The sequence below is a fragment of the Salmo trutta genome, chromosome 12 (genome assembly GCF_901001165.1).
Source record: "Salmo trutta chromosome 12, fSalTru1.1, whole genome shotgun sequence".
NCBI lineage: Eukaryota > Metazoa > Chordata > Actinopteri > Salmoniformes > Salmonidae > Salmo > Salmo trutta.
In genome coordinates, this window is record NC_042968.1 from 44932044 (window position 1) to 45076222 (window position 144179).

Genomic DNA, 144179 nt, shown 5'->3' on the forward strand with positions numbered 1-144179 from the left:
GGGTTACAACTCAGACACATCAGCTGGTGGGTTACAACTCAACAGACACCTCAGCTGGTGGGTTACAACTCAACAGACACCTCAGCTGGTGGATCACAACTCAACAGACACCTCAGTTGGTGGGTTACAACTCAACAGACACCTCAGCTGGTGGATCACAACTCAACAGACACCTCAGTTGGTGGATCACAACTCAACAGACACCTCAGTTGGTGGGTTACAACACAGACACCTCAGCTGGTGGGTCACAACTCAACAGACACCTCAGTTGGTGGGTTACAACTCAACAGACACCTCAGCTGGTGGATCACAACTCAACAGACACCTCAGTTGGTGGATCACAACTCAACAGACACCTCAGTTGGTGGGTTACAACTCAACAGACACCTCAGCTGGTGGATCACAACTCAACAGACACCTCAGCTGGTGGATCACAACTCAACAGACACCTCAGCTGGTGGGTCACAACTCAGACACCTCAGTTGGTGGATCACAACTCAGACACCTCAGCTGGTGGGTCACAACTCAACAGACACCTCAGTTGGTGGGTCACAACTCAACAGACACCTCAGTTGGTGGGTCACAACTCAACAGACACCTCAGTTGTTGGATCACAACTCAACAGACACCTCAGTTGGTGGATCACAACTCAACAGACACCTCAGCTGGTGGGTTACAACTCAACAGACCCCTCAGTTGGTGGATCACAACTCAACAGACACCTCAGCTGGTCGGTTACAACTCAACAGACACCTCAGCTGGTGGGTCACAACTCAACAGACACCTCAGTTGGTGGGTCACAACTCAACAGACACCTCAGTTGGTGGGTCACAACTCAACAGACACCTCAGCTGGTGGGCCACAACTCAACAGACACCTCAGTTGTTGGATCACAACTCAACAGACACCTCAGTTGGTGGATCACAAATCAACAGACACCTCAGCTGGTGGGTTACAACTCAACAGACCCCTCAGTTGGTGGATCACAACTCAACAGACACCTCAGTCTCAGGATGCTCTCGATGGTACACCTGTAAAAGTTCCTGAGGATCTGAGGGGTCGTGCCAAATCTCTTCAGTCTCCGAAGGGGAATGAGGCACTGTCACACCTTCTTCATGACTGTGCTGGTGTGAGAGGACCATGTTAAGTCCTCAGTAATGTGGACGCCAAGGAACACAGGTATTCCTCGTTTCTAGGCGGGAGAGGACAGTGTGGAGTGCAATTGAGATTGCGTTGTCTGTGGATCTGTTGGGGGCGCAAATTGGAGTGGGTCCAGGGTGTCTGGGTTGATGGAATTGTTGTGTGCCACGAACAGCCTTCAAAGCACTTCATGATTACAGATGTGAGTGCTACAGGGTGGTAGTTATTGTGGCAGGTTGGGAACAGGAATGATGGTAGTGAACTTGAAACATGGGGATTACAGACTGGGACAAGGAGATTGAACATTTCTGTGAAGACACCTCCCAGCTGGTCTGCACAGCCCTGAGGACACAGCCTGGAATACCGTTTGGCCCTGCATTCTTACGAGTGTTGACCTGTTTGAAAGCCTTATGTCAGCCTCAGAGAGCGATATCACGCGGGGCTCCTCATGCAAGGCTCTGTTGTTTTTGTCGAAGAGTGCATGGAAGAAACAGATAGAGGAAACATTATGTACAAAAAAGTAAAGTTAAATGACAAACGAATAACAAAATAGCAAAGTTGTGTCGAAGCCCAGAAGACTGCAACCATACGACACAGCGACATCTTGCAGGTGGGCAGAGCCAAGCGCGGTCGAGCATGTATTTGCATATTTCCGTTCTGAAATGCCTACTCTGAAGTGTGCGCGTGCAGTAACTCAATTCGTCCTTGCACTCCTAAATAATGCCACTTTTTAAAAAACTTTTAGAGTCAAGTCTACAAAACTTAGTCCACTCTGTTCGCTATAGATTTTAGTTTTGGGAACAGAAAACTGCATTGAGATCGAATGTTTCATCGACGAGCGAATTGGCAGAATGTCAGTCAAGTTTCATCGAGCTTCAACTTCTCCCACAACTGGACTTCTAAACGAATGCTTCAGATTAATTCATCCTGCGAGAGATCTGGCTCCTTGTTACTAGACACCCTGGTTCAAATGCAGGCTGCATCACATCCCTGCCGTGATTGGGAGTCCATAGTGCGGCGCACAATCGACCCAGCGTCGTCCGGGTTTGGCTGTCATTGTAAATAAGAATTTGTTCTTAACTGACTTGCCTAGTTAAATAAAAGGTTAAATAAATAAATATGCTGTGACAGTACTACAGCGGACAGAGGAATAGATGCCATGAACACTGCAACCAGCCATAAACACTGAGCGACCAGAGTTGCAAATTCCCAGAAATAAACAAGAAATCCAGAACCCTCCAACCAGGATTTCTGGAAAACATGGGACATTTAAGTAAAGTTACCAGAATATTGCAACCGTGTGAGCCACAAATGACAATGTTTCTGTATTTTCTTCCTCTTCGTGTGTAATCAAAGTTAGCCTTCCCCTCGTCAGGACATAGTGGTGTACAACTGTACAAGCCCCAACCGAGTCACTGGAAGGTGTTTTAACATGACTGTAAAGGGAAGAGATGCATTAAAAACACAAAGACTTAAGCTTTTTATTGGCAGTGGAAAATAAGTTTCAGTATTTTATTGAAAGTAATCCATAAATAATACTGTGATAAAATAGTTAAGTACTTAGACTGTACATCATTTTGTTACCAGAGCAGGAGAATACAAATGGGGAAAACTGGAGATAAAAAAAAAAACAAAAAAAAACAGCATTTGCTTTGTGCATTATAAAATGACTAAATCACAAAGGGAATAACATAACTAATGTAGGGTGGAAAGGAAGTCTTCGCTTCCGTGACATTATCTGTCTTGAAAAAGTATTGCCACAGCAACCTGTGTTAAAACACTCAGAAACAGCTTTAAAAAATGGCAACTTCTAAAAATCAAACGGAGATGACGAATAAATAAGACAGCCAGAGAAAGGAGGTAAGAAAAGAAAAACATCAGGCTTGATTAGAAGTCTCCGTAGTACAACGTGTTGGTTAAAGGTCTGTGGGTGGATCGCTCCACCTCGGGTGAGTAGCTAGTCGCTGGGATCAGTTTAGGCCACAGTGGACTTGGTCCGTCGATAGTAGAGCCGCCACGCTTTCGGCTCAGGTCTGGCTCCCGTTAGCATGCTCCAGGGGAAGGCAGGGGAAAGAGAGGGATGAGGAGAAGGAGGGAAAGAGGAATGGAGAGTTTGGGCATGCGAGGTTGACTGGAGAATTGGAGATCCTACACAGTGGAACAGTCTCTTACCAAGCGATGCATCTGAAAACAGCCCTGGTCTTCACTACTGTTTATGGCTTTTGTTTCAGTCTTTCTACAGGTTTGGTTTCACAGGAAAGAACAAAGAGAAAGAGAGTTGTTTCACGTGTCACCTGTCGTCACAGTTACCTAGGGCCTGTGGTTACGGTCCGCCTGGTGCTTAGCGACCACAGCGTTGTAGCAGTTTGTGAAACAATGTCATTCAGAACTCCAGCAATATTTCTGATATTCACATATCCTCATTGTCCTATAAGAGCTGCATTTACAAATAATCCCTATGGATACGCTTGAAGATAACCAGCGGCTGGGGGAGAAGGGAAATGGGCTCCAATTCAGTTAGAAAGTCACTTATTAAAGTCACCCGATCATCAGTTCAATGATTAAAAACAACAGAGGACAGAGAAATAAAAACATACATCTTGTCAATACAAGATCAGGAATATATATATATATATATATATATATATATATATAAAATGATTAGATAATGTCTGTTGATATAAATATACAAACTCCAGACCATCTAAAAACATTCAGTTACATCTGAGAGTTAACCTTGATAAGGACACAATTGGAACAGTTTTAGAAAAGAGGGATTTTTCCATTTAGGTGGGAGAGAGGGGTGAAGTAACAGATAGATACATAAATCTAAAACCATTGAAATGTCCCACCAGCTTACTAACATAAATATAACAATAAAGATTGATAAATCTAGTACTGAGATTGGTGACATGGTTGTTAGTTCTTTTATCTCTGTGATGACAATACAACTCCGTGAGAAGTGTCCTTGCAGGGTCAGCAGCTGCTCCTGATGGGGGGAAACTCACACCCCTCATCCTCCAACCAGCAGTCACCTATAGAAATAATGAGGATCAACTAAGAGAAGAGGAGGTAGAGAGACAGAGGTAGAGAGAGAGGTTAAGAGAAAGACAGACAGCGGGGCAGACAGACAGCGGGGCAGACAGACAGCGGGGCAGACAGACAGCGGGGCAGACAGACAGCGGGGCAGACAGAAGGGCAGACAGAGACAGAGAAGCAGCAGATAAAGATGACAGAATAGAGGAGGAGAGAAAGAGGAGAGGAGGAGCGTAGACATGCATTAATATAGCCAAGAAAGCAGAGGCACAAGAAGCTGCTTTAACAGAAGAGATCCACTGTGAAGTGTGTGTGTGTGTGTGTGTGTGTGTGTGTGTGTATAAACTTACTGTGTAGTGTTAGCAGGAGTATGTCCTGACTGTGGCAGTGTCCAGCCTCTGTATTGCAGACTGACTCCCTGCATCCCCACAGCAAAACCACATGCAGAAACATGCTGTTAGTAAGTCACTCACAATCTCCAGCATAACACACCCACACACACTAGAGCTGGGAAAACACTAAACCATTGTTGAAAGCATATTGTGTAAGGTCTCCTTAACAAGACAGAGATGAAGCCGCAGCAGTGCCACTCATAATAACACAGACACAATGAGCCCTCATTCTCCGTGGACCCAACCCCTTGTCCTACCGTCCATGGGGCTCCTTTTGGGCTGCGTGGAGGGGGACGCTGCGTTGCTATTGGTCAGTCTGAAGTTGGCGGGCAGGGTGTCGGCTGAGCCCGGGGACATCCCCCGGGCGTCTTTGGGCCGGAACTTCTTCCTCCAGGAGGGGGCGCGCCGGAAGTTGTTATCATCCTCCTGGAAGAGATTCAGAGAGAGGAAGAAGCAGGAAGGAGATAAAGATGTGGATATACATGGAGGAGTGATTTAGAAAGAGTGTGTGTGTGTGTGGGATTTAAAAAGTGCGTGCGTGTGTGTGTGGGATTTAAAAAGTGTGTGTGTGTGTGTGCGTGTGTGTGAGCTTTAGAAAGTGTGTGTGTGTGTGTGAGTGTGTGCTTGTGTGAGTGATTTAAAAAGTGTGTGTGGTTTAGAAAGTGTGTGTGTGGTCCATCATATGTGTGTGTCTCACCTCATCCAGTCTCCTCTCTGTACCGGTGGCCAGTAGACTGTTGTACTCACTCTCCAGAGCTGCTCTCGCCTACAACACAGGAAGGAGGGAGAGACAGACAGTAGATGAATGAGTGTGAGAGACAAGAGCTGACGTCTCAGCTGGGAGCGCTGTCTGACTGCCAGGGTGTGTGTGTCTACGTCCTGTGTGGGTACCTACCTGTGTGTTCTGGGTGGGGATCTGCAGCAGCAGGGCCAGGGCGTTGTGGTCGAAGGTTTCATCCAGGGCCAGCAGAGCTCCGTGTACGCCACTCTCCAGCAGGTTGTTACTGTACTCCTTCAGCCCCATGGCCTGTACCCAGCTGATCACACGCTCGTTGCTCCACACCAGCACGTCTGCTCAGGGTACACAAAATGGTAACCAGTTGGTACAGAAACGTTTGGGGAATGATCAGGGAACACATCCAAAGACAGTCAAAAATAATTCCTCTGTGAATTTTTATTTATTTTTTTAAAATCGGGAAGGACTGGAATTAATTTGACATTTTGTTGCCCCCCCCAGTGTAGGAGAGCTGGGAATTATTCCTCTATATGTTAGAAAAACGTTGATATTGATCAGGAAATAAATGCAGAGGAAAAGTCCAAAGAAATCCTCTGTACAAACAAACCCATCATTTCTAAATGTGTATATGGACGCAATAGAAGGATAAATACTGCACAATTCAGATTCTCCCATAGTGTTATTATCTTAGCGTTGCTGACTCCAGAGTCTCCCATAGTGTTATTAGCTTAGCGTTGCTGACACCAGATTCTCCCACAGCGTTATTATCTTAGCATTGCTGACACTTCAGATTCTCCCATAGTGTTATTATCTTAGCGTTGCTGACACTTCAGATTCTCCCATAGTGTTATTAGCTTAGCGTTGCTGACACTTCAGATTCTCCCATAGTGTTATTAGCTTAGCGTTGCTGACACTTCAGATTCTCCCATTGCGTTATTATCTTAGCATTGCTGACACTTCAGATTCTCCCATAGTGTTATTAGCTTAGCGTTGCTGACACTTCAGATTCTCCCATAGTGTTATTATCTTAGCGTTGCTGACACTTCAGATTCTCCCATTGCGTTATTATCTTAGCGTTGCTGACACCAGATTCTAACATTGCGTTATTATCTTAGCGTTGCTGACATTTCAGATTCTCCCATAGTGTTATATCTTAGCGTTGCTGACACCAGATTCTCCCATAGCGTTATTATCTTAGCGTTGCTGACACTTCAGATTCTCCCATAGTGTTATTAGGTTAGCGTTGCTGACATTTCAGATTCTCCCATAGTGTTATTAGCTTAGCGTTGCTGACACCTCAGATTCTCCCATAGTGTTATTAGCTTAGCGTTGCTGACATTTCAGATTCTCCCATAGTGTTATTATCTTAGCGTTGCTGACACTTCAGATTCTCCCATAGTGTTATTAGCTTAGCGTTGCTGACACTTCAGATTCTCCCATTGCGTTATTATCTTAGCATTGCTGACACTTCAGATTCTCCCATAGTGTTATTAGCTTAGCGTTGCTGACACTTCAGATTCTCCCATAGTGTTATTATCTTAGCGTTGCTGACACTTCAGATTCTCCCATTGCGTTATTATCTTAGCGTTGCTGACACCAGATTCTAACATTGCGTTATTATCTTAGCGTTGCTGACACTTCAGGTTCTCCCATAGTGTTATTAGCTTAGCGTTGCTGACACCAGATTCTCCCATAGTGTTATTAGCTTAGCGTTGCTGACACCAGATTCTCCCATAGTGTTATTAGCTTAGCGTTGCTGACATTTCAGATTCTCCCATAGTGTTATTAGCTTAGCGTTGCTGACATTTCAGATTCTCCCATAGTGTTATTAGCTTAGCGTTGCTGACACTTCAGATTCTCCCATAGTGTTATTATCTTAGCGTTGCTGAACCTTCAGATTCTCCCATAGTGTTATTATCTTAGCGTTGCTGACACTTCAGATTCTCCCATTGCGTTATTAGCTTAGCGTTGCTGAACCTTCAGATTCTCCCATAGTGTTATTATCTTAGCGTTGCTGACACTTCAGATTCTCCCATAGTGTTATTATCTTAGCGTTGCTTCTACTTCAGATTCTCCCATAGTGTTATCTTAGCGTTGCTGACACTTCAGATTCTCCCATTGCGTTATTAGCTTAGCGTTGCTGACACTTCAGATTCTCGCATACCGTTATTATCTTAGCGTTGCTGACACTTCAGGTTCTCCCACAGCGTTATTATCTTAGCTAACTAAATGATGAGTGAAGCTGAACAGTGTGGTCATTTCTCCCTTCGGTTGACTGTCATTTTCTCTCACCGTTATCCCAGCTGTTACCTTGCAGCTCCAGTTGGGTCTCGTCACGCCTTCTCTCCAGCTCCTTCCTGTCGTAGTTCAGTCTCCTCAGACACATCACCCCACACTGGAAACTGTTCCTGTTACACAGACACATTGACTGGTTAAACATTTAGACAGAAACAAAATGAACGTCCCTAGTTGTCCATGGCACCATTTTGGCCCTTAATAGCGGGAACTGTCCACCATTTATTTTGGCCCTTACCTATGGAAACTGTAAACCATTTTGGTTCTTAATACCTGTGGAAGCTGTCCACCATTTTCAGACCTTTTACCTGTGGAAAATGTCCACCATTTTGAGCTTTTACCTGTGGAAACTGTTCACCATTTTGAGCTTTTTACCTGTGGAAATGGTCCACCATTTTGAGGCTTTTACCTGTGGAAGCTGTCCACCATTTTAAGCTGTCCCCTCATGTCCTTCTTGGTGAGGTGGTCCAGCATGCGTGCATCTACCAGGGACTCCATGAAGTAGGAGCGGTACTGGGGCAGACCCAGGCTGGGCAGCCACTCGTTACCAATCCACTCATGGTTCATGTCTCCATACGCCAGCGTCTGTGGAGGGAGGGACAGGGGCTAGGTCAGACTGTGTTTGGAGTCTATTAAAAGAGTCAAAAGTTAGTGGGGGATAGCTACCATCACTATGAAAGGCTATCAGGCCATTACAACAAGAAAAAGGCTAGGTGGGAAAGTGATGGAAATCACCCCATTAAAATCTAGTGTGTGCATGTGTCTGTACATTCATGTTTGTGTGCAAGTTACAGCAGGTTTAGGTGCAGCTACGACCACAGATCAGAACTAGGGCCAGTGAGAGAACTAGACTGATGTGTGTGTTCTGATAGGTGGGAGGTCAGAGAACTAGACTGATGTGTGTGTTCTGATAGGTGGGAGGTCAGAGAACTAGACTGATGTGTGTGTTCTGATAGGTGGGAGGTCAGAGAACTAGACTGATGTGTGTGTTCTGATAGGTGGGAGGTCAGAGAACTAGACTGATGTGTGTGTTCTGATAGGTGGGAGGTCAGAGAACTAGACTGATGTGTGTGTTCTGATAGGTGGGAGGTCAGAGAACTAGACTGATGTGTGTGTTCTGATAGGTGGGAGGTCAGAGAACTAGACTGATGTGTGTGTTCTGATAGGTGGGAGGTCAGAGAACTAGACTGATGTGTGTGTTCTGATAGGTGGGAGGTCAGAGAACTAGACTGATGTGTGTGTTCTGATAGGTGGGAGGTCAGAGAACTAGACTGATGTGTGTGTTCTGATAGGTGGGAGGTCAGAGACTAGACTGATGTGTGTGTTCTGATAGGTGGGAGGTCAGAGAACTAGACTGATGTGTGTGTTCTGATAGGTGGGAGGTCAGAGAACTAGACTGATGTGTGTGTTCTGATAGGTGGGAGGTCAGAGAACTAGACTGATGTGTGTGTTCTGATAGGTGGGAGGTCAGAGAACTAGACTGATGTGTGTGTTCTGATAGGTGGGAGGTCAGAGAACTAGACTGATGTGTGTGTTCTGATAGGTGGGAGGTCAGAGAACTAGACTGATGTGTGTGTTCTGATAGGTGGGAGGTCAGAGAACTAGACTGATGTGTGTGTTCTGATAGGTGGGAGGTCAGAGAACTAGACTGATGTGTGTGTTCTGATAGGTGGGAGGTCAGAGAACTAGACTGATGTGTGTGTTCTGATAGGTGGGAGGTCAGAGAACTAGACTGATGTGTGTGTTCTGATAGGTGGGAGGTCAGAGAACTAGACTGATGTGTGTGTTCTGATAGGTGGGAGGTCAGAGAACTAGACTGATGTGTGTGTTCTGATAGGTGGGAGGTCAGAGAACTAGACTGATGTGTGTGTTCTGATAGGTGGGGAGGTCAGAGAACTAGACTGTTGTGTGTGTTCTGATAGGTGGGAGGTCAGAGAACTAGACTGATGTGTGTTCTGATAGGTGGGAGGTCAGAGAACTAGACTGATGTGTGTGTTCTGATAGGTGGGAGTAGGTGGAGGGTCAGAGAACTAGACTGATGTGTGTTCTGATAGGTGGGAGGTCAGAGAACTAGACTGATGTGTGTTCTGATAGGTAGGAGGTCAGAGAACTAGACTGATGTGTGTGTTCTGATAGGTGGGAGGTCAGAGAACTAGACTGATGTGTGTTCTGATAGGTGGGAGGTCAGAGAACTAGACTGATGTGTGTTCTGATAGGTAGGAGGTCAGAGAACTAGACTGATGTGTGTTCTGATAGGTAGGAGGTCAGAGAACTAGACTGATGTGTGTTCTGATAGGTAGGAGGTCAGAGAACTAGACTGATGTGTGTGTTCTGATAGGTGGGAGGTCAGAGAACTAGACCGATGTGTGTTCTGATAGGTAGGAGGTCAGAGAACTAGACTGATGTGTGTTCTGATAGGTGGGAGGTCAGAGAACTAGACTGATGCGTGTTCTGATAGGTGGGAGGTCAGAGAACTAGACCGATGTGTGTTCTGATAGGTGGGAGGTCAGAGAACTAGACCGATGTGTGTTCTGATAGGTGGGAGGTCAGAGAACTAGACCGATGTGTGTTCTGATAGGTGGGAGGTCAGAGAACTAGACCGATGTGTGTTCTGATAGGTGGGAGGTCAGAGAACTAGACCGATGTGTGTTCTGATAGGTGGGAGGTCAGAGAACTAGACCGATGTGTGTTCTGATAGGTGGGAGGTCAGAGAACTAGACTGATGTGTGTTCTGATAGGTGGGAGGTCAGAGAACTAGACCGATGTGTGTTCTGATAGGTGGGAGGTCAGAGAAATAGACCGATGTGTGTTCTGATAGGTGGGAGGTCAGAGAACTAGACCGATGTGTGTTCTGATAGGTGGGAGGTCAGAGAAATAGACCGATGTGTGTTCTGATAGGTGGGAGGTCAGAGAACTAGACCGATGTGTGTTCTGATAGGTGGGAGGTCAGAGAACTAGACCGATGTGTGTTCTGATAGGTGGGAGGTCAGAGAAATAGACTGATGTGTGTTTTGATAGGTGGGAGGTCAGAGAACTAGACTGATGCGTGTTCTGATAGGTGGGAGGTCAGAGAACTAGACCGATGTGTGTTCTGATAGGTGGGAGGTCAGAGAACTAGACCAATGTGTGTTCTGATAGGTGGGAGGTCAGAGAAATAGACTGATGTGTGTTTTGATAGGTGGGAGGGGAAGGAAGTAGCCCAACTGTAAACAACTTCTAAACAGCAGAGGCTTGTAATAATTCTCTCCTGTCCTGACTGTGGCTTCTAAACAGGACATCTGAGTCAATGTCTGTCTGCCACCACAAGAGTTTGATGGAGAAGCCATATCACTATGTGTGTAACTACATTATTCCTGCTGCAATATCCTTCTCCGATACCTCCAGATTTGCATTTAGGTTAAATGTGCAGCTGACTAAAGTAACGGAGACCAAGAGCCATACTGTTATCAGAGCATCCGTGCAAGAAAACAAAAAAACTATCTGTCCAACTGAAACTATTGAGAAATAGTCAAACTGAAACAACCATCTGTCCAACTGAAACTATTGAGAAATAATCAAACTGAAACAACCATCTGTCCAACTGAAGAACTAAACTGCCCAACTGAAATAAGGTGAAATGTCCTCGTCGTCTACCACAGCCAGAGAAAAGAGAGACAGACAGGGGTGTGCAAACCTGGGCCCAGCTGCCCTCGTCATCCTCCTGTTGTTAGCATGGTTAGCATGGTGAGAGAAGAGAGCGGGTTAGAGTTAGTGACTGTGGCAGTGCTGGGTTCGGCAGCTCAACATCAACATGCTACTTAACCAGTGTTAATGTTAAGACAACTCAACTGGAAACTGGACATGCAACCAACAGCTCATGCTTTAGGCTACATTAGCGTCCTGTTCTCAATGAACCTGGGATTGACCTCGAATTCATTTTAATATCTAATACTGCTATTTGACCTGTTGAAGCATCCATTGTAGCACGTATTAGTAAGTCCCAGGTTGAAACAGGACTGTAAATATAGCATTGAGCAAAAGTGTTTAAATGAAATACAGTTTTATAACTTGACAAACAGTGCCTTGCGAAAGTATTCACCCCCCTTGGCATTTTTCCTATTTTGTTGCCTTACAACCTGGAATTAAAATGTATTTTTTTGGGGGGTTGTATCATTTGATTTACACAACATGCCTACCACTTTGAAGATGCAAAATATTTTTTATTGTGAAACAAGAAATAAGACAAAAAAAATGGGAAACTTGAGCATGCATAACTATTCACCCCCCAAAGTCAATACCTTGTAGAGCCACCTTTTGCAGGAATTACAGCTGCAAGTCTCTTGGGGTATGTCTCTATAAGCTTGGCACATCTAGCCACTGGGATTTTTGCCCATTCTTCAAGGCAAAACTGCTCCCGCTCCTTCAAGTTGGATGGGTTCCGCTGGTGTACAGCAATCTTTAAGTCATACCACAGATTCTCAATTGGATTGAGGTCTGGGCTTTGACTAGGCCATTCTAAGACATTTAAATATTTCCCCTTAAACCACTCGAGTGTTGCTTTAGCAGTATGCTTAGTGGTCATTGTCCTGCTGGAAGGTGAACCTCCGTCCCAGTCTCAAATCTCTGGAAGACATCAGGTTTCCCCCAAGAATTTCCCTGTATTTCGCGCCATCAATCATTCCTTCTATTCTGACCAGTTTCCCAGTCCCTGCTGATGAAAACATGGTGGTGTTCTCGGGGTGATGAGAGGTATTGGGTTTGCGCCAGACAGCGTTTTCCTTGATGGCCAAAAAGCTACATTTTAGTCTCATTTGACCAGAGTACCTCCTTCCATATGTTTTGGGAGTCTCCTGCATGCCTTTTGGCGAACACCAAATGTGTTTGCTTATTTTTTTCTTTAAGCAATGGCTTTTTTCTGGCCACTCTTCCGTAAAGCCCAGCTCTGTGGAGTGTACAGATTAAAGTGGTCCTATGGACAGATACTCCGTGGAGCTTTGCAGCTCCTTCAGGGTTATCTTTGGTCTCTTTGTTGCCTCTCTGATTAATGCCCTCCTTGCCTGGTCCGTGAGGTTTGGTGGGCGTCCCTCTCTTGGCAGGTTTGTTGTGGTGCCACATTCTTTCCATTTTTATATAATGGAATTAATGGTGCTCTGTGGGTTGTTCAAAGTTTCTGATATTTTTTTTTATAGCCCAACCCTGATCTGTACTTCTCCACAACTTTGTCCCTGACCTGTTTGGAGAGCTCCTTGGTCTTCTTGGTGCCGCTTGCTTAGTGGCGTTGCAGACTCTGGGGCTTTTGAGAACAGGTGTATATTTTCTGAGATCATGTGACACTTAAATAAAGTCCACCTGTGTGCAATCTAACTAATTGTGTGACTTCTGAAGGTAATTGGTTGCACCAGATCTTATTTAGGGGCTTCATAGCAAAAGGGGTGAATACATATGCACGCACCACCTTTCCGTAACATTTTTTTTGGTACATTTTCTGAAACGTTATTTTTTTCATTTCACTTCACCAATTTGGACTATTTTGTGTACGTCCATTACATGAAATCCAAATTACAAGTTGTAATGCAACAAAATAGGAAAAAAGCCAAAGGGGATGAATACTTTAGCAAGGCACTGTGTAGCAATTAGGCCTGGAACATAAAGACAACACAAATCTAATGTTAACCAGTCATTTCTGTTCAAAAGCTAAGTCTGTGCTGAACTTAGCCTTCAACCAAACTGACAGACACACAAAAAACACACGTACTGACACCAAAAGCCCAAACCAAGACACAGACATGGACAAACAGGGCCGTGAGAAAAGTACAGACAGGGAGTAACACCCAACTACCAACCAGATCACTAGCAGTCGCCTGCGCCAGTGACTGCCCAATGGCTTGGGGAGACTAACCGTGGAGGGCGTGGCCGCAAGGCACTCCAACTCTTCGTGCGTGACCCACACGTTCCCCGTGGACTGATCATGTGACAACCCCAAGAGTCACCAGTGATGCAAGCGTGTGAGAGGAAAGGGAGGAGGAGGGAGAGGAGAGGGAGGAGGAGAGTGAAGAGAAGGAGGAGAGGGTGTGAGGATTTGTTTATATTAAGAACAGAGGGAGGATGGGAAGGAAAATAAGAAGACCAAACAGCATTGTTATTATCACATCACATGATTCAGAGAGACAGTGACAGAGAGAGAGAGAGAGAGAGAGAGAGAGAGAGAGAGAGAGAGACACACAGAGAGAGCGAGAGAAACAGAGAGAGAGAACGAGAGAGAGAAAGAGAGACAGAGAGAACGAGAGAGAGAACGAGAGAGAGAACGAGAGAGAGAACGAGAGAGAGAACGAGAGAGAGAACGAGAGACAGAGAGAACGAGAGAGAGAAAGAGAGAGAGAGAGGCCCCAATCAGGGCAGTCCTTGTGAGTGAGTGATGCGCTGTAAAACTCTGATTGGTGGAAAGGTTACAGTGAGAAACGCTATTAGCTGGTTAGAGGAGTGACAGTAGCATGCTCCAATCAGGTGGTGAGGAGAGGAAGAAGAGGGCAGGGTCCTCCAGGGTCCACGTCTGCACTGGACTTCTTCAGAAGGTCTTAATTTTGGAGCTAACAGTATCTTTGGTGTGTCTGTGTGTATGCTTCACGTGTGTATGGGTTCCCATGTGTGTGTGTGTGTTGTCGTGTGTGTGTGTGTGTGTGTGTGTGTGTGTGTGTGTGTGTGTCTCTTACAGTTCTGGAGGTGGGGGGGGCAGAGGGGGAGGTGAGAGACATGATCTCCTGGATGGCCAGTCTCAGTTTGAGGCGGTGGAGGGGGTTACTGATGCCAATCTCCCTCTGGATCTCTGTGTCCGACAGGGCAGACATGATGGCACCGCTCTTCACATTGGCACGACATGCCGCCACGTACCAGGCTGGCATACCCACCCACAGCTACAGAGGAGACAGAGGGGAGGACAGAGGTGGCAGGGGAGGACAGAGAGGGGACAGAGGTGGCAGAGGAGGGGACAGCGGATGGCAGGGGAGGACAGAGAGGGGACAGAGGTGGCAGGGGAGGACAGAGGTGGCAGAGGAGGGGACAGCGGATGGCAGGGGAGGGGACAGCGGATGGCAGGGGAGGACAGAGGTGGCAGGGGAGGAGACAGCGGATGGCAGGGGAGGAGACAGCGGATGGCAGGGGAGGGGACAGAGGATGGCAGGGGAGGAGACAGCGGATGGCAGGGGAGGAGACAGCGGATGGCAGGGGAGGGGACAGAGGATGGCAGGGGAGGGGACAGAGGATGGCAGGGGAGGGGACAGAGGATGGCAGGGGAGGGGACAGAGGATGGCAGGGGAGGGGACAGAGGATGGCAGGGGAGGGGACAGAGGATGGCAGGGGAGGGGACAGAGGATGGCAGGGGAGGGGACAGAGGATGGCAGGGGAGGGGACAGCGGATGGCAGGGGAGGGGACAGCGGATGGCAGGGGAGGGGACAGCGGATGGCAGGGGAGGGGACAGCGGATGGCAGGGGAGCGGACAGCGGATGGCAGGGGAGCGGACAGCGGATGGCAGGGGAGGGGAGAGAGGGGACAGAGGTGGCAGGGGAGGACAGAGGTGGCAGAGGAGGGGACAGCGGATGGCAGGGGAGGGGACAGCGGATGGCAGGGGAGGGGACAGCGGATGGCAGGGGAGGGGAGGGGACAGAGGATGGCAGGGGAGGGCAGAGAGGGGACAGGAGAAAGAAGACAGGATTGGGTTATTTTTGTGTTTTGAATGTGTATGCACATAATCGTTTTTGTTGTGTGTGTGTGTGTGTGAGTGTTTTACATATGAGAGTGATTGTGTGTGTGTGTGTGTGTGCGTGTGTGTGTGTGCGCGTGCGTGCATGCGTGCATGTACTTATTCATTTTTGTGGTGTGTCTCACCTCCAGCCAGACCACTACAGTTGGGCCGTCCCACTGGGCAAAGGGAAGACTCTGCCTGCGAGCCTCCTCCAGCAACTCATGCCTAAAACAACACACATGGTTAGAGAGAGAGAGACACACACACACACACACACACACACACACACACACACACACACACACACACACACACACACACACACACACACACAGACACAGAGAGCCCATTTCACCATACACACACCTCAACCTGCACACACACACATGCACACACGTTGTAAACATGCTGAGGTAAAACAGAGAGAAAGCTGAGGATTTTAACCCTGCGGCAGTTCAGACCTAGAGAAAGAGAGGGAGAGAGCAACCCCAGATCATTTCCAGAACATTCTGGCCAGGTAAACAGGTCAGAAGTTTAAAGGCTGGTGACCACTTCAAAGCTTGGCAGGAGTCACATTTAAATCAATAAATTTGGTGGAAGACTCCTGCTCCTGAGTCAAGAAGGAGACCACCTTTATGCCAAGCCACTGTTACGTGGCCAACAGACTAAGGGCATCATGGGAAATGGAGTTATCACAACGGTTCAATACTAGGGGAAAACGTGTGTTAGTTAGAATGCATCCATAACACAACAGTCAGTAGAGGACAGAACACATGCAACAAAATACATGGAAAAACCTTCAGATAGTACGTTTGTCTATTTTTGGGTGTAATATTTTGGTCCACAAGATGGTACCATCCACTACTTAGCAGTGGAAAGATCCCACTAGTATCAGATCAGAACTAAAACCTGGCAAGACTGACTCAGTGTCAACTTCCACGGTTCTTCGTCTACACCTGTTAGTCTCATGTTTACGAAGCAATGTGACAAAACTACATTTGAATTCAGGAAGTACACTGAAAATTCCAATTCTCTACCATGCTTTTCAAATGAGGACATTTTGGAATTGAGTTTACTGTCTAAATTGACTGGAATTGAAATGGACTTGACACCAACCCTGATAAGTTGATCCTAGTTCTTTAGTTAACACCGGAAGAGGCTCAGAGAAAGCTTTCTAAAAACGGCAGGTAGACACATTCCTGTTAGTTGAGATGGTACTGTAAGGTATAGCAGTGAGGAAAATACATCAGGTCTGAGGAGAGCTGGTGAGGGCAGCATGAAGCCAACTGTTTGGAGGCAAAGAGCGCAAAGCAACAAGCAACATGGAGGAGATGACTCACCCTGTCTTTGGACTACAGATGGAATGAGAGAGAGATGAAATAAAAGAGTCACAATCAGCTAAATAAAAAGAACTGAAGCCAATTAAAAATAACCTAACTAGGCATAGGAGAGCTCCTGGTGGCGATGGCCAATGAGAACCAAGCTTGGACTCCTGGTGGCGATGGCCAATGAGAACCAAGCTTGGACTCCTGGTGGCGATGGCCAATGAGAACCAAGCTTGGACTCCTGGTGGCGAAGGCCAATGAGAACCAAGCTTTGACTCCTGGTGGCGATGGCCAATGAGAACCAAGCTTGGACTCCTGGTGGTGAAGGCCAATCAGAACCAAGCTTTGACTGTATCAAACTAACGTAGATCTATCAAAAGTGTCATTAAATGTTTGCTTCAAAACACAAAACTAATTCAACCGCCTTACTTTATACATATTTGAAAGTGATACAGTTATGATCAAGTCACCCCTTGATTACTTAAAGAAAAAAGGGGGACATTAGTTCAGAAAAATGAATGAATGTGAAATGGAAGCCTGGCTGACACACTGCATCATATCAACCTGAACTACAAGCATGAAGCTGTACAAATGCATAGGGCTGGTTTCCCAGACACAGATAGAGTCCACCCCTGGACTAACAAGCATTCATTAATAGGAGTCCGGGAAACTGGCCCTTAGAAAATCCCACCCTGGCAGTGTGGCTGAGGAGATGCAGTGAATTGGGAGATCGAGTTTGTGTGGACGGGACGGGCGGGGGTACGAGACCAGGACCCTGGGAGGGACAGCATGGGGCATGAGGCCCGGGAGGGACAGCATGGGGCATGAGGCCCGGGAGGGACAGCATGGGGCCTGAGGCCCGGGAGGGACAGCATGGGGCCTGAGGCCCGGGAGGGACAGCATGGGGCCTGAGGCCCGGGAGGGACAGCATGGGGCCTGAGGCCCGGGAGGGACAGCATGGGGCCTGAGGCCCGGGAGGGACAGCATGGGGCATGAGGCCCGGGAGGGACAGCATGGGGCATGAGGCCAGGGAGGGACAGCATGGGGCATGAGGCCAGGGAGGGACAGCATGGGGACCCAGGGTGGGACTATATGGAGCAGGGACATGAGGCCAGGACCCAGGGTGGGACTGCATGGAGCAGGGACATGAGGCCAGGACCGAGGGAGGGACAGCATGGAGCGGGGACATGAGGCCAGGACCCAGGGAGGGACAGCATGGAGCGGGGACATGAGGCCAGGACCCAGGGAGGGACAGCATGGAGCGGGGACATGAGGCCAGGACCCAGGGAGGGACAGCATGGAGAGGGGGCTGTGTGTGAGAGAGCAGGTGGCAGCACGCTACATGGCAGGGTGAGCATAGAGCAACACAGGGCTGTTACAGTGCTGGGGTCTGATCTACAACGGCCATATAGAACACACAAGCATAAACAGCAGCATGGCTGAGCTAGATTGACCTCTCTAGTAAAGCAAGATCTATGGTTGACCGAGTAGATTCATATCTATTGGAAGGAAGCAGAAACGACCAGTCTAGCTACCACTCCAGTAGTATCTACTGTTAACTAGAAGGAACCAGTCTAGCTACCACTCCAGTAGTATCTACTGTTAACTAGAAGGAACCAGTAGTATCTACTGTTAACTAGACGGAACCAGTCTAGCTACCACTCCAGTAGTATCTACTGTTAACTAGACGGAACCAGTAGTATCTACTGTTAACTAGACGGAACCAGTCTAGCTACCACTCCAGTAGTATCTACTGTTAACTAGACGGAACCAGTCTACCACTCCAGTAGTATCTACTGTTAACTAGAAGTAACCAGTCTAGCTACCACTCCAATAGTATCTACTGTTAACTAGACGGAACCAGTCTAGCTACCACTCCAGTAGTATCTACTGTTAACTAGAAGGAACCAGTCTAGCTACCACTCCAGTAGTATCTACTGTTAACTAGAAGGAACCAGTCTATCTACTGTTAACTAGAAGGAACCAGTCTAGCTACTACTCCAGTAGTATCTACTGTTAACTAGAAGTAACCAGTCTAGCTACCACTCCAATAGTATCTACTGTTAACTAGAAGGAACCAGTCTAGCTACCACTCCAGTAGTATCTACTGTTAACTAGAAGGAACCAGTCTAGCTACCACTCCAGTAGTATCTACTGTTAACTAGACGGAACCAGTCTAGCTACCACTCCAGTAGAATCTACTGTTAACTAGAAGGAACCAGTCTAGCTACCACTCCAGTAGTATCTACTGTTAACTAGACGGAACCAGTCTAGCTACCACTCCAGTAGAATCTACTGTTAACTAGAAGGAACCAGTCTATCTACTGTTAACTAGAAGGAACCAGTCTAGCTACCACTCCAGTAGTATCTACTGTTAACTAGAAGGAACCAGTAGTATCTACTGTTAACTAGAAGGAACCAGTCTAGCTACCACTCCAGTAGTATCTACGTTGCGTCACTGACAGGATGTGGAAACACCTACTTCTTCTGCAGTTTCCTGTTCTTCTCAGCGGGGCCGCCTAGTTTTCCCAGCCCCAGTGCATCCTGGGGAGAGGTCTCTGCCTCAGGGGTCCCAGCTGTGAGGAGAGATGGAGAGTCAGAGGTTAACGTCAGTGCAGGTAGTCCCTTCCTGTTTCAGCTTGTTTTCTTCTGTTTGCTGCCTACTGAACATGACCCAGCAGGCATGTTTTAGGGAGGGGGGGGGGACTGACCTTGGCTGCCCGGGGATTGACCTTGGCTGCCCAGGGACTGACCTTGGCTGCCAGGGGACTGACCTTGGCTGCCAGGGGACTGACCTTGGCTGCCCGGGGACTGACCTTGGCTGCCCGGGGACTGACCTTGGCTGCCAGGGGACTGACCTTGGCTGCCAGGGGACTCCTTGCTCCCTGGGGGGCCTGGCCGACCCTTCTCCTTCTTGCCGAAGAGGCGCCCGATGGAGGACTTGATGCTCTTCTTCTTGGCTGCCTTGTTCAGAGAGTCCTGACTGCTGTTACTGCTGCTGGGGTTACTACCCTGGCCGTCCTGTAGGGTGGTCATACTGAGACAGAGAGAGGTGGGGTGAGAGGAAGAGCGAGATGGGGGAAGAGAGGGAGGGGAGAGAGAAGGGGGAGCGAGAGAGAAAAGGGGGAGCGGGCGAGAGAAGGGGGAGCGGGAGAGAGAAGGGGGAGCGAGAGAGAGAAGGGGGAGCGAGAGAGAGAAGGGGGAGCGAGAGAGAGAAGGGGGAGCGGGAGAGAGAAGGGGGAGCGGGAGAGAGAAGGGGGAGCGAGAGAGAGAAGGGGGAGCGAGAGAGAAGGGGGAGCGGGAGAGAGAAGGGGGAGCGAGAGAGAGAAGGGGGAGCGAGAGAGAGAAGGGGGAGCGGGAGAGAGAAGGGGGAGCGGGAGAGAGAAGGGGGAGCGAGAGAGAGAAGGGGGAGCGGAGAGAGAAGGGGGAGCGGGAGAGAGAAGGGGGAGCGGGAGAGAGAAGGGGAGCGGAGAGGAGGAAGGGGGGAGCGGGAGAGGAAGGGGGGAGGCGAGAGGAGAGAGAAGGGGGAGCGAGAGAGAGAAGGGGGAGCGGGAGGGAGAGAGAGGGGGAGCGGGAGAGGAGAGGGGGGAGCGGGTGTAAGAGAAGGGGGAGCGGTGAGAGAAGGGGGAGCGGGAGGGAGAAGGGGGAGCGGGGAGGGAGAAGGGGGAGCGGGAGAGAGAAGGGGGAGCGAGAGAGAGAAGGGGGAGCGGGAGAGAGAAGGGGGAGCGGGAGAGAGAAGGGGGAGCGGGAGAGAGAAGGGGGAGCAGGAGAGAGAAGGGGGAGCGAGAGAGAAGGGGGAGCGGGAGAGAGAAGGGGGAGCGGGTGAGAGAAGGGGGAGCGGGTGAGAGAAGGGGGAGCGAGAGAGAGAAGGGGGAGTGGGAGAGAAGGGGGAGCGAGAGAGAGAAGGGGGAGCGAGAGAGAGAAGGGGGAGCGAGAGAGAGAAGGGGGAGCGAGAGAGAAGGGGGAGCGGGAGAGAGAAGGGGAGCGGGAGAGAGAAGGGGGAGCGAGATGGGCATGAATGCATAAAGAGATATACAGAGAGAGAGAGAGAGAGAAAGAGAGGGAGAGAGATGTGGATAGATAAATACATTGAAAGATCAGAAACAGAGGGATGAATGAACGGACAGATAAGAGAACGACAGAAGGAGAGAGAGAGAGAAACATGGCTATTGTAGAAAACAGAGTGATATATTGGTCAGGCAGAAAGGGGCTTCCTACCTGCGGATGTCTCTGATGTCCTCATGGCTGGCAGTGTGGCTGGCCCCCTTGTGCAGGCGCATGGAGCGAGGGGTGGTGGGAGGAGACGTCTCACACTGGATTGTGGTCTTGTCGTCCTGGGCAGACTAGAACAACACGGGGACACTCAGTCAGTTACTGTCTTCTAACGGGAAAAGGGGGTAGAGGAGGGGAGCTTTTATAAAGCGTCTCTTGCTTCTCTGTATGGAATCGATGTGGAGGACGGAGGAGAAGACAGACTAGTTCTTCAACCTAGAAAGAAGAAAATAAGTCTCCCCTCGCTTTGTGACATGTTCATTTCAGGATGTTCAAGACACTCAGGGTTTGGGAAGTGTAGAGGTGAGACACGTGTGGAGGGACACACCGAAGGAAAGAGTGAAGGTTAGGTAAGCTAGGGAGTGTGGGGTTGGGAAGTCACATTTTAGGGGGGTGTAGAGTCTAAACTACAGGTTATGGTTGGGAAGGTGCAGACAGACCGGCAGGCAGACAGACAGGCAGGCAGGCAGGCAGACAGGCAGACAGGCAGGCAGACAGGCAGGCAGACAGGCAGACAGGCAGACAGGCAGACAGGCAGACAGGCAGACAGGCAGGCAGGCAGGCAGGCAGACAGGCAGACAGGGTAGAGGCCAGAGAGAGAGAGCAGTAACTAGCGTGGTCTCTAGATTACCTTCCTGCGGTGCTTGCGCAGGTCACTAGGCTGAAGCATGGCAGCGGAGGAGGAGAGAAGAGAGGACGTTAGATACACACACTACCAGCAGAACAGAAAGCCCAGCACAGGCACACACTACACAAGGTGTGTGTGGAGGAAGAGTGTCTTCCAAAGACACACACACACACACACACACAGACTAAAATGAAAAAGTAGAGCCCAACATGCACCCGAGGACAAAACTGTGGAAATCAGGTTGACCATGTTACACACACAGTCCACCCCATTACCACCACCCTGCATTACCACATCACTCTACTGTCTCCCCCTACCACCACCCTGTATTACCACATCACTCTACTGTCTCCCCTACCACCACCCTGCATTACTACATCACTCTACTGTCTCCCCCTACCACCACCCTGTATTACCACATCACTCTACTGTCTCCCCTACCACCACCCTGCATTACTACATCACTCTACTGTCTCCCCTACCACCACCCTGCATTACTACATCACTCTACTGTCTCCCATTACCACCACCCTGCATTACCACATCACTCTACTGTCTCCCCCTACCACCACCCTGTATTACCACATCACTCTACTGTCTCCCCTACCACCACCCTGCATTACTACATCACTCTACTGTCTCCCCTACCACCACCCTGCATTACTACATCACTCTACTGTCTCCCCTACCACCACCCTGCATTACTACATCACTCTACTGTCTCCCATTACCACCACCCTGCATTACCACATCACTCTACTGTCTCCCCCTACCACCACCCTGTATTACCACATCACTCTACTGTCTCCCCTACCACCACCCTGCATTACTACATCACTCTACTGTCTCCCCCTACCACCACCCTGTATTACCACATCACTCTACTGTCTCCCCTACCACCACCCTGCATTACTACATCACTCTACTGTCTCCCCTACCACCACCCTGCATTACTACATCACTCTACTGTCTCCCATTACCACCACCCTGCATTACCACATCACTCTACTGTCTCCCCCTACCACCACCCTGTATTACCACATCACTCTACTGTCTCCCCTACCACCACCCTGCATTACTACATCACTCTACTGTCTCCCCTACCACCACCCTGCATTACTACATCACTCTACTGTCTCCCCTACCACCACCCTGCATTACTACATCACTCTACTGTCTCCCATTACCACCACCCTGCATTACCACATCACTCTACTGTCTCCCCCTACCACCACCCTGTATTACCACATCACTCTACTGTCTCCCCTACCACCACCCTGCATTACTACATCACTCTACTGTCTCCCCTACCACCACCCTGCATTACTACATCACTCTACTGTCTCCCATTACCACCACCCTGCATTACCACATCACTCTACTGTCTCCCCCTACCACCACCCTGTATTACCACATCACTCTACTGTCTCCCCTACCACCACCCTGCATTACTACATCACTCTACTGTCTCCCCCTACCACCACCCTGTATTACCACATCACTCTACTGTCTCCCCTACCACCACCCTGCATTACTACATCACTCTACTGTCTCCCCTACCACCACCCTGCATTACTACATCACTCTACTGTCTCCCATTACCACCACCCTGCATTACCACATCACTCTACTGTCTCCCCCTACCACCACCCTGTATTACCACATCACTCTACTGTCTCCCCTACCACCACCCTGCATTACTACATCACTCTACTGTCTCCCCTACCACCACCCTGCATTACTACATCACTCTACTGTCTCCCCTACCACCACCCTGCATTACTACATCACTCTACTGTCTCCCATTACCACCACCCTGCATTACCACATCACTCTACTGTCTCCCCCTACCACCACCCTGTATTACCACATCACTCTACTGTCTCCCCTACCACCACCCTGCATTACTACATCACTCTACTGTCTCCCCTACCACCACCCTGCATTACTACATCACTCTACTGTCTCCCTCTACCACCACCCTGTATTACTACATCACTCTACTGTCTCCCCTACCACCACCCTGTATTACCACATCACTCTACTGTCTCCCCCTACCACCACCCTGTATTCCCACATCACTCTACTGTCTCCCCTACCACCACCCTGCATTACTACATCACTCTACTGTCTCCCCTACCACCACCCTGCATTACTACATCACTCTACTGTCTCCCTCTACCACCACCCTGCATTACTACATCACTCTACTGTCTCCCTCTACCACCACCCTGTATTACCACATCACTCTACTGTCTCCCCTACCACCACCCTGCATTACTACATCACTCTACTGTCTCCCTCTACCACCACCCTGCATTACCACATCACTCTACTGTCTCCCTCTACCACCACCCTGTATTACTACATCACTCTACTGTCTCCCCCTACCACCACCCTGTATTACTACATCACTCTACTGTCTCCCCTACCACCACCCTGTATTACCACATCACTCTACTGTCTCCCCTACCACCACCCTGCATTACTACATCACTCTACTGTCTCCCTCTACCACCACCCTGCATTACCACATCACTCTACTGTCTCCCTCTACCACCACCCTGCATTACCACATCACTCTACTGTCTGTCTCCCCCTACCACCACCCTGCATTACTACATCACTCTACTGTCTGTCTCCCCCTACCACCACCCTGTATTACTACATCACTCTACTGTCTCCCCCCTACCACCACCCTGTATTACCACATCACTCTACTGTCTCCCCTACCACCACCCTGCATTACTACATCACTCTACTGTCTCCCCTTACCACCACCCTGCATTACCACATCACTCTACTGTCTCCCCCCTACCACCACCCTGCATTACTACATCACTCTACTGTCTCCCCCCTACCACCACCCTGTATTACTACATCACTCTACTGTCTCCCCCTACCACCACCCTGTATTACTACATCACTCTACTGTCTCCCCCTACCACCACCCTGTATTACTACATCACTCTACTGTCTCCCCCTACCACCACCCTGTATTACTACATCACTCTACTGTCTCCCCCCTACCACCACCCTGTATTACTACATCACTCTACTGTCTCCCCCCTACCACCACCCTGTATTACTACATCACTCTACTGTCTCCCCCTCTACCACCACCCTGCATTACTACATCACTCTACTGTCTCCACCCTACCACCACCCTGCATTACTACATCACTCTACTGTCTCCCTCTACCACCACCCTGCATTACCACATCACTCTACTGTCTGTCTCCCCCCTACCACCACCCTGCATTACTACATCACTCTACTGTCTCCCCCTCTACCACCACCCTGTATTACTACATCACTCTACTGTCTCCCCCTACCACCACCCTGTATTACTACATCACTCTACTGTCTCCACCCTACCACCACCCTGCATTACTACATCACTCTACTGTCTCCCCCTACCACCACCCTGCATTACTACATCACTCTGTCTCCCCCTACCACCACCCTGCATTACTACATCACTCTACTGTCTCCCCCTACCACCACCCTGTATTACTACATCACTCTACTGTCTCCACCCTACCACCACCCTGCATTACCACATCACTCTACTGTCTCCCCCTACCACCACCCTGCATTACTACATCACTCTACTGTCTCCCCCTACCACCACCCTGCATTACTACATCACTCTACTGTCTCCCCCCTACCACCACCCTGTATTACTACATCACTCTACTGTCTCCCCCTACATTACTACATCACTCTACTGTCTCCCCCTACCACCACCCTGCATTACTACATCACTCTACTGTCTCCCCCCTACCACCACCCTGCATTACTACATCACTCTACTGTCTCCCCCCTACCACCACCCTGCATTACTACATCACTCTACTGTCTCCCCCTACATTACTACATCACTCTACTGTCTCCCCCCTACCACCACCCTGCATTACTACATCACTCTACTGTCTCCCCCTACCACCACCCTGCATTACTACATCACTCTACTGTCTCCCCCTACCACCACCCTGCATTACTACATCACTCTACTGTCTCCCCCCTACCACCACCCTGTATTACTACATCACTCTACTGTCTCCCCCCTACCACCACCCTGTATTACTACATCACTCTACTGTCTCCCCCTACATTACTACATCACTCTACTGTCTCCCCCCTACCACCACCCTGCATTACTACATCACTCTACTGTCTCCCCCTACCACCACCCTGCATTACTACATCACTCTACTGTCTCCCCCCTACCACCACCCTGTATTACTACATCACTCTACTGTCTCCCCCTACATTACTACATCACTCTACTGTCTCCCCCCTACCACCACCCTGCATTACTACATCACTCTACTGTCTCCCCCTACCACCACCCTGCATTACTACATCACTCTACTGTCTCCCCCTACCACCACCCTGCATTACTACATCACTCTACTGTCTCCCCCCTACCACCACCCTGTATTACTACATCACTCTACTGTCTCCCCCCTACCACCACCCTGTATTACTACATCACTCTACTGTCTCCCCCTACATTACTACATCACTCTACTGTCTCCCCCCTACCACCACCCTGCATTACTACATCACTCTACTGTCTCCCCCTACCACCACCCTGCATTACTACATCACTCTACTGTCTCCCCCCTACCACCACCCTGTATTACTACATCACTCTACTGTCTCCCCCTACATTACTACATCACTCTACTGTCTCCCCCCTACCACCACCCTGCATTACTACATCACTCTACTGTCTCCCCCTACCACCACCCTGCATTACTACATCACTCTACTGTCTCCCCCTACCACCACCCTGTATTACTACATCACTCTACTGTCTCCCCCTACCACCACCCTGTATTACTACATCACTCTACTGTCTCCCCCTACCACCACCCTGTATTACTACATCACTCTACTGTCTCCACCCTACCACCACCCTGCATTACTACATCACTCTACTGTCTGTCCACGTTCAAACATACACTGCCTGTGAAATCTGGGGAAATCACACTGAGGTCAAAGATCAGAGGTGGGAGCAGAGTGAAACCACTGCAAAGCACACTCCGGGAGGGGGAGGGGTTCAGTCTGCTGGTAGCTAATGGCTAAGCTACTGCTTTATGGGGTCGCTCTCACACACCGACCGTGCTCTCACACACCGACCGTGCTCTCACACATGGGTGTTCTTTAAAAAAAACATGAGTATTAATTGGTTTAAGTTGATAAAGGAAATTAAACACACCACAACAGGACTGTTGACCTAAAGCAACAGGACTGTTGACCTAAAGCAACAGGACTGTTGACCTAAAGCAACAGGACTGTTGACCTAAAGCAAAAAGACTGTTGACCTAAAGCAACAAGACTGTTGACCTAAAGCAACAGGACTGTTGACCTAAAGCAACAGGACTGTTGACCTAAAGGAACAGGACTGTTGACCTAAAGGAACAGGCCTGGGTAGTGTTCAGGGGGCACAACACGAAGAAAACCAGCATCAACGTGTCCAATTCTGTTTTGAAATGTTTTGCCACGGTGCGCCCTACTGAACACAACCTAGGACTGTGGTAATAATATGTGACTCATGTAATGTGACAGTGGAGTGAGGCAGCCAGGGATATGCGACTCGTGTCATGTGACAGGGGAGTGAGGCAGCCAGGGATATGGGACTCGTGTCATGTGACGGGGGAGTGAGGCAGCCAGGGATATGGGACTCGTGTCATGTGACGGGGGTGTGAGGCAGCTAGGGTTGATGTGCCCCTGCATGCCTTTTCTCCAGCTTGGCATCTCTAGAGTAAATAAACAAATGGAGTAGCAGCACATATTTCCACGAAAGGTTCTCCTAGTCCTGCTCCGAACACAGGAAGAGATAAGAGAACCAGGAAGAGGAGGGGGGGTGAGGGGGAGGACAGAACTCAAACGCAGAACTTAATCAAGCTGAGGGGAAAATACCTCATTTAACTCTGTCGTGTCTGAAATGAAGTCTGAATTGAGCACAACAAGGCTCTACTTTAACTGATATCAAAATCAACAGCCATTCTGTCTGGCGTGTGATGAGCTAACAGCCATTCTGTCTGGCGTGTGATGAGCTAACAGCCATTCTGTCTGGCGTGTGATGAGCTAACAGCCATTCTGTCTGGCGTGTGATGAGCTAACAGCCATTCTGTCTGGCGTGTGATGAGCTAACAGCCATTCTGTCTGGCGTGTGATGAGCTAACAGCCATTCTGTCTGGCGTGTGATGAGCTAACAGCCATTCTGTCTGGCGTGTGATGAGCTAACAGCCATTCTGTCTGGCGTGTGATGAGCTAACAGCCATTCTGTCTGGCGTGTGATGAGCTAACAGCCACTCTGTCTGGCGTGTGATGAGCTAACAGCCACTCTGTCTGGCGTGTGATGAGCTAACAGCCACTCTGTCTGGCGTGTGATGAGCTAACAGCCACTCTGTCTGGCGTGTGATGAGCTAACAGCCATTCTGTCTGGCGTGTGATGCGCTAACAGCCATTCTGTCTGGCGTGTGATGAGCTAACAGCCATTCTGTCTGGCGTGTGATAAGCTAACAGCCAAACAGTGTTTTCACATTTGCTCTGCATCTTCATTGGATAAGCTACCTGCCTGATCTTTTTCTGAAGTCCAATGGGGGCCCAGCATTCTAGGACAACTTCAAAACCCTCCCATGAGAGGCTAGTGAACAGCTAGTGATTGCTGTGTGGCCCCACAGATGGACCGTGGGACAGGGGGCGGTGTGTGTGAGTGCGACCCCAGGCTGACTGAACCCTGCCTGGGGAAGAGAGAACTAGGGTAGGGGGTGGTACCTGGAAGTAGCATGGAGCATTGCTACAGGCAGGGGGGGCAGGTAAGCTAATGCTAGCAGCAGGGTAGGGCAGGTAAGCTACTGTCTGCTGGTGGGACAGAGACCTCTGGATCACATAGGGGTTATAGAGGTAGTGCTGGGGGAACACAGGTACAGATTACACACACACACACACACACACACACACACACACACACACACACACACACACACACACGTCACCTACCAAATACAACATGTCAAACTAGTAGCAAGTTCCATGAACATGTCACAAACACTGAACAGATGAAAACATTAGATTCTAACAGACACAGATCTGACAGCACATGAAACAGATCTCCTGTGGACTTGCATGAACAGATGAAAACAGATTCTAACGGACACAGATCTGACAGCACATGAAACAGATCTCCTGTGGACTAGCATGAACAGATGAAAACAGATTCTAACGGACACAGATCTGACAGCACATGAAACAGATCTCCTGTGGACTAGCATGAACAGGGGATGGTATTATGATCCAATAATGAGACATGACAGTTAGTGAAGCTAAAGGAATGGAGAGAGAGAGCAGAGATGAGATAGACAAGAGGAGGATGATGTCATTCTAGAGGAGGATGATGTCATTCTAGAGGAGGAGGATGATGTCATTCTAGAGGAGGAGGATTGAAAGGCTGCTTGTTTCAGAGAGGAAGAAAGAGGAGCTGGTTGATCAACATGGATGGACTGAAGCTGAATGAGTAAAAGGAGGCTGATGATGGATGGAGTGTAGGGCCCAATCTCAAATCCCCCCTAAACCCTACGCCCTAAACCCTACGCCCTTGTGCAGAAGTGAGAGGATTTAACAAGCGTATGTAATATGACGAGAGCTCCACTTGTTCTTTGATAGGCTAGGTGGAACTTACACCAATCAAATCCTCTCAGATCTCCACAAGGGCATAGGTTTCTCTCTCACCAGGGTCATGACTCCCATGCGGTCCATCTCTCGGTTGGGGCTGCGGTCGGGGATGCGTCGCGGGGTGGAGGAGCCTGAGCCAGGGGGCGACGAGCCCCCCATGGAGGAGGGGGGGATGGAGCTCATGGAGCGGAAGCGGCTGCCCCCCAGGCTGTCCCCACTGCCCACACGGCTCTCGATCTCCTCTGCCAGCATGGCTGTGTTCTCCTTCTCCTCCTGAATCATCCTGGAGGGGGGTGGGGGGGAGGAGAGAGAGAAGGGAGAGGAGAGACGGGGAGGAGTAGGAGAGACGAGGGGGAGGAGAGCGAGACGGAGGAGAGACGAGACGAAGGAGATACGAGACGGGGGAGAGACGAGACGAAGGAGATACGAGACGGGGGAGAGAGGAGAGACGGGGAGAGACGGGGGAGAGAGGAGAGACGAGAGAGAGTAAGCGAGGGGAGGGAGAGTAAGCGAGGAGAGGGAGAGCGAAAGGAGGGAGAGCGAGAGGAGGGAGAGCGAGAGGAGGGAGAGCGAGAGGAGGGAGAGCGAGAGGAGGGAGAGCGAGAGGAGGGAGAGCGAGCGAGCGAGAGGAGGGAGAGCGAGAGGAGGGAGAGCGAGATGTTAGTGTTAGCATCTCCTTGTTTTCTCTAAAATGAAAAAGGGAAAATGTTTCTCATCAGATTACTAGAATGACATCTCCAGAATGATGTTGAAATACGTCCAATATGCTGATGGTAGGGGTGTGTGTGTACCTGATCTCGTTGTTGATGGCGTCCAGCTGCTCCTGCAGCATGAGGGCCAGGGTCTGAGCGTCGGCCTGGCCGGCAGGGGACAGCAGGTCCACTGAGCTGAAGATGGTCTCGCGCTCATCGTCCTCCAGGTCTGACGTGTCCAGATCAGACTCAAATGCCTGAGCAACGTTGGCCAGAACATTAGCCTGCTGCACGCGCTCCCACTCCTGTTCATTCAGAGTCTGGACCTGAGGAGAGAGGGGGGTGGGAAGAGAGGAAAATAAGACAATGTGGGAGGGAGGGAGGGAGGGAGAATTTGGGAGTGAGAGCGAGAAAGGGGGGGGGGATGTGGGAGGGAGAGAAAGGGGATGGAGTGAGAGGAAGAAAAAGTTACAGAGAAAGTTAGTCTAACCGTATCGAACAGTCCAGAATACCTTTAAGCCAGGCTCTGTAAAACACTCCACAGCAATGACTACAGACCAACACTATCAAATCAACCTCTCCATCATCATCATTATTATGGTTGTCTTCACTCTGACTTACATGTCTCTGATGTCCAGAGAGGAAGCAGAGAGAGAGAGAGAGAGAGAACACCATCAGATACAGAACAAATGAGAGAGGGAAGGAGGGAGAGAGAGAACACCATCAGATACAGAACAAATGAGAGAGGGAAGGAGGGAGGGAGAGAACACCATCAGATACAGAACAAATGAGAGAGGGAAGGAGGGAGAGAGAGAACACCATCAGATACAGAACAAATGAGAGAGGGAAGGAGGGAGGGAGAGAACACCATCAGATACAGAACAAATGAGAGAGGGAAGGAGGGAGGGAGAGAACACCATCAGATACAGAACAAATGAGAGAGGGAAGGAGGGAGGGAGAGAACACCATCAGATACAGAACAAATGAGAGAGGGAAGGAGGGAGGGAGAGAACACCATCAGATACAGAACAAATGAGAGAGGGAAGGAGGGAGGGAGAGAACACTATCAGATACAGAACAAATGAGAGAGGGAAGGAGGGAGGGAGAGAACACCATCAGATACAGAACAAATGAGAGAGGGAAGGAGGGAGGGAGAGAACAGTTTGTGGGCCGGAGATGACTTCAACACAGACAATATATATCTGAGCTGAATGATCTGGAACATCAGTATCTAAGTCCACCAGACAGACAGACACCAGCTGCCAATATTCCATTTAAACTGTCCCTCACTAGGACACACAAAGCTGCAGGGGTTCACCTTGGAGGGTTCGTCCCGTAGCGCGGCGAGACGCCCCTTCTGGGGCCTCCTCAGCACCAGCGCGCTGCCGTAGTGGTCCGAGTGGCTGTCCATCATGGAGGAGGCCGACACCGGGTACCTGAAGTCTGGGGTGCTGCCTTGGTGAGACCGCCTGAGAGCGCACATACATCACACACACACACACACGCACACACACACACAAACGCAAGGACAGACACGCAACACACACACACACAAAATAGATCAATCACAAAGAAAAGAGGTGGACAGAGAGGCCAGAGCACTGGCCAATCATGTGTGGGCCAGAGTCCAGGGCAGCCAATGAGAAAGCTGATTATTTTACCCATGGTGCAGCAGTGAGTTGCTCCTGTTCCTGCCTTGCTCATTCTCCGCCCGCATTGTCTCAATCTGGATCAATAGCTGCTCCTGAAGGAGGGAGAGAGGAGGGGGAGGAAGAGAGGGAAGGAGGGGGAGAGGAGGGGGAGGAAGAGAGGGAAGGAGGGGGAGGGGAGGGGGAGGAAGAGAGGGAAGGAGGGGGAGAGAAGGGGGAGGAAGAGAGGGAAGGAGGGGGAGGAAGAGGGGGAAGGAGGGGGAGAGGAGGGGGAGGAAGAGAGGAAAGGAGGGGGAGGAAGAGAGGGAAGGAGGGGGAGAGAAGGGGGAGGAAGAGAGGGAAGGAGGGGGAGAGAAGGGGGAGGAGAGGGAAGGAGGGGGAGAGGAGGGGGAGGAAGAGAGGAAAGGAGGGGGAGGAAGAGAGGGAAGGAGGGGGAGAGGAGGGGGGAGGAAGAGAGGGAAGGAGGGGGAGGAAGAGAGGGAAGGAGGGGGAGAGGAGGGGGAGGAAGAGAGGGAAGGAGGGGGAGAGTAGGGGGAGGAAGAGAGGGAAGGAGGGGGAGAGAAGGGGGAGGAAGAGAGGGAAGGAGGGGGAGAGGAGGGGGAGGAAGAGAGGGAAGGAGGGGGAGAGGAGGGGGAGGAAGAGAGGAAAGGAGGGGGAGGAAGAGAGGGAAGGAGGGGGAGAGAAGGGGGAGGAAGAGAGGGAAGGAGGGGGAGAGAAGGGGGAGGAAGAGAGGGAAGGAGGGGGAGAGGAGGGGGGAGGAAGAGAGGGAAGGAGGGGGAGGAAGAGAGGGAAGGAGGGGGAGAGTAGGGGGAGGAAGAGAGGGAAGGAGGGGGAGAGAAGGGGGAGGAAGAGAGGGAAGGAGGGGGAGAGAAGGGGGAGGAAGAGAGGGAAGGAGGGGGAGAGGAGGGGGGAGGAAGAGAGGGAAGGAGGGGGAGAGGAGGGGGATAGGAAGAGAGGGAAGGAGGGGGAGAGGAAGAGAGGGAAGGAGGGTGAGACGAGGGTATAGGAAAGGGAAGGAGTGGTAGGAAGAGAGGGAAGGAGGGGAAGAGAGGAGGGGGGAGGAAGAGAGGGAAGGAGGGAGAGAGGGATGGAGAGGGGAGGGGGAGGGAGAGAGGGAAGGAGGGGGAGAGGAGGGGAGAGGGGAGAAAGAAAGACATGAGGGGTGTCATTGGCAATGAGAATCCAAACACAGCGATGACAACTCTCCAGTTGTTCAGAGGAGTCAGCAGCCAGAGTCAACAGTCCTTACCTTCTCATGGTGTGCTTCCTCAACCAGCTTCTTACTGAGCTCCAGATCTCTGATGAGGCCGTTCTGGTGGAGGAGAGACAGAACATGGAGAATCAGCACAGTATTGTCCCAGATTGGTTCATCTATAGATAATGACCACAGCATTGTCCCAGATTGGTTAAGCTATAGATAATGACCACAGCATTGTCCCAGCTTGGTTCAGCTATAGATAATGACCACAGCATTGTCCCAGCTTGGTTCAGCGATAGATAATGACCACAACATTGTCCCAGCTTGGTTCATCTATAGATAATGACCACAGCATTGTCCCAGATTGGTTCATCTATAGATAATGACCACAACATTGTCCCAGCTTGGTTCAGCTATAGATAATGACCACAGCATTGTCCCAGCTTGGTTCATCTATAGATAATGACCACAGCATTGTCCCAGCTATAGATAATGTCCTACCCACCTTGTCCCCCACCTTGTCCTCTAGGCAGACATCCTCTCCTTGAGGTGAAGCTGTATCCTAATCCACCCACCTTGTCCTCTAGGGCAGACATCCTCTCCTTGAGGTAAGCTGTATCCTAACCCACCCACCTTGTCCTCTACGGCAGACATCCTCTCCTTGAGGTGAAGCTGTATCCTAACCCACCCACCTTGTCCTCTAGGCAGACATCCTCTCCTTGAGGTGAAGCTGTATCCTAATCCACCCACCTTGTCCTCTAGGCAGACATCCTCTCCTTGAGGTAAGCTGTATCCTAACCCACCCACCTTGTCCTCTACGGCAGACATCCTCTCCTTGAGGTGAAGCTGTATCCTAACCCACCCACCTTGTCCTCTAGGCAGACATCCTCTCCTTGAGGTGAAGCTGTATCCTAACCCACCCACCTTGTCCTCTAGGCAGACATCCTCTCCTTGAGGTGAAGCTGTATCCTAACCCACCCACCTTGTCCTCTAGGGCAGACATCCTCTCCTTGAGGTAAGCTGTATCCTAACCCACCCACCTTGTCCTCTAGGGCAGACATCCTCTCCTTGAGGTAAGCTGTATCCTAACCCACCCACCTTGTCCTCTAGGGCAGACATCCTCTCCTTGAGGTGAAGCTGTATCCTAACCCACCCACCTTGTCCTCTAGGGCAGACATCCTCTCCTTGAGGTAAGCTGTATCCTAACCCACCCACCTTGTCCTCTAGGGCAGACATCCTCTCCTTGAGGTGAAGCTGTATCCTAACCCACCCACCTTGTCCTCTAGGGCAGACATCCTCTCTTTGAGGTGAAGCTGTAGCCTCTCATTGGACTCTGACAGCAGCTTGTCCACCGTCTCCGACAGACGCCTGTTGTGCTCCTCGTTCATCTTCTCCCTCTGGCGCGCCTTCACAACACAAACAAACACACTAATCAGAGCAGAAAAACCTACCGGTTCCTTTATGAAACATTTCACAACACACATTTTCATTGTTTTCTTTCCATTTTCTGTTCATTCGTGGATCTTTAGGTTGTATGAGGTCAAATCTTCAATTACTTATTTGAATGAGGATGAATATATTGTCTACAATGAAAGTACAATGCTAAAATCAGACAGTCCAACGACCACATCTGTAAACATTCACCAACTTCTGCCCAACAACAGACTGACTGACTGCCAGCCAGATGACCTTCGACCCCATCTGTCTCACCCTGAGCAGTTCCTGGTTCTTCTCCTCCAGCTGAGCCTCCATCTGCCTCACCCTCTCCTCCACGTTGCCATGACGCTCCTCCGCCTGCGGGACAGACAGAGTCAAACACCTCATCATCCATGCAACAAAAAAAACATTCCCTAAGCTCTACCCTTTAGGAATTTGTACAGATGTGAGAGGGCTGGGTCGGTGTAAGAGGACTGGAGAAGTTGAAGAGGGCTGGCTGGGTGTGTAGCTTCTTTCAGATCAATACAAATTATCCTGGAGAAGGATGGAACTGAAAAGGCCCAGTCAGAGGCTTAGTACCATATAGGTTCATGTTAGGGGTTATGGGGGGGTTGAGGCGCCCATCTACCCACAAACACCAGCACCAAGAACCAGACACCAACCAACTACAGCCGCAAGAAGCAGCCATGCACCAGCATAGACAGGGGACAGGGACACATCAATACAGCCTGCAAGAAGCAGCCATGCACCAGCATAGACAGGGGACAGGGACACATCAATACAGACAGCAAGAAGCAGCCATGCACCAGCATAGACAGGGGACAGGGACACATCAATACAGCCAGCAAGAAGCAGCCATGCACCAGCCTAGACAGGGACACATCAGTACAGCCAGCAAGAAGCAGCCATGCACCAGCATAGACAGGGGACAGGGACACATCAATACAGCCAGCAAGAAGCAGCCATGCACCAGCATAGACAGGGGACAGGGACACATCAATACAGCCAGCAAGAAGCAGCCATGCACCAGCAGAGACAGGGGACAGGGACACATCAATACAGCCAGCAAGAAGCAGCCATGCACCAGCATAGACAGGGGACAGGGACACATCAATACAGCCAGCAAGAAGCAGCCATGCACCAGCAGAGACAGGGGACAGGGACACATCAATACAGCCAGCAAGAAGCAGCCATGCACCAGCAGAGACAGGGGACAGGGACACATCAATACAGCCAGCAAGAAGCAGCCATGCACCAGCAGAGACAGGGGACAGGGACACATCAATACAGCCAGCAAGAAGCAGCCATGCACCAGCAGAGACAGGGGACAGGGACACATCAGTACAGGCAGCAAGAAGCAGCCATGCACCAGCAGAGACAGGGGACAGGGACACATCAATACAGCCAGCAAGAAGCAGCCATGCACCAGCAGAGACAGGGGACAGGGCAGAGGGACACAGAGCAGTACAGCCAAGCCCCATAAAAGCACCATGAAAACATTCCAGACAGAATACAGACAAGAAACAAGGGGATCTGAGGGGGGAAGAAGGGGAAACTGTTCTCATGTTAATGGCTCTACAGTGTGCTTAGACAAAGTTTATTTATTTATTTCACCTTTATTTAACCAGGTAGGAAAGTTGAGAACAAGTTCTCATTTACAATTGCGACCTGGCCAAGATAAAGCAAAGCAGTTCGACACATACAACAACAAAGTTACACATGGAGTAAAACAAACATACAGTCAATAATACCGTAGAAAAATAAGTCTATATACAATGTGAGCAAATGAGGTGAGATAAGGGAGGTAAAGGAAAAAAGGGCCATGGTGGCAAAGTAAATACAATATAGCAAGTAAAACACTGGAATGGTAGATTTGCAGTGGAAGAAAGTGCAAAGTAGAAATATAAATAATGGGGTGCAAAGGAGCAAAATAAATAAATACAGGAGGGGAAGAGGTAGTTGTTTGGGCTAAATTATAGATGGGCTATGTACAGGTGCAGTGATCTGTGAGCTGCTCTGACAGCTGGTGCTTAAAGCTAGTGAGGGAGATAAGTGTTTCCAGTTGTGGAAAGGGGAGAGAGTAACTGGCTAAAGGGAAGTATACTGTAGCAATCCAGTGCGGGGTGATCCAATGTAACCAAGAACATTTGAACATTAAAATAAAAAGTGAATCAAAATGTCAGCACGAGTTTGGAAAACTCAATTCTGCCGGAGAAAGCTGTCTCAGTGTCCGGGCACCATTCTAAAACTCTGGTATGGGGGGGGGGGGGGGGTTCCTAGACCCTCTGAGCAAATTAAGTAGCACTTCCTGTTTGTGTTACATCATAAACTATTTTTAGAGGTTGGGGGAGGGGAATTGTGCACAGAAATACACTTTAAACATAGATCAGCAGTGCCAAGCTAAGCAGGCAGAGTTAGACCACTGGGCGGGGGTAAGAGATGGGGCTGGGGTGTGAGGGTATTGGGGGAGGTTTAGGGGTGATTGTAGCCAGTCTACCTTCCTCTGTGTCTTGGCATCCTTAGAGCCCGAGGCGTCAGGTTAGGGGGGTTGGGGAGGAGGGGAGGTAAAGGTTGAGGACAGACCAAACAAGGAACAGAGAGGAGAAGACGACAGTGTGAGAGATGAGAGAGAAAGTGAGAGTGAGAGAGAGAGCGGGAAGTACTTTAGGACAAGAGGAAATAGAGTTTTAACCTGTTGGGGCTAGGGGGCAGTATTTGCACGGCCGGATAAAAAAGGTACCCGATTTAAACTGGCTACTACTCTTGCCCAGAAACGAGAATATGCATATAATTGGTAGATTTGGATAGAAAACACTCTAAAGTTTCTAAAACTGTTTGAATGGTGTCTGTGAGTATAACAGAACTCATATGGCAGGCCAAAACCTGAGAAGATTCCATACAGGAAGTGCCCTGTCTGACAATTTGTTATCCTTCTGTGGCATCTCTATCAAAAATACAGCATCTCTGCTGTAACATTGAAGTAGAAGTACTGGGAGTGCATTCAGACGAAGAACAGCAAAGGTAATCCAATTTTTCTTATAGTAAATCTGAGTTTGGTGAGGGCCAAACTTGGTGGGTGTCAAATTAACTAGCCGTGATGGCCGGGCTATCTACTCAGAATATTGCAAAATGTGCTTTCGCCGAAAAGCTATTTTAAAATCTGACACCGCGCTTGCATAAAGGAGTTCTGTATCTATAATTCTTAAAATAATTGTTATGTATTTTGTGAACGTTAATCGTGAGTAATTAAGTAAATTCACCGGAAGTTTGCGGTGGGTATGCTAGTTCTGAACTTCACATGCTAATGTAAAAAGCTGTTTTTTGATATAAAAATTAACTTGATTGAACAAAACATGCATGTATTGTATAACATAATGTCCTAGGAGTGTCATCTGATGAAGATCATCAAAGGTTAGTGCTGCATTTAGCTGTGGTTTTGGTTTTTGTGACATATATGCTTGCTTTGAAAATGGCTGTGTGATTATTTTTGGCAGGGTACACTCCTGACATAATCTAATATTTTGCTTTCGCTGTAAAGCCTTTTTGAAATCGGACAGTGTGGTTAGATTAACGAGAGTCTGGTCTTTAAAATGGTGTAAAATAGTCATATGTTTGAGAAATTGAAGTTATAGCATTTATGAGATATTTGTATTTCGTGCAAGCGTCCCACCTTGCCCAGGGAGGTTAGTGCAGCTAAAGACCGACAGGACTAAAGACCGCGGACCGGCCGACAGGACTAAAGACCGCGGACCGGCCGACAGGACTAAAGACCGCGGACCGGCCGACAGGACTAAAGACCGCGGACCGGCCGACAGGACTAAAGACCGCGGACCGACCGACAGGACTAAAGACCGCGGACTGACAGACAGGACTTCAGCAGAGATTACTGGACAGGACTTAATGACAATAACAAGAGACTGGAGAAAGATATGTGGTGGAGGTAGCTGGGTGGTTGGGTGGAGGTAGCTGGGTGGTTGGGTGGAGGTAGCTGGGTGGTTGGGTGGAGGTAGCTGGGTGGTTGGGTGGAGGTAGCTGGGTGGAGGTAGCTGGGTGGTTGGGTGGAGGTAGCTGGGTAGCTGGGTGGAGGTAGCTGGGTGGAGGTAGCTGGGTGGAGGTAGCTGGGTGGCTGGGTGGAGGTAGCTGGGTGGTTGGGTGGAGGTTGCTGGGTGGTTTGGTGGAGGTTGCTGGGTGGTTTGGTGGAGGTTGCTGGGTGGTTGGGTGGAGGTAGCTGGGTGGTTGGGTGGAGGTAGCTGGGTGGTTGGGTGGAGGTAGCTGGGTGGTTGGGTGGAGGTAGCTGGGTGGTTGGGTGGAGGTAGCTGGGTGGGTAGGTGGAGGTAGCTGGGTGGGTAGGTGGAGGTAGCTGGGTGGGTAGGTGGAGGTAGCTGGGTGGAGGTAGCTGGGTGGTTGGGTGGAGGTAGCTGGGTGGTTAGGTGGAGGTAGCTGGGTGGTTGGGTGGAGGTAGCTGGGTGGAGGTAGCTGGGTGGAGGTAGCTGGGTGGTTAGGTGGAGGTAGCTGGGTGGAGGTAGCTGGGTGGTTAGGTGGAGGTAGCTGGAGGTAGCTGGAGGTAGCTGGGTGGAGGTAGCTGGGTGGTTGGGTGGAGGTAGCTGGGTGGAGGTAGCTGGGTGGTTGGGTGGAGGTAGCTGGGTGGAGGTAGCTGGGTGGTTAGGTGGAGGTAGCTTGGTGGTTAGGTGGAGGTAGCTGGGTGGTTAGGTGGAGGTAGCTGGGTGGTTGGGTGGAGGTAGCTGGGTGGTTAGGTGGAGGTAGCTGGGTGGTTGGGTGGAGGTAGCTGGGTGGTTGGGTGGAGGTAGCTGGGTGGTGGTAGCTGGGTGGTTGGGTGGAGGTAGCTGGGTGGTTGGGTGGAGGTAGCTGGGTGGAGGTAGCTGGGTGGTTAGGTGGAGGTAGCTGGGTGGTTAGGTGGAGGTAGCTGGGTGGTTAGGTGGAGGTAGCTGGGTGGTTGGGTGGAGGTAGCTGGGTGGTTAGGTGGAGGTAGCTGGGTGGAGGTAGCTGGGTGGTTAGGTGGAGGTAGCTGGGTGGAGGTAGCTGGGTGGTTGGGTGGAGGTAGCTGGGTGGTTGGGTGGAGGTAGCTGGGTGTTTGGGTGGAGGTAGCTGGGTGGAGGTAGCTGGGTGGTTGGGTGGAGGTAGCTGGGTGGAGGTAGCTGGGTGGTTAGGTGGAGGTAGCTGGGTGGTTAGGTGGAGGTAGCTGGGTGGTTAGGTGGAGGTAGCTGGGTGGTTAGGTGGAGGTAGCTGGGTGGTTGGGTGGAGGTAGCTGGGTGGAGGTAGCTGGGTGGTTGGGTGGAGGTAGCTGGGTGGTTGGGTGGAGGTAGCTGGGTGGAGGTAGCTGGGTGGTTGGTGGAGGTAGCTGGGTGGTTGGTGGAGGTAGCTGGGTGGAGGTAGCTGGGTGGAGGTAGCTGGGTGGAGGTAGCTGGGTGGTTGGGTGGAGGTAGCTGGGTGGTTGGGTGGAGGTAGCTGGGTGGAGGTAGCTGGGTGGTTGGGTGGAGGTAGCTGGGTGGTTAGGTGGAGGTAGCTGGGTGGTTAGGTGGAGGTAGCTGGGTGGTTGGGTGGAGGTAGCTGGGTGGTTAGGTGGAGGTAGCTGGGTGGAGGTAGCTGGGTGGTTAGGTGGAGGTAGCTGGGTGGAGGTAGCTGGGTGGTTGGGTGGAGGTAGCTGGGTGGTTGGGTGGAGGTAGCTGGGTGTTTTGGTGGAGGTAGCTGGGTGGAGGTAGCTGGGTGGAGGTAGCTGGGTGGTTAGGTGGAGGTAGCTGGGTGGTTAGGTGGAGGTAGCTGGGTGGTTGGTGGAGGTAGCTGGGTGGTTGGGTGGAGGTAGCTGGGTGGTTGGGTGGAGGTAGCTGGGTGGTTGGTGGAGGTAGCTGGGTGGTTGGGTGGAGGTAGCTGGGTGGTTGGGTGGAGGTAGCTGGGTGGTTGGGTGGAGGTAGCTGGGTGGTTAGGTGGAGATAGCTGGGTGGTTAGGTGGAGGTAGCTGGGTGGTTAGGTGGAGGTAGCTGGGTGGTTAGGTGGAGGTAGCTGGGTGGTTAGGTGGAGGTAGCTGGGTGGTTAGGTGGAGATAGCTGGGTGGTTGGGTGGAGGTAGCTGGGTGGTTGGGTGGAGGTAACTGGGTGGTTGGGTGGAGGTAGCTGGGTGGTTAGGTGGAGATAGCTGGGTGGTTAGGTGGAGATAGCTGGGTGGTTAGGTGGAGGTAGCTGGGTGGTTGGGTGGAGGTAGCTGGGTGGTTAGGTGGAGGTAGCTGGGTGGTTAGGTGGAGATAGCTGGGTGGTTAGGTGGAGGTAGCTGGGTGGTTAGGTGGAGGTAGCTGGGTGGTTAGGTGGAGGTAGCTGGGTGGAGGTAGCTGGGTGGTTAGGTGGAGGTAGCTGGGTGGTTAGGTGGAGGTAGCTGGGTGGAGGTAGCTGGGTGGTTAGGTGGAGGTAGCTGGGTGGTGTGGCAGTGACAGGTTCTACACTGAAATCTCTGCCTCTTAAAGAGTTAGAAGGAAGAGAGGAAAGAGATATTTTTTGGTATCCTTCCCCAGATCTGTGCCTCGACACAATCCTGTCTCGGAGCTCTACGGACAACTCCTTCGACCTCATGGCTTGGTTTTTGCTCTGACATGCACTGTCAGCTGTGGGACCTTATATAGACAGGTGTGTGCCTTTCCAAATCATGTCCAATCAATTGAATTTACCACAGGTCAAATTGTAGAAACATCAAGGATGATCAATCAAAACAGGATGCACCGGAGCTCAATTTCAAGTCTCATAGCAAAGGTTCTGAATAAGGTATTTTATTAATTATGTTTTTATACATTTGCATAAATAAAATCAAATAAAAACAGTTTCCGCTTCGTCATTATGGGGTATTGTGTGTAGATTGATCAGGGGGAAAAATATTTTTTAATCAATTTTAGAATAAGGCTGTAACGTAACAAAATGTGGAAAAAGTCAAGGGGTCTGAATACCTTCTGAATGCACTGTATATAGTCGCCCCCATTTTAATGTTTTTTTTTCTTCCATAAGTATTTTCACAAATTTCCTTCTAGTGTACTAAAGTAGTCCAAAGGTTAGTATTTGGTCCCATATTCCTAGCACACAATTAACACATCGAGCTGGTGACTCTACAAACTTGTTGGATGCATTTTAAATTTGTTTAAGGTAGTGTTTCAGATTACGTTTTTGCCCCAATAGAAACTGAATTGTGAACTACATATTGTGTCACTTGTATTGTAAATAGGAACAGAAGGGGTTTCTAAACATTTCTATATTAAATGTGGATGCTACCACGATTATGGATAATCATGAATGAATCCTAAATAATGATGAGTGAGAAAGTTAGAGGAACGAAGTACACACACACACACACACACACACACACACACACACACACACACACACACACACACACACACACACACACCCACACACACGGAGAAAGGGAGAGGAGTCTCTCTCAGGAGGCATGATGTTTGACGGCGTGGAGGCGGGACTGACCTTGGTGAGGGCCGCCACCCTCTGGGCTAGCTCCGCCTCCACCTCGGGCAGAGTCTCCGCCTTCCTGATGGTCTGCTGCAGCTTCTGCTCGGCCAGCTCTAAACGCTCCTGCAGCTGCCTGTTCCTCTCCTCTGTCTGGAGATCAAACACAATCAGTCATATTAATCAATACATTACAACGGTTCCTCTCCTCTGTCTGGAGATCAAACACAATCAGTCATATTAATCAATACATTACAACGGTTCCTCTCCTCTGTCTGGAGATCAAACACATTAATCAATACATTACAACGGTTCCTCTCCTCTGTCTGAGATCAGTCATATTAATCAATACATTACAACGGTTCCTCTCCTCTGTCTGGAGATCAAACACATTAATAATGGGAACAGGCAGACCACAATATCAGAACTAGACCGCCTGTGTAAACGCAGCCTATCTGATTCTGACCACTTTAGAATAAGACATATCAGTAAACATCTCATGTTTACTGATGGCCTGGGGGATGATACACAGTGTTTAGGTACCGTCTTGTTGGCCTGGGGAATGATACACAGTGTTTAGGTACCGTCTTGTTGGCCTTGTGTCTGATACACAGTGTTTAGGTACTGTCTTGTTGGCCTGGTGTCTGATAAACAGTGTTTAGGTACCGTCTTGTTGGCCTGGGGGATGATACACAGTGTTTAGGTACCGTCTTGTTGGCCTGGTGTCTGATACACAGTGTTTAGGTACCGTCTTGCTGGCCTGGGGGATGATACACAGTGTTTAGGTACCGTCTTGTTGGCCTGGGGGATGATACACAGTGTTTAGGTACCGTCTTGTTGGCCTGGTGTCTGATACACAGTGTTTAGGTACTGTCTTGTTGGCCTGGTGTCTGATACACAGTGTTTAGGTACCGTCTTGTTGGCCTGGTGTCTGATACACAGTGTTTAGGTACCGTCTTGTTGGCCTGGTGTCTGATACACAGTGTTTAGGTACCGTCTTGTTGGCCTGGGGGATGATACACAGTGTTTAGGTACCGTCTTGTTGGCCTGGTGTCTGATACACAGTGTTTAGGTACTATCTTGTTGGCCTGGGGGATGATACACAGTGTTTAGGTACCGTCTTGTTGGCATGGGGGATGATACACAGTGTTTAGGTACCGTCTTGTTGGCCTGGTGTCTGATACACAGTGTTTAGGTACCGTCTTGTTGGCCTGGTGTCTGATACACAGTGTTTAGGTACCGTCTTGTTGGCCTGGGGGATGATACAGTGTTTAGGTACTGTCTTGTTGGCCTGGGGGATGATACACAGTGTTTAGGTACCGTCTTGTTGGCCTGGGGGATGATACACAGTGTTTAGGTACCGTCTTGTTGGCCTGGGGGATGATACACAGTGTTTAGGTACAGTCTTGTTGGCCTGGGGGATGATACACAGTGTTTAGGTACCGTCTTGTTGGCCTGGGGGATGATACACAGTGTTTAGGTACCGTCTTGTTGGCCTGGGGGATGACTTGAGAAACAAACTCCAATCTGGATGTAATCTCCCTGCTAAAACAAGGCTAGCTATTTTCTCTGTTAGCCGTCTCCCTCCCTCTTCTCCTCTCCCCTCCAGCAGCGTGCTGGCCCAGTTCTGGCAGCATGGAGGCCCAGACTAAAAGAGAAACCACCAATAGAGATTAGAAAAAGAGAGAAGAGATCATACAAGAGAAGAGAGATCGAGGCAAGAAAGAAAACAGGAGGGGAAGAGGACATACAAAAGAAGAGCAGGCAGACCAGAGAGAAAACAGAGAGAGAAGTGAATGTGTCTGAGGCGTCTGATTCAGTGCCTGCTGCGTTGGGCAGTCTGTGAATGCACGAGAAGGGGTACAGGACCCCGCAGGCTCTTCCTGCTGCCGGAAAGAGCCGACAATCACACTAACCCCCCAAAAACACAAATCCTCAAAAAACACACACACACACACACACAGTGGAAAAACCCAACTGTAGGCTTCCTTACTGGTGGGTTATAGATGTGAGATACTGTAGGCTTCCTTACTGGTGGGTTATAGATGTGAGATACTGTAGGCTTCCTTACTGGTGGGTTATAGATGTGAGATACTGTAGGCTTCCTTACTGGTGGGTTATAGATGTGAGATACTGTAGGCTTCCTTACTGGTGGGTTATAGATGTGAGATACTGTAGGCTTCCTTACTGGTGGGTTATAGATGTGAGATACTGTAGGCTTCCTTACTGGTGGGCTATAGATGTGAGATAATGTAGGCTTCCTTACTGGTGGGCTATAGATGTGAGATACTGTAGGCTTCCTTACTGGTGTATAGTCTCTATACGGTATTGACTGCTCCGATCTTGCTGTTGGTTCGATTGGTGTGTGTGTGCATGTGTACATACGTGTGTGTGTGTGTGTGTGTGTGTGTGTGTGTGTGTGTGTGTGTGTGTACTGACCTGTCGGAACAGGGACTCCTTGTTGGCCACTTCGTTCTCCAGCTTGTCGTTGAGGTCATGTACGGAGGTGGCCTCTCGCTGCGCTGCCAAGTACCTCTTCTCCAGGGTGACGATACGCTCCTCTATGTCCTCCTTCTGGGCCATAGACTAGACGGGACAGAGAGAGAGACGGATACGTTTAGCACACACACTACACCCGTATACATACACACACACCATTACACAAACATACACAATCCTTACATGAAAACACACCTGTCTCTCTGCAGGCGTGTTAGTAACGTTAACATCCAGTACGTACCTCTCGTATGTCTCTCTGCAGGCGTGTTAGTAACGTTAACATCCAGTACGTACCTCTCGTATGTCTCTCTGCAGGCGTGTTAGTAACGTTAACATCCAGTACGTACCTCTCTCTGCAGGCGTGTTAGTAACGTTAACATCCAGTACGTACCTCTCGTATGTCTCTCTGCAGGCGTGTTAGTAACGTTAACATCCAGTACGTACCTCTCTCTGCAGGCGTGTTAGTTACGTTAACATCCAGTACGTACCTCTCGTATGTCTCTCTGCAGGCGTGTTAGTAACGTTAACATCCAGTACGTACCTCTCGTATGTCTCTCTGCAGGCGTGTTAGTAACGTTAACATCCAGTACGTACCTCTCGTATGTCTCTCTGCAGGCGTGTTAGTAACGTTAACATCCAGTACGTACCTCTCTCTGCAGGCGTGTTAGTAACGTTAACATCCAGTACGTACCTCTCGTATGTCTCTCTGCAGGCGTGTTAGTAACGTTAACATCCAGTACGTACCTCTCTCTGCAGGCGTGTTAGTTACGTTAACATCCAGTACGTACCTCTCGTATGTCTCTCTGCAGGCGTGTTAGTAACGTTAACATCCAGTACGTACCTCTCGTATGTCTCTCTGCAGGCGTGTTAGTAACGTTAACATCCAGTACGTACCTCTCGTATGTCTCTCTGCAGGCGTGTTAGTAACGTTAACATCCAGTACGTACCTCTCTCTGCAGGCGTGTTAGTAACGTTAACATCCAGTACGTACCTCTCGTATGTCTCTCTGCAGGCGTGTTAGTAACATTAACATCAAGTACGTACCTCTCGTATGTCTCTCTGCAGGCGTGTTAGTAACGTTAACATCCAGTACGTACCTCTCGTATGTCTCTCTGCAGGCGTGTTAGTAACGTTAACATCCAGTACGTACCTCTCGTATGTCTCTCTGCAGGAGTGTTAGTAACGTTAACATCCAGTACGTACCTCTCGTATGTCTCTCTGCAGGCGTGTGTTCACATTGTCACTCTTGATGAGGTCCTTGCGTGCCGTGTCCAGGTCCTCCTCCAGCTCGCTGATGCGTCCCGTCATGGCTGCCATGCGCTCCATCATCTGCCCCAGGTCTGACGTCTGTCTCGCCACCATCTCCTGCAGCTCTCCGACCTTCTCCTGGTCCTCCTCCTGGCTCAGAGAGCCGTCTGACGACCTCTACAGACAAGTCAGCGTTTAGGTTTCTTAAAGATAGAAACAACTAGGACATGACCTATAACCCCTGACCCTTCCCCTGGTCCTCCTCCTGGCTCAGAGAGCCGTCTGACGACCACTAGTTGGGAGAGGAGGACACTAGATATTAAATGCTGCAGGGCACGGCCTACGAGGCTTGTGGTTGTCTTATCTTCCTTATTTAAATGCACTGACTAAGTCTCTCTGGATAAAAGGTTTCCTACCTTGCCATTTGTGCTTGGGGTGTTTTCAGAGTTGTGGTTGAGCCCTTCCATTCCATCGCCTAGCGACCTCTTCAGGATATTCTGCTCTCTCAGATAGGACATCTAGGAGAAGATAGTATTTTATTAATACCCCAAAGGGGACATTTGATTGGACCAGCCAATACATAGAAGACCAATAAAGACCCAATAAAGCACAACAGAACCCAGACACTAACAGCAGCACATCATTAATGATTAGAAGAAACTAAGGGTTCATGTTAAAAAGCCTCCTAAGGGACCCCACAGTCAGATCAGAGTACTGTTAAAAAGCCTCCTAAGGGACCCCACAGTCAGATCAGAGCACTGTTAAAAAGCCTCCTAAGGGACTCCACAGTCAGATCAGAGTACTGTTAAAAAGCATCCTAAGGGACTCCACAGTCAGATCGGAGGGCTTCTCAAAGTTAGCAGATTAACTCATTCATTGAGACCACTTTATCAAATCCCCAAATACAGATGACCCTCTCTGACATGAAAAGTAAACACACACATGCACACTAATCAGGGAGGACAGGCTCGTGGTAATGGCTGGAGCAGAATCAGTGGAATGGTATCAAATACATTAAACACATTGTTTCCATGGTTTCCAGGTGTTTGATGCCATTCTCTCCGTTCCAGCCATTATTATGAGCTGTCCTCCCCTCAGCAGCCTCCTCTGGTGTGTTCATGTACTTGTGTACACAAACGCATATATCCCTACACTGCCAGGCAGACACGCTCTCCCCCTCTTTCACAGCTCAGTCGGTAGAGCTTGCAACTCCAGGATAGTGGGTTTGATTCCCGGGACCACCAGTAGGTAAAACATATTCACGCATGACTAAGTCCCTTTGGATAAAAGTGTCTGTTAAATGCCATATATTATGATGATATTAGTATGTAGCCACACACACGACTGTGACGGTTATGAATGTTAGCTTGTTCTCCATGTAATCTTATAATCCCACAGATGGAACAGACATTGTCATGCAAATTAAAAAAACGGTCATTTAACCAACTGGAGGGTCATTTAACCAACTGGAGGGTCATTTAACCAACTGGAGGGTCATTTAACCAACTGGAGGGTCATGGGGTCATTTAATCAACTGGAGGGTCATGGGGTCATTTAATCAACTGGAGGGTCATTTAATCAACTGGAGGGTCATTTAACCAACTGGAGGGTCATTTAACCAACTGGAGGGTCATTTAACCAACTGGAGGGTCATTTAACCAACTGGAGGGTCATTTAACCAACTGGAGGGTCATTTAATCAACTGGAGGGTCATTTAACCAACTGGAGGGTCATTTAACCAACTGGAGGGTCATTTAACCAACTGGAGGGTCATTTAACCAACTGGAGGGTCATTTAACCAACTGGAGAATCATTTAACCAACTGGAGAATCATTTAACCAACTGGAGGGTCATTTAATCAACTGGAGGGTCATTTAATCAACTGGAGGGTCATTTAACTAACTGGAGGGTCATTTAACTAACTGGAGGGTCATTTAACTAACTGGAGGGTCATTTAATCAACTGGAGGGTCATTTAATCAACTGGAGGGTCATTTAATCAACTGGAGGGTCATTTAACCAACTGGAGGGTCATTTAACCAACTGGAGGGTCATTTAACCAACTGGAGGGTCATTTAACCAACTGGAGGGTCATTTAACCAACTGGAGGGTCATTTAACTAACCGGAGGGTCATTTAATCAACCGGAGGGTCATTTAATCAACTGGAGGGTCATTTAATCAACTGGAGGGTCATTTAATCAACTGGAGGGTCATTTAACTAACTGGGTCATTTAACCAACTGGAGGGTCATTTAACCAACCGGAGGGTCATTTAATCAACCGGAGGGTCATTTAACTAACCGGAGGGTCATTTAACTAACCGGAGGGTCATTTAATCAACTGGAGGGTCATTTAATCAACTGGAGGGTCATTTAATCAACTGGAGGGTCATTTAACTAACTGGGTCATTTAACCAACTGGAGGGTCATTTAATCAACTGGAGGGTCATTTAACCAACTGGAGGGTCATTTAACCAACTGGAGGGTCATTTAATCAACTGGAGGGTCATTTAACCAACTGGAGGGTCATTTAACCAACTGGAGGGTCATTTAACCAACTGGAGGGTCATTTAATCAACTGGAGGGTCATTTAATCAACTGGAGGGTCATTTAACTAACTGGAGGGTCATTTAACTAACTGGAGGGTCATTTAATCAACTGGAGGGTCATTTAATCAACTGGAGGGTCATTTAATCAACTGGAGGGTCATTTAACCAACTGGAGGGTCATTTAACCAACTGGAGGGTCATTTAACCAACTGGAGGGTCATTTAATCAACTGGAGGGTCATTTAACCAACTGGAGGGTCATTTAACCAACTGGAGGGTCATTTAACTAACTGGAGGGTAATTTAACCAACTGGAGGGTCATTTAACCAACTGGAGGGTCATTTAACTAACTGGAGGGTCATTTAACCAACTGGAGGGTCATTTAACCAACTGGAGGGTCATTTAACCAACTGGAGGGTCATTTAACCAACTGGAGGGTCATTTAACCAACTGGAGGGTCATTTAACTAACTGGAGGGTCATTTAACTAACTGGAGGGTCATTTAACCAACTGGAGGGTCATTTAACTAACTGGAGGGTCATTTAACCAACTGGAGGGTCATTTAATCAACTGGAGGGTCATTTAACCAACTGGAGGGTCATTTAACCAACTGGAGGGTCATTTAACCAACTGGAGGGTCATTTAACCAACTGGAGGGTCATTTAACCAACTGGAGGGTCATTTAACCAACTGGAGGGTCATTTAACTAACTGGAGGGTCATTTAACTAACTGGAGGGTCATTTAACCAACTGGAGGGTCATTTAACCAACTGGAGGGTCATTTAACCAACTGGAGGGTCATTTAATCAACTGGAGGGTCATTTAATCAACTGGAGGGTCATTTAACTAACTGGAGGGTCATTTAATCAACTGGAGGGTCATTTAACCAACTGGAGGGTCATTTAACTAACTGGAGGGTCATTTAACCAACTGGAGGGTCATTTAACCAACTGGAGGGTCATTTAACCAACTGGAGGGTCATTTAATCAACTGGAGGGTCATTTAACTAACTGGAGGGTCATTTAACTAACTGGAGGGTCATTTAACTAACTGGAGGGTCATTTAACCAACTGGAGGGTCATTTAACCAACTGGAGGGTCATTTAACCAACTGGAGGGTCATTTAACCAACTGGAGGGTCATTTAACCAACTGGAGGGTCATTTAACCAACTGGAGGGTCATTTAACCAACTGGAGGGTCATTTAATCAACTGGAGGGTCATTTAATCAACTGGAGGGTCATTTAACTAACTGGAGGGTCATTTAACCAACTGGAGGGTCATTTAACCAACTGGAGGGTCATTTAACCAACTGGAGGGTCATTTAACCAACTGGAGGGTCATTTAACCAACTGGAGGGTCGAGGGTCATTTAACCAACTGGAGGGTCATTTAACTAACTGGAGGGTCATTTAACTAACTGGAGGGTCATTTAACTAACTGGAGGGTCATTTAACCAACTGGAGGGTCATTTAATCAACTGGAGGGTCATTTAATCAACTGGAGGGTCATTTAATCAACTGGAGGGTCATTTAATCAACTGGAGGGTCATTTAACTAACTGGAGGGTCATTTAATCAACTGGAGGGTCATTTAATCAACTGGAGGGTCATTTAATCAACTGGAGGGTCATTTAACTAACTGGAGGGTCATTTAACTAACTGGAGGGTCATTTAACTAACTGGAGGGTCATTTAACTAACTGGAGGGTCATTTAACTAACTGGAGGGGCATTTAACTAACTGGAGGGGCATTTAACTAACCGGAGGGTCATTTAACCAACCGGAGGGTCATTTAACCAACCGGAGGGTCATTTAACTAACCGGAGGGTCATTTAACTAAGCGGAGGGTCATTTAACTAAGCGAAGGGTCATTTAACTAACCGGAGGGTCATTTAACTAACCGGAGGGTCATTTAACTAACTGGAGGGGGGCACTTGTTTCAAGGTAGAATAACAGCATTAATTTATCCCTTTATATATCTCTGGGAAGAAACACTACTGATCATCACAAAATAAAATGTACATCTAAGTGAAAATAGATCGCTTTGACAGTTACCCGCCTGGGTTTGTGGCCACGCTGACCGGGACAGCCCTATTCACACACATTCATGCAGGCAGGCTGACACACACGCACACACACACGCACACAAGCATAAGAGAAGTATGTGTGTGTGTACTGTACTGCATTGCTAGGCTGATTCTCTACTCTCTGAGACGAAGGGAATCAAAGGAGAGATGTGGAGGACAGGAGGGAAATCTAGTCCACTTTCCCATGATCCTCGAGCCCTTTTGTCCATTTTAATCCCATTCACGACTCATCTCCTCTGAGAGCTCTGCTCATTCTGTGTGTTCTTCCTGTCCGGGTTGGCGCCCCTCCTTGGGTTGTGCTGTGGCGGAGATCTTTGTGGGCTATACTCGGCCTTGTCTCAGGATGGTAAGTTGGTGGTTGAAGATATCCCTCTAGTGGTGTGGGGGCTGTGCTTTGGCAAAATGGGTGGGGTTATATCCTGCCTGTTTGGCCCTGTCTGGGGGTATCGTCAGATTGGGCCACAGTGTCTACCGACCCCTCCTGTCTCAGCCTCCAGTTTTTATGCTGCAGTAGTTTGTGTCGGGGGGGCTAGGGTCAGTCTGTTATATCTGCAGTATTTCTCCTGTCTTATGCGGTGTCCTGTGTGAATTTAAGTATGCTCTCTCTAATTCTCTCTCTCTCGGAGGAGGACCTGAGCCCTAGGACCATGCCTCAGGACTACCTGGCCTGATGACTCCTTGCTGTCCCCAGTCCACCTGGCCGTGCTGCTGCTCCAGTTTCAACTGTTCTGCCTGCGGCTATGGAACCCTGACCTGTTCACCGGACGTGCTACCTGTCCCAGACCTGCTGTTTTCAACTCTCTAGAGACAGTAGGAGCGGTAGAGATACTCTGAATGATCGGCTACGAAAAGCCAACTGACATTTTCTCCTGAGGTGCTGACCTGTTGCACCCTCGACAACCACTGTGATTATAATTATTTGACCCTGCTGGTCATCTATGAACATTTGAACATCTTGACCATGTTCTGTTATAATCTCCACCCGGCACAGACAGAAGAGGACTGGCCACCCCTCATAGCCTGGTTCCTCTAGGTTTCGTCCTAGGTTTTGGCCTTTCTAGGGAGTTTTCCTAGCCACCGTGCTTCTACATCTGCATCGCTTGCTGTTTGGGGTTTTAGGCTGGGTTTCTGTACAGCACTTTGTGACATCAGCTGATGTAAGAAGGGCTTTATAAATACATTTGATTGAGTGTATACTTCTATTCGTGGAGTCCCTGTATCCAGCTCTCAGTTAATAAGTCATATCAATGTGTGACTCATGTCTCTACAACACCTGTATCTGTGTACAGTGGAACGTCACAGATACTGTGTAATCACAAGACAGTATAACATTACAGATACTGTGTAATCACAAGACAGTATAACATTACAGATACTGTGTAATCACAAGACAGTATAACATCACAGATACTGTGTAATCACAAGACAGTATAACATTACAGATACTGTGTAATCACAAGACAGTATAACGTCACAGATACTGTGTAATCACAAGACAGTGGAATGTCACAGATACTGTGTAATCACAAGACAGTATAACGTCACAGATACTGTGTAATCACAAGACAGTGGAATGTCACAGATACTGTGTAATCACAAGACAGTATAACATCACAGATACTGTGTAATCACAAGACAGTGGAATGTCACAGATACTGTGTAATCACAAGACAGTATAACGTCACAGATACTGTGTAATCACAAGACAGTGGAATGTCACAGATACTGTGCAATCACAAGACAGTATAACATCACAGATACTGTGTAATCCCAAGACAGTATAACGTCACAGATACTGTGTAATCACAAGACGAAGCCTATTCTTATTTTTCCAAGTGTTAAATATGGAAATTATGAAATAAGGTCCCTAGTCATTCAAGATGGATTGGTTTTTATTCCCCCACGAAAACTAGTGAGGACTGTTGTCATGGATACGATTTGCTGATTGTCAGGCGAGAGTGAGTCGCCATTGGCAAGTTGACTGGGAATATGGTTGAATCCCTCCATGAGGCAATCAAACAGGCAAAATGTCAGTCCAAAGACAAAGTGGAGTCGCAATTCAACAAAATGGGAGACGTTGTGATAGAATCTAGTTAAAACCCATCTGTAATAAAATGGGAGGGTGAGCTCGAATCTAGTTAGAACCCATCTGTAATAAAATGGGAGAGGTTGTGATAGAATCTAGTTAGAACCCATGTGTAATAAAATGGGAGAGGTTGTGATAGAATCTAGTTAGAACCCATCTGTAATAAAATGGGAGAGGTTGTGATAGAATCTAGTTAGAACCCATGTGTAATAAAATGGGAGAGGTTGTGATAGAATCTAGTTAGAACCCATCTGTAATAAAATGGGAGAGGTTGTGATAGAACCCATGTGTAATAAAATGGGAGAGGTTGTGATAGAATCTAGTTAGAACCCATGTGTAATAAAATGGGAGGTTGAGGTAGAATCTAGTTAGAACCCATGTGTAATAAAATGGAAGAGGTTGAGGTAGAATCTAGTTAGAACCCATGTGTAATAAAATGGAAGAGGTTGAGGTAGAATCTAGTTAGAACCCATGTGTAATAAAATGGAAGAGGTTGAGGTAGAATCTAGTTAGAACCCATGTGTAATAAAATGGGAGGTTGAGGTAGAATCTAGTTAGAACCCATGTGTAATAAAATGGAAGAGGTTGAGGTAGAATCTAGTTAGAACCCATGTGTAATAAAATGGAAGAGGTTGAGGTAGAATCTAGTTAGAACCCATGTGTAATAAAATGGGAGAGGTTGTGATAGAACCCATGTGTAATAAAATGGGAGAGGTTGTGATAGAATCTAGTTAGAACCCATGTGTAATAAAATGGGAGGTTGAGGTAGAATCTAGTTAGAACCCATGTGTAATAAAATGGAAGAGGTTGAGGTAGAATCTAGTTAGAACCCATGTGTAATAAAATGGAAGAGGTTGAGGTAGAATCTAGTTAGAACCCATGTGTAATAAAATGGGAGGTTGAGGTAGAATCTAGTTAGAACCCATGTGTAATAAAATGGAAGAGGTTGAGGTAGAATCTAGTTAGAACCCATGTGTAATAAAATGGAAGAGGTTGAGGTAGAATCTAGTTAGAACCCATGTGTAATAAAATGGGAGAGGTTGTGGTAGAATCTAGTTAGAACCCATGTGTAATAAAATGGGAGAGGTTGTGATAGAATCTAGTTAGAACCCATGTGTAATAAAATGGGAGAGGTTGTGATAGAATCTAGTTAGAACCCATCTGTAATAAAATGGAAGAGGTTGAGGTATACACCGGGGTTGTGAGTTCGATTCCCACGGGGGGACAGTACAATTTTTTATTTTTTTTTAAATGCATGAAATTAAATTCACTACTTACTGTAAGTTGCTCTGGATAAGAGCGTCTGCTAAATGACTAAAATGTAAATGTAAAATGGATCAGACACGAGATGTGTGTGTCAGGTTCTACAGACAATCACAGATTACAAAGAGAAAACCAGCCTCGTCGCGGAGTCCGACGTCTCGCTCCCGGACAAGCTAAACACCTTCTTCAGCCGCTTTGAGGATAACACAGTGCCACCAACGCGGCCCCGCTTTGAGGATAACACAGTGCCACCAACGCAGCCCGCTTTGAGGATAACACAGTGCCACCAATGCGGCCCGCTTTGAGGATAACACAGTGCCACCAACGCAGCCCGCTTTGAGGATAACACAGTGCCACCAACGCGGCCCGCTTTGAGGATAACACAGTGCCACCAACGCAGCCCGCTTTGAGGATAACACAGTGTCACCAACGCGACCCGCTTTGAGGATAACACAGTGTCACCAACGCGGCCCTGTTTTGAGGATAACACAGTGTCACCAACGCGACCCGCTTTGAGGATAACACAGTGTCACCAACGCGGCCCTGCTTTGAGGATAACACAGTGTCACCAACGTGGCCCTGCTTTGAGGATAACACAGTGTCACCAACGCGGCCCGCTTTGAGGATAACAATGTCACCAACGCGGCCCTGCTTTGAGGATAACACAGTGTCATCAACGCGGTCCACTTCCAAGGAATGTAGGGGCTCGTTCTCCATGGCTGACGTGAGTAACACATTTAAGCTTGTTAACCCTCGCAAGGCTGCCGGCTCAGACGGCATTCCTAGCCGCGTCCTCAGAGCATGCGCAGACCAGCTGGCTGGAGTGTTTACGGACATATTAAATCTCTCCTTTTCCCAGTCTGCTGTCCCCACTTGCTTCAAGATGTCCACCATTGCTCCTATACCCAAGAAAGCAAAAAGGTAACTGAACTAAGGCTTGGGGCTAGTTAAGGATCTTATCACCTCTACCTTACCAGACACCCTAGACCCACTTCAATTTGCTTACCGCCCCAGTAGATCCACAGACGAAGCAATCGCCATCGCACTGCACACTGCCCTGTCCCGCCTGGACAAGAGGAATACCTATTTAAGAATGCTGTTCATAGACTATAGCTCAGCCTTCAACACCATAGTACCCTCCAAGCTCATCACTAAGCTCAGGGCCCTGGGTCTGAACACCTTCCTGTGCAACTGGGTCCTGGTCTTTCTGACGGCTCGCCCTCAGGTGGTGAAGGTAGGAAAGAACCTCTTCGCTGATCCTCAATACTGGGGCACCACAAGGGTGCGTGCTCAGCCCCCTCCTGTACTCCCTGTTCACCCATGACTGCGTGGCCATGCACGCCTCCAACTCAATCATCAAGTTTGTAGATGACACAACAGTAGTAGGCTTGATTACCAACAATGATGAGACAGCCTACAGGGAGGAGGTGAGGGCTTGGAGTGTGGTACCAGGAAAATAACCTCTCCCTCAACAAAACGAAGGAGATGATCGTGGACTTCAGGAAACAGCAGAGGGAGCACGCCCCTATCCACATCTTCCGGACCGCAGTGGAGAAGTTGAAAAGCTTCAAGTTCCTAGGCTTACACGTCACTGACATCCTGAAATGGTCCACCCACACAGACAAGTGTGGTGAAGAATGCGCAACAGTGCCTCTTCAACCACAGGAGTCTGAAGAAATTTAGCTTGGGCAACTCAAACCCTCACAAACTTTTACAGATGCACAATTGAGAGCATCCTGTCGGGCTGTATCACCGCCTGGTACAACAACTGCACCGCCCGCTACCGCAGGGCTCTCCAGAGGGCGGAGGCCAACAGACTGTTAAAACCTGTTAGGGCTAGGGGGCAGTATTTACACGGCCGGATAAAAAACGTACCCGATTTAATCTGGTTACTACTCCTGCCCAGTAACTAGAATATGCATATAATTATTGGCTTTGGATAGAAAACACCCTAAAGTTTCTAAAACTGTTTGAATGGTGTCTGTGAGTATAACAGAACTCATATGGCAGGCAAAAACCTGAGAAGATTCCATGCGGGAAGTGGCCTGTCTGACAAGTTGTTGTTCTTCTTGCCTCTGTTTATTGAAGACTGAGGATCTTTGCTGTAACGTGACACTTCCTACGGCTCCCATAGGCTCTCAGAGCCCGGGAAAAAGCTGAACGATATCGAGGCAGCCCCAGGCTGAAACACATTATCGCTTTTGACAAGTGGCCGATCAGAGGACAATAGGCTTAGGCGCAAGCCCGAGTCGACCCCATGCTTTATTTTCTTTCGTCTGTTTACCTAATTGCAGATTCCCGGTCGGAATGTTATCGCTTTTTTACGAGAAAAATGGCATAAAAATTGATTTTAAACAGCGGTTGACATGCTTCGAAGTACGGTAATGGAATATTTAGAATTTTTTTGTCACGAAATGCGCCGTGCTCGTAACCCTTATTTACCCTTCGGATAGTGTCTTGAACGCACGAACAAAACACCGCTGTTTGAACATAACTATGGATTATTTGGGACCAAACCAACATTTGTTATTGAAGTAGAAGTCCTGGGAGTGCATTCTGACGAAGAACACCAAAGGTAATCAAACTTTTCTAATAGTAAATCGGAGTTTGGTGAAGGCTAAACTTGCTGGGTGTCTAAATAGCTAGCCCTGTGATGCCGGGCTATCTACTTAGAATATTGTAAAATGTGCTTTCACCAAAAAGCTATTTTAAAAATCGGACATATCGAGTGCATAGAGGAGTTCTGTATCTATAATTCTTAAAATAATTGTTTTGCTATTTGTGAACGTTTATCGTGAGTAATTTAGTAAATTGTTAGTAAATTTGCCGGAGGTTTGCGGGGGGTATGCTAGTTCTGAACGTCACATGCTAATGTAAAAAGCTGGTTTTTGATATAAATATGAACTTGATTGAACAAAACATGCATGTATTGTATAACATAATGTCCTAGGTGTGTCATCTGATGAAGATCATCAAAGGTTAGTGCTGCATTTAGCTGTCTTCTGGGTTTTTGTGACATTATATGCTAGCTTGAAAAATGGGTGTCTGATTATTTCTGGCTGGGTACTCTGCTGACATAATCTAATGTTTTGCTTTCGTTGTAAAGCCTTTTTGAAATCAGACAGTGTGGTTAGATTAACGAGAGTCTTGTCTTTAAAATGCTGTAAAATAGTCATATGTTTGAGAAATTGAAGTAATAGCATTTCTAAGGTATTTGAATAACGCGCCACAGGATTCCACTGGCTGTTACGTAGGTGGGACGATTTGGTGCCACCTACCCTAGAGAGGTTAAATAGCCATCACTAGCCGGCTACCACTCGGTTACTCAACCCTGCACCTTAGAGGCTGCTGCCCTATATACATAGACATGGAATCACTGGCCACTTTAATAATGTTTACATACTGCTTTACTCATTTCATATGTATATACTGTATTCTACTCTACTGTATTTTAGTCAATGCCACTCTGACATTGCTCGTCCTAATATTATATACATCTTAATTCCATTATTTTACCTTTAGGTGTGTGTGTGTGTGTGTGTGTGTGTATATACAGGGTTACTACAGGATGGTCAGACGAGGCTTACCTCTTTGTGTTGTGATGTGAGCTGTTCTTCCAGCTGGCTGCATCTTTCTAAAGCCACACGCAGTCTCTCCCTGACCTGGATAACAGACAGACAATGATTAGTCTCCATCATTTTACACACTGCCATTAGACCTGTACAAAAGAAGAGATTAGCAGGCAGACAACGTCCTCCCCCCCACCAACCTTCTCGTCCAGGGCTTTGTGGTGTTCGAACAGGGACTTGAGTGCCTTGAGGACCTCTACCTCACTGGAGACCCCAGCAGGAGACTGGGCCTGCCTCTTCACCACCGTCATCCTCAGACTGCGTTCATGACGAGACACCAGACACTCCAGATGCTCCAGGAGAAGCTACGGTCATCACAGAATACACATCAGATGTTACACGTCATGGTACACACACACACACACACGTTCCAGGAGAAGCTACGGTCATCACAGAATACACAAGTTAGAAAAAAAACACACACACACACAGGATTGTGAAATAGTACAGACATGCTTACACATATGAGTGTGTGTTGTGCTCAATCCCATGTTGTTGAGCAGCTCAGGGGGGTCCCATCAGAGCTGCAGGCTGACAAAGTCCAGACTCATCCCTTAATCTCCCCTTCCCTCCTCATATCCCCCCTCTACCCCCTTCCTCCCATATTCTACCCTCCATCCTCCCTCTCCCCCTCTTTCTCCTCCTCCCTCCCCCTCTTTCTAATCCCTCCTCCTCTTTCTCCCTCCTCTCCCCAGTCAGTGTCCATTGTTCCTAATTAGACTGACCCAGACTCTGCTCATTGCAACTAGACTGGCAGGTGGATTAACCAGTTAGAGCCGTACATCTGCCACTAGGCCTGAGCAGAGAAGTGACAGACAGGGGAATTAACCTATGGCTGTCTGCGCTGTGACCTGGGAGGGCGGGTGTTCTGTCAGGGCGGGTGACCTAATCCTCAGAACAGAAAGCAAGCCCTCTCAAAAACTCAAACACACATGTAAACACTACTAAAACACACATGTACTACTAAAACATACACACACTACTAACACACACAAACAAACGAATACCCACAGTGGGGGTTTGACACTGTTAATGGACTATGCTAGGGACTGGAAGGGGACTGTGTGTGTGTGTGTGTGTGTGTCTGACCCGTGTGTTGTTCCTCTCAGCCTTGAGCTCAGCGATCTCCTCCTCCCTCTCCATCAAATGCTCCCGACACACATTCACCTCCTTGGTCAGCGCAGCAAACTCCTGGACAACAACACATTAACACAACGTTAGTGAGACAGCAAACTCCTGGACAACAACACATTAACACAATGTTAGAGCGGCAGGTCAAATCAATCAAATTGATTTTATAAAGCCTACTTTTGACCAGGGCCCTATTCCCTATACAGCGCACTTCTTTTGACCAGGGCCCATAGGCTGCACACATACATAATATGTTTCCATGTTGGTAAACAGGTTGGGGAACTACACACTTCCTGACAGTCAACAGGTTGGGGAACTACACACTTCCTGACAGTCAACAGGTTGGGGAACTACACACTTCCTGACAGTCAACAGGTTGGGGAACTACACACTTCCTGACAGTCAACAGGTTGGGGGAACTACACACTTCCTGACAGTCAACAGGTTGGGGGAACTACACACTTCCTGACAGTCAACAGGTTGGGGGAACTACACACTTCCTGACAGTCAACAGGTTGGGGAACTACACACTTCCTGACAGTCAACAGGTTGGGCAACTACACACTTCCTGACAGTCAACAGGTTGGGCAACTACACACTTCCTGAGTCACTTTTTAAGCTGCAGAGAAAATATTTAAGCTGTATGTTTGTGTGAATTTAATTTAAAATACGATTGAAGTATTGAATGAGTAGTAGCACTGTTTCACGAATCTGACTGAAAAATAATAATAACTAAGATTATACTTTTGTATCTATTCAGAAAGGTTGAGCTCTCCATCTCTCAGAGGACCAGATGGACACAACCACAGTAAGAACACCACACTGACTACAAATATCAGGAGAGATGGAGGGGACAGTGGAGGAGAAGAGAGAGAGAAAGAGAGAAAGAGAGAAAGAGAGAAGAGAGGACAGGAGAGAGAGGACAGGAGAGAGAGGACAGGAGAGAGAGGACAGGAGAGAGAGGACAGGAGAGAGAGGACAGGAGAGAGAGGACAGGAGAGAGAAGACAGCAGAGAGAGGACATGAGAGAGAGGACAGGAGAGAGAGACACTTCATTTAACTTCATATTCCAGAGACTCCCTCCAGTGTTCGATCCATCCCATCCAATCAAGAGTCTCCCTCCAGTCTTCCATCCATCCCATCCAATCAACAGAGTCTCCCTCCAGTCTTCCATCCAATCAACAGAGTCTCCCTCCAGTCTTCCATCCAATCAACAGAGTCTCCCTCCAGTCTTCCATCCAATCAACAGAGTCTCCCTCCAGTCTTCCATCCAATCAACAGTCTTCCATCCATCCCATCAACAGTCTTCCATCCATCCCATCCAATCAACAGTCTCCCTCCAGTCTTTTATCCATATCATCCAATCAACAGAGTCTCCCTCCAGTCTTCCATCCATCCCATCCAATCAACAGTCTCCCTCCAGTCTTTCATCCATATCATCCAATCAACAGAGTCTCCCTCCAGTCTTCCATCCATCCCATCCAATCAACAGTCTCCCTCCAGTCTTTCATCCATATCATCCAATCAACAGAGTCTCCCTCCAGTCTTCCATCCATCCCATTCAATCAACAGAGTCTCCCTCCAGTCTTCCATTCAATCAACAGCCACCATGCATTAAGACTACATGCAGTTTACCAACTAGAGACTCTTGCCCTATACCACACACACACACACACCACACACACACACACACACACACACACACACACACACACACACACACACACACACAGCTTACATGGTTGGGCCTACAGAATGAACCATCCTGATATTTGGTTCTGTGGGACAGGTTCCCTGAGTATCCAGGCCTTCTTTGAGGACACACACTGTTCAGTCCCCACGGCCTGAGGAAGCCTTTCTTCTTTCCCTCTCTTATATATTGATCTACTTCTTTGGAGACTGGCACCGATTCCACACTAGAGACCATGGGAGTTTTTGATTGGCCTGACCATGCATAAGTGCCCGTCCTTTAGCCAGTGAGGGAGGAGGAGGCGGGGAAAGGGGTTATTATGTGGGGAGTTGGAATGTTGGATTCCAGAATTCCAGAGCAGTCTGATATATAACCAGCCGCTAGAGAGAGAGAGGCCCTGCCTGTCTGACTACTTCAGGACAGCCTGCCCTGCATACTCTCTCCTTTCCCTCCATTTACCCACGCTCTCCTTCTTGGTCTCCCTTTATCCCTCTGTCTCTTCTCATCACTGTCTGTGTCTGAAATCTGTCTTGCCTACTACTAACCAAAACGACATACTGTGTACTAATCATACCACATACTATTTAGTACATACTATTTAGTAGAAATGTATGCAGCCGTTTACTAATCATACCACATACTATTTAGTACATACTATTTAGTAGAAATGTATGCAGCCGTTTACTAATCATACCACATACTATTTAGTACATACTGTTGAGTAGAAAAGTATTCAGTAAGCAACAAATATCAACATACTAGGCTCTCCCATACTGATAATCAATGTTGGGGTTAGTTACCTGGAAACTAATATATTACATATTACTCGGTACATTAAACAAAAGTAACGCGTTACTTTATAATATTACTTTGCATGTCCAAGGGAGCCGCGTCATTTTCATGAAAAAAAAAATATCGAAACGTTTTGGACTGTCGGAGGGAGCCGCGCGCGCTCTACCAAAGGTACGCTGCTTACTACCTCAGGTCTGATCACTAGTTCCTCCTTCCATCTGATAGGCTGCTTACTACCTCAGGTCTGATCACTAGTTCCTCCTTCCATCTGATAGGCTGCTTACTACCTCAGGTCTGATCACTAGTTCCTCCTTCCATCTGATAGGCTGCTTACTACCTCAGGTCTGATCACTAGTTCCTCCTTCCATCTGATAGGCTGCTTACTACCTCAGGTCTGATCACTAGTTCCTCCTTCCATCTGATAGGCTGCTTACTACCTCAGGTCTGATCACTATATTAAAACTGTTTAATTTGATCCTGAGTGTAGGTTATTTCCCTGACATCTGGAATCAAGGACTCATAACCCCAATCTTTAAGAATGGAGACAAATTTGACCCTAACAATTACAGAGGCATTTGTGTGAACAGTAACCTGGGGAAGGTTTTCTGGAGTATCATCAATGTAAGAGTTCTAAACTTCCTTAATAAGCACAATGTCTTGAGTAAAAGCCAAATTGGATTTATACCAAAACATCGCACAACTGATCATATTTACACCTTACACACCCTGATAGATAATGTCCACCAAAATAATACCAAAATATACACTTGCTTTATCGACTTCCAAAAAGCATTTGATTCTATTTGGCATACAGGACTGTTCTACAAAGTTATTGAAAGTGGTGTAGGGGGTAAAACATATGACATAATTAAATCAATGTATACTGGCAATACGTGCAGCATTAAAATTGGTAAGAAAAGGACAGAATTCTTTAACCAGGGGCGGGGCCTTCGTCAGGGTTGCAATCTGAGCCCTGCACTCTTCAATATTTACATTAACGAATTGGCCACTATTCTAGAAAAATCCTCAGCCCCTGGTGTTAGTCTCCACAATTCAGAAGTTAAATGCCTACTCTTCGCAGATGACCTATGCCTGCTGTCACCCACAGCACCTGGCCTACAGCAGAGCCTGGACCTGCTAGAGCAGTACTGCCAGACCTGGGCCCTGGCAGTAAACCCCAAAAAGACTAAAATAATGATTTTCCAGAGAAGATCCAGATCTCAGGGAATTAGACCAAAGTTCTCAATTGGTACAAAATATATAGAGTACTGTACACACTACAATTACTTAGGTTTAAAAATAAGCTCAACTGGACACCTTAATGAGGCAGTGAATGAACTGAGAGAGAAAGCACGCAGGGCATTCTACGCCATTAAAAAGCAAATTCAAATTGAAATACCTATTAAAATTTGGCTAAAACTAATTGAATATGTCATTGAACCAATTGCACTTTATGGCAGCGAGGTGTGGGGTCCACTTGCAAAACAAGATTTCATCAAATGGGACAAACACCCCATTGAAACCCTACATGCAGAGTTCTGTAAGATTCTCCTACGTGTCCAGAGGAAAACTACAAACAATGCATGCAGGGCAGAATTAGGCCAATATCCACTAATAATAAAAACTCAAAAAAGAGCAATTAAGTTTTGGAAACATCTAAAATACAGTGACCCCCTCTCATATCATTACCAAGCCCTGCAATGCCAAGAGCTGAGCAAAGAAAAGAGTCCCCTCATCCAGCTGGTCCTGGGGCTGAGTTCACAAACCTGTTCTACTAACACACTGAAGCCTCAGGACCAGAACATCCAATCAATCAGAATAAACCAAATTACAACACAGTCAAAACAAAACTACATTGCTTATTGGGAAACACAAGCACAAACACAAAGCAAAATGCAGTGCTATCTGGCCCTAAATCGACAGTACACTATGGCTAAATATTTGACCATGGTTACTGATCAAAACCTTAGAAAAACCTTGACAAAGTACAGGCTCAGTGAGCACAGCCTTGCCATTGAGAAGGGTAGACACAGGAAAACCTGGCTCCCTGTAGAGGAAAGGCTGTGCAACCACTGCACAACAGCAGAACCTGAGACGGAGCTGCATTTCCTGACAAAATGTCAAAAATATAAAACAATTAGAGAGTGTCATTTCCCCAAATTTGAAATCCTTATTCAAGGTTTTAAAGACCTCTCTGATGAGGATAGGCTACCCATCCTGTTGGGGGAGGACGCAGAGAGCTGTGGGTTGGCAGCGCACTACATTGCTGCCTGCCATAAGTTGAGGGACAGTGTCTGACAGACCAATAAACCTGCACATGTCCTCAACTGTATGATTATTGTTATTGTTGAATGTATAGTTATATTGACCGTTGGTTATTGTTGTCCCGTTGACAATTTTTGATTCTCATTTTTATTTATTTTTATATTGTAAATATCCAAAGTAAGCTTTGGCAATATGTACATTGTTACGTCATGCCAATAAAGCGAATTGAATTGAATTGAGAGAGAGAGAGAGACGGGGAAGAGGAGAGAGAGAGAGAGAGAGAGAGAGAGAGACGGGGAAGAGGAGAGAGAGAGACGGGGAAGAGGAGAGAGGAGGAGAGGAGAGAGCGCGAGAGAGCGAGAGAGCGAGAGAGAGCGAGAGAGAGCGAGAGAGAGCGAGAGAGAGCGAGAGAGAGCGAGAGGGGGAGAGGAGAGGAGAGAGAGGGAGAGAGGAGAGAGAGGGAGAGAGGAGAGGAGAGAGAGGGAGAGATGAGAGAGAGATGGGGAAGAGAGGAGAGAGAGGAGAGAGAGGGAGAGATGAGAGAGAGATGGGGAAGAGAGGAGAGAGAGATGGGGAAGAGAGGAGAGAGAGGGGGAAGAGAGGAGAGAGAGGGGGAAGAGAGGAGACAGAGCGAGAGAGAGACGGGGAAGAGAGAGGAGAGCGAGACGGGGAAGAGAGAGAGGAGAGAGAGACGGGGAAGAGAGAGAGGAGAGAGAGACGGGGAGAGAGAGAGGAGAGAGAGACGGGAAGAGAGAGAGAGAGAGAGAGACGGGGAAGAGAGAGAGGAGAGAGAGAGACGGGGAAGAGAGAGAGGAGAGAGAGACGGGGAAGAGAGAGAGGAGAGAGAGACGGGGAAGAGAGAGAGGAGAGAGAGAGAGACGGGGAAGAGAGAGAGGAGAGAGAGAGACGGGGAAGAGAGAGAGGAGAGAGCGAGAGAGAAACACTAAATGTACATATTCACCCTCTGAATGGTACATATACACAATCCATGTCTCCAGGTTTAAAATCCTTCTGTAACCTATCTACACTGAATGAAGTGGATTGAACAGGTGACATCAAGAAGGAGGGGGAGAGCGAGAGAGAGAGAGAGAGAGAGAGACGGGGAGAGGAGAGAGACGGGGAGAGGAGAGAGACGGGGAGAGGAGAGAGAGAGAGACAGAGACGGGGAAGAAGAGAGAGACTGGTCAGTCTGTGTCATGGAAAGAGCAGGTGTTCCTAATGCCTTGTACACAGAGAGAGAGAGTAGCTACCCGATGTCATGGTTGAGAAGCTTGGACATTTCCAACTGAATGTAAACAAGAGACATTGTGCAAATAGACGCACGCTTGTCTGAAGGAAGAACAGTACTGGCTCTGGAGCAGCATGTACACACACACACACACACACACACACACACACACACACACACACCTATTAAATATGTAGGGCGGAGCACGTGCATATACTCATTTGAATGAAATGGGAGTAGCCTCTGGCTCTCCCTCTCGCTGTGTGTTCGCTGTGCAGATGTCCGCTGGGTAACAAAGAGGGTATGATGTTACCACTGGTTGTCTCATCTGTCAGGAGGTGAGCCCTCTGCCAAGGGTTCATGATACAGATGGGTGGAACTCCCAATTGATAGGGGACTGGGCCCACATGGGGGAAATACAGAGGAAATTCAGGGGAAACACAGGGGAAACACAGGGGAAACACAGGGGAAACACAGGGAAAACACAGGGAAAACACAGGGAAAACACAGGGAAAACACAGGGAAAACACAGGGAAAATGACACAGCACAGCTTCCAGAAAGACCGTTGCTTTCAAACGAGGGATTTGGTGGTAAAACAGTCATTCTGCTCATAGATTAGACACGTATGAACAACACATTGACACGTCCAGCCCAAAGCGGGAAGTAAAAAAAATACTTAGTCAGCATGTCTTTAATAAGCACTTAGGATGGTAGGGAACTGTAAAACAAGTACACATGTAGAATACAATGTAAATGCCAATGGTGTTGATACCATGCTCCCAACAGCACTCTGCAATCTGAAGCCACTGAGACGTTTTGCCCTGAAACACACAACTCCAGCCATCTGCAGGTCAAAAGTCAAAGTAGCCCAGACAACTTGACTGAACAGTGTGTTGAGCTGGAGCGTGGTCCATGGCATGCAGCATCTCCTTAAACTGTTATTTACTCTGCTGTTACATCTGGTCTAGAGACTGCAGCAACACTGGTCTGACAGACTCTCTACTCTGCTGTTACATCTGGTCTAGAGACTGCAGCAACACTGGTCTGACAGACTCTCTACTCTGCTGTTACATCTGGTCTAGAGACTGCAGCAACACTGGTCTGACAGACTCTCTACTTTGCTGTTACATCTGGTCTAGAGACTGCAGCAACACTGGTCTGACAGACTTTCTACTCGAGTGACTGTCTGGAACAAGTCCGCCTGTCTCAGTCTCCTGTTCTGTCCCTCTTTCTTTCTCCCCATCTAGGTCCTTTCCTCCGTCTCTCGGCAAGTCACTCAGTTTTCCCCCTCTCTCCGTGTCTCTTCCTCTATCCCAGTCTCTCCCATCTCAGTTTGATTCCTCCAATGTTTTTAGTATCCTGGGAGAGTAGGAAAACATTGGTGGTGAATGTCCCTGTATGACCAACGTCCCCATGCAGGGGCTCTATGTTCATACGTTGTGTCTATTGGTGGAATAGTGGGTCTAAGGGGGGCTGGAACTAATTCTACATGCCGTTCCACAGCCCTGTTTGTAAAAGATGCTGACGTTGGGGGGGGGGGGGGGTCTAGATTAGAGGTCGGCCGATTATGATTTTTCAACGCCGATACCGATTATTGGAGGACCAAAAACCCCGATGCCGATTAATCTGCCTATTATTTTTAATTTTTTTGTAATAATGACAATTACAACAATACTGAATGAACACTTATTTTAACTTAATATAATATACATCAATAAAATCAATTTAGCCTCAAATAAATAATAATGAAACATGTTCAATTTGGTTTAAATAATGCAAAACAAAGTGTTGGAGAAAAAAGTAAAAGTGCAATATGTGCCATGTAAAAAAGCTAACGTTTATGTTCCTTGCTCAGAACATGGGAACATATGAAAGCTGGTGGTTCCTTTTAACATGAGTCTTCAATATTCCCAGGTAAGAAGTTTTAGGTTGTAGTTATTATAGGAATTATAGGACTATTTCTCTCTATACGATTTGTATTTCATATACCTTTGACTATTGGATGTTCTTATAGGCACTTTAGTATTGCCAGTGTAACAGTATAGCTTCCGTCCCTCTCCTCGCTCCTACCTGGGCTCAAACCAGGAACACATCGACAACAGCCACCCTCGAAGCAGCGTTACCCATGCAGAGCAAGGGGAACAACTACTCCAAGTCTCAGAGGGAGTGACGTTTGAAACGCTATTAGCGCGCACCCCGCTAACTAGCTAGCGATTTCACATCGGTTACACCAGCCTCATCTTGGGAGTTGATAGGCTTGAAGGGGTGGGAATAATTTGTGGAACGTTCCAACAGGAATCTGTTCCAAAAAACGTAAAGTAAAAGGTTGCCAACCAACAACGCATACAAAGTAGCAACGCATACAAACCTAGCTAACTAGCTGCCGAATAAGCATCAACTCACCACGTAGCTTATTCTTAATGTTTGTCTATAGGCAACCAGAGTGAGGACAGACATTTTTCAGAATAAACGTGATGAGTGAAAAACGCTATGAAATAGACCACTCCCTACCCGGTATCTTATTCTGCCGCTATACAACTTTGTATGCGTTGTTTTTTGGCAACCTTGTTATTTACAAAGTTTTTGGAGTAGATTCCTGTTGGAACGTTCCACAAATTATACCCACCCGGGTTGAAGTCATAAACAGCGCAATGCTTGAAGCACAGCGAAGAGCTGCTGGCAAAACGCACGAAAGTGCCGTTTGAATGAATGCTTACGAGCCTGCTGGTGCCTACCACCGCTCAGTCAGACCGCTCTATCAAATCATAGACTTAATTATAATATAATAAACACACAGAAATACGAGCCTTAGGTCATTAATATGGTCGAATCCGGAAACTATCATTCAGTGAAATATGGAACCGTTCCGTATTTTATCTAACGGGTGGCATCCCTAAGTCTAAATATTCCTATTACATTGCACAACCTTCAATGTTATGTCACAATTACGTAAAATTCAGGCAAATTAGTTCGCAACGAGCCAGGCGGCCCAAACGGTTGCATATACCCTGACTCTGCGTGCAATGAACGCTAGAGATGTGACACAATTTCATGTTAGCAGGCAATATTAACTAAATAGGCAGGTTTAAAAATATATACTTGTGTATTGATTTTAAAGAAAGGCATTGATGTTTATGGTTAGGTACATTGGTGCAACGAGAGCATTTTTTCGCAAATGCGCTTGTTAAATCAACACCCGTTTGTCGAAGTAGGCTGTGATTCAATGAGAAATTAACAGGCACCGCATCGATTATATGCAACGCAGGACACGTTAGATAAACTAGTAATATCATCAACCATGTGTAGTTAACTAGTGATTATGTTAAGATTGATAGTTTTTTATAAGATAAGATTAATGCTAGCGAGTAATTTACCTTGGCTTCTTGCTGCCCTCGCGTAACAGGTAGTCAGGCTGCCATGCAGGCTCCTCGTGGAGTGCAATGTAAGGCAGGTGGTTAGAGCGTTGGACTAGTAACCGAAGGTTGCAAAAACGAATTCCCCCCTGAGCAAGGCAGTTAACCCCCGTTCCTAGGCTGTCATTGAAAATAAGAAAGTGTTCTTAATCTGACTTGCCTAGTTAAATAAAGGTGTAAAAAAAAATATATATATATATATATATATATATATATATATATATATATATATATATATATATATATATATATATATATATATATATATATATATATATATTTATTTAAAAAAATTGGCAAATCGGAGACCAAAAATACAGATTACCGATTGTTATGAAAACTTGAAATCAGCCCTAATTAATTGACCATTCCGATTAATCGGTCGACCTCTAATCTAGATCAGTGGTTCTCTAACCTCTCCTCAGGACCCCCTGACATTACATGGGGGGGGTCCCCCGAGGAGAGGTTAGAGAACCACTGATCTAGCCCTTTAAGTATTATAGCTACAGTGATGTGATGCCTGGGTTAGATGGCTCCACTGCTACAAGGCCTTATGAGGCCACAACACCCTGGACTGTGGTAAGCCACTCTCAGGTTAAGGAGCTTTACATCAGCCAACTCACTCACACACACACACACACACACAATTAGTGGAATGAAACAAAGTGCCAACAGAGATGGGGCGTAATTCAGAGAAGCCTGTCATTTCAGCCCCAGAGAGCCACGGTTCAGCCCCAGAGAGCCACGGTTCAGCCCCAGAGAGCCACGGTTCAGCCCCAGAGAGCCACGGTTCAGCCCCAGAGAGCCACGGTTCAGCCCCAGAGAGCCACGGTTCAGCCCCAGAGAGCCACGGTCCAGCCCCAGAGAGCCACGGTCCAGCCCCAGAGAGCCACGGTCCAGCCCCAGAGAGCCACGGTCCAGCCCCAGAGAGCCACGGTCCAGCCCCAGAGAGCCACGGTCCAGCCCCAGAGAGCCACGGTCCAGCCCCAGAGAGCCACGGTCCAGCCCCAGAGAGCCACGGTCCAGCCCCAGAGAGCCACGGTCCAGCCCCAGAGAGCCACGGTCCAGCCCCAGAGAGCCACGGTCCAGCCCCAGAGAGCCACGGTTCAGCCCCAGAGAGCCACGGTTCAGCCCCAGAGAGCCACGGTTCAGCCCCAGAGAGCCACGGTTCAGCCCCAGAGAGCCAAGGTTCAGCCCCAGAGAGCCAAGGTTCAGCCCCAGAGAACCAAGGTTCAGCCCCAGAGAACCAAGGTTCAGCCCCAGAGAACCAAGGTTCAGCCCCAGAGAGCCACGGTTCAGCCCCAGAGAGCCACGGTTCAGACCCAGAGAGCCAAGGTTCAGCCCCAGAGAGCCAAGGTTCAGAGGAGGAGATTCATTCCTCTATTGGGTTCAACCCATTCCTGAATCTCCATACTAGTCCTTGACTCACTCCAGTTCCAAACAGTGGATTGTTTATCTGGAGGGCACGACCCCACTCTAATTTCCACTGATCAGAGCCCCTCTGATATCAGAGATTAACAGAGCCCCCAAATCCTTAATCTGGGTTAGGGCAGGGAGGGAGGGCTGCCTCAAGGAGACTACTGCTGCCTCATAAGCCTGTGTTATAGAGATGCTTTGTGGCAGCAGGCAGCAAACAGCAAACAGTGCATTGCAGTAATGTGCAACGTTGACATATAGCCTGTGTACTGAGCAAGGAGAAAACATGCCAGTCTCAGAGAGTCCTAAAGGGGACCTGAGCCAACCTGCCAGACCGGACCGTGACCATGAGTGGCCAAATCCAGAGTGGGAGGGAGAAAGGAGGGGACTAGTGTGGGAACTGGTGCCAGGCCCTGGGTCTCAAAGTCCATGAAGAGAAATTCAGTCAACCTTTCTGTCACAGATATACAAAACATAGAATACACAACCATATACAAAAAAACTCACGTCTGAAACTTTGGGTAGATTTTTTTTGGGGGGGGGGTTACTGTACTCCCCCTCTCTCTGTGTTTCTCTGCCCCTCTCAGGGTCCCCTCAATGGATGGAAGAACGAACGATCCACCAACTCCATACTTCCACCAGTGAATGAAAAAACAAAGTTTTCCTCGTCACATTTTCCATGGAATACAGAGTGAGGCTGGATTTACTCACTACAATCAATAGAATACAGTAATCTCGCTCTCTCTCTCTTTCTCTCTCCCTCCCTCCTTAGGAAACTCCAAAAGATGCTAAAACAAGGAACATAACTCTAAAAGGACTTTGAAGAGAGGAAAGGAGAGAGAAAGAGTGAATGTGGGAAGAAAAAAAATAGTTAGGCAGAGGCACACGAGGAGAAAAACAGAGATATTTTATAGAAGCCCTCTAAACCAAGACGCTACGGAAACAAATCCCATTTGGAGTTGAGTGAGGCAAAAGAGTAGGGAGGGAACAGAGGAGAAAGGAAGAGTTTAAAACAGTAAAGGACAGTGAGCAAGAGAGACGGGGAGAGAGAGAGAGAGACGGGGGAGAGAGAGAGAGAGAGAGAGACGGGGGGGAGAGAGAGAGAGAGAGAGAGAGACGGGGGGAGAGAGAGAGAGAGACGAGGGGAGAGAGAGAGAGAGAGACGGGGGAGAGAGAGAGAGAGACGAGAGAGAGAGAGAGAGACGGGGAGAGAGAGAGAGAGAGAGACGGGGAGAGAGAGAGAGAGACGGGGAGAGAGAGAGCTATGAAACGCCTCACTGCTCTCGGTTAGTATGGGTATGATACTTTACTAAATCTCCATCTTATAATAAGAGATTTACTACAGTCCTCTACTGGTTCACATCACAAGACCAGTAAGCTCTCCCTCTCTGGCCTTATCACGTGAAGGGGCTCCTGCTTTCCCCACCCACACCAAGCAGCCACTGTGCTGAAACGTCGCTCAGACCCCACGCCCTCCCCTCAGACCCCACGCCCTGCCCTCAGACCCCACGCCCTCCCCTCAGACCCCACGCCCTGCCCTCAGACCCCACCCCACGCCCTGCCCTCAGACCCCACGCCCTGCCCTCAGACCCCACGCCCTGCCCTCAGAACCCACGCCCTGCCCTCAGAACCCACGCCCTGCCCTCAGAACCCACGCCCTGCCCTCAGAACCCACGCCCTGCCCTCAGACCCCACGCCCTCAGACCCCACGCCCTCAGACCCCACGCCCTCAGACCCCACGCCCTCAGACCCCACGCCCTCCATCTTGTCTGTCTGTTATCCTCTCACCATTTTCACTTTCCCCCCCTTCCTCTCCCTTGCCTCTCCCTTGTTTCCCCCCACTCCTCCTCCCTTTCTCTCCCCCACTTCCTTTTCCCCCCTCATCTCCCTCCGTCCTCCTCTCCCCCTCTTTCCCCCCACTCCTCTCTTCCTCCCTACTCCCCCCTCCACTCCTTCCTTGAGTGGTGGTACACCATCCAGCAGAGCACCGCTTTTCTTTAACCCCCCCATACTCCCCCTTTCTCCCTTCTCTCTTTAAACGTCCATCTCCTCCTCCCTTGTGTAGAGCCATAGAAACACCACCAGGCCTGAAGAACATTTAATTCACACACACACACACACACACACACACACACACGAGCGAGACAGAGCGTGAGAGAACTCACTGAGAAAAACAGTTCCCCACTTCAACAAAACCACACTGTGTTCAGATGGCACTGACCTCAACACGACACAATTAGCCCAATTCCACCATATGGGGCATAACATTAGATTAAAACTGCTGGGGCTGAACACAACATCACCACGGTGTCAACACTGAAATATATTCATAGGGCTGGACGTGTGAATGAGTGTGTGTGTGTGTGTGTGTGTGTGTGTGTGTGTGTGTGTCAGTCATCCTGGTCAATGAGGGAAAAAAACAATGGCAGTTGAGAAACAACTGTCCCGTCAACCCCGTCAGTCAGCAGTGAACTGTCCCGTCAACCCCGTCAGTCAGCAGTGAACTGTCCCGTCAACCCCGTCAGTCAGTAGTGAACTGTCCCGTCAACCCGTCAGTCAGTCAGCAGTGAACTGTCCCGTCAACCCCAGTCAGTCAGCAGTGAACTGTCCCGTCAACCCCGTCAGTCAGCAGTGAACTGTCCCGTCAACCCCGTCAGTCAGTAGTGAACTGTCCCGTCAACCCCGTCAGTCAGCAGTGAACTGTCCCGTCAACCCCGTCAGTCAGCAGTGAACTGTCCCGTCAACCCCGTCAGTCAGTAGTGAACTGTCCCGTCAACCCGTCAGTCAGTCAGCAGTGAACTGTCTCGTCAACCCGTCAGTCAGTCAGCAGTGAACTGTCCCGTCAACCCCAGTCAGTCAGTAGTGAACTGTCCAGTCAGTCAGTAGTGAACTGTCCCGTCAACCCCGTCAGTCAGCAGTGAACTGTCCCGTCAACCCCGTCAGTCAGTAGTGAACTGTCCCGTCAACCCGTCAGTCAGTCAGCAGTGAACTGTCCCGTCAACCCGTCAGTCAGTCAGCAGTGAACTGTCCCGTCAACCCCGTCAGTCAGCAGTGAACTGTCTCGTCAACCCGTCAGTCAGTCAGCAGTGAACTGTCCCGTCAACCCCAGTCAGTCAGCAGTGAACTGTCCCGTCAACCCCAGTCAGTCAGCAGTGAACTGGTCCCGTCAACCCCAGTCAGTCAGCAGTGAACTGGTCCCGTCAACCCCAGTCAGTCAGCAGTGAACTGTCCCGTCAACCCCGTCAGTCAGCAGTGAACTGTCCCGTCAACCCCGTCAGTCAGCAGTGAACTGTCCCGTCAACCCCGTCAGTCAGCAGTGAACTGTCCCGTCAACCCCGTCAGTCAGCAGTGAACTGTCCCGTCAACCCCGTCAGTCAGCAGTGAACTGTCCCGTCAACCCCGTCAGTCAGCAGTGAACTGTCCCGTCAACCCGTCAGTCAGTCAGCAGGTAACTGTCCAGTCAACCCCAGTCAGTCAGTAGTGAACTGTCCCGTCAACCCCGTCAGTCAGCAGTGAACTGTCCCGTCAGTCAGTAGTGAACTGTCCCGTCAACCCGTCAGTCAGCAGTGAACTGTCCCGTCAACCCCAGTCAGTCAGCAGTGAACTGTCCCGTCAACCCCAGTCAGTCAGCAGTGAACTGTCCCGTCAACCCCAGTCAGTCAGCAGTGAACTGTCCCGTCAACCCAGTCAGTCAGCAGTGAACTGTCCCGTCAACCCGTCAGTCAGCAGTGAACTGTCCCGTCAACCCGTCAGTCAGAAGTGAACTGTCCCGTCAACCCGTCAGTCAGAAGTGAACTGTCCCGTCAACCCGTCAGTCAGCAGTGAACTGTCCCGTCAACCCGTCAGTCAGCAGTGAACTGTCCCGTCAACCCCAGTCAGTCAGCAGTGAACTGTCCCGTCAACCCCAGTCAGTCAGCAGTGAACTGTCCCGTCAACCCCCATCAGTCAGCAGTGAACTGTCCCGTCAACCCCAGTCAGTCAGCAGTGAACTGTCCCGTCAACCCCAGTCAGTCAGCAGTGAACTGTCCCGTCAACCCCGTCAGTCAGCAGTGAACTGTCCCGTCAACCCCGTCAGTCAGCAGTGAACTGTCCCGTCAACCCCAGTCAGTCAGCAGTGAACTGTCCCGTCAACCCCAGTCAGTCAGCAGTGAACTGTCCCGTCAACCCCAGTCAGTCAGCAGTGAACTGTCCCGTCAACCCCAGTCAGTCAGCAGTGAACTGTCCCGTCAACCCCGTCAGTCAGCAGTGAACTGTCCCGTCAACCCCGTCAGTCAGCAGTGAACTGTCCCGTCAACCCCGTCAGTCAGCAGTGAACTGTCCCGTCAACCCCCGTCAGTCAGCAGTGAACTGTCCCGTCAACCCCGTCAGTCAGCAGTGAACTGTCCCGTCAACCCCGTCAGTCAGCAGTGAACTGTCTCGTCAACCCCAGTCAGTCAGTCAGCAGGTAACTGACCAGTCAACCCCAGTCAGTCAGTAGTGAACTGTCCCGTCAACCCCGTCAGTCAGTAGTGAACTGTCCCGTCAACCCCGTCAGTCAGCAGTGAACTGTCCCGTCAACCCCGTCAGTCAGCAGTGAACTGTCCCGTCAACCCCAGTCAGTCAGCAGGTGAACTGTCCCGTCAACCCCGTCAGTCAGCAGTGAACTGTCCCGTCAACCCCGTCAGTCAGCAGTGAACTGTCCCGTCAACCCCGTCAGTCAGCAGTGAACTGTCCCGTCAACCCCGTCAGTCAGCAGTGAACTGTCCCGTCAACCCCAGTCAGTCAGCAGTGAACTGTCCCGTCAACCCCAGTCAGTCAGCAGTGAACTGTCTCGTCAACCCGTCAGTCAGCAGTGAACTGTCCCGTCAACCCCAGTCAGTCAGCAGTGAACTGTCCCGTCAACCCGTCAGTCAGTAGTGAACTGTCTCGTCAACCCGTCAGTCAGTAGTGAACTGTCCCGTCAACCCCAGTCAGTCAGCAGTGAACTGTCCCGTCAACCCGTCAGTCAGCAGTGAACTGTCCCGTCAACCCGTCAGTCAGCAGTGAACTGTCCCGTCAACCCCGTCAGTCAGCAGTGAACTATCCTGTCAACCCCGTCAGTACAGTTTACTACAAACCGACAGGGTTGACAGTGAAGTTCACTAGCGACTGAGGGTTCAGGGGCTGTGGCTGTACGAGCACGCTGCCCTGGAATGTTGGTACATTCCACAAGAGGGGCACTCTCTCTGGGGGTGGGGGAAAGCGGGAGACGTGAGGCCCTATTAGCAAGCAGGCTGATAACTTTCAGGTAAAGCCACTCCCCACCTACCCAGTGATTCCCAAGACCAGACAGAGAGAGGAATTTAAAAATTGAAATTGAATGAAGAGAGAGACAGAGAGAGGGACAGAGGGAGAGCGAAAGAAAGGACAGAGAGAGCGAGAGAGAAAGAAAGGACAGAGAGAGAAAGAAGGAGAGGGACAGAGAGAGAAAGAAGGAGAGGGACAGAGACAGAGAGGGACAGAGAGACAGAGAGGGACAGAGACAGAGAGGGACAGAGAGAGAAAGGGACAGAGAGGGACAGGGACAGAGAGGGACAGAGAGGGACAGAGAAAGGGACAGAGAGAGAAAGGGACAGAGAGAGAAAGGGACAGAGAGGGACAGGGACAGAGAGGGACAGAGTGTAATGGTGCCAAATAAAAGCAATGGGATGACATGGCAGAAGGGAGGGGCAACACATATTATTGCTATATCCCCCTCTTACTGTCTGACTCCATAACCAGTGTGTCTCTCTACACAGTGCATTGGAGGCACCTGTAATTTGTGCATGTTTGGCCTGTTACTCCAGGTTACCGTGAATTAGCTAGGCTAGTACCCCGGCAATGTCAATCTGAGGGACAGAAAGACTACCATTCACTCACGTCACCAGAGGCTCCCCCCTTTCTGTTCCAGCTTTATCAGTCAGTTATGCAGCCACTGAGTCCAGCCAAATGAAACAGCAACAGCCAGGTCCCAAGCCGCCGCCCCCCCCCAACAGCCAGGTCCCAAGCCGCCGCCCCCCCCAACAGCCAGGTCCCAAGCCGCCGCCCCCCCCAACAGCCAGGTCCCAAGCCGCCGCCCCCCCCAACAGCCAGGTCCCAAGCCGCCGCCCTCCCCAACAGCCAGGTCCCAAGCCGCCGCCCCCCCCCAACATCCAGGTCCCAAGCCGGCCGCCCCCCCCAACAGCCAGGGTGCCCAAGCCCCCCCCACATCAGCCAGGTAACCAAGATCCCACCCCCCCCCCGCTCCAACATCCCTGGTACCAAGCGCCCCCCCCGCTCCAACAAGCCAGTTCCCAAGCCCCCCCACCCACGCTCCAACAGCCAGGGTCCCAAGCCCCCCACCCCGCTCCAACAGCCAGGTACCAATCCCCCCCACCAACCCCGCTCCAAAAGCCAGGTAGCCAATCCCCCCCCACCAAGCCCCGCTCCAACAGCCAGTTACCAAGCCCCCCCACCCCGCTCCAACAGCCAGGTCCCAAGCCCCCCCCCACCCCGCTCCAACAGCCAGTCCCAAGCCCCCCCCACCCCGCTCCAACAGCAAGGTACCAAGCCCCCCCCCCCCCCCCAACAGCCAGGTCCCAAGCCCCCCCACCCCGCTCCAACAGCAAGGTACCAAGCCCCTCCCCCCGCTCCAACAGCAAGGTACCAAGCCCCCCCCACCCCGCTCCAACAGCCAGGTACCAAGCCCCCCCACCCCGCTCCAACAGCCAGGTACCAAGCCCCCCCCCCCCCCCGCTCCAACAGCCAGGTACCAAGCCCCCCCCCCCCGCTCCAACAGCCAGGTACCAAGCCCCCCCCCCCGCTCCAACAGCCAGGTACCAAGCCCCCCCCCCCCCCGCTCCAACAGCCAGGTACCAAGCCCCCCCCCCCGCTCCAACAGCCAGGTACCAAGCCCCCCCCCAACAGCCAGGTACCAAGCCCCCCCCCAACAGCCAGGTACCAAGCCCCCCCACCCCCGCTCCAACAGCCAGGTACCAAGCCCCCCCACCCCGCTCCAACAGCCAGGTACCAAGCCCCCCCACCCCGCTCCAACAGCCGGGTACCAAGCCCCCCACCCCGCTCCAACAGCCGGGTACCAAGCCCCCCCGCTCCAACAGCCGGGTACCAAGCCCCCCCGCTCCAACAGCCAGGTACCAAGCCCCCCCGCTCCAACAGCCAGGTACCAAGCCCCCCCACCCCGCTCCAACAGCCAAGTACCAAGCCCCCCCACCCCGCTCCAACAGCCAGGTACATTTACATTACATTTACATTTTAGTCATTTAGCAGACGCTCTTATCCAGAGCGACTTACAGTAGTGAATGCATACATTTCATACAATTTCATACATTTTTTATATTTTTTTTCCTGTATATATATATATATTTTTTTTAATTAGGTGCTGATATTCAAAACCGGCACCAAAAGCTCACGGTCGACTCAGGGAACAAAAGTGAAATCAAGAATAACGTGCTTTGAAGATCAGTGCAATTAAGCTCTTTAAACTCGTTGCAGGTGTTATGCACCGGTTCTCCTGCCTGCCTGGCATGATGCAGCGACAAGGGCCAAGAGCAAGCAAGCGCAGAAAAAGAAAAAGGGTGGAAAATATAATGAATTCCGAGGGGTTAATCGAAGGTAACGAGAGGGCAACACGGAGTAATTGGGAGCTTCAACACTCATTGTGTTTCATACTATGAATGTTCACTCCGTCTTGATTCATTAGTCATCCATTTTCCATTTAAACAGCAACACCTACACTTGTGCACAGCTGATCAAAACAGTGACGCGTCACATAAACAAACCAGGGGCAAAAGCAAAAGACGCGGTCCTCCGATTCCAGTCGATCCTTATTGACCTCCAGAGCCTGAAAGTGTAACAGCGTTGGCAAGATTTATCCCTCTGAATCTTTCAGGAAAGTCTTTGAGCATCCTCCGTTGAACCGTCCTAACCATGGTAACAGCTTGAAGTGACATTTCCATAGTGATAAAGTGAAAAGATGATTAAAGAAGAAAAAGGTTTGCTCAGATAAGCTTGAGATTTGAACAAAAAGGCCAAGTCCGTCAGAAATAAAGAATTAAATACACACAGAAAACCATATAGGTCATTTCCCTTGGTATTTCCCTGGGCTCACGAAACATTAGAATTTTTGGGGATGAGGAAATTTGTACTCTAAATATTTCACGACACCCCTGATTGTTAAAATATTGAGCTTGGCAATGATGTATACGTATGTATTTGTTTGTGTGTGTGTTTCATCCCGTAAAAATTTAACAAATAGTTTACTTAGAGTGGATATGCTGCCCCCCCCGCTCCAACAGCCGGGTACCAAGCCCCCCCGCTCCAACAGCCAGGTACCAAGCCCCCCCCCCACCCCGCTCCAACAGCCAAGTACCAAGCCCCCCCACCCCGCTCCAACAGCCAGGTACCAAGCCCCCCCACCAGTCTTTCACATTCCACAACCTTTACTCTGTAATAACATGTAGGAGTTGTTGCTATAGGGCTACTATAGAGGGGGATTGACAAGAGCAGACATGTCCTGACGTGGTGTACTGTAGACACCATCACCTAGCAGAATGACAGACGGTTTCCTCTTTCTTCCTGGGCACACACACTGATTAAGGGTTCGCCACCATGGTTCCTGTTCACAGCTCTGTGTGCTAGGGGCACCCCCACAGACACTGGCATCGTAGCATGTTAGCATGGTACCCGTAGCTCCACACAGTCCCGAACGGCAGGGTGACAGACAGACACGGTCCCGAGCGGCAGGGTGACAGACAGTCCCGAGCTACAGCCGGGACTGGAAGTTAACTGGTGAGTGGTAGCCATGCAGAACCCAATAAAGTTGAAAATCCTTAGTAGAGATTCCATTTGTAGAGCAGAAAAAAGGGAAGAACATGTCTAGGAATTCATTTCCATCAGCAATAGAACTGCTTCTCTTCAGAGTTCTGCATTCTGAGGACCACTCAGGGCATCAATCCATTTCTGCCCCGAACAAATGGTTAAAACACTCTTGCTTTCTCTCCGGTGCACCAGGTGTGAGAGGGGTTAACAGGAAAGCGAGGCATGTGTTCCCAACGACAGTGTTACGCTGTGTGAGGTCAGCGACCGCTCCAAAAAAAGAAGAGAAGCTAAATGGAATGAGGAAGAAGCTATAAAACTGGGCAGGGTGCAGGAAACCAACACCTTTTTATGGGATTCTCATCATATTGTCCAGCTATGGAGAATATAACTTAGCAACTCTTTCCCTCCTCTGGATATCATTAGTGTGATGACTTTCATTTAATTAAACTATCTGTTAAGTATCTGATTTGCTTTTGTATTAGCGTTGGCCATCATCTGGCGAGCCCAGAACAGCTTGTTTAACTGAACTCCAGGTCCTTGTGCATTATTAACAGAGGACACCCAATCCCCCCAGGGCCTGGTTCAAAACGTAAAACCACCCAATCCCCCCAGGGCCTGGTTCACAACGTAAAACCACCCAATCCCCCCAGGGCCTGGTTCAAAACGTAAAACCACCCAATCCCCCCAGGGCCTGGTTCACAACGTAAAACCACCCAATCCCCCCAGGGCCTGGTTCACAACGTAAAACCACCCAATCCCCCCAGGGCCTGGTTCACAAAGTAAAACCACGAGGATGTGCCTTGCCAGAGGGACTGAAATCTGAGCCTCCATCATACACACATACAGAGAGACAGACCGACCAGACGGGTACAAGGCTTCATCGAGAGAGAGAGAGAAAACGTGTGGGGGGGCAGAGAAAGGGAGAGAAACTTTTCTTCATTACAGTAGAAAGAGAAATGCAGGACTCTACCACCTCATGCTACAAACTAACTATGTTAACCAACAGCTTCAGGGAAGGAATTTCATTACACAAATGTACTCACCAGCCAAACCACAGACGTTCCTGAATTTACCTCAGCTATACAGTATACAAAACTGAGTTCTTCTCTGGTTGAGGTGCTCAGGACCTACCCAGTTCAGATACACAACTGATATGAACACTTTAGAATTACATAAGGGCATCATTTCAAAACCACACCGCAGTTCTGTTTTCCTCCAAGGCAGAAACGTTGGCGATTACATGCATGTCACAGTCCATAGGACTACTTCCAGCAGGAATACAATGCCATTTCATTTAGTTCCTAATCACAAACCTCTCTCCAGCACTGGTTTTATTGGACCAGCCAGACAGGCCTAGCAGTGTGTGTGTGTGTGTGTAATCCGTGAGGTCATCAGTGACCATTACAGAGGGAGGAGGAGGATCAAGCCCATCATACATATTCTAGCACCGCATGACACAGTAACGGCAGTTCATCTGACGGACGAACAAGTGCTTTGTGTAACCTTGGAGGGCGTCCAGAATGACAACAGAAGGTTAAAACTCAAGCGTTTTACACTGGCTGGTTGAGTGACTACAGTAATGGGGGGGAATTTACCACCACCCCCCCTTAACCAGAGTCCCTGTGGAGTCTCAATCACTAAGGCCATCTGCTGAGGGAAAAGGCTGCATTAGGGCCTTTCATCCCGTAGCTAAATACACACACACACACACACACTCTTATACAGTAGCTTCACGCTCCGCTTGTGGGAAAGGGCATAGAAGCAAGATAAAACTCTTCTCTCTCTTTACCACAGTAGTCTAGAATTAAATGGTATATTTAAGCAATAAGGCCAGGGGGGTAATATTGGCCATATATCACAAACCTCTGAGGTGCCTTATTGCTATTAGAAACTGGTTACCAACATAATTAGAGCAGTAAAAATACATGTTTTGTCATACCCGTGGTATACAGTCTGATATACCATGGCTGTTAGCCAATCAGCATTCAGGGCTAGAACCACCATGTTTATAACAGGCCTTATGTGATTTCACCACATTTCAAAAAGAACAAATAAAAACACAGAACAGTGTAAACCTAACCCATGTGTCCTGTACAGTAGCATCAGCAGCTTCAGGTCTCTTACCTGGGGCAGGGCGGTGTTAAGCTGCCTCTGCAGCGAGTCCCTCTCGTGGCTGACCTCGTGCAGCTTGCCCTGGGTCAGGCCTAGGTTCTCCTGGGTCTCCCTCAGCGTGTCCAGTAGCCGGTCGCGTTCCTCCAGCATGGAAACCATCAGAGATTCAAAGTGCCCCTCCGAGTCCGAATGCAGAGGCGAGCTAGACCCCCGCCGGCCACCCGAAGGCCCCTCCGACTCGCTGATGGTGGGCATCACCTCGCACATCATCTAGGATAGGAAGAGAGGGGTGGAGAGGGGAAGGAAGAGAGGAAGGGAGGCGGAGAGGGAGAAAATGTCAGAGAAAGAAGTCGCCAACAATTACAAGGACAACGCCTCAGAGCTCAATAGCGTCTTGATCTTTACATCAGAATTGAATGACGTATCACACATCAGGATCAATGACAGCTTCACTAAGCAGCGTTTTCCGTGGAAAAACGTTACGAACACTAAACATGAAATCGCAAGGTGATCATGAACATAGATTGTATTTTCTTCATACATGCTTGACTCTGAGGAAAATCATTAAGTTCATTCACAACCGAGAGCACAGAAAAATATCCAGGGAGGGCTGGACACAACAACCTGCCAGCACTGCCATGATGGGCCGCAAGACACTGGACCTCACACTTGTGTTAAGTCACAAGTGCTGACAGGTACTGACATTTCTGTGTGGTGCCATCTCTGGTGTTCTGTGTGGTGCCATCTCTGGTGTTCTGTGTGGTGCCATCTCTGGTGTTCTGTGTGACAGAGTGCTTGCAGAGATTCTATGAAGTTTGCCTCTAACAGACTCAAAATACACACTTACACAGCCCATCAACAGAAACACGCCCCCCCCCCCAGCTAGCGAACAAGATAAACTCCGGCACAACGTGACAACGGTACTCTCGCTATCTCCATCTGCACTCAATAAATCAGCACCTTGAGCCAAGCTGGTGTCTGAAGGGTAGTGGCAGGCACGCATGGAGAGAACATTCATTTGCAGTGAGAAAACACAACACAGTGGGGAAGGCCTACACACACAATCAGGCAGTATATATTGCACTAGCTGGTTCCTGCAATGTGCTGATTTATGATTTAGTAATCAAACTACTTTGTAGGTCTGCTGTAAACCACTGTATTAAACAAGAGGAGAACCCAGTCAAAGCACTCTTTTCTGCAACCTGTTTGTTAAGCATAATTCCATTAATATAATAATAATAACGCATCTAATTATAATAATTTATGCCATTTAACAGATGCCCTTATCCAAGCAACTTACAGTCATGCTGCATACAGTCATGCTGCATACAGTCATGCTGCATACAGTCATGCTGCATACAGTCATGCTAGCGGGAATCAAACTCACTATCCTGGCGTTGCAAGTGCCATTTTCTAACGACTGAGAAATGCCTTCTTCGTCATGGCCCTGGTCCGCAGAGACAAATGGCTTCTTCATGAAATAAAATGTTATTGGTCACATCCACATATTTAGCAGATGTTATTGAGGGTGTAGAGATATGCTTGTGTTCCTAACTCCATTAGTGCAATAGTATCGAACAATTCACAACAATACACACAAATGTAAAAAGTAAAAGAATGGAATTAAGAAATATATGGTCTGCAGAGAGTCAGTATACATCCCGTACACTAATAGTTGTATTAGTTCCCATCCTGACAGACACCTCGTTAAGTTTGCTGATGACACTGCCTTGATCAGGCTGTTGCATGATGACGAGGAACACCATGGCCCAGTCCTAAATGACTTTGTAGAGTGGTGTGACCAATCACACTTGGTCCTCAATACCAAAGAGATGTGCATAGACTTCAGGAAGAGAACACCACCTACCTCTGCAACATCTATCAGAGGTCAGAACATAGAGATTGTAGAGGAATATACATCCCTGGGTGTCCTCTTGGACAATAAGCTTCAGTGGAGTAAATGTACAGACCTGATCTACTAAAAAAAGAGTCAACAGAGACTGTACTTTCTCAAAAAGCTGGGATCTTTTAATGTTAATTGAACTATACTGACTCTATTTTACAAATCTTTCAGTGAGAGTATTTTAACTTTTTATATTGTTTGTTGGTTTGGCAATGCCACTGTCAGCCAGAGAAATATGCTGAGAAGGATTATCACCACAGCAAGCAAGGTACTTGGAGTCAAACAGACAGGCCTGGATGAGATCTTTAAGGTCAGGGCCCTCCGCAAGGCTCACAAAATCATTTTAGACCCAAGCCACCCCCTGTACTCGGACTTTGAACTACTCCCCTCTGGGCGCAGGTATCGGGCACCCCTCGACAAGAAAAACAGAACTAGACAATCATTTGTGCCAGGTGTGATGTCCCCCCTAAATAGCTTGGGCTAATGTTCCTATTGACCCAGTAAGGCCAGCAGGCTAGTCTCTTTTTATTGGTATGTAACTGTTATGAAAGTTGTACTGTCATTTTGTTTTGCTATTTAAACACCATTATAAACACGTACATGACACTGCAACAAAATTTCCCCATGGCGACAATAAAGTCAGTAAAGTAACTTCTTTACGGCTTCTTCACAATGACCCTGGTCTGCAGAGAGTCAGTATACTGAGAAATGGCTTCTTCATCAGGACCCTGGTCTGCATAGAGTCAGTATACTGAGAAATGGCTTCTTCATCAGGACTCTGGTCTGCAGAGAGTCAGTATACTGAGAAATGGCTTCTTCATCAGGACCCTGGTCTGCAGAGAGTCAGTATACTGAGAAATGGCTTCTTCACAATGACCCTGGTCTGCAGAGAGTCAGTATACTGAGAAATGGCTTCTTCATCAGGACCCTGGTCTGCAGAGAGTCAGTATAATGAGAAATGGCTTCTTCATCAGGACCCTGGTCTGCAGAGAGTCAGTATACTGAGAAATGGCTTCTTCATCAGGACCCTGGTCTGCAGAGAGTCAGTATACTGAGAAATGGCTTCTTCATCAGGACCCTGGTGTGCAGAGAGTCAGTATACTGAGAAATGGCTTCTTCATCAGGACCCTGGTCTGCAGAGAGTCAGTATACTGAGAAATGGCTTCTTCATCAGGACCCTGCTCTGCAGAGAGTCAGTATACTGAGTAATGGCTTCTTCACAATGACCCTGGTCTGCAGAGTCAGTATACTGAGAAATGGCTTCTTCACAATGACCCTGGTCTGCAGAGAGTCAGTATACTGAGAAATGGCTTCTTCATCAGGACCCTGGTCTGCAGAGAGTCAGTATAATGAGTAATGGCTTCTTCACCATGAGCCTGCTCTGCAGAGAGTCAGTATACTGAGAAATGGCTTCTTCATCAGGACCCTGGTCTGCAGAGAGTCAGTATAATGAGTAATGGCTTCTTCACCATGAGCCTGCTCTGCAGAGAGTCAGTATACTGAGAAATGGCTTCTTCATCAGGACCCTGGTCTGCAGAGAGTCAGTATACTGAGTAATGGCTTCTTCATCAGGACCCTGGTCTGCAGAGTGTCTGTATACGCTGCTAGAACATGTTAAAAAGAGGGGGTCCTTTATGCTTTCCAAGGGCCAATTTCTAACTGGAGATTTGCGCTTGAGGTTTGCACCAAAGCCTGTGGTGCATCAGATGATGAAGCCAGACCACCGAGTGCCCTTCCATTGATCAGACACTAAGAAAACCAATGTACACAAACACATGTAGACCTAGCCTACACTCACAATCACTCTGGATGTGTGTGTACAGTAATATGGTTTTCCATTGTAAATGGGCAGGCATAAGATGTTGGGGATGCAGGCCTGACTGAGTGGTTGACTTCATCCACTGGCTCCACAACAGGGGGCTCAACACTGGCGATTAGGCCCTGTAGACGGGCCTCCAGGAGGGAAAGCCCAGAATCATGTGAGCTACATTTTTAAAAAAACAAACGGAACTGCAGCTAATGAACTGGAACGAAGTGCATTTTGTACTGGGTGGCCGGGGAGGACTAGGGCTTTCCTTTCTTCTTCTTCCACGGCCTTCAACGCCAAAGGCACTTGCTTTCAGAAGCCACTGTGTTCAGTTCAGGGACCTGAGCAGTGACACTGTACCTTTAGGAGCTTGTTTACAAAGCAGGCCCGTCATTGAGCCAAAACCATCCAAATCCCCCACATATCTAGGTGATAAATATTAATATTGGCTGCTGCCAAATGTAACCTATTTTCACCTAGGCAAATGTACAGCAGGCTCCAATAACAGGGTCAAACCAAGAAAACAATGGAGTTTATAGGGGGGAGGGGCCCTATTGAAGAGCACGAGACAGAATGACAGATGGTAGCCATACTCTGTAGTGTAACTACCTCAATGTACAAAACAACACGTTCTGTGTCCATCATGTCAGTAGGCTTCAAAGTATGGCAGTTCAGTTGTAGACATCTCAATGCAGTGATTTGGGGGAGGGGGGGGACACCTACGTCACCAAGTAGCGTTACATAAGGCTGAAGTCCCTATACACATCCATTGAACAAAGCGAACACAGAGTTCGGACTGGATGGGCTGCTAACATACACAGTAAACAAGACTGCTACAGGTAGGCTGAAGTCCAAATAGAGAAACAAGAGGGTCAAAGTCCGGTAACATTAATGTGTAAACCATAACACCAAGGTCACCTGGAAAGCGTAACGCTAATACTTTCGGTCTGTAATGTGACTGTTTTTGATAAACAAACTAGCTGCCAAGGCGCGTGTGTTTGGTACTGTAGAACAGTCCTAACTCTTTCAAACTCAAGGCTGGAGGCATAACATATGAGTATGGACACCTAGCTAACTAGATCAATCAATTGGCAGTTATCGAAAAGGACTACGAGAAACTTAAGTTATAACAAGTTAAGTTAGTGCCAAATGCACTCCTTTCCAGAGCTGTGAACCAAATGGCCATAACACATGCCTGGTAGAAAGTTAGTAAAGCTGGTACAATAAAAGGTTATACATTGTTGCAAATAGATCAATGGTTAGCTAACATTACCTTTGCAAACTAGGCGAAATTCCTTTGTGATGTCCACTTTTCTTTTTATGTTGCCGAGCTTTCTTCAACTTAATTTCTAGCCAGTTCGTCCAACTAATGAAACGGTACAATTGTATGAATAATCCAAGCCATTCAAAACATTAAATCCATTGAAATGTTGAAAACCATCCAGACTGAAAGGTCCCCGACGGAGAACAAAAAAGGAATTCCAAAGGCCGCACTGAGACCCACATCAGAGGGCAATACTCCAAGCCTAGCTAGCTATTTCGCTAACGGTAGTTACTTCTTCATTGCACAAGATAAAAGTGCGTCAAACTGATTATTAGTATTTGCACATATAATATACACGCAATTACTACCTCATCCTAACCTTTGTTTACTTTGTTCAAGAAAAAAAAACTGTAGTTAGCCAGCTAGGCAACACTCCTTACAAGGAACAAAAGTGGAAACAGATGTAGCTAGATAGCTAGCTAACGTTAGCAATCAAATGGCCAGAGCTAGCTAGGCACTATAGCCGGTTACGATAGCTCATTAGACTGCAACTAAAAAGTGAAGTTACTGTCCAAGACAATACCAGGCAAAGCATATAAAGTGTTTATAATCCAACTTCAAAGGTCAAATGAAAAAAATTAAGACGAAGTCAAAAGAAAACGAAAATATCCAAAGCACATTTTCTCTGGTGTATTTACTTTTGCCAGCTAACGTTAGCTTAGCTTCCCGTCGACGAGCCGCGTCACCACATCACAGCCTGGCAAAAACTGTGAGATCCAAGAGAGGAGATCGCGGAAACTTTAAAATCCTTGGATTGGGCTCAAAACACACTTGATAAACATGTATCCACGGCCAATTTGTCCATAGGTTACCAACGTATCAAATAAACCAGGTTTCCGTCCGAATGCAAGCTTTTAATCCAGTTTTCTTTGGTAGTCCAGCTCGACAGGAGCCGTCCCTCTCCCGGTCGGCACAGGAGTCACTTCTTGTTGTCTATCGTTTCCTGCTCTCCTGTGCGTCCAGACGCTGGTGACGTTCGAACAGTGGAAAGCACGTCGCCAGGGCAGGCTACCGTCCGTGACCAAGGTTGCCGCTCATTCAGTCTGACGTTAGATTTACAGTATATTATCTTTGTGTGTTTTAGGTCATTGTGATTAGCCTATGTGTGGTGTAATAATGGCAGCAATTTCCCTCTTGTCACTTGATTTTTTTTTACATTTATAATGGAAGAGATTTAGTTATGATAGATGCATTTATCTTTGAAAAATCACACACACACACACACACACACACACACACACACACACACACACACACACACACACACACACACACACACACACACACACACACACACACACACACACACACACACAGCATTCCAGAGACACTCCACAGGGTGTCTTTATTAAAGTAATTATGCCCTCCATGTACACTATGAGACAGATATTGCCAATTTCAAAGTGAATACTTTAAATGTTTATTATCCTCAGCGTCCGGTCTGACCTGAATAATTTATGTCTTAGAGACCTTCTGGGAATTTCTAGTCAATCAAGTGAGTAGACGTTTTGCTTCAGGGACCTGCAATATTGGCAGTAATCAGTCAACATAATCATCCTGAGCTCCAACATCCTCTCCAGCTTTTGAGAGTGAAGGAGAAAGAGAGAGGGGAAAAAGAGAGAGAGAGAAAATGTGAGGGTGGGTTTTGCTTAAATTGGTTATGGTGCCTCAGGATGGTCCTGTTAGACTGCAGGATGGTCCTGTTAGACTACAGGATGGTCCTGTTAGACTGCAGGATGGTCCTGTTAGACTGCAGGATGGTCCTGTTAGACTGCAGGATGGTCCTGTTAGACTGCAGGATGGTCCTGTTAGACTGCAGGATGGTCCTGTTAGACTGCAGGATGGTCCTGTTAGACTACAGGATGGTCCTGTTAGACTATAGGATGGTCCTGTTAGACTACAGGATGGTCCTGTTAGACTACAGGATGGTCCTGTTAGACTACAGGATGGTCCTGTTAGACTACAGGATGGTCCTGTTAGACTGCAGGATGGTCCTGTTAGACTGCAGGATGGTCCTGTTAGACTGCAGGATGGTCCTGTTAGACTATAGGATGGTCCTGTTAGACTACAGGATGGTCCTGTTAGACTATAGGATGGTCCTGTTAGACTACAGGATGGTCCTGTTAGACTGCAGGATGGTCCTGTTAGACTGCAGGATGGTCCTGTTAGACTATAGGATGGTCCTGTTAGACTATAAGATGGTCCTGTTAGACTATAGGATGGTCCTGTTAGACTGCAGGATGGTCCTGTTAGACTATAGGATGGTCCTGTTAGACTATAGGATGGTCCTGTTAGACTATAGGATGGTCCTGTTAGACTGCAGGATGGTCCTGTTAGACTATAGGATGGTCCTGTTAGACTGCAGGATGGTCCTGTTAGACTATAGGATGGTCCTGTCAGACTACATCAGTAGGATGGTCCTGTTAGACTACAGGATGGTCCTGTTAGACTACAGGATGGTCCTGTTAGACTACAGGATGGCCCTGTTAGACTACAGGATGGCCCTGTTAGACTACAGGATGGTCCTGTTAGACTACAGGATGGTCCTGTCAGACTACATCAGCAGGATGGTCCTGTTAGACTACAGGATGGTCCTGTTAGACTACAGGATGGTCCTGTTAGACTACAGGATGGTCCTGTTAGACTACAGGATGGTCCTGTCAGACTACATCAGTAGGATGGTCCTGTTAGACTGCAGGATGGTCCTGTTAGACTATAGGATGGTCCTGTTAGACTACAGGATGGTTCTGTTAGACTACAGGATGGTTCTGTTAGACTACAGGATGGTCCTGTTAGACTACAGGATGGCCCTGTTAGACTACAGGATGGCCCTGTTAGACTACAGGATGGCCCTGTTAGACTACAGGATAGCCCTGTTAGACTACAGGATGGTCCTGTTAGACTACAGGATGGTCCTGTCAGACTACATCAGTAGGATGGTCCTGTTAGACTACAGGATGGTCCTGTAGTCTAACATCTACCCCTCTCCCCCTCTCTCCTCTACCCTTCTACCCATCTACCCTTCTACCCATCTACCCATCTCCCCCTCTACCCATCTCCCCCTCTACCCATCTACCCATCTACCCTACACCCCAACCCTACCCCTGTCTGCCACCCGTTTGCCAGTCAGCCAACTCCAGGACAGCCGTGCGTTTCCTTAACTCTTGACCTCTGAGCTTTACCCTGTCCCTTCCTGCCCATTTCAACACATTAAAAATAGATGGCCACCAATGACCACCACTTCCTCCCCAAGCTCTGACAGCTGACACACCCTACAGGAATGTGCCATGATCATGGCATGTCTGCCCAACTACTGTACAGTTGAAGTCGGAAGTTTACATACTGTGACGTACAGCAGGTCAGCCACCAGGGGGAGACTATTCGAGGCCTGGTGACAGACGAAGTATACATCACGAGGCGATGGCTTCATCTGCTGAACGTGCCAGGTCTCGACGGACTCTCCGGCCAGGACTAATTGGGGCTGATTGGGAGTTTGTGAGTAATCAAGGGCTGATTGCTCACCAGCTGTACAAGTCCCATAAAGCTGCCAGAAGGGCAGCACACAGAGAGAGACTGGGGTAAGAAAGGACTCTCGTATAGTTGGGGACGGTTGCGGAGGTAACAGGAGTGAGTTCAGTTGTTGATCCCCACAGGATACAGAAAGACCCGGAACCCAGAAGACAATATCCTGGAGAGGGTCTCATGGGGAGAGCTATTCTTTTCTTTTTTAACTATTAATTTAATAAACACCCTTGAAACTGAGCTAATCCTACTCTGTCCATGTCTGATCTGTGTAAACGTTTAGACCCAACCCCCTGGTCTGCCACAATAAACTTAGGTTGGAGTCATTAAAACTTGCTTTTCAACCACTCCACAAATTTCTTGTTAACGAACTATAGTTTTGGCAAGTCGGTTAGGACAAGTCGGTTAGGACATCTACTTTGTGCATGACAAGTAATTCTTCCAACAATTGTTTGCAGACAGATTATTTCACTTAAGTCACTGTATCACAATTCCAGTGGGTCAGAAGTTTACATACACTAAGTTGACTGTGCCATTAAACAGCTTGGAAAATTCAAGAAAATGATGTCATGGCTTTAGAAGCTTCTGATAGGCTAATTGACATCATTTGAGTCAAATGGAGGTGTACCTGCGGATATATTTTAAGGCCTACCTTCAAACTCAGTGCCTCTTTGCTTGACATCATGGGAAAATCAAAAGAAATCAGCCAAGACCTCAGAAAAGAATTGTAGACCTCCACAAGTCTGGTTCATCCTTGGGAGCAATTTCGAAACGCCTGAAGGTACCACGTTCATCTGTACAAACAATAGTATGCAAGTATAAACACAATGGGACCACGCAGCCGTCATACCACTCAGGAAGGAGACGCGTTCTGTCTCCTAGACATGAATGTACTTTTGTGAGAAAAGTGCAAATCAATCCCAGAACAGCAAATTAACTTGTGAAGATGCTGGAGGAAACAGGTACAAAAGTATCTATATCCACAGTAAAACGAGTCCTATATCGATATAACCTGAAGAAGCCACTGCTCCAAAACCGCCATAAAAAAGCCAGACAAAAAAGCCAGATATGTGCAGTTTGCAACTGCACATGGGGACAAAGATCATACTTTTTGGAGGAATGTCCTCCGGTCTGATGAAACAAAATAGAACTGTTATGGCCATAATGACCATCGTTATGTTTGGAGGTAAAAGGGGGATGCTTGCAAGCTGAAGAACACCATCCCAACCGTGAAGCACCGGGGTGGCAGCATCATGTTGTGGCGGTGCTTTGCTGCAGGAGGGACTGGTGCACTTCACAAAATAGATGGCATCACGAGGATGAAAAATTATGTGGAAATATTGAAGCAACATCTCAAGACATCAGTCAGGAAGTTAAAGCTTGGTCGCAAATGGGTCTTCCAAATGGACAATGACCCCAAGCTTACTTCCAAAGTTGTGGCAAAATGGCTTAAGGACAACAAAGTCAAGGTATTGGAGTGGCCATCACAAAGCCCTGACCTCAATCCCATAGAAATTTTGTGGGAGGAACTGAAAAAGCATGTGCAAGCAAGGAGGCCTACAAACCTGACTCAGTTACACCAGCTCTGTCAGGAAGAATGGGCCAAAATTCACCCAACTTGTTGTGGGAAGCTTGTGGATGGCTACCCAAAACGTTTGACCCAAGTTAAACAATTTAAAGTCAATGCTACCAAGTACTAATTGAGTGTATGTAAACTTCTGACCCACTGGGAATGTAATGAAAGAAATAAAAGCTGAAATAAATCATTCTCTCTACTATTATTCTGACATTTCACATTCTTAAAATAAAGTGCTGATCCTCACTGACCTTAGACAGGGCATTTTCACCAGGATTAAATGTCAGGAATTGTGAAAAACTTAGTTTAAATGTATTTGGCTAAGGTATATGTAAACTTCCGACTTCAACTGTAGATTGCTGTGGACCAACTGTAAACAAGGCCATTAACTGGGCATTTGTCTGTGTGTGTGTGTGTGATTGCTACAAGTAAACCTAAAGCCTGTTAAGAAGAGATCATCCTTGACCTCCAGGCATCTCCGTGGGAAGTACTGGTGCTGAAGGTGCTGCAGCGCTCCCTGGTGGTGAGATGGTAAAACTGCAAAGATTTATGTTGCAACAAGGGATGTCTGATGATGATGATGGTCTGTCAGTGAGTGGATTATCACTGGCCCCATTATGAAGTACTTCATTTATCTGCAACAAAAACGTAAATTACAAATATACTGTAGCTATGGCAACTAGACAAGACATGCCATTATGCTTGAATTAATACTACATACTACAATAAAAACTGTTAGTCTGGGTGATAATAATCCTGGATTTAACTCATATTTCACCACAGGAGAGCAGTGTAAATCAACATACTACAGAAAGATATTTGTTATAAAAATATACATTTATCTAATGTTCATGTGTCCCCCCAAACCAATTCATTTATTATAAATATAAAATGTAAAATCTCTGAATGTTGCTTTATTAAACTCTGACAGACACATTATGTGTCAGCGGGCTCATCATTTAAATAAAAAACAAGCTTTTAATTCAGCATTTTAACATGAATCTAATCTTCTTGGGTTTGTCCTTAACATTTCAGACTGAGCTCAGAAAACAGTAAATTCATATTTATTCATCTTTGCCATGTTATTTAACAAATATTGTCATGTGACGGGGTAGAGATTAGCGTGACAGGGTTGAATACTGTTACAGGGTTGAAGAGACATCAGTTTCCATATAAGCTAGTTTAGTTTACTATCAAAATCCCTCCAAGATTTACCCCAAAACATTACATTTCATTGTATGCAACCATGTAATAAGGACATTAGATATATTTTCAATAATCAGGGTTTTATTTTTTTTTATAATTTTTTTTTTAAATTTCACCTTTATTTAACCATGTAGGCTAGTTGAGAACAAGTTCTCATTTACAACTGCGACCTGGCCAAGATAAAGCATAGCAATTCGACACATACAACAACACAGAGTTACACATGGAATAAACAAAACATACAGTCAATAATACAGTAGAACAAAAGAAAACAAAGTCTATATACAGTGAGCGCAAATGAGGTAAGTTAAGGCAATAAATAGGCCATGGTGGCGAAGTAATTACAATATAGCAATTAAACACTACAATGGTAGATGTGCAGAAGATGAATGTGCAAGTAGAGATACTGGGGTACAAAGGAGCAAGATAAATAAATAAATACAGTATGGGGATGAGGTAGGTAGATAGATGGGCTGTTTACAGATGGGCTGTGTACAGGTGCAGTGATCTGTGAGCTGCTCTGATAGCTGGTGCTTAAAGCAAGTGAAGAAAATATGAGTCTCCAGCTTCAGAGATTTTTGCAGTTCATTCCAGTCATTGGCAGCAGAGAACTGTAAGGAAAGACGACCAAAGGAGGAATTGGCTTTGGGGTTGACCAGAGAGATATACCTGCTGGAGCGCGTGCTACAAGTGGGTGCTGCTATGGTGACCAGTGAGCGGAGATAAGGGGGGACTTTACCTAGCAGAGACTTGTAGATAACCTGTAGCCAGTGGGTTTGGCGACGAGTATGAAGCGAGGGCCAGCCAACGAGAGTGTACAGGTCACAATGGTGGGTAGTGTATGGGGCTTTAGTGACAAAACGAATGGCACTGTGATAGACTGCATCCAGTTTGTTGAGTAGAGTGTTGGAGGCTATTTTATAGATGACATCACCGAAGTCGAGGATCGGTAGGATAGTCAGTTTTACGAGGGTATGTTTGGCAGCATGAGTGAAGGATGCTTTGTTGCGATATAGGAAGCCGATTCTCGATTTAATTTTGGATTGGAGATGCTTAATGTGAGTCTGGAAGGAGAGTTTACACTCTAACCAGACACCCAGGTATTTGTAGTTGTCCACGTATTCTAAGTCAGAGCCGTCCAGAGTAGTGATGCTGGACGGGCGAGCAGGTGCGGGCAGTGATCGATTGAATAGCATGCATTTAGTTTTACTTGCGTTTAACAGCAGTTGGAGGCCACGGAAGGAGAGTTGTATGGCATTGAAGCTCGTCTGGAGGTTAGATAACACAGTGTCCAAAGAGGGGCCAGAAGTATACGGTGAGGGAAAAAAGTATTTGATCCCCTGCTGATTTTGTACGTTTGCCCACTGACAAAGAAATGATCAGTCTATCATTTTAATGGTAGGTTTATTTGAACAGTGAGAGACAGAATAACAACAAAAAAATCCAGAAAAACGCATGTCAAAGATGTTATACATTTATTTGCATTTTAATGAGGGAAATAAGTATTTGACCCCCTCTCAATCAGAAAGATTTCTGGCTCCCAGGTGTCTTTTATACAGGTAACGAGCTGAGATTAGGAGCACACTCTTAAAGGGAGTGCTCCTAATCTCAGTTTGTTACCTGTATAAAAGACACCTGTCCACAGAAACAATCAATCAATCAGATTCCAAACTCTCCACCATGGCCAAGACCATAGAGCTCTCCAAGGATGTCAGGGACAAGATTGTAGACCTACACAAGGCTGGAATGGGCTACAAGACCATCGCCAAGCAGCTTGGTGAGAAGGTGACAACAGTTGGTGCGATTATTCGCAAATGGAAGAAACACAAAATAACTGTCAATCTCCCTCGGCCTGGGTCTCCATACAAGATCTCACCTTGTGGAGTTGCAATGATCATGAGAACGGTGAGGAATCAGCCCAGAACTACACGGGAGGATCTTGTCAATGATTCCAAGGCAGCTAGGACCATAGTCACCAAGAAAACAATTGTTAACACACTACGCCATGAAGCACTGAAATCCTGCAGCGCCCGCAAGGTCCCCCTGCTCAAGAAAGCACATATACATGCCCATCTGAGGTTTGCCAATGAACATCTGAATGATTCAGAGGACAACTGGGTGAAAATGTTGTGGTCAGATGAGACCAAAATGGAGCTCTTTGGCATCAACTAAACTCGTTGTGTTTGGAGGAGGAGGAGGAATGCTGCCTATGATCCCAAGAAAACCATCCCCACCGTCAAACATGGAGGTGGAAACATTATGCTTTGGGGGTGTTTTTCTGCTATGGGGACAGGACAACTTCACCGCACCAAAGGGATGATGGACGGGGCCATGTACCGTCAAATCTTGGGTGAGAACCTCCTTCCCTCAGCCAGGGCATTGAAAATGGGTCGTGGATGGGTATTCCAGCATGACAATGACCCAAAACACACGGCCAAGGCAACAAAGGAGTGGCTCAAGAAGAAGTGCATTAAGGTCCTGGAGTGGCCTAGCCAGTCTCCAGACCTTAATCCCATAGAAAATCTGTGGAGGGAGCTGAAGGTTCGCGTTGCCAAACATCAGCCTCGAAACCTTAATGACTTGGAGAAGATCTGCAAAGAGGAGTGGGACAAAATCCCTCCTGAGATGTGTGCAAACCTGGTGGCCAACTACAAGAAACGTCTGACCTCTGTGATTGCCAACAAGGGTTTTGCCACCAAGTACAAAGTCATGTTTTGCAGAGGGGGTTAAATACTTATTTCCCTCATTAAAATGCAAATCAATTTATTATATTTTTGATGTGTTTTTCTGGATTTTTTTGTTGTTATTCTGTCTCTCACTGTTCAAATAAACCTACCATTAAAATTATAGACTGATCATTTCTTTGTCAGTGGGCAAACGTACAAAATCAGCAGAAGATCAAATACTTTTTTCCCTCACTGTACAGAATGGTGTTGTCTGCGTAGAGGTGGATCAGAGAATCACCAGCAGAAAGAGCAACATCATTGATGTATACAGAGAAGAGAGTCGGCCCGAGAATTGAACCCTGTGGCACACCCATAGAGACTGCCAGAGGTCCGGACGACAGGCCCTCCGATTTGACACATTGAACTCTATCAGAGAAGTAGTTGGTAAACCAGGCGAGGTAATCATTTGAGAAACTAAGGCTGTCGAGACTGCCAATAAGAATGTGGTGATTGACAGAGTCAAAAGCCTTGGCCAGGTCGATGAATACGGCTGCACAGTAATGTCTCTTATCGATGGCGGTTATGATGTTGTTTAGGACCTTGAGCGTGGCTGAGGTGCACCCATGACCAGCTCTGAAACCAGATTGCATAGCGGAGAAGGTATCAAGCTTAGATTGTAGGATGGCCGGGGTGTTAAGCATGTCCCAGTTTAGGTCACCTCGTAGCACGAGCTCAGAAGATAGATGGGGGGCAATCAATTCACATATGATATCGAGGGCACAGCTGGGGGCAGAGGGAGGTCTATAGCAAGCGGCAACAGTGAGAGACTTGTTTCTGGAAAGGTGAATTTTTAGAAGTAGAAGCCCGAATTGTTTGGGTACAGACTTGGTTAGTAATACAGAACTCTGCAGGCTATCTTTGCAGTAGATTGCAACACCGCCCCCTTTGGCAGTTCTATCTTGGCGGAAAATGTTATAGTTAGTGATGGAGATTTCAGGGTTTTTGGTGGTTTTCCTAAGCCAGGATTCAGACACGGCTAAGACATCTGCGTTGGCAGAGTGTGCTAAAGCAGTGAGTAAAGCAAACTTATGGAGTAGGCTTCTAATGTTAACATGCATGAAACCAAGGCTTTTACGGTTACAGAAGTCAACAAATGAGAGCACCTGGGGAGTGGGAGTGGAGCTTGGCGCTGCAGGGCCTGGATTAACCCCCACATCACCAGAGGAAGAGAGGAGAAGTAGGATAAGGCTACGGCTAAAGGCTATACGAACTGGCCGTCTAGCACGTTCGGATCTAGCACGTTCGGAACAGAGAGTAAAAGGAGCAGGTTTCTGGGCACGATAGCATAGATTCAAGGCATAGTGTACAGACAAAGGTAAGGTAGGATGAGAGTACATTGGAGGTAAACCTAGGCATTGAGTAATGAGGAGAGAGATATAGTCTCTAGAGACATTTAAACCGGATGATGTCATCGCATATGTCAGAGGTGGAACAACATGGTCGGTTAAGGCATATTGAGCAGGGCTAGAGGCTCTACAGTGAAATAAGACAGTAATCACTAACCAGGACAGTAATGGACGAGGCATATTGATATTAGAGAGAGGCATGCGTAGCCAAGTGAACATATGGGTCCAGTGAGTGGTTGGGCTGACTGGGGACACGGCGATTTTAGACAGTTAGCAGGCTGATGCTAACAAGCTAACAGTTAGTAGGCTGGGGCTAAACAAGCTAGCAGTTAGTTGACCGGGTAAGCAAGCAAGCAAGCAGTTGGCAGACCGGGGCTTGCAGTTAGCAGACCGGGGCAGGCAAGCTAGCAATTAGCAGACTGGGGCAGGCAAGCTAGCAGTTAGCGGACCGGGGCAAGCAAGCTAGCAGTTAGCAGACCGGGGCAAGCAAGCTAGCAGTTAACTAACCGGGGCTAGCAAGTTAGCCTTTGGGGGACATCGCGATGGGGGTAAGTCTGTTTTTGCCTCTTCGTGCGGTGACGTTGATAGACCAGTCGTGGAATTAGTAGGGTTCCAAGTAGCTCTAGGTAGCTAGTAGGCCACGGTTAGCAGAATGGGCCTTCAGCGGACGTCGTGCCTGAGGGGCCTGTTGGAATCCTCGGGCAGATTATGTCAGTATTCCAGTCGTAGAGGATCGGCAGGGTTCCGTGCCCCGTACCGGCAGTAGAAGGGGTCCGGATATTGTAGCCCAGGAGTGGGCTTCGGTGGTAGCACAGGAGCCCTGGCCGGGCTAGCTTCAGGCTAATTGGTGCTTGCTCCGGGATAGAAACGCTAGCCAGGAGTAGTCACCCGGGATTGCGGTTAGCTAGTTGCGAAGATTCAGATGAAAATGTTCAGAGTTTGCGGTAGGAATCCGGGGATATGGGGAAAAAATAATAATAATAATAATAATAATAATAGGTCCGTTATGCTCTGGTTTGAGTCACGTTGTTCGAACTGGGGACAGCTTTCCGAGCTAAAGGTTAGCTGATGACCGCTAGCAATGGTTTGCTGACTGATAGCTGGTAGGTAATTTGCTGGCTAGCTTCAGTTGAGGGATTCCAGATCCGAAGTAAATAGAAATACTTTAGAAAGAAAAACAGATCCATGCCACATTGGGTGAGGCGGGTTGCAGGAGAGTATTCAGAAGTTGAGGTTTAGGAAAATATTTTTAAAAGATATGTGAAGAAAAACATGTAAAAAGATATATACAAGGGACACGACAGGACAAAGACAAAGATGTCTGACTGCTACGCCATCTTGGATTCTTTATTAATCAAACTGCAGTAAATATCGAAACAAATAAAAACACATCAGGCATTAGGGTAGTTAATAACATTCAACAGGTTTCATCAGAAAATTCAGCATGTCATCAAACTGTAGGAACATTTTCCAAGGGTATTTAGAATGCTACAACAGCTGTAACTACAGCACTTGTGTCAGCATGACTATCCTTCTTCTCAGGAGCACCATATTCATTCATTCATTCGTTGTTTTCTTCCTAAGAGTCTGGCCCACACATCTCTCTCAACCTCTACGTGGCAGGTTATCACATGCTGTAGGGTGTGGAATCATCAAACTGAGACCAGTGGATGTCATCTCCAGAAGGCCAGAAAATTCTGTTTGGTCCTACACGATGCATACATTTCAGTTGAATACTCATTTCATCCGTGCCGAGGATGATGCCTGGATGAAGGTCAGCATTATATTCCTCTACACACCACTGACCAAGAGACCTGGATTTCCCCACTGGATTTCATCCACAGCTTGTGGATTTTCCTCATTGGCTGGCTGTTCTGGAGCAGCCAGGACCTTCTGCCTGAAACTGAAGCGCTGTGTGTTAAAGCATGTACAGTTTAGCTCCTTCTTTGTTGAACAAAGACAGCTGACATCACAAGACATCAGCTCACCAGGAGCAAGGGTGATATTCTCATGGTGGAGGGCACCGCTTTTATTGAGCTTGGCATCATCTCCATCGCACGTTCAACATCGGCACTCTTCACAAAGAACAGCTTCACTGACGTGTTTGTCTCAGGGAGGGCTTTGTAAAGCTCCTGTGCATCACTGATATCATGGCCCTTAGCCACTAACCTGTCTGCCGTTCTCTTCAACGTTCCTCCCACACCATCAGGAGCCCCTTTTCCATGGTTTGACTCAAAAAAGTTCCATGTACCAGCTTTAAATCCCCGTTTGTGTAAAGCAGGAAGTTGCCTCTCTGCTTATACTGTGTGCAAGGCCCATCAGTAAAAAAGTGCAATACAGACACTTGTGGATGTGTGTCCTGAAGGTAGTCCAGCACTGGATGGAGGTATTTCCATATAGCAGGGGGCCTTTGTGCCTAGAGGGGGAGATGGTTGTGTAGCGTACCGGCTCCTGTTGGTCAACATACAGTACCCCAGTATGTAGAGAGGACTGCTGGTGTGGGGCCCCAAAGTCAGCTTGGATCTCCCATGTGTATCTGCAGACATAGTTGTCTGAAGAGTCCACATGGATCAAGGCCTCCTCCATTGCCATGTGTTTCTTGAGCTCACGACAGTAGGTGTATTGCTGTTTAATGTTGAACAGGTGTTTTCTTAAACTTGTGAATGTAGTTGTGGAGCAACTCGGTAAGGTTCTCCTGGGTGCTCTCAACAGTTTTCTTGACAGTGATCCTTTCTGTGAAACCCTTTATCTCGTGGTCTTTTTTTCAGTAGCCTTGTCTTCTGTGACCCACTGGAGAAAGGAAACTTTTGCCATAACATCATATGTAGTGGAGAGGGGGACACACTTTTGTATGCACAAAGCACACTCCCCGTACATGCACTTCTTGCTAGAGGATTCGCAGGATACCATCTCGGTCAAGCTCTCCAGATTTGAGGTCTCAATTACCTTCAGGAGATTCAGCTTCTCAGCCACAAATCTCAGATTCTCATGGATCTTACATAAGCACGTGTCTCGGTCAGACATGGAAGGGTGAACAACCCAAAAAGGTCTCAGGTGACAAAACGGAGCATAAGAGAGGTTCTCAGGGTTCTCTGATAAAAATCTTCTGTGCAGGTTTTTAATGGTGTCCTCCAGGAACCTTTTCTGCATCTTGACTTTCTGCACTGTGATAGTTTGTTTCCTCCCAGTTGTGATCCAGCTCACATCATCTCTCAAATAGAATGACTTCACCTTTCTCTGGAATGCATCGGTGTGCCGGGTAGTGTGATTCCTTTCAAAGGTGCGTAGGCATTGCCTCTCCAGATGTCTCCAGCGTTGGTTTGAAAAGCATAGGGTATGCTCTGCAAATCTCTGTCATTTATATTTTCTGACAATCTTCCCTGTTATCACTTTTGAAATTATTTGTCATCCCAGCACATTATATTCATTTCCCAAGTAAAAATGACATGAAACGCCTGGGGGACATGACACAATTCTTAATGTCAGTTAAAAAATAAGATGTTTTAATAAGAAATATTAAATTAATGCTATATTTATTTCAATTCATTATACTGGATATTTCAATTTATATACAAAATCTTTTAACATTTCATTTTGGTGACGCAATACTTGAAATATAATATAAAAGTCAGAGGGACTGAAATATTACCCAGCCCGAGAATGACCCACTTGTATTCAACACTGAACTGTGTCAACCACAGGAGGTTGGTGGCACTTTAATTGGGGAGGGCAAGCTTCTGATAATGGCTGGAGCGGAATAGGATGGAATGGTGTTAAATACATCAAACACATGGTTTCCATGGTTTCCTTGAGTTTGATGCCGTTCCATTCTCTCCGTTCCAGACATTATTATGAGCCGTCCTCCCCTCAGCAGCCTCCACTGGTGTCAACTTATTTAGAGTTGAGTTTTATTCCAGTACACATGGCAGCTTCAAGATGAATTGTGTATACAACAAGGAATTCACTAATTTAAAATAAATCTATACATAATTTCTTTGCATTAGGCCTATAGGTCTATATTTCCTCAGCAGAATCATATAGTCTAAACATTTATTTTAACCAGGGTCCCATTTTGATGTAACACAATCTTAACAAATAAATATAATTGATCCCTGGTTCAACAGACCCTGGCCTATATAGAAAGCTTTCCAGAACGTGACAGCGGTATTTCAGAGTACATCCCAGTATTACATGACTATCCCCACATCACAATACAGATCATAAGAAGAAGCAGGAGTTAAACTGGTCAAACAAGTTGGAGGAGACATTTGGGCCTAACTTCTACGGTTGTTGTGTGGTTTATAGCTGTTCTGTCTTTGTATATTACACCTCATTTGTACACTAGAGGGCACTATATGGGTCACATGCATATAGGTTAGGCTACAGTAAATATATATATATTACAGGAGGTTGGTGGCACCTTAATTGGGGATCACAGGTCCATGGTAATGGCTGGAGTGAAATGAGTAGAATGGTATCAAATACCATTCGCTCAATTCACTCCATTCCAGACATTATGAGCTGTGCTCCCCTCAGCAGCTTCCTGTGATATATGAACACTTGCAATCCTACTGGTGCTCGAGTGGCTATTAAGAACTTTTGACTTGGTCAGCCAAGACACATGTTATAATTGGAGTTACCGCTAAGTACGTTTACGGATTAATGCATATTCTTGTATTGATCCCAAGAGACATTTCATTGTAAAAGTCAGAGACCACTTTCAAATGTTCTATATTTCCCACCATCCTTCTTTCTATAATGCAGGCTATATGTGAAAGGATGGCTGCCATCGGACTAAGTCTCAAATGTTGTCAGGGGCTGGTATTTAACGCCTGATGTTTTGTCCTTGTAGAGCATCACTCCGCACAGCATGGCAACGGCTGCTACGATACACCCAACCATCAACCCCATGTTCATGTTGGTCACTGGAAAAACAAGAAAACACAAACACCTTTTTATGCAGAGATGCTATTTCTTGTTGTAGATTCCACTGTAGAGGTCCTTCTTAAATGTGTAGTCATTTAGTAGACACTCTTATCCACAGCAACGTACACTAGTGAGAGCATACATCTTCATGTATTTTTTTCTTAATGGTCTCCCGTGGGATTTGAACCCACAACCCTGGCGTTGCAAGTGCCATGATTCACCAACTCTGCACTATACTGCACTATACTGTACAACTTCTGCACTATACTGTATCTTCAATAACTCGGAGTACAATATTTGAATTCTAGCAATGGCTACAGCCGTTACCCTCAGGGTTAGCTTACCTGAGCTCTCTGAACTCCTTGTCAGGCGCAAAGGACCCTGGGAGATGTGGTGTTTGGCCGTTTGCATGGCGGCCTCTCTCTTGCGGTGGTGGTGGCCAGCAGGCTGGGGGGAGGTGGAGTTGACGCAGCCCTGGGCACACCGGGTGTTGGGGTTCCCAGCCTCACACAGGATCACTGAACAGCTGATGTACACCTATAGCCAGAGGGTTCAAAGGTCACTGAACAGCTGATGTACACCTATAGCCAGAGGGTTCAAAGGTCACTGAACAGCTGATGTACACCCATAGCCAGAGGGTTTAAAGGTCACTGAATAGCAGATGTACACCTATAGCCAGAGGGTTCAACGGTCACTGAACAGCTGATGTACACCCATAGCCAGAGGGTTTAAAGGTCACTGAACAGCTGATGTACACCCATAGCCAGAGGGTTCAACGGTCACTGAACAGCTGATGTACACCTATAGCCAGAGGGTTTAAAGGTCACTGAATAGCAGATGTACACCTATAGCCAGAGGGTTCAAAGGTCACTGAGCAGCTGATGTACACCCATAGCCAGAGGGTTTAAAGGTCACTGAACAGCTGATGTACACCTATAGCCAGAGGGTTCAAAGGTCACTGAACAGCTGATGTACACCTATAGCCAGAGGGTTTAAAGGTCACTGGGCAGCTGATGTACACCTATAGCCAGAGGGTTTAAAGGTCACTGAATAGCAGATGTACACCTATAGCCAGAGGGTTCAAAGGTTACTAAACAGAGAAGATATCACCCTTGATATGACCCTTGAATGATCCAGCAATCTGTCCCCATTTACCTGGTCGTGCATTCCGATGAATTTGAAAGCTTCCATTCCGAACTGGAAATGCCTCTGGTGACGGGGTGAGAAGATTTGAACCGTCTCGTCCACAATGCACCTGGTAAAAAACAGACAGTTAAAACCTAGAGTACAGTAAATATGTAAAGTACATACAGTATGTGCAGTAAAACAATCTTTTAGTCTAGAATATTCCCCAGCATCTATTACTCATCTCACAGTACTGACAAGTGTCCACCATGAGGTTGATGAATGCCTCAGTGTTTATATTTTTATATTTCTCTAATCACCATTACTATTATTATTATGTTGAATGTTATTGTTGGTGTCTTTATCTCACTTTGCTTTACCAACAGTATCCTTGCCACTCGTGCTAATAAAGCTGATCTGAATGTGTGTGATCAGTCTCACCCGTTTTCTATGATGGGGTAGGTGGGGTGGTAGTTGGGGTTGTCGTACGGTGCCGCTCTGCAGGACTCCACGAAGAGCTCAGTGTTGTTCACAGTGGACACGGCCTCAATGTCCATGTAGATCATCTGCTTCACCACCACGTCTAACGGGTAGTCACGGGAATCCACCATATTGGTGAACTGGCTGGTCTGGTAGAACTCAAACTGGTAGGTGAACGTGCCGAAGCCTTTCTCCACCACCGTGATGCTGTCCCTGTGTGCACTGAAGCCCAGGGACACGTTGCCATGTTTGGCGTACTGGCAGTAGAACTGGATCTCCACCTGGTGGTGCCTGGTGATGATGTCGTTGGGGTTGTCGAAGGTGGTGATTTCGTTCTTGAAGATGAGGTTGTCGTCGTCCTCCTGGATTGAGAGAGATGGAGAGGAACATCATCTAGACAGTTACATTTGTGGGCACTGCCAGCACTGAACTTTACACACATCACCAAGATGTTGCTTTCTCTTTTGATGCAAAACTGTTCTGAGGGCAGATCTTCCCACAGGCAGCATGAAGCCACCCCTCACCAAAACACTACATCTTGACCGTTTCTCTGAGGAAACCAATTCAAGATTTGTCAGCCTAGCTGGTGCCTTGGGGTGAATATCCCCTCGAACCAGGTTCAATATAGAAAACACAGACAAACACCCAGGAGTGAATGGGTCTCACACAAAGAGGAATACTGTACATGTGTCATCCCACTGTAATATTTGACATCTCGGAGGCCTCACCTCTATCTGAGTGCCACAGGCATTGAGGGGGATGACTCCAATGATGTGGGTGTTGTTAGAGAAGCGTTGCAGGTCGCAGGCAGAGTTACTGGGATCGTTGAGGCGGAGATGGTCCTCGTCAATTCCAGTAACAGAGGACTTCTCCACTTCTACCGTCATCTTGGTCTCATCGCACACCACCTTGGCTTTGACTGTCACGGGAGACATTTTGTTATTGTTGTATTTCGTCCTATCTTTTGCATACATATCTTAATCAAAACAATCCGACTGTGAACCATGATTTGAGTTGGTTGGGGTCATTTCAAGTTTCATTTTTATCTTTCCTTCATGTTTGGTGATTTCAGATGTGTTGTCAAGGCATAGTATGTATCATACAGTATTCACAGCTTCATCTGTTATCAAAGTGCACAATTATACAATCACACACCACAGCATATTGTCCAATCACACGCCACAGCATATTGTCCAATCACACGCCACAGCATATTGTCCAATCACACGCCACAGCATATTGTCCAATCACACACCACAACATATTGTCCAATCACACGCCACAACATATTGTCCAATCACACGCCACAGCATATTGTCCAATCACACGCCACAGCATATTGTTGGTGGAAGAATGTACAAACCCTTTCTGCGTCCGACCTCCACCACAACACATCTCATCTCAGATTGATAAACACTAGATCTGAAAGTATTAGAGAAGATCACGGTGAACAACGGCACAATATTATTATTACATGTATTATTAGTTTCTCTCATGTGCGTTGGGAAATTAAATAACATTAAAAGAGGAAACTCCAGAGGGAAGTAGTAGAACGTACAGGAAGTAGCAGAACGTACAGGAAGTCATAGAACATACAGGAAGTAGCAGAACGTACAGGAAGTAGAAGAGCAGTTCTGGTGTTGTTTCTAGCATTATAAAACATAAGACCTACCCAGATAGCCCCTCAGTGATGAAGCAAATGGGGAAATATTCCCCCAGATTGTCCCGGATGGGTGTCCACCGGATGACAAACTCCCCCTGGGTAGTCATGTGATTGGTGATGTTCAGAGGTCCACTGACGATGACATCATTAATCCTAGAAAGGAGACAAAACGGAAAAGGTAAATGCTAGGTGGGATCCTTGAATGACCCAACCCTGAATCCTAACCCTAACCTTAACCTCTCCCCTAACTTAAACCACTGTATACATCAATGACGTCGCTCTTGCTGCTGCTGATTCTCTGATCCACCTCTACGCAGACAACACCATTCTGTATACTTCTGGCCCTTCTTTGGACTCTGTGTTAACTAACCTCCAGATGAGCATCAATGCCATAAAACTCTCCTTCCATGGCCTCCAACTGCTCTTAAATGCAAGTAAAACTAAATGCATGCTCTTCAACCGATCGCTACCAGCACCTGCCTGTTCTGACCTAGAATACGTGGAAAACTACAAATACCTAGGTGTCTGGTTAGACTGTAAACTCTCCTTCCAGACTCACATCAAACATCTCCAATCCAAAATTAAATCTAGAATCGGTTTCCTATTTCACAACAAAGCATCCTTCACTCATGCTGCAAAACATACCCTCGTAAAACTGACCATCCTACCGATCCTTGACTTCGGCGATGTCATTTACAAAATAGCCTCCAACACTCTACTCAGCAAATTGGATGCAGTCTAGCACAGTGCCATCCGTTTTGTCACCAAAGCCCCATATACTACCCACCACTGCGACCTGTATGCCCTCATTGGCTGGCCCTCGTTTCATATTCGTCGCCAAACCCACTGGCTCCAAGTCATCTATAAGTCTCTGCTAGGTAAAGCCCTGCCTTATCTCAGCTAACTGGTCACCATAGCAGTCTCTATCACTCCAGTGTTTAATTGCTAAATTGTAATTGTTATATTTCACCACTATGGCATATTTATTGCCCTACCTCCCTTATCTTACCTCATTTGCACACGCTGTACAGTGGGGGAAAAAAGTATTTGATCCCCTGCTGATTTTGTACGTTTGCCCACTGATGAAGAAAGGATCAGTCTATAATTTTAATGGTATGTTTATTTGAACAGTGAGAGACAGAATAACAACAAAAAAATCCAGAAAAACGCATGTCAAAAATGTTATAAATTGATTTGCATTTTAATGAGGGAAATAAGTATTTGACCCCCTCTCAATCAGAAAGATGTCTGGCTCCCAGGTGTCTTTTATACAGGTAACGAGCTGAGATTAGGAGCACACTCTTAAAGGGAGTGCTCCTAACCGCAGCTTGTTACCTGTAAAAAAGACACCTGTCCACAGAAGCAATTAATCAATCAGATTCCAAACTCTCCACATTGGCCAAGACCAAAGAGCTCTCCAAGGATGTCAGGGACAAGATTGTAGACCTACACAAGGCTGGAATGGGCTACAAGACCATCGCCAAGCAGCTTGGTGAGAAGGTGACAACATTTGGTGCCATTATTCGCAAATGGAAGAAACACAAAAGAACTGTCAATATCCCTCGGCCTGGGGCTCCATGCAAGATCTCACCTCGTGGGGTTGCATTGATCATGAGAACGGTGAGGAATCAGCCCAGAACTACACGGGAGGATCTTGTCAATGATCTCAAGGCAGCTGGGACCATAGTCACCAAGAAAACAATTGGTAACGCACTACGCCGTGAAGGACTGAAATCCTGCAGCGCCCGCAAGGTCCCCCTGCTCAAGAATACATATACATGCCCGTCTGAAGTTTGCCAATGAACATCTGAATGATTCAGAGGACAACTGGTGAAAGGGTTGTGGTCAGATGAGACCAAAATGGAGATCTTTGGCATCAACTCAACTCGCTGTGTTTGGAGGAGGAGGAATGCTGCCTATGACCCCAAGAACACCATCTCCACCGTCAAACATGGAGGTGGAAACATTATGCTTTGGGGGTGTTTTTCTGCTAAGGGGACAGGACAACTTCACCGCATCAAAGGGACGATGGACAGGGCCATGTTCCGTCAAATCTTGGGTGAGAACCTCCTTCCCTCAGCCAGGGCATTGAAAATGGGCCGTGGATGGGTATTCCAGCATGACAATGACCCAAAACACACAGCCAAGGCAACAAAGGAGTGGCTCAAGAAGAAGCACATTAAGGTCCTGGAGTGGCCTAGCCAGTCTCCAGACCTTAATCCCATAGAAAATCTGTTGAGGGAGCTGAAGGTTAGAGTTGCCAAACGTCAGCCTCGAAACCTTAATGACTTGGAGAAGATCTGCAAAGAGGAGTGGGACAAAATCCCTCCTGAGATGTGTGCAAACCTGGTGGCCAACTACAAGAAACGTCTGACCTCTGTGATTGCCAACAAGGGTTTTGCCACCAAGTACTAAGTCATGTTTTGCAGAGGGGTCAAATACTTATTTCCCTCATTAAAATGCAAATTAATTTTATAACATTTTTGATATGCGTTTTTCTGGATTTTTTGTTGTTATTCTGTCTCTCACTGTTCAAATAAACCTACCATTAAAATTATAGACTGATCATTTTTTTGTAAGTGGGCAAATGTACAAAATCAGCAGGGGATCAAATACTTTTTCCCCCCACTGTATATAGACTTTTTTTTAAATTGTTTTTTTGACTATGTTTGTTTATTCCATGTGTAACTCTGTGTTGTTGTTTGTGTCACACTGCTTTGCTTTATCTTGGCCAGGTCGCAGTTGTAAATGAGAACTTGTTCTCAACTTGCCTACCTGGTTAAATAAAGGTGAAATAACAAATAAATAAATAAACCTTACTTAACCTTAACCCTTACCTTAGCCGTTTTTAAATTGCAACTTACGTGGGGTGACATCAGAGTTGGATGTCACAAGCATCTCACTTAGCAAAGAGACAGCCACACCAATCCAGATCAATCACAGAAAATACATTTACTCTTAATTGGAAAACTCTTGCTTTTCTTAGACCTTTTGGTGAACTTATACAGTAGGCTGCCTTAAGCCAAATAATTGATTGCAGAAGAAAATATTTGTAATCGCTGAAAAAGTACTACAGGTGATAACGTTTTTAGTTAAAGCCAGGACGCATTGTTAAAATCAGGACTAAACTGTTACAGCCATGATCTATTGTTAAAATCAGGACTAAACTGTTACAGCCAGGATGCATTGTTAAAATCAGGACTAAACTGTTACAGCCAGGACGCATTGTTAAAATCAGGACTAAACTGTTACAGCCAGGATCTATTGTTAAAATCAGGACTAAACTGTTACAGCCAGGATCTATTGTTAAAATCAGGACTAAACTGTTACAGCCAGGATCTATTGTTAAAATCAGGACTAAACTGTTACAGCCAGGATGCATTGTTAAAATCAGGACTAAACTGTTACAGCCAGGACGCATTGTTAAAATCAGGACTAAACTGTTACAGCCAGGATCTATTGTTAAAATCAGGACTAAACTGTTACAGCCAGGATCTATTGTTAAAATCAGGACTAAACTGTTACAGCCAGGATCTATTGTTAAAATCAGGACTAAACTGTTAGTCAGGACGCATTGTTAATATCAGGACTAAACTGTTACAGCCAGGATCTATTGTTAAAATCAGGACTGAACTGTTACAGCCAGGATGTATTATTAAAATCAGTACTAAACTGTTACAGCCAGGATGCATTGTTAAAATCAGGACTAAACTGTTACAGCCAGGACGCATTGTTAAAATCAGGACTAAACTGTTACAGCCAGGATGTATTGTTAAAATCAGGACTAAACTGTTACAGCCAGGATCTATTGTTAAAATTAGGACTAAACTGTTACAGCCATGATCTATTGTTAAAATCAGGACTAAACTGTTACAGCCATGATCTATTGTTAAAATCAGGACTAAACTGTTACAGCCAGGATCTATTGTTAAAATCAGGACTGAACTGTTACAGCCAGGATGTATTATTAAAATCAGTACTAAACTGTTACAGCCAGGATGCATTGTTAAAATCAGGACTAAACTGTTACAGCCAGGACGCATTGTTAAAATCAGGACTAAACTGTTACAGCCAGGATGTATTGTTAAAATCAGGACTAAACTGTTACAGCCAGGATATATTGTTAAAATCAGGACTAAACTGTTACAGCCAGGATCTATTGTTAAAATCAGGACTAAACTGTTACAGCCAGGATGTATTGTTAAAATCAGGACTAAACTGTTACAGCCAGGATCTATTGTTAAAATCAGGACTGAACTGTTACAGCCAGGACGGACTGTTACAGCCAGGATGACCTGTTACAACCAGGAGTGCATGCACTAGAAATATAATCCTGTGTATAATACTGTAGCATAGACTATCATGGATGTTGTCTCTTACGTTGAGTGTGTAGCCTCGGCCTTGACCCTGAACTCCAGCTCTTTGTTGACCTCGGCGTGGAGATGTTCTCCGTTGAGTGGTGTTGGCTGCACGAACCTGGGCAGGTACATACCCTCATCACAGGACGGAACAATAGAGTCCACTGAAGTGGAAAAGAACACAAACGTACACAAGTAAAGGCCAATACTTCACAAATAAATGCCATGTTTGATGTTGTTTAAAGAATAAATATGTCCAACCCTCCATCCAGGGTGCAGCAGGTAGTCTAGTGGTTAGAGCGTTGGGTTAGTAACCAGCAGGTAGCCTAGTGGTTAGAGCGTTGGGTTAGTAACCAGCAGGTAGCCTAGTGGTTAGAGCATTGAGTTAGTAACCAGCAGGTAGCCTAGTGGTTAGAGCGTTGGGCCAGTAACCAGCAGGTAGCCTAGTGGTTAGAACGTTGGGTTAGTAACCAGCAGGTAGCCTAGTGGTTAGAGCATTGGGTTAGTAACCAGCAGGTAGCCTAGTGGTTAGAGCGTTGGGTTAGTAACCAGCAGGTAGCCTAGTGGTTAGAGCGTTGGACTAGTAACCAGCAGGTAGTCTAGTAGTTAGAGCGTTGGACTAGTAACCAGTAGGTAGCCTAGTGGTTAGAGCGTTGGGTTAGTAACCAGCAGGTAGCCTAGTGGTTAGAGCGTTGGGTTAGTAACCAGCAGGTAGCCTAGTGGTTAGAGCGTTGGACTAGTAACCAGCAGGTAGCCTAGTGGTTAGAGCGTTGGGTTAGTAACCAGCAGGTAGCCTAGTGGTTAGAGCGTTGGACTAGTAACTAGCAGGTAGTCTAGTGGTTAGAGCGTTGGGCCAGTAACCAAAAGGTTGCTGGGTTTAATCCCCGAGCTGACAAGGTAAAATCTGTCGTTCTGCCCCTGAACAAGGCAGTTAACCCACTGTTCCCCGGTTGGCCGTCTTTTTAAATAAGAATTTGTTCTTAACTGACTTGCCTAGTTAAATAAAGGTTCAAGACAAAATAAAATCCAATGCATTGTTAACCATCAGAAGAGGAGTCTCTCACCCAGAAGAGAGAAATGCAGAGGGAGTTTGCTGAGGGGAGCAGTGGAGGAATACAGGTTTCCTGGGGTGGTAGTGGGCCAGGTGGTGGTGGTAGTGGGCCAGGTGGTGGTGGTGGTAGTGGGCGTGGTGGTGGTGGTGGTAGTGGGCCTGGTGGTGGTGGTAGTGGGCCAGGGGGTGGTGGTGGTGGTGGTGGTAGTGGGTGTGGTGGTGGTGGTGGTGGTAGTGGGCCTGGTGGTGGTGGTAGTGGGCCTGGTGGTGGTGGTAGTGGGCCAGGGGGTGGTGGTGGTGGTGGTAGTGGGCCAGGGGGTGGTGGTAGTGGGCGTGGTGGTAGTAGTGGGCCAGGGGGTGGTGGTGGTAGTGGGCCAGGGGGTGGTGGTAGTGGGCCAGGGGGTGGTGGTGGTGGTGGTGGGGGGCCAGGTGGTGGTGGTAGTGGGCCAGGTGGTGGTGGTAGTGGGCCAGGGGGTGGTGGTGGTGGTGGTAGTGGGTGTGGTGGTGGTAGTGGGCCAGGTGGTGGTGGTGGTGGTGGTGGTGGTGGTAGTGGGCGTGGTGGTGGTGGTGGTAGTGGGCCTGGTGGTGGTGGTAGTGGGCCAGGGGGTGGTGGTAGTGGGCCAGGGGGTGGTGGTAGTGGGCCAGGGGGTGGTGGTAGTGGGCGTGGTGGTAGTAGTGGGCCAGGGGGTGGTGGTGGTAGTGGGCCAGGGGGTGGTGGTAGTGGGCGTGGTGGTGGTAGTGGTAGTGGGCCAGGGGGTGGTGGTGGTAGTGGGCGTGGTGGTGGTGGTGGTGGTAGTGGTAGTGGGCCAGGGGGTGGTGGTGGTAGTGGGCCAGGGGGTGGTGGTAGTGGGCGTGGTGGTGGTAGTGGTAGTGGGCCTGGTGGTGGTAGTGGTAGTGGTAGTGGGCGTGGTGGTGGTAGTGGGCGTGGTGGTGGTGGTGGTGGTAGTGGGCCTGGTGGTGGTAGTGGGCCAGGGGGTGGTGGTGGTAGTGGGCGTGGTGGTGGTAGTGGTAGTGGGCGTGGTGGTGGTAGTGGTAGTGGGCCTGGTGGTGGTAGAGGGCGTGGTGGTGGTAGTGGTAGTGGGCGTGGTGGTGGTAGTGGTAGTGGGCCAGGGGGTGGTGGTGGTAGTGGGCCAGGTGGTGGTGGTAGTGGGATAGGAGACGGTTGTTTGGTAGCTGGAGCGTCGGCGTCTCCCTGCATGAAGCGGTGCCCTGGAGGAACTAGAGCCATCGGTGTAGGACAGGGTGATGTGTTGGTTAGGAAAGTCCTCTACAACTAGCTCAAACCCATAGACGCCACTCGTTGAAGTGTAGCCGTATTGTAAGGAGCAAGAGCCCTAACAGTGAAGAGGTTAGAACACAAATGGAATAGCTGGTTAAGACCAAAGACAATATGCTATATTGTGTAATCCCATATAGATTTAATAAAAATGAGTTGTGGTTTATGTTGTAATGTTTTGGTCTCAACGTGACAGCCCAGCACATCGTGGAGTATATCAACAATCACATGAGATTCAAGGTGTTGGAAATAACTGCCCACACCAACCTGATCCAGGTAGAAACCTGAAGGCTGGTCACACCTATTGCACTCAGGTCTGACCAATCCGTATCTGCATCTGACACGATCACCGTCAGGGTCAAAGGCCATGAGGTTGTAGGACCTCTGACAGTTCTGGGGAACACTACAATGACATGAGTCAGAAATACGACATATGAAATGAGTAAACTCTAAGGGCTCTATTTTAACAAACCTAACTCAGCGGTCAGTCTAAGAGCTGGCAGGAGAGCTACAGGTTCAGAGGCACATCAGAAATATTTTTGCTATTTTCACCACCACAATTTTAGGCGCAGTTGCTGGAAGTGGTGCAAAAGGGGCTGGGCCTTGATTTGTATTTATGTATTTTATTTAACCTTTATTTAACTAGGCAAGTCGATGAATAAACCAGTTGTGGGTGTGTCGAGGCTTGACCCCTCACTGGCCAATCAGAACGTGTTCCATGACTAAACATGTGGTTGCTTCAAGTTGTGTATTTACGGTATTTTATATATTTATTGCGTTGTCATCAACTCCAGTTAGAATGTTAGTCCGTTACAGCCTCATTAGTTAAATAGCCTGATCCATGTTTTCAGAAAACAGTATGTTGAACATGTTTACAGTCCACATTGTTCTAATTGTATTGCTTCAGTATGGAAATGAACATAGGCTATAGCATGTGCACTGATATAGGGGCAAGGCCTACTGTAAATTACAGTCTGGACATGGACATGCCAAAAGAACGGACCGGTGTGGGGGCTGCCCCTGGACACACCTGAAATATGGCCACCTCGCCCACTTTAACACAAGTGAGCTGAAGTTAAACAGGTAAATTGCTGATGTCAGGGCTGTAAAATGCTATTGCGCTATTTTTTACATAACGAAATTGCGAACTAACTTGAGTTTGATACTTGCGCCTCCTTACCGCCAGCCAAAAAATGTAGGAATTTGTCTAATTAGGATTTCAATAACTTATGTTGTATATAAAATAACTGATCGTTTCAAAGAGGTAATGTATAGGGAGTCAGAAAGTTGTTACCGTATGAAAGGAAGAATGGCTGTGACTGGAGATCTGTTGGGTTCACCAGTATCAGATCTTGTTCCCAGATCCACTTGTGTTTCCAGGCTCCAAGATCCAAGACCGTTTACTGTGGGGATCCAACAGCAGCTGTTCTGTCTGTTACAACAACAACACATCTTTAGATAAGTGGTCACTTGGGCTGGAATGTTATCAAACCCACCATAGCAATATCCTTTACCGAGTGTCTTTGTCACGGTCTTTAAAAACAACTCAGAGGGGAGTCTACCTTGTAGAAGTAGGTTTTAACAGTATAGTTAAACTCATTATACCAGATGTGAGTATAACATGAGTCATTGTGCACAATGCGTGTTCAATAAATTGAGTAGATGTATTTCATAACAAACTTACACCAATTGAAAAGGTTTATCACTGGGGATATCTTTGGTCTCAACAGTTTCAGTTTCACACCACTGGTTGTTGTAACCACTCCGTCCTCTGCTGCTGCTGTCAATTGTGCCTCTGACATATTTGACAGAAGAGCCGCAGTTCCCTGTGGAACAATACCAGCCCTCGTAAGCGCACCAATCATGGGTATTCTTGTAGCGGAAATCCACCTGGGGAACAGAAAGTCACATCGTAATGGGTCAATAAAACATCATTTGACTGATGAAGTCTGATTAACACTGTTGTTTTGAAACAGCTTTTGCAGAACAATTGTTTCAATCTCACCAGAATCATGTCAATATTTCCAACAGAGACTGAGATAGCATTTGATCTGTGATCACTGGCAGATGATAACAGATTAGCACTCACTCACTGCAGTTGGAGATTTGCGCCATATAAATGTTTAGCATTTTTAATATTCTGATATTAACGATAAAGACAAACAGGAAAAGAGAAATGGATCATATTTACTATACATAGAAAATACTCAAACAAACCAATCAGCAGCAGCTACATCTTGAATGAAGTGGGGTTGTTTTACAGCCAAGTGGTTGGCGTGGAATTCTATATATTGTAATGAAACAGCAGGGAGCATTTTCATAGATAACATTATACGCACGTGAAAGATAAGTACTCGCTGGGACTTCTTCCTTTGGACCTTGTGTACAATTGACGATAGAAATAAATGTAATGTTTAAGAGCTTGTCTCAATAAAGGACAACGGGGGACCATTCTTTCACACATTTGGATCCACGGTTCTATGAATCCACTGTTAATTTCTCTAATGGCAAGACGTCTGCAACCTGTTTTAATTGAAAAGTGGGTGGTTTGTCATTTTTTTCCAAAATACAAGAATACATTTATCTGCAAAGTAGGAAATTGTTATCAGCAGCAACCTTAGCTTGTCTGAGTCAAGCGTGGCATTTGGCATATAATTAAGGACGTAACGGCTTGGAGATTGTTCTAACTCCATGTGTAATATTATCTGAGCGGCTGTATGGATAGAGCGCCAGAAATCCACTAACTTACTGCAATGACAGAATCGGTGCACAACGGTTCCTTTCTCTGTCCTACACATGCACCAGATGTGTTAAGGGTTTAGACCAGTGAAACATGTTCACCTGTTATTTTCATACTGAATAAAACAGAACAAATGGAAAATCAAACACTAAGAAAAAAATGACTTGAAATATTAATGTTTTCTTTTATTCCCTTCTGAAAATACCAGATGCTCATTTTGCATTGATGCAAAAGCTTAATACATCTCAAATGTATTTATTCTATAGCCTGTTATGTCTCAATAATTTAATAAGAACAAAACTTTGCATTCCATGAATTAAAACATAAATATTCATATGTTAAATAAAACAATAAATGGTGATTGAATATAATTGATATAAATTCACAATTATTGCAATCACTCTCCTTAATATACCGTATTACAATGAATTGTATTGGAATAGACATGATGTGATTCAACATTTGTCACGTGCGCCGAAGGTAACAGGTGTAGTAGTCCTTACGGTGAAATGCTGAGTGACGAGCCCTTAACCAACAACGCAGAGTTTAAAAAAGTAAGAACAATTTGCTAAATTAACTAAAGGAAAAATAGTAACCCAATAAAATAACAATAACGAGGCTATATACAAGTGCAATGTGTACGGGGTAGTCGAGGTAATTGAGGAAATATGTACATGTAGGTATTAGGGATAAAGTGACTATGCATTGATAATAAACAGATAGTAGCAGCATATGTGAAGAGTGTGAAGGTGTGTGTGTGTGTGTGTGTGGTTAGAGTCCAACCTGTCTGCTGCAACAAAACATATAGTAAATAGTAATAAAATAAGGGGGTCAATGTAAATAGTCCTGGTAGTCATGTGATTAATGGTTCAGCAGTCATATAGCTTGGTGTTAGAAGCTGTTGGAGCCTTTTGGTCCCAGACTCGGTGCTTTGGTACTGCTTGCAGTGCGGTAGCAGAGAGAACAGTCTATGACTCAGGTGGCTGAACTATTGGGTCACTAATGCTGCGTTTACACAAGCAGCCAAATTCTGATCTTATGCCATGAAATAGTCTTTTGTCCGATCAGATCAGATCTTTTCTTTCAGATCAGAATTGGGCTGCCTGTGTAAACGCAGCCAATGATCCCCTGACTATCTCTCACCTTGAACGTTCCGTCAGCGTTCCTCCCTTTGGGGGTGAAGGACATGGCGCCTCCATAGAAGTGTCCTGCTGAAGCCAGGGAGACCAGTAGCAGCAGATGCAGCAACACCGGTGTGGAGGGGGACATGATGCCTGGATCTCTCTGGAGGATTCCTCTCTACCTATCTAACCCACAGCATCCAACCTCCAAACCTTTATACCTTCTCAGACACACCATCCATTCAGGAGGAATGTCAGAGCAGATGCCAACGTTGTTTCCTTTGTCACTCACCCTGGACATGTTCTCTTTATGACAGGTGTAACTGGTTTTATTGAACTGGGAAACAAAGGCTAAAATCCTTTTCATAACAACCTGAAACGAAAGGGGAAATAAAGTTGTGTGTTATAGTGATTCTGTATATCTTGAACTTTTCTCTGCTAATCTCTTACATTGGCCTCATTTACATTTTCATGTTAGTCATTTAGCAGACTCTCTAATCCAGTGCCACTTACAGGATCAATTAGGGTTTAAGTGCCTTGCTCAAGGGCACATCTATAGATTGTTCACCTAGTCAGCTAGTAAGCATTTGCACCAGTACTATGCACTTATGACACATGAAAGGTATTTCAATTAAATACAAATAAATGATGAGACTAAATAATCAAGATTAAGAAAGATTAAGGTTAATACAAGTATTTCACACCAGAATGTTGGTCCATTTTAATGACATGTATTTCACAACTAGTGTTGTTACCACTGTAGATAATGATGAGTTTATTGATTCATGAGTAGGTTTTCATTATGTGTTTGGTTTGGGTTATTGTATCTGTGGGGGGGAATGGCCCCAGCAATTCAAAATGTATGGTACACAATGCATACTGATCATAACGGTGCAAAACTTGCCTATGAAAATATAATGCATTGGTCCTGCTACAGATGACTTTGTAAATACATCCTTCATTCCCTCCTTGGGTAGGCTGGATAGGTGAAAACAGCCATCCACTACCCTTTCACCATTCCAATCTATATTCACCCATGGTATTGCTCCTTGAGGTGTTCTAATTCTCTCTCCACGCCTGTTACCATGGTGAGGATTGCACAATCAAAAAAAGGATGCTTTTCATGGTAATTCATGACAATCATCTTTAAATCAATGTGTGAATCAAAAGTATGTTTTTCTACTTCTTCTCTGTCCCTATCAGATGTTTTTTTAATCTGTTTTCACATTCACATCCATCTGACTAACAGCATGAAGATGTTCAACAAGATTAGGTCATGATGACGGGTGATTTATTATCTCAGCTCTCTTCTCAAACATCAGGTGAGGTGAAAAATGCTTCTTGAATGAAATAACATGTTGGAAACATAATAGGTCAAAGATTTTTTTTTTATGCCCTGCCCCATTGTTTTCAGTAGATGTATCATGCTTCAGGAATGTTCCACAGGACTCAAGGATGTTGCTGGCAAGTCATTGAACTTGTTTGAGATGAAACCTTTAGTATGTAATCAAATGGCTTCCAAGGAGATGCTTAATCTGAGTTGGACAATACCACCTGAAAATAAACCCCTACATAACCACTTGACCCTACAATACTAATACTAAATACTTACAATAACAAAGGTGGTGCTGCACGATAGAGACACCAACTCAACCAGACAGTATGTGTTTTATAGATATTGAAGTGAACTAATTCATTCATACTACAGATTGTAAATAAAGGTAAATACACCTGTCTCCTTATATCTGAGTGAATTCAGTAGCTTTTCACACTCATGCACATTAACACAGATCATCACCAATCACCCAAACACTGATTGTCATGTGGACTTCAGTTGAAATAACAAGGGTGTTTCTCGGAACAAAAAACTGTGCCTGTAAACTGGTGACTATCCGTCAAGGTTCATTCAATCAATCAATCATTAGTTTGTGCCATACAGTGTGTGTTGTTTGTCCTAATGTCTGTCTGTTGCTACCCAGGCTCCGTTCTGCCTTCAGTAGACTAGGTGAAGCTCATGATTGAGGAAGTGTTTAATAACACATTGTTAACATCTCAATCCCACACAGTCATGCAAGGCATTCATCTGCAGACAATGGGGTCAGATCAGATTTACTAGAGGGAAGCATTAGAGACTTGAACACCAGAAACGCTGTAAATTATATTGTATTCAAGCTATTTTATGCATTGAGACTGGGCTACAACACAGGGAGATGTGATTTGGTTTCTGTGTTTCTAATGCAAATGTGAAGTATCCTGTTCATACACTACTGGTCAAAGGTTTTACAACAGCTACCCGTTCCAGGGTTTTTATTTACTATTTTATACATTGTAGAATAATAGTGAAAACATCAAAACTATGAAATAACACATATGGAATCATGTAGTAACCAAAAAAGTGTTAAACAAATTAAAATATATTTGAGATTCTTCAAATAGCCACCTGTTGCCTTGATGACAGCTTTGCACACTCTTGGCATTCTCTCAACCAGCTTCATGAGGTAGTCACCTGGAATGCATTTCAATTAACAGGTGTGCCTTCTTAAAAGTTAATTTGTGGAATTTCTTTCCTTCTTAATGTGTTTTTTTTGTGACAAGGTAGGGGTGGTTGTAACGCCCTGGCCACAGAAAGGTTTTTTTTGTTCTTTATTTTGGTTAGGCCAGGGTGTTACATTGGGTGGGCGTTCTATGTTCTGTTTCTATGTGTTTGTATTTCTTTGTTTTGGGCCGCGTGTGGCTCCCAATCAGGCACAGCTGAAGTTCGTTGTTGTTGATTGGGAGTCACACATAAGTGCATGTTTTTCCGTTGGGGTTTTGTGGGTAATTGTTTCTGTCATTGTGTTTCACCTGACAGGACTGTTTGGCTGTCGGTTTTTTCTTGTTTTGTTTGTATAGTGTTCTTCCTTAATTAAAGATGACGAACACTAACTCCGCTGCGTTTTGGTCCACTCTCTCTTCAGACAGCCGTTACAGAATTACCCACCACAAAAGGACCAAGCAGCGGAGGAAGGAGCAGCACCAGGAGAGCAGCATGATGGACTCATGGATGTGGGAACAAATACTGGACGGAGAGGGACCATGGACTCAGGCTGGGGAGTATCGCCTCCCGCAGTGGGAGATCGAAGCGGTGAGAGCGGAGAGGCGATGGTATGAGGAGAGAGAGCGCAACAGGCACGAGAGGCAGCCCCAAGATTTTTTTTGGGGGGGGGCACACGGGACAGTCGGCGGTGCCGAGGTCAGAGCCAGTCGGGTTGACGTTGGAGGTGAGCGAAGGGTGGAAAGCAGAGACAGTGAAGAAGTTGATGGGGAGATTGAAGGAGAGAGAGATGAGAGACCTGCTGGTTTGGTGCATAAGGCACGGCATTCGCCCTACGGAGCGTGTCAGTGAATTGATGTCACCTGAGTCAGTTCTCCATACTCGTCCTGAGGTGCGTGCTGGCTGTCTGTTGAAGACTGTGCCTGCGCCCAGAAACAGGCCTCCTGCATGTCTTCCCAGCCCTGCACGTCCTGTGCCTACGCCCAGAAACAGGCCTCCTGCATGTCTTCCCAGCCCTGCACGTCCTGTGCCTCTTCCTAGGACCAGGCCACCAGTGGGTCTCTCCATCCTGGTCTGTCCTGTGCCTGCTCCACGGACTAGGCCTCCAGTGGGTCTCCCCATCCTGGTCAGTCCTGTGCCTCCTCCTAGGACCAGGCCACCAGTGGGTCTCCCCATCCTGGTCTGTCCTGTGCCTGCTCCACGGACCAGGCCTCCAGGGGGTCTCCCCATCCTGGTTAAGCCTGTGCCTCCTCCTCAGACCAGGCCTCCAGTGGGTCTCCCCATCCTGGTCAGTCCTGTGCCTCCTCCTAGGACCAGGCCACCAGTGGGTCTCCCCATCCTGGTCTGTCCGGTGCCACCTCCCAGGACTAGGCCTCCAGAGTGGCCCGCCTGTTCGGAGCTGCCAGAGTGGCCCGCCTGTTCGGAGCTGCCAGAGTGGCCGCCTGTTCGGAGCTGCCAGAGTGGCCCGCCTGTTCGGAGCTGCCAGAGTGGCCGCCTGTTCGGAGCTGCCAGAGTGGCCCGCCTGTTCGGAGCTGCCAGAGTGGCCCGCCTGTTCGGAGCTGCCAGAGTGGCCCGCCTGTTCGGAGCTGCCAGAGTGGCCCGCCTGTTCGGAGCTGCCAGAGTGGCCCGCCGGTCCGGATCTGCCAGAGTGGCCCGTCGGTCCGGATCTGCCATCGCCGCCCGCCAGCTGGGCGCAGCAAGGGTCGCCCGCCAGCCGGGCGCAGCCAGGGTCGTCCGCCAGCCGGGCGCAACAAGGGTCGCCCACCAGCCGGGCGAAGCCAGGGTTGCCCACCAGACCTTCGGCGCGGCCAGGTGCGCCACCTAAGAGGGCGACGCCAAGGGTGGGGCAGAGGCCACGTCCCACACCTGAGCCGCCGCCGTAAGAAGGCCCACCCAGACCCTCCCCTTCAGTGTCAGGTTTTGCGGCCGGAGTCCGCACCTTGGGGGGGGGGGTACTGTAACGCCCTGGCCATAGAGAGGGTTTTTTTGTTCTTTATTTTGGTTAGGCCAGGGTGTTACATTGGGTGGGCGTTCTATGTTCTGTTTCTATGTGTTTGTATTTCTTTGTTTTGGGCCGTGTGTGGCTCCCAATCAGGCACAGCTGAAGTTCGTTGTTGTTGGGAGTCACACATAAGTGCATGTTTTTCCGTTGGGGTTTTGTGGGTAATTGTTTCTGTCATTGTGTTTCACCTGACAGGACTGTTTGGCTGTCGGTTTTTTCTTGTTTTGTTTGTATAGTGTTCTTCCTTAATTAAAGATGACGAACACTAACTCCGCTGCGTTTTGGTCCACTCTCTCTTCAGACAGCCGTACAGTGATATACAGAAGATATGTCACGTCCTGACCAGTAAAGGGGTTATTTGTTATTTGAGTTTGGTCAGGACGTGGCAGGGGGTATTTGTTTTATATGGTTCGGGGTGGTTGTGTATGTAGAGGGGTGTTAGATTTATGTATTCCGGGGTTTTTGGTTATTGTTCTATGTTAGTTTATTTCTATGTTCTGTCTAGTCGTTTGTATTTCTATGTTTTGCTAATTGGTGTTGGGGCCTTCAGTTGGAGGCAGCTGTCTATCGCTGCCTCTGATTGAAGGTCCTATAATTAGGAGTATGTTTGTTTTGGGGTTTGTGGGAGATTGTTTCTTGGATTGCTGTGTGAGCCTACTAGACTGTTTTGTCGTCTGTTTATCGTTTTTTCGTGTTTGTTTTGGATGAATAAAAATGAGCATTCACGTACCCGCTGCGCCTTGTCCATCTATTACGACGACCGTGACAAGATAGCTCTATTTGGTAAAAGACCAAGTCCATATTATGACATGAACAGCTCAAATAAGCAAAAAGAAATGACACTCCATCATTACTTTAAGACATGAAGGTCTGTCAATACGGAAAATTTCAAGAACTTTGACAGTTTCTTCAAGTGCAGTCGCAAAAACCCTCAAGCGCTATGACGAAACTGGCTCTCGCGAGGACCGCCATAGGATAGGAAGACCCAGAGTTACCTCTGCTTCAGAGGATACGTTCATTAGAGTTACCAGCCTCATAAATTGCAGCCGAAATAAATGCTTCACCGAGTTGAAGTAACAGACTCATCTCAACACCAACTGTTCAGAGGAGACTGTGTGAATCAGGCCTTCATGGTCGAATTGCTGCAAAGAAACCACTACTAAAGGACACCAATAATAAGAAGAGACTTGTTTGTGCCAAGAAACACGAGCAATGGACATTAGACTGGTGGATATCTGTCCTTTGGTCTGGAACCAAATTTGAGATTTTTGGTTCCAACTGCTGTGTCTTTGTGAGACGTGGTGTGGATGAACGGATGATCTCTGCATGTGTTTTTCCCACCGTAAAGCATGGAGGAGGAGGTGTGATGTGTGGAGGTGCTTTTCTGGTGTCAGTGATTTATTTAGAATTCAAGGCACACTTAACCAGCATGGCTACCACAGCATTCTGCAGCGATACGCCATCCTATCTGGTTTGGGCTTAGTGGGACTATCATTTGTTTTTCAACAGAACAATGACCCAACCCACCTCCATGCTGTGTAAGGGCTATTTGACCAAGAAGGAGAGTGATGGAGTGCTGCATCAGATGACCTGGTCTCCACAATCCCCCGACATCAACCAAATTGAGATGGTTTGGGATGAGTCGGACTGCAGAGTGAAGGAAAAGCAGCCAACAAGTGCTCAGCATATGTGGGAACTCCTTCAAGACTGTTGGAAAAGCATATTAAGTGAAGCTGGTTGAGAGAATGCCAAGAGTGTGCAATGCTGTCATCAAGGCAAAGGGTGGCTATTTTAAGAATCTCAAATATAAAATATATTTTGATTTGTTTAACACTTTCTTAGTTACTACATGATTCCATATGTGTCATTTCATAGTTTTGATGTCTTCACTATTCACTAATTCTACAATGTAGAAAATAGTAAAAATAAAGAAAAACCCTTGAATGAGTAGGTGTCCTAAAACTTTTGACCTGGTGCATATGTGTATCTTGTTCTCCCAAGGGGAGAAGGTAAAGGGAGTGGAGAACAGACCTGGGTCAACAGACCCGGGTCAACAGACCTAGGTCAAATACAGTCGGTCTGGAGGTGTGCTTCATTTAGTTTGACCAGCATACAGGTGCAGACAGTTATTAGGCACTATTGGGACTATTACATTTCAGTTGAATGCATTCAGTTGTACTTTCCCTTTCCTTTCCCTTTCCTGTCTCTTTCCTTTCCCTTTCCTGTCTCTTTCCTTTCCCTTTCCTGTCTCTTTCCTTTCCCTTTCCTGTCTCTTTCCTTTCCCTTTCCTGTCTCTTTCCTTTCCCTTTCCTGTCTCTTTCCTTTCTCTTTCCTTTCCCTTTCCTGTCTTGTTCCCTTTCCTGTCTCTTTCCTTTCTCTTTCCTTTCCTGTCTCTTTCCTTTCTTTCCTTTCCCTTTCATTTCCCTTTCCTGTCTCTTTCCTTTCTCTTTCCTTTCCTGTCTCTTTCCTTTCTCTTTCCTTTCCTGTCTCTTTCCTTTCTCTTTCCTTTCCTGTCTCTTTCCTTTCTTTCCTTTCCCTTTGCTTTCCTGACTCTTTTCTTTCTCTTTCCTTCTCTTTCCTTTCCTTTCCTTTCTCGTTCCTTTCCCATTCCCTTACCCTTTCTGTTCCTATTCCCTTTCATTTGGTTCCATTGGACCAAGTCATTCTATGTTATGTTTGATTTGCTGCCATTCGCTGCAGAAGTGTCAGCATCCTTGCATTTCAATGAATAACCAGAAATCATCTGTATTCCTAACTCCCCCATTGAATTATTGATCAATGAAGCACTGAATAATGAGTTGATATTTATTAGAAACATATTGTCTATGTACTGGTTGAAGTGTATGTCCCACTATCTTAATCATCAGTTGTTCTTACTGTGTCTTTTTCCTCTGCAATTTCTAATTGCATAAAGCAAAGTTTTTGCGTGGTGTTGTTTTTTTGGTCTAGAAAACTAGGAAACTGTGGTGCTGGAAGGGATGTTGGCAAAGTATTGATGTCTGTTGTGATTTCATCTTCCATATTACAGGAGCTGCAAGGCGGAGATTGAATGGGGAAGAAGACTACATTAAGTGCGCTAGGTAAATCCCCAAAGGAAACACGGTTCAGGAATGAATAACCTGTTAAATTATAATAAATAATATTGTACTGTCTGTATTGTGATGGCTATAGGAGAGAGAGAGGAATAGAGAGGGAGAGACAGAAAGAGAGAGAAAGAGAGAGAGACAGAAAGAGAGAAACAGAAAAAGAGAGAGACAGAAAGAGAGAAACGGAGAGAGAGGGGGACAGAGACAGAGAGGGACAGAGTGAGAGAGAGAGGAACAGAGCATGGTGGACAGAGAGAGAGAGGGACAGAGAGAGAGAGGGACAGAGAGAGGGATAGAGTGAGAGAGAGGGACAGAGAGAGAGAGGAATAGAGTGAGAGAGAGGGACAGAGCGAGAGAGGAACAGAGAGAGAGAGGGACAGAGAGAGAAGGGGGGCAGAGAGAGAAGGGGACAGAGAGAGAGGGGGACAGAGCGAGAGAGACAGAGAGAGAGAGAGGGACAGAGAGAGAGGGGCAGAGAGAGAGGGGGACAGAGCGAGTGAGACACAGAGAGAGAGAGGGACAGAGAGAGAGGGGGCAGAGAGAGAAGGGGACAGAGAGAGAGGGGGACAGAGTGAGAGAGGAACAGAGAGAGAGAGGGGGACAGAGAGAGAAGGGGACAGAGAGAGAGAGGGGGCAGAGAGAGAAGGGGACAGAAAGAGAGGGGGACAGAGAGAGTAGAGGAAGAGTGAACAACATATTATTACAGAGGTGTTTTGGGTTAGTCAATGGAAACTTCCCCATCACCAGACAGTACTACACAAGAGAAAATATCTAATGATGTTACTACAGAAGCTGAATGACAGGTGTTTTATTAACAATCAACAGATTTTGAAACAGGAAAACTGTGTTGTTGATTTTTTTTTAAAACGTGCTCTAATGAAGGACAAAACTGCCAGTAAATCAAAATAAGTTTGTAAATCAGTTTGTAAAATAAGTTTGTAAATATGCAAAACATGTATGTCCTCAGTACATGGGCAAGAAGATGACAGCAACAGGAGTCGGGGGAAGACAGATATGAAACAAATCGCATAAGATCAGGTTGTTCAGGAGCTGGACCTCCAAAATCTAAATGAAATGGTGGAGAGCTTCATCACTAAAGGTCACTTTCTTAATATCATGGTGTACTAAATGTGTACAATTATATAAAAAACACTTGCATTCATTGTGGTCCTATATTTTAGTTATAATTCTTTGTCCTAACGAACGAGACTCAGGTAGGCCAACAAATTCCAGACATATGAGTGATTCTCTCGCCGAAAAGTCCTTTTCCGATTCAATCGGCTCATAGCCAACATGACACGCTTTGACCGCAATAATTCACAATTCACAACCTTTTCTATTCATGGATGCACAAGGAAGTACCTGTTCCAGTGTGGTGTCAAAATACATTTTCGGGTAAGCGATGTCAATCATGTAAATCTATTGACATCATTTACGGGAAAAGGTATTTCGATAGGGTTTACTGGAACAGGTATTGTTGACTCAATCAAATGCTTTACAATCAGTTGCTTGCCAACATTACACGCTCTGCACCAATTCACATGGAAACATAACACTGCATCTCAGTGCAAGAGGCATCACTACAGTACCTGGTTCGAATCCAGGCTGTATCACATCCGTCCGTGATTGGGAGTCCCACAATTGGCCCAGCGTCGTCTGGGTTTGGCCAGGGTAGGCCATCATTGTAAATAAGAATTTGTTCATAACGGACTTGCCTACATAAAGGTTAAATAAATAAACATAAACATTCACAAGCGATAATATATAATTCAGAAGGGATAGGCTAATATTGTCACCCATCAGACTATTCTTGATTTAATCTTGTACAAATACTATATGTTTGAGCTTTGTTTGGATTTAGAATGGACCTTATCATGCACCTGTCTAGAAACAGAGGCAGCGGGAAAAATATGCACTTAAATAGCGAATGGAGGACGCTTTTCCTGTGGTTAATTTTCATGCCAGCCAGGTAGGCTATACTCCTGTTGCAGAGAGAAGCAATGTGCTTAATATTAGGATAGTTGAGAAATAAATATAGTAGGCCTAGTCTATAGAAAGCTGTTGGGACCCTCCTCTTTTTAGTAGAGGCCATCACTCTGTTTTCTCGTGTATTGCATAGCATATAGAAATGTTGCACAACATCAGCTCATGAAGTGTTTGATTAGATTTTCGATTACATTTGCATTTATGTCAGAGTGATTATAGGGACAATAGAGTGCTGAGTACCAGGCAGTTAGGAAGTTTGGTAGGCTACTAATGACCATCAGCAGCATCAGAGCTTGGAGAAGCCTAATTACGTGATTAAAGGGTCACATGGAATTTGACTGCCTTCCTTACTCGTGACAAGCTTGGCACAAAGGCACTTAGTTTTGGTTTGGGGTTTACTCATAAACTCAGCAAAAAAATAAACGTCCTCTCACTGTCAACTGCATTTATTTTCAGTAAACTTAACATGTGTAAATATTTGTATGAACATAACAAGATTCAACAACTGAGACATAAACTGAACAAGTTCCACAGACATGTGACTAACAGAAACGGAATAATGTGTCCCTGAACGAAGGGGGAGTCAAAATCAAAAGTAACAGTCAGTATTTGGTGTAGCCATCAGCTGCATTAAGTACTGCAGTGCATCTCCTCCTCATGGACTGCACCAGATTTGCCAGTTCTTGCTGTGAGATGTTACCCCACTCTTCCACCTGCAAGTTCGTAGACATTTCTGGGGGGAATGGCCCTAGCCCTCACCCTCCGATCCAACAGGTTCCAGACATGCTCAATGGGATTGAGATCTGGGCTCTTCGCTGGCCATGGCAGAACACTGACATTCCTGTCTTGCAGGAAATCACGCACAGAACGAGCAGTTTTGCTGGTGGCATTGTCATGCCAGAAGGTCATGTCAGGATGCGCCTACAGGAAGGGTACCACATGAGGGAGGAGGATGTCTTTCCTGTAACACAGTGTTGAGATTGCCTACAATGACAACAAGCTCAGTCCGATGATGCTGTGACACCCCGCCCCAGACCATAGACTATATAATTAAAGTCTATATACAGTGCCGTTAGAAAGTATTCATACACCTTGATTATTCCATATACTGTTGTGTTACAGCCTAAATGTAAAACGCATAACATTTAGATTTTGTGTCACTGGCCTACACACCACAATGTCAACGTGTAATTACGTCATTAGAAATGTTAACTAATTAAGAAATAATGAAAAGCTGAAATGTTTTGAGTCAATAAGTATTAAACCCCTTTCTTATGGTAAGCCTAAAGAAGTTAATGAGTAAAAATGTGCTTAAACCTCTTTGGGCTAGGGGGGCACTATTTTCACGTCTGGATGAAAAGCGTGCCCAAAGTAAACTGGCTGTTACTCAGGCCCAGAAGCTAGGATATGCATATAATTGGTAGATTTGGATAGAAAACACTAAAGTTTCTAAAACTGTTAAAATAATGTCTGTGAGTATTACAGAGCTTATTTGGCAGGCGAATCCCCGAGGACAAACCATCCAGGAATTTGTTTGTTGTTGAGGTAACTGTGTTTTCAATTCGTTTTCTATGGGAAACAATATTTATGAGGCACCTGGTTGCAGTTCCTATGGCTTCCACTAGATGTCAACAGTCTAGAAATTGGTTGATGTTTTTCTTTTGAGAAATGAAGAAGTACGGCTGTTCAATGTGAAGCCAAGTGGACTCTATTGTTTGTTGCGCACGACCTGGTGCTCGCTCCACGTTGGTTTTAGCCGCTATTGAACACAGTATATTCCGTCTTAAATTTTATTGATTATTTACGTTTTACGATACCTAAGGTTGAATTAGGAAAGTTGTTTGAAATGTTTGGACCAAGTTTACAGGTAACTTATTAGATACTTTGTAGTCATGTTGGGCGAGTTGGAACCGGTGTATTTCTGAATCAAACGCGCCAAATAAATGGACATTTTGTGGATATAAAGAAGGAATTTATCGAACAAAACGACCATTTGTGATGTTTCTGGGACATTTTGGAGTGCCAACAGAAGAAGATCTTCAAAGGTAAGGCATGAATTATATCATTATTTCTGACTTTTGTGTCGCACCTGGCTGGTTGCAATATGATTTGTATGTGTTTGTATGCGGGGTGCTGTCCTCAGATAATCGCATGGTTTGCTTTCGCCATAAAGCCTTTTTGAAATCTGACACGGCGGCTGGATTAACAACAAGTTAAGCTTCATTTTGCTGTATTACACTTGTGATTTAATGAAAGTTAAATATTGATAGTATTTGAATTTGAATTTGTCGCTTAGCAATTTCACCGGATGTTGTCAAATCGATCCCATTAAAGAGATTTGATCCCTAAGAAGTTTTAACAAGTCACATAATAAGTTGCATGGACTCACTCCGTGTGCAATAATGGTGTTTAACAGGATTTTGGAATGACTACCTCATCTCTGCACCCTACATACAGTACCAGTCAAAAGTTTGGACACACCTACCCATTCCAGGATTTTTCTTTAGTTTTACTATTTTCTACGTTGTAGAATAATAGTGTAGGCATCAAAACTATGAAATAACACATATGGAATCATGTAGTAACCAAAAAAGCATTAAACAAAAGTTTGAACACTCTTGGCATTATTTCAACCAGCTTCATTAGGTAGTCACCTAATCCTGGGAAAAATATGATTTGTCCCCCCCAACATATCACTGAAACATAACTATGTAATTTAAATAATATTAATAATACGCAATGAAAGCAATTGTGCTGATTATAGACACTTAATAGCGCGCTTTTAAGTTTCAAAAGATTGCGACCCCCCCACCCTTTGCCTCACAATGGTTTGATCCACTGCCAGTTCCTTAGTTGGCAAGGTAACAGAGGGGTCGTATCTACTGTAAGTTAGTGCTTCAAAGTCCCTGTGATAAGGTTAGCGATAAACTGAAGTCCAAACTGAACAGAACTACACTCTCTTCTACCATTGTCTTAAATATATTTAATGGTCTCGTTGCAAAAGCTAAATTGTCGCAAGGGAACTTTTATTTATTTATTTTATTTCACCTTTATTTAACCCGGGTAGCAAAGATTATAGCAAACACCACTGAAACTGAATTGGTGCTCGCTAGCTTTGCAAATTCAGCTATTGTTGGAAGCCAGCCAATATGAAACAAACTATTAAATTTACAAAAGGTTGCAGCATATGTTGTGTAAATGGTGAACTCATACAGCTGTCAACTCTGGTCATTTTAATCCGTTTCACATTTGCTAGCTACCTTTTAGATCGAAGCCCAAATAGAATGATAGAAGATGATAGAAGCCCATCTCCTACTGTAAATAACCTACACACTGTGTGTGTGTGTGTGTGTGTGTGTGTAGCCAGCCAGCCAGCCAGCCAGCCAGGTAGAAAAATGGCAGAAAAATAAAAGACGGACATCAGAGTATTTTTCAGTACACCAAAACGCATAGTAAGAACCCTAGTAGCCTAATATCTCAAAGACTAGTTGATAAAATGTTCATAAGAAATAAATGAAATTCTAATGGAAATGTTTCACAATGATGTCATTAGGCAGAGCAGGCAACAGATGGCACACAGACAGCAGAGTTGGGGACAGATATGCAGGGACAGACTGGCAGAGACAGGGAGTCTCAGGTAAGTTTGTTGAGTCTTTGTTTGGCAACATTATGAAAGGTTCTCCATTTTTTTGACTTGTAAAATAGGAACATAATTGGAAAATGCCATGGATACCCCCACTCTCAACTTAAACTGGTGACTGAACTAAGATTTGTTAAAGTCAATGGTATTGCTGTTGTGATTAGTTGTGTAGTTTTGGGTACCGGTCGTTAGGAGTACGGCAAACACCTTATTTCTTTGGTTCCTCAATATACATTTACCATATTACAATGTAGGCTATGTGTTACAGCACTACTTTTGGTGTCCTCCTCAGGAATTGCTCTTGAGAAAATGTCATGTAATTGTCCCCTCCAAAGTTGATATCAGATTTTCGCCCCTGCAATGGACAACGTGATAGTGACAGGCACTGTCACGTGTGCTCCCTCTCCGGCCTCTAGGTCAACAGGCTGCTCGTTATGGCGCACACCTGTCACCATCGTTACGCACATCAGTGCCTCATGACACTCACCTGGACTCCATCACCTCCTTGATTAACTGCCCTATATATGTCACTCCCTTTGGTTCTTTCCCCATTGTTTCTGTTTCAAGTCTGTGTGTTGTTCTTTTTTCTTGTTTTGTATTATGTTTTCATTTATTTATTAAATGATTCACTCCCTGAACTTGCTTCCCGACTCCCAGCGCACACATTACAGGCACGTTACCTGCAGGGACATCAGCACAGGTGGCGGAATTGGTGACTTTGACAGAAGCATGTTGTGGTAAACCGTGGGGTGTTGGGTTGAGCGTGCAGAGATTGACACAGAGACAGGGAGGCTTTAGTCTGCAAAAACAACTTTACTAAGACAGAAAATAAACATAACAAAGAAAATCACTTAGGTTTGGCTCGGTCCTTCTTCTCTACTGTGGCTTGGTGTCGGTCTTTCCCCGTTCTCTCCCGCGGTGTGCCACAGTGCTCCTTTTATTTGGCCTCCACGGCTGGTTGGCACTTTCCTCTAGTTACCTCCACTTAGAGCTGTCCGTGTCGGGGTGCCCAGCTCCCGTATTCCCAGCAGAGGGAACCAACATCACCTCATGTAGCTCCCCTCTATTACCATCCCCCGGGGTAGACCTCCTGGGATACCACCCCTCCCCCCCTTTAGCCCTGACTGGGAGGGAGGCATGCTCAGGGCTAGGTTTGCATCCCTCCTGGATAGGGCGTCCACATTGCCATGCTGGGCCCCCAACCTGTGGATGACAGAGAAAGAGAATCGCTGTAAGGACAGGAACCAGCGGGTGACACGGTCATTCGTGTCCTTACCTCTTGCCATCCACACACGGGGGGCATGGTCAGTGATCAAGGTGAACTTCCTCCCGAGGAGGTAATACTTGAGGGTGTCCAGTGCCCACTTCACGATGAGGCACTCCTTCTCGACAGTCAAGTATTTCTTCTCCCTCAAGAGGATCTTCCTGCTGACATACATGATGGGGTGCTCCTCGCCTTCCTGCTCTTGGGACAAAACGGCCGCTACCCCTGTGTCAGACGTCATCCTCTCCCTCATCTCCTCCAAAACGGCCGCTACCCCTGTGTCAGACGTCATCCTCTCCCTCATCTCCTCCAAAACGGCCCCTACCCCTGTGTCAGACGTCATCCTCTCCCTCATCTCCTCCAAAACGGCCCCTACCCCTGTGTCAGGAGGTTTTTTGAGAAGTCTGGGGTGACGAGTACCGGGTGCAAACAACACTCACTGTGCGGCCGCAGGACGCGGTCCATGAGTCGCTGAAAGGTCGCTGGTGCCCCGTGGAGCCCGGTAGTGGTATAGCCCCCCCAGGGTGAAGGCAGTCTTCTCCCGGGAGGCCGCTGCCAGTGGCACCTGCCAGTACCCCTTCATCAGGTCCAAGGTGCTGACATATCTCGTCGTCCCCAAGCGGTCGATCAGTTCGTCCACCCGGGGCATGTGATAGGCATTGAACTTACTGACCTCGTTTAGGCGTCGGAAGTCATTACAGAAGCGGACGGTTCCGTCCGGTTTCGGAACCAACACTATGGGGCTAGACCACTCACTGTGTGACTCCTCCAGTACCCCCATTTCAGCATTGTCGTCACTTTCCACTGGACCGCCACCCTCCAGGCTTCTGGTATCCGGTATGGCCATTTACACACTTTTTCTCCCGGACGGGTGTGGATATGATGTTCCACAAGATCCGTGCGCCCCGGCACCTTGGAGAACACGGCCGTATTCCGCTGGACCAGCTCTCTGAGCTCTTGTCGTTAGGTCGGGCTGAGGTCTTCCCCCATTGCAACTTCGACCGAGGGCGGGCCCTGCTGTGGCCAGGTCCACGTTACACACAGCGCCTCGCGTGCGTGCGTGCCATTTCTTCAGTAAGTTCACATGGTAAAGCTGGAGGGGTTTTCTTCGCCCCGGTTGGCGGACCTTATAGTTGACGTCGCCTACCCGCTCAACAATGTCATAGGGCCCATGCAACGTAGCCAAGAATTTACTCTCCGTTGTAGGGATCAGCACCAAGACCTTCTCACCTGGTTGAAACTATCGTGGTTTTGCCCCCCGGTTGTAGACACGCTCCTGGGCACGTTGCGCCTGGGTCATGTGCTCTCTCACCACTGGCCAAATCGCCAACATCCTCTCCCTCATCTCCTCCACATGATCTACTACGCTGCGCAGGGGGGTCGGCTGCTTTTCCAAGACCTCCTTGGCTAGGTCCAGCAGCCCGTGGAGCCGACGGCCATAAAGGAGCTCAAAGGGGGAGAACCTCGTGGATGATTGGGGTACCTCACGCACTGAAAACATCAGGTGGGGCAGCAGCTGGTCCCAGGATTTCCCGCGGAATACCCACCCGGCTAAATAAATGGAAGAGCTCCCGTGCGATACCTTTTGCTGCCGCCGTGTTTAGCGGGATTGCCTCAGGATACCGGGTGGCGTAATCCACTATTAACAGGATGTATTGGTGTCCCCTCGCGGTCTTCACCAACGGACCCACCAGATCCATTGCCACCCGCTCGAATGTCACTCCTGTAATGGGCAAGGGAACCAAAGGGTTTCGATAATGCACCCTCGGAGCTGTGATCTGGCACTCCGGGCAACTACGGCAGTAGTCCTCCACGGTGCGCTTGACTCCGGGCCAGTGGAACTGGTTCCCGACCCGCTCCCTGGTTTTCTCCATGCCCAGGTGTGCCCCAAGCAGGTGGGTGTGGGCAAGCTGCAACACAGTCCTAACATACTGGCTGGGTATGAGTAACAAGTCTTTTGTCTCCCCATTATGCTTTACTACGTGATACAATAAATTATGCTTGATTGCGAAGTGGGGGTAGTGCCAATCACTTACCCCAGGTAACAGTACGCCATCCACCGTAATCACCTGGCCCCTAGTGTTCTGGAGATTGGGGTCTTCTAACTGGGCCGTCCCGAACTGACCTGTGAGGATTCCCGTGTCGGGAGGTCCGCCTAGGGCCTCCACCTCCATAAAGGGGAGCCTGAGGTCTTCCTCGCACAGTGGTTCGCTTGCCGGAGCGGGGTCGTTTCCCTCCTCCGGGTCTGACTCGGGCCCAGTGGACACCTCTCTTGGTGGGGGATGGGTTGCACAGTCCACAGTCCTTTTTCCTTTTCTTCCTACAGTGCCTGGAAGAGAGAACAGTCTCGACTGAGGAGCATGGACACTCCCCCTTTGGGGTGGTTATCCTCACTGGCACTATTGGGTACCTCTTCGTGTCCCCGTGTACACAGGACACTGTCACCACCTCGTCCCCCAGTTCCTCCTTCCCCTCTCGTGTGTGCCACTGCGGGTGGGACATGGTCACCATGCTGCCGGAGTCCAGCAGAGTACTGCTGTCGATGCCATTGATTCGTACAGGAACCATCGGAGGGGCCGTCTCGGTGTGCGACCAACAGGAGGTGACGTAACTCGCCATCCGGGTTACCCCAGAGCTAGGGAATGCAGAGGGCATGACCTCCTCCCGGCCGGGACAGCTCCACGCGAGGTGCCCCGGCTCACCGCACTCATAGCAGCATCTCTGATCTGGGTCCAGCAGCCGCCGACGTCATCGGTTTGGGTCACCCTCCCGCTTCACAGACTCGGCTGGTTCCATCCGGGCCCCCTTCAGCCCCTCGCCTGTCTTTGTGTTGTTTGTCACCCTCGCCGCGTCTCCTCTCTCCGCTCGGGCCCCTCTCAGCAGGTCCTGGGTGTTCTGGTGAATTTCCACCGTGGTCAGCAATTCCTCCAGGCTCTGAGGGTTCTGCATGCTCACCGTCTTCTTCATCTCGTATGGCAGGGCCCAAAGGTATTTATCCAGGATGATCTTGTCGAGCATCGGGAGGGACGGTGCTTCTGTCAATAGCCAGCCCTTGGTCAGGCACACCAGGTCGCTCATCTGAGCACGGGGGGAAAGGGTTGGGTCAAAGACCCAGTCGTGGAACAGTTGTGCACGGCGTGCGAGATTGAACCAATAACAGCTCAGTATCTCCCGTTTGAGTCCCTCATAATTCGCGGCCTGGTCAGTGTTGAAATCCAAGTAGGCCTTCTGGGCCTTCCCAGAGAGGTAGGGTGGCAAAAGGCTGACCCACTTGGGCCATCCTTCCCTCTGTGCCATCCTCTCGATGGTGCACATATACGACTCCACGTCATCTTCCTCCCTTAACTGAACCAGGAACTGATTCGGGCCAGACTCCTGAGCCCTCCCAACCTTCAACTGGGCTACCTCCGCTACCAGTCTGCAGTTTTGTTGGTGCTGCTCCTCCAGTGCTTGCTCCTGGAGAGCCTGTTGCTTCTGCTGGCTGAGGATGAACTGAGCCACCAGCTCCTCCATGGTAACCGCCGTACGTTCAACCCCACGGCACCCAAAGTTACTGAGATGCCCGCATTTTGCTCATAACGAGGTCGGCAGTAAAAGTCCAGGGGAAATCACGATGGATACATGTCACTTATTGCAAGGTTTTCCATTCTGATGACAAAACAGAGCCTGGAGAATAAAGAAATTATTTTTTATTTAACTAGGCAAGTCAGTTAAGAACAAATTCTTATTTTCAATGACGGCATAGGAACAGTGGGTTAACTGTTGTAACGGCTGTCTGAAGAGAGAGTAGACCAAGGTGCAGCGGAGTTAGTGTTCATCATAGACGTTTAATTGACAAAAGAACACTATACAAAAAAACAGGAAAACCGACAGCCAAACAGTACTGACAGGTAACACACTGAACAAAAACAAGAAAACAATGACCGGCAGGAACAGTATAGCAGGCTACACACGTATAGCAGTGCTAAAACAACTACCCACAAACAACAACACCAAACACACCCTAATATATAGGACTCCCAATCAAAGGCAACTAGAAAACACCTGCCTTCAATTGAGAGCCCATACCCCAATTAACTAACATAGAAACAGAACAGATAGAAAACCCATAGAAACACAAACATAGAAAAGAAACCCAAAACCCCGGACTAACTAAACTAACTACCCTCTGCCACGTCCTGACCAAACTACAATAACAAATAATCCTCTATACTGGTCAGGACGTGACACTTGTTCAGGGGCAGAACGACAGATTTGTACCTTGTTAGCGATTGATTAGCAATCGGGGGCCAATCTCTGTTGAAGCATAGTAAGATAATCAGAACCTGATCAGCTTCTGTGTTGTATACCGCAGTCATCATATCAGGTATATCTAGGTGAAATGTCCAACTTCTTCCTGATCATCGGGACATGCTTACTTAGAGAAATCTATGTGAAATATCAATTTCTCTTGAAACAAGGACATGTTACTTTATCTTTTTTGTTTCCTTCGTTACAGGTTATGAGAATCTATCGTCTGAAGATGAAGCAATACCTGAAACGATACAAGATCACCGGTGAGGTGTTCATTAGAGAAGTCCTTATCCACTAGTGGAAAGGAAGAAGATTTCCGCACTACCAGCAGACTGTCAGAACATAATTTTTAATAGTTATCTATGTGGGACTGATACCAGTGTGGAAGAGATGGTCACTTTTAAAGGACTTGGTGAATGAGTACCTTGCCAATAGGACAATTGAATATTATTGTCTTGTAGAAAATCATTTTTTGGGTGAGTTTCCTCCTAATACAGGATGTGGTAGGAATCGTAAAGGACATCATGATTACACCTGTTAATACTTATTTTCTGTAACTTTGTTTGAAATCTATTTCTTATTGCAACAGCAAGTAAAATATGCCCTTTGTGTTTTATAGAAATGCAAGGTGTTTAATGTGAATGACTTTATGATTAGTGCTAATATTTTTTTATACTGTCTATTTCCCCGCCAGTGCATTTTTCGTAACAAATTGGATAAAAATGATTGAAAATTGTTATGCAATATGTAAGAATTGTCGCAGCAAAAATCACAAAGAATGACACTAATTCCTGGAGGGATTACTTGTCATGACAAACATGTATGGTATGACAATGAGTGGCAAGGAGTGGATTGTTAGCACAAACAGACTGGACTTTCCAGGCTGAAATGTTCTGTTTCCATGTGAATTGTTGCCTGTTATGTTGGCAAGCAACCGATTGTAAAGCATTTAATTGAGTCAACAATACCTGTTCCAGTAAACGCTGTCGAAATACCTTTTCCGGGAAACGATGTCAATAGATTTACATGATTCAAATCGCTTACCCGAAAATGTATTTTGACACCCCACTGGAACAGGTACTTCCTTGTGCATCCATGAATAGAAAAGGTTGTGAATTGCGAATTATTGCGGTCAAAAAGTGTCATGTTGGCAATGAGCCGATTGAATCGGAAAAGGACTTTTCAGTGAAAGAATCACTCATGTCTGGAATTTGTAGGCCTACCTGAGTCTCGTTCGTTAGGACACACCACATCTGTCCGTCTCTCTGTGTCTCTGTGTCTCTCTCTCTCTCTCTCTCTCTGTCCATCTCTCTCTCTGTCCGTCTCTCTCTCTCTGTCCCTCTCGCTCTCTGTTCCTCACTCTCTCTGTCTCTCTCACTCTCTAAATAACCTAAAACACAAGGTTAAATATACACTGGTGTTGCTTACCAAAACGAGGGACAGTTTAAAGTGGCTTGAAAATCTATGGCAAGACTTGAAAATGTCTGTCTAGCATTGATTAATAACCAACTTGACCTAGCTTGAAGAATTTTTAAAAGAATAACATGCAAATATTGTACAATCCTAGTGTGCAAAACTCTTAGAGATTTACCCAGAAATACTTGCAGCTGTAATCGCTGCCAAAGGTAATTCCAACATGTATTGACTCAGTGGTGTGAATACTTATGTAAATTACATATATCTGTATTTCATTTTCTATACTTTTGTAAAACTTTTCTAAAAACATGTCACTTTGTCATTATGGGGTAATGTGTGTAAATGGGTTCGAGAGAGACATCTATTTAATCCATTTTGAATTCAGGCTGTAACACAAAATGTGGAATAAGTCAAGGGGTATTGTGATGGAAATATTTATGTTTGTTCTTTTCTAATAACCAATTTCTGTGTTCATGCAAGTGACTGATTAAACATGCCTGGGAGAAATCTGCACTGTAGTATCTGCAATTTGGCAGTATCCCCAGACCCTTGTTTTGAGAACAATATCTCTGTTTCAAGGTCTCAGCTTGGAGAGAAGCAGCCTCGGGAGGTATTGGTCGGTCATATGATTACGAACAATGAATAAGCTAAATCATGCAAATATGACTTTCTGTGTAAGTATACAAGAGAACTGCTGATGGACATGTGTACTTGGTGCATTGAGTTGGTTAGAACCTCTCTTAATATTGTTTTTGAGTGTCCCTGTGTAGAATCTCCACGACAGTATGAATACTTTCTGAAGGCGTGATTCTTTGAACAGTAAAGTGGAAGCATTTAAAGTATGCTGTCCTTTTCTTATTTGCCTGCATGTTGTCTTCCTACGATGGTCCATCCTCTAGAGTGAAGGGTGAAATTCCTCTTCAGATCTATTCTTGCCTCAAAAGTCCCCACTCAAGGGCTCACATTACTGCAGGTGTCGCTTAACTATGTATTCAAGTTTCTATTATTTAACAGTTTTGGTGAATTAGTGTTTATTCCCGTGGCACTTTTAACATAGTCATTTGAATTTGAATATTTACAGTATTAGCAGACCAGTGGTGGAAAAAGTACACAACAGTTATACTTGAGTAAAAGTAAAGAAACCTTGAGAAAACAACTCAAGTAAAAGTGAAAGTCACCCAGTAAAATCCTATTTGAGTAAGAGTCTAAAAGTATTTGGTTTTTAAATATACTTAAGTATCAAAAGTAAATGTAATTGCTCAAATATACATTAAGTATCAAAAGTAAAAAATAATTTCAAATTCCTTACATTAAGCAAACCAGACGGCCCAATTTTCTAGTTTTTTAAAATTTACTGATAGCCTCACGCTCCAACACTCAAGACATAATTTACAAAAAAAGTATTTGTGTTTACTGAGTCCGCCAGATCAGAGGCAGTAGGGATGACCAGGGATGTTCTCTTGATAAGTGCATGAACTTGACAATTTTCCTGTCCTGCTAAGCATTCAAAATGTAACAAGTCTTTTGGGTGTCAGGGGAAAAATTAGGGAGTTAAAAGTACATTCTTTTCTTTAGGAATGTAGTGAAGTAAAAGTATAAGTTGTTAAAAATATAAATAGTAAAGTCAAGTACAGATACCCAAAAATCCTACTTAAGTTGTACTTTAAAGTATTTTTACTTAAGTACTTCACACCACTGTAGCAGACTCAGAAACAAACCAATGGCGAGAGTGGCAGATAGTAGAGGTCATGACATAAACAAACAAATTCAGAGCTTGGGACTAAAACGCTCTACCTGCATTCTGAGATAATTGGCTTTACATTTTCCTCGTTGATTGCAATGGTTTCAGCTATTTTTATCTTGTATTCTTTTGTACATATCAACATGAAATGGGGTATTTAGAGTAATATATAGGTACAGAACATTGAACAGAACAAGGCTAAATGTCAATAATTCAATTTGGACAAAAATACAGATAGAAGCTTGTCCCAACTCTCAAAATGGAACTCATTCAGTGTGGGCCAAATGCTCACAAAGTGTAGATCACTTGACATATCAAGTCAGAGGAACTGGAATCATCTCTGTATTTACACTGTAACAGCCTGGTAACTGAGGTCATTTAAACCTGCCATTACAATAATGATGATTATACACAAGTCATTCCCTCATTTTCCTGTCTGTCAATTGTAAACAAGGGCTTAAAACCTCTTAAGGACCGAACCCTTTTTTTCAATTTTCTATCTGAAATGACATACCCAAATCTAACTGCCTGTAGCTCAGGACCTGAAGCAAGGATATGCATATTCTTGGTACCATTTGAAAGGAAACACTTTGAAGTTTTAGGAAACGTGAAATGAATGTAGGAGGATATAACACATTAGATCTGGTAAAAGATAATACAAAGAAAAAACGTTTTTATTTTTGTATTAGAATTATTATTCCAGCCGAGGCGCAATGTAGTTTCTGGCCACTAGATGGCAGCAGTGTATGTGAAAAGTTTTAGACTGATCCAATGAGCCATTGTATTTCTGTTCAAAATGTTGTATCAAGACTGCCCAAATGTGCCTAATTGGCTAATTAATAACTTTTCAAGTTCATAGCTGTGCATCTATCTACAACAGGCAAAACTATGACGGAAGATGTGCTTCTGCATTGTTAAACATGCTAAATGGAGAAGACCAGGCTCCCTGCCCCTGTTTTGGTAAAAAGCTGAGGGACAGGGCTGGAGATATGTAACCACCCTCAAATTCATAGACGGAGCTATAGATGCAAGGATCCATAGCAAATAAACATGTTTTGAGGCTATATAGTTTATTTATATTTACATTGAAGTAAAACAAGCTTATACTTTGGGTTCTGATGGGGGTACAAGAATCAATAAATATAATTAATTTATTAGTCATAAAATGATTGCCCCTTTAAAGCAGTTAATCATGTTTGAATGAGTGGTGAGGCAGAGAACAGTAAAAGAGGAATTTTGCCTAAAATGTATTTAATCAATACAGACTTATTTGCATAACAGGATTCTCAACAACAAAACATTTCTTCCACTTTGTTGATTCAGGAGTATCAAACAGTTGATCCAAATGTGTATATCACAGAAAAGTGAATAAGAATGAACCAACTACATTTGTGTAGTAATGTTACTGTATTCAGTATGTAAACAAGTGTTAATTTGTGTAGTAATGTTACCGTATTCAGTATGTAAACTAGTGTTAATTTGTGTAGTAATGTTACCGTATTCAGTATGTAAACTAGTGTTCATTTGTGTAGTTAATGTTACTGTATTCAATATGTAAACTAGTGTTAATTTGTGTAGTAATGTTACCGTATTCAGTATGTAAACTAGTGTTCATTTGTTGTTTAAAGTAAATCTGATTGTACAACTAAAAGAAAGGTGTGCTTTACTTTTGGTAAACCAGAAGTGCGTTCAGTCACGTGACCCTGGTCAGGCACAGCACAAATCCAGCACCATTTCTCTAATCATATGCAATGAGAGCCTTGTGTTCTTCAGCTCTGCTCTTCTTCAAAAAATAGACCACGACCACAGCCAGCAGCATCAAGGTCATGATGAACAGCCCGGCGAAGACTATGGTTCCCATGTCCGATCTGAGAAAATGTGTAGCTTCCACATCTACAACAGGAGATTAACAGCAAAAACAACCAAATAATGTCATCAGAGTAATGGGAGTTTATATTTGTTCATTTAGGAAAAAGCAGGCAAGGAAAGTCAGTCATGAAAAAGTATTAGGACACAGTCCATCCAGTCAGCATGTTTAGGGTTATGTTTTAGGTCTGGTTAACCCTATAACCTAATCCTAAATGCTTCAACATAATTGTCTGGGACATACTGGTGTTTCTCTGGTCTAATCCTGATCAGATTAAACACTTTACTAAGAGGGTGAACGTTATTTATAATAACGTTTACATGGAGAAAATCAGACCACTCTGAAATGAAAATGGATGGCCCTCCATTCAGCAAAATATACACGACATGGCTAAAAGTATGTGGACATCTGCTCGTCGAACATCTTATTCCAAAATCATGGGCATTAATATGGAGATGGCACACCCTTTGCTGCTACAACAGCCTCCACTCTTCTGGGAAAGATTTCCACGAGATGTTGGAACATTGCTGCGGGGACTTGCCACAAGAGCATTAGTGAGGTCGGGCACTGATGTTGGCCTATTAGGCCTGGCTCGCAGTCGGCGTTCCAATTCATCCCAAAGGTGTTTGATGGGGTTGAGGTCAGGGCTCTGTGCAGGCCAGTCAAGTTCTTCCACACCAACCTCAACAAATAATTTCTGTACGGACCTCACTTTGTGCACGGGAGCATTGTCATGATGAAACAGGAAAGGGCCTTCCCCAAACTGTTGCCACAAAGTTGGAAGCACAGAATCGGCTAGAATGTCATTTTATGCTGTAGCGTTAAGATTTCCCTTCACTGGAACTAATGGGCCTAGCCAGAAGCATGAAAAACAGCCCCAGACCTTTATTACTCATACACCAAACTTTACAGTTGGGACTATGCATTCAGGCAGGTAGCGCTCTTCTGGCATTCTCCAAACCCAGATTCAACCGTCGGACTGCCAGATGGTGAAGCATGATTCATCACTCTAGAGAACGCGTTTCCACTTCTCCAATGGCGGCGAGCTTTACACCACTCCAGCCGACACTTGGTATTGTACATGGTGATCTTAGGCTTGTGTGTGGCTGCTCGGCCATGGAAACCCATTTCATGAAGCTCCCAAAAAACAGTTCTTATGCTGACGTTGCTTCCAGAGGCAGTTTGGATCTCGGTTGTGAGTGTTGCAACTGAGGACAGACAATTTTTACGCGCTTCAGCACTCGCCGGTCCCATTCTGTGAGCATGTGTGGCCTACCACTTCCCGGCTGAGCCGTTGTTGCTCCTAGATGTTTCCACTTCACAATAACAGCACCTATAGTTGACCTTTAGCAGTGCAGAAACTTGACAGACTGTCTTATTGGAAAGGTGGCGTCCTATGACAGTGCCTCTTCAGTAAGGTCATTCTACTGCCAATGTTTGTCTATGGAGATTGCGTGGCGGTGTGCTCGATTTTATACATCTGTCAGTAACGGTGTGGCTGAAATAGCCGAATCCACTAATTTGAAGGGGTGTCCACATACTTTTGTACATATAGTGTATTTTCAACAATTTCAGTGATTTTACTGAGTTACAGTAAATCAGTCAATTTAAATAAATTAATTACGCCCTAATCTATGGGCAAGGGCAGAATCTTTGTGCTCTCTTTCTCAAGCTGAACAGAACATAGGCTATAGGCTAGTCTGACCGCAAGTTGGTGCATTTGTTGGACTAGGCCTAATCAAAGGAAGCCTTTGACTCTCTTCCTGAACTGCCACCATAGGCTAACAGAGCACAGCCATTGGTTAGGCAGCACACCACTTTTTATTTGGGGGGGTCAACAAGAACAGAACAGGCCGGGGCTCAGGGTTGGAATATCCATTGCAGTGGGTAATGTGTAATGCAGCCTAGTGTTATTTATACACTCCCAGCAGCGATCTGAGAAATATAACTTTGCTCTGTGCTTCTCTGAGCATGCACTTCGTAGCCTACAGGCTATGGATCATTTGATTGAGACCACTCTAAACAGCCTATAGGCTCACTTGATTTTCCGTGTCCAGTGGAGAATCAGAGATGAGGGGCGGCATCGGGCACATATCCATATATAGCCTAATAAGAAACTCATTGTAAAACACTGAGAAATATTTACATTTCATCAATTACATGACCCTCCCCTGGACTAGATGTCAAAAACCTTCCCCTTGACTGAAATTGGAAAAGCATAACCCTCCCCATTTTCCTCCAGGTACCAATTGTGTACATTTTGATCCATCCCTAAGAGCGGGGTAATTACCTCCACGGGTCTTTTCGCCTGCACCTGTCTTCTGGTCTGCACTGGGCTGGGCCTCTCTGACCACACGGAAAGGACCCTGGGTTATGTAGTGCCTGTCTGTCTCTCCGATGGGGAGATCTCGCCTGCGCCTCCGCGAGGCTGTGTTCAGGCAGCCCTGGCCACACCTAGAGTTGGGGTTTCCCACCTCACACAGGATGACGGTACAGGTGAGGTACACCTAAAGGAGGGACATGGGATGTAAAAGGGAGGTGACCATCCAAGAAGATTTTCCTAATACTGGATCAACATCCACAGTCAACCATTTGAATTGATATTTGTGAAATAAACATTTAGGTTGAAAACTGTGTCTGAATAAGACCAAACCTGTGCATCTTGATGTCTTCAGGTGAATTCCACATTGATGCAACATGATTATACTCTAATAAAGTCAGTAAATATAAGAAAGAAAGAATGTGAAGACAAGTCATTTGGATGTTAAGTTTTACCTGGTCGTAGCTCCAAGTGAATTTGAAGGCCTGGACCTCAAAGTAGAATTGGGTTAGGTTACCGGGATAAACCTTGACCGTCTCGTCCTTTAGACACCTTCATTGTAAAAGAAAGAAAGAAAGTACATTTTACTGAGACAGGATGGAGACAAATGAACTCATGATTACGTTTGTGTAATCTCTCAGTCCCATTTGAAGCTTGCCAATAGCATTATGTGCTGCTCTTAGTCAATAAAGACTGATAGACAAACAGCAATTGTGGAAAACAAAACAAATAATTAGGGAAAACAAAACATTGTTTACCATTTTGGAATGCGACATTATGTTGACTGTTACCTGTTGTTTACCATTTTGGAATGCGACATTATGTTGACTGTTACGTGTGGTTCACACATTCTTTACTCTTGCAGGTGAACAAAATAAGATTTGCATTTCAGGCCACATAATGCACCCTGGGTGGTAAACAAGGAAAAATGTTGTGTATTTCCTATGCTGCCTTGAGTGTGTAATTGTTTGTCATGCAGGGCTCCCTTGTAAATGAGACCTTGGTCTCATTGGGACTCCACAATGCCTAAAGAAAGGTTCAATATGTAACAAATACAGTACAACGGCAGATTCCTGCAATTCCTCTTTCACAGCTTCAAGCCCACAGCCCGTTTGTGGGACCCCTCCTCACCCGTCTTTGATGAGGTCGTAGAAGAGACTGCTGCTGGCTCTGTCATCCGGAGTGGCTTTGCAAGACTCCACCAACAGCTGTACCTTGGGCAGATCGGACTGGGCCTGGATGCCCATGTACATCCTGTCCATTAGCTTCACATTCACTGGGTAAGCACTGGGATCCACCTTCTGGCTGAACTTACTGTCCTTGAAGACCTCAAAGGTGTAGCCGAAGCTACCAAAGTTGGACTCTGTGAACATGTAGTTGGAGCTGTGGATCTGGTAATAGTTGGAAATGCTGACAGTCTTGGGATACCGGCAGGAGAAGCCGATGTTGATCTGGTTACGTCGCGTGATGGTCGCGTTGACCGCGTCGAAGCAGTTTATTTCGTTTTTGAACACCATGAAGTCACCTGCATCCTAGATAGAGGCGGAGAGAGAAACCAGATTTAGGAAGATAAGAAACAAAACACAAGAGGGGAGAAAGAGATGGCACACCTCCAAGTATGTGTGTGTGTGTTTGAATGTTTCTCATACCTCCATCTTTGTGCCACAGCTGTTGAGTGACATGGTACCCATGATGTGTGTTTGGTTGGAGGTTAGGGAGCAGGATGAGTCGGCTAGCCACAGCCACTCCATGTCCACCTCAGGCAGATAGGCCTTGATCACGGCAATGCTGATCCTATTCGCTGTGCACGAAACATTCGCCTCACCTGCATACAGAGGAGATGACGTGTTATGTGTGTATCATCACGTTAGGATTGGATCTTACCCTATAACATACATGGAAGTCTATCTAGCAACAGTGCAAAGATTGAAGGGGTGAAAATCAACTAACCTGTAAGTGCGAGGGCTTTAACCACCACCACAACCACACATCTCATCTCTGATTGGCTGAAATGAAGAACAAATAAGAACAACAATGACCAGAGAACGACAACAACAACAACTACTGTAAACGTCCCTTCAACATACCTCTCGTTTGTCTCGGCAGTGAAACAGATGGGAATGTTTTGTTTCAGGTGTCTTTCCTGCAGGGTCCAGCCCATGAAGAGCCTCGTGACACCAACGCTCTCATCCTGGATCTTCTTGGTCATGTTGGAAGGGCCGCTGACCTGGAAGTCAAATATCCTTTGAGGAAGCAGAAAGACAGAAAAGTTACAACTCCTGGACAAGCGCAAGGAACTCTGTTCATCTCATTCATTTTCGGTTTTCATGTGCTGTTCAAGCTGGTTAAAAAATGAGCATTGCTAAGTGTTGTGGTCTATGCAGTCAGTCCAGACGTAAAACAACGGGGGAAGTCAATGGAGTTTTGGACAGTAAGGTGATGTCGGTGAGAGAGGTACTCTTACTTGGCATGGGCGGTTTTTACTCGGGCTTCGAGCTGGTACAGGTGACCCACAGCGGTATGATGGACATCCCCATGTGAAGGTGTCGGAGTCAAGAACTGTGGTCGTATGTAGCCAGGGAGACAGTTGGATAGAGCTGGCTGGACTAAAACAACAGAAAGGACAGGTTTTAGATACAGTACCAGTCATTCAAGGGTTTTTCTTTATTTTTTACTATTTTCTACATTGTAGAATAATAGTGAAGACATCAAAACTATGAAATAACACAAATGGAATCATGTAGTAACCAAAAAAGTGTTAAACAAATGAAAATCTATTTTGTATTTGGGATTCTTTGCACACTCTTGACATTCTCCATGTAGCCAGGGAGACAGTTGGGCAGAGTTGGCTGGACTAAAACCACAGAAAGGACAGGTTTTAGACATCTAGTGGGTGTTTTAATAAAGGGGCATTCTGGGATTGCTACATCCATTATTATACTATAAAATGAATGACATATAGACATTGATTCTTCAATACTATAACTTATTGAAATGCCTCTTGACCTTAGTTCAACTGTCTTAATAAATCACTACCTAAAATACAAGCTTGTTTTATTTAATCTAATGTTCATATAGCTTCATAACATGGTTAAAGCTATCATTTTGATCTCATGGACAGTCAGTCCTTGTATCCATAGCTATCATTTTGATCTCATGGACAGTCAGTCCTTGTATCCATAGCTATCATTTTGATCTCATGGACAGTCAGTCCTTGTATCCATAGCTCCGTCTATACATTTGAGAGTGGTTGCACCCATCCCTCAGCTGTTTACCAAAAAAAGTGGCACGGTGTCCGCTTTATTGTTGTTGGAATCCCAGATTGCCCCTTTAGAGGATCCACAGCGGCATACATGTCTGTAAACAATGATTGACAATGCTTTGGACTAAATTGTTGTCGGATTATATTCTCAGGGGCAGTAGGGTGTTTGTTTCTAGCTAGATTGATAGAATTTTGTGCTGCTCTCAGTAAATAGAAGTACATTGTAATTAGGGTGATTAAAACCATGCAGATTGCCATTTTGGAATGCACCATCATCTTTACTGTCATTCCACCAGGTGAACAAAACTACATTTGCATAAACAAACTAAGAGTTCAATTTTGAAACCTATACCCCTTTTACCAACATGCAACTCAAATTCTGTTTTATTTTTTGACAAATGACTATACGTCACTAATCTATACATATTATACGACTAGACAAAATGCAATACAAATCCCATTTAATTAAATTGATTGGTTGGTTCCCTCTGCCAAAAGGAAGCATTCAACTGTGAGACATGCTACTTACTCTCCACGGCAAACTGCAAGGGCACACGGCTGAACGGGGTTGGAGTCGGGTTATTAACATAGGACTCGTTCAGGGCCTTTCTGCTATAATTTGATTTATATCCCGTCATGTTGACGTCTACAGTGGGGTGGTCCTGCAGCAGCATCTCAAATACATGCAACCCTACAGCCAACAGGCCCGTGGCATGCAGAGTGCACTGGACCTGG

The 144179-nt window shown here is 46.8% G+C and overlaps 3 protein-coding genes across 26 annotated transcripts in view; all 3 read right to left on the reverse strand.

The window, feature by feature from the left end:
* Window positions 1–2618: 2618 nt before the first annotated feature.
* Window positions 2619–85883, reverse strand: LOC115203624 (liprin-alpha-1). Of its 23 annotated transcripts, none has more exons than XM_029768473.1 (33): window positions 85571–85879; window positions 79897–80154; window positions 58112–58213; window positions 57163–57327; window positions 56981–57055; window positions 45831–45932; window positions 45370–45591; window positions 44107–44253; window positions 41686–41820; window positions 34484–34567; window positions 34048–34179; window positions 32825–32887; window positions 31588–31670; window positions 31245–31395; window positions 30548–30553; window positions 30026–30252; window positions 29292–29517; window positions 21546–21575; window positions 20861–20985; window positions 19501–19679; window positions 19125–19218; window positions 16658–16669; window positions 15461–15542; window positions 14289–14489; window positions 13478–13540; window positions 11273–11299; window positions 8009–8184; window positions 7597–7712; window positions 5464–5639; window positions 5266–5334; window positions 4826–5006; window positions 4527–4594; window positions 2619–4175 (listed from the first exon to the last, which is right to left on the reverse strand). In XM_029768473.1, exons 2-32 carry the CDS (start codon window positions 80152–80154, stop codon window positions 4536–4538), a joined length of 3768 nt encoding a protein of 1255 aa, XP_029624333.1. In that variant the 5' UTR covers window positions 85571–85879; the 3' UTR covers window positions 2619–4175; window positions 4527–4535. The 23 variants fall into 23 exon arrangements, with proteins under 23 accessions (XP_029624333.1, XP_029624332.1, XP_029624341.1 ...); XM_029768472.1 differs by having other exon boundaries at window positions 85557–85879; XM_029768481.1 differs by having other exon boundaries at window positions 4826–4994; window positions 7615–7712; window positions 84868–85879.
* A 12872-nt stretch (window positions 85884–98755) lies between these two features.
* Window positions 98756–109049, reverse strand: LOC115203625 (CUB and zona pellucida-like domain-containing protein 1). The gene is made up of 9 exons (XM_029768494.1): window positions 108911–109049; window positions 107869–108010; window positions 103498–103641; window positions 103189–103247; window positions 102554–102744; window positions 101787–102187; window positions 101376–101475; window positions 100565–100757; window positions 98756–100219 (listed from the first exon to the last, which is right to left on the reverse strand). The coding sequence occupies exons 2-9, from the start codon at window positions 107976–107978 to the stop codon at window positions 100089–100091; spliced, it is 1329 nt and encodes a 442-aa protein (XP_029624354.1). The 5' UTR covers window positions 107979–108010; window positions 108911–109049; the 3' UTR covers window positions 98756–100088.
* Window positions 109050–137227: 28178 nt separating this feature from the next.
* Window positions 137228–144179, reverse strand: part of LOC115203626 (ZP domain-containing protein) — a 13050-nt gene continuing 6098 nt past the window's right edge. For both annotated transcript variants that reach the window (XM_029768496.1, XM_029768495.1), the window contains 9 exons: window positions 143974–144175; window positions 142647–142788; window positions 142270–142425; window positions 142133–142188; window positions 141832–142007; window positions 141314–141714; window positions 140638–140734; window positions 140153–140369; window positions 137228–137888 (listed from right to left, as the gene is read on the reverse strand). In XM_029768496.1, coding sequence (XP_029624356.1) covers window positions 137734–137888; window positions 140153–140369; window positions 140638–140734; window positions 141314–141714; window positions 141832–142007; window positions 142133–142188; window positions 142270–142425; window positions 142647–142788; window positions 143974–144175 — 1602 coding nt within the window. In that variant the 3' untranslated portion in view covers window positions 137228–137733. The remainder of the gene's footprint in view (window positions 137889–140152; window positions 140370–140637; window positions 140735–141313; window positions 141715–141831; window positions 142008–142132; window positions 142189–142269; window positions 142426–142646; window positions 142789–143973; window positions 144176–144179) is intronic.

What these genes read in the sequence shown, in the direction of transcription:
- LOC115203625 (XM_029768494.1), bottom strand. Translation starts at nt 107,978, where the DNA reads ATGTACCTGCCCAGGTTCGTGCAGCCAACACCACTCAACGGAGAACAT. An exon ending in GCCGAGGCTACACACTCAAC is followed by an intron (nt 103,642 to 107,868) that starts GTAAGAGACAAC and finishes TCTCCTTTCTAG; the next exon opens with GATTAATGATGTCATCGTCA. An exon ending in CCTGTGGCACTCAGATAGAG is followed by an intron (nt 102,188 to 102,553) that starts GTGAGGCCTCCG and finishes CTCTCAATCCAG; the next exon opens with GAGGACGACGACAACCTCAT.
- LOC115203624 (XM_029768471.1), bottom strand. Translation starts at nt 80,154, where the DNA reads ATGATGTGCGAGGTGATGCCCACCATCAGCGAGTCGGAGGGGCCTTCG. An exon ending in TTAACACCGCCCTGCCCCAG is followed by an intron (nt 58,214 to 79,896) that starts GTAAGAGACCTG and finishes GTTGTTGTCCAG; the next exon opens with GAGTTTGCTGCGCTGACCAA. An exon ending in GGGTGGCGGCCCTCACCAAG is followed by an intron (nt 34,568 to 41,685) that starts GTCAGTCCCGCC and finishes TCTGTCCCGCAG; the next exon opens with GCGGAGGAGCGTCATGGCAA.